The 128928-nt window shown below is 43.6% G+C and overlaps 1 protein-coding gene across 3 annotated transcripts; it reads left to right on the top strand.

Annotated features, from left to right (window-relative positions):
- Nucleotides 1-52088: 52088 nt before the first annotated feature.
- Nucleotides 52089-124799, top strand: TRIM8 (tripartite motif containing 8). 3 transcript variants are annotated; one of them, XM_033149791.1, is made up of 7 exons: nucleotides 52089-52109; nucleotides 62821-63506; nucleotides 114558-114653; nucleotides 115492-115725; nucleotides 118517-118548; nucleotides 119571-119686; nucleotides 123402-124799. In XM_033149791.1, the coding sequence occupies exons 2-7, from the start codon at nucleotides 62937-62939 to the stop codon at nucleotides 124007-124009; spliced, it is 1656 nt and encodes a 551-aa protein (XP_033005682.1). In that variant the 5' UTR covers nucleotides 52089-52109; nucleotides 62821-62936; the 3' UTR covers nucleotides 124010-124799. The 3 variants fall into 3 exon arrangements, with proteins under 3 accessions (XP_033005682.1, XP_033005681.1, XP_033005680.1); XM_033149790.1 differs by lacking the exon at nucleotides 52089-52109 and adding an exon at nucleotides 59862-59945; XM_033149789.1 differs by lacking the exon at nucleotides 52089-52109 and adding an exon at nucleotides 61673-62614.
- Nucleotides 124800-128928: the final 4129 nt, after the last annotated feature.

Raw genomic sequence — 128928 nt, 5'->3', positions numbered from 1 at the left:
TCTACAGTTTATCTTGGAAGCCTTGTGTGCCATAGTTTAATTAATGTAGTGAGGCTTTACACAGCTATACTGTCTCATTTGTTACTCTCTATAGTTTACCCTCTATGGATGCGGTAAAGAGCTGAGGAGTTTCCTATATGAGGAATGAAAGAATCCATGGAGGGAAAGCCAGAAATCCTATGAAATGTGAATCTGGAAGTGGGGGGAAAAAACCTTGTGGGTTTTTCATGAAGAATCTGTGAGCTGGAGACTAGACTACAGTCTTCTGTGGCTTTTGATAGTTTGCTGCAAAGTCCACACTGATGTTACATTTTTCCATAACCTTTTAAACGTTTTGTTCTGCATGAGCATTCCTTTGGAGAGAAAGAACTGGTCCAAAGTGTATTTAAAATTACTGTCTCGTAGGGTTTGCAGAGTATTCAGATTTCATATCTGCCTGAAAGTACCCACAAATTACTACCTTGGCAAATCAAAGGTAAAGTGGCTTGGTGTTTAATCAGTAACAGTTTATGGAGGTAACTGTTAGAAACTATTATTGTTGGCTTCCCAGAGGAGTTAATGGAATGGAGCTTGGTCTCTCCGTTTACTGTGTATTGCTAACTTTTCACTGTGGTCACTTATGCTGACCATTCCTCCCACCCTGAGACAAGGCAGGAAGAGTTTACTTTCCACTCTTGTTCTTCCCTTGCTAGTTACTAAAGTGGCTAACAGGAAACTGGAGCTTTGGCTGTTCTTCAGTTGGTTTGCACCTGCTGCTTAATCCCTTCAGCACCTGGAGCTGTAAACACCATTCCTCGGTTGCTGCGACAATTATTAACTTTCAGTGCAGCTGTTGCACCAGCCATGTGCCAGGACAGTGCTAACCTAGCCATCAGACCAAATGGCAACAAAAGAGCCATTCCAGAGGGTTTACTGTCTAAATATGAAGCAGTCAGTAAGTAAGTGAGCAAAATATAGATGGGCTGTAGAATTTCACATGAGAACACTGCAAGCTATAAGAATATAGTTTTAGCAAAACAAAAAAATTCCATCCCCACTTCTGTGGGTTTATGCTCCCCCATGGCACTGACATTGGTAGCAAGGGAAGTTATAAAAACAGAATCCTCTCCCCTCTTCAAAGCACATTCATCGGCTGTGTTTGCATATAAGGTTAAACCATAGTTAATATTTAACTGTGGTTTAATGTGAATGAGCAGCATGCTGGTGCACACTGCTCAAAAGTCCTTGCTTTGCTCCTCCCTCGCTCCTGGCTGCATCATACTGGGAGCAACAAACTACAAGACCTGACTTGTCATGTTGTCCAAACCCATGCTCCTGGTTTGTTTGGGGGAACCAAGCCATGCGTTTAAGTTTAGATGACACACCACCTGTGGATTGTTGCTCCCAGCTCATTCTGGCACACTTCTCATTTGCATTAAACCATATTACACATGTCAATTTGAAGCTGAAGGGGCTGCTCAGAGTGCTAACTGGCTGGACATTTGTGACACCATGAAACAACCTCTGCCTGTAATAATTTTCAGCTTCAGAATAAATGATGGCTCTTTAATCATCAATAAGTCAGGCCCTGTATGATTGTTTAAATGCAAGGTCCTACCAGCAGCACTTTAAAGATAACAAGAAAGACAGGCAGCTCAGCAGAGAAGGGTGAGGGTGGCCTAGAAACCAGTGCTCACTGCAAAGAGAGAGTGTGTGAGAGAGATTCTAAAAAATGAGGGTTACTGAGCTTACCCCATAGGGACAAAAGAAGCTTGCTCCTGTACATTTGTATGCACCATTAGACACAATAGCTCAGGATTTTGTTTTTCTGGTGTGTAAATCTGAACTTTGCCACTAAGCAAGATTGTTGGTTGGACAGAGATGCTCTACATGCATACTGCAAGCTTCTTCAGTATGTTTTGCACTGCACCATGATCATCCACTTAGCTTTGCAGATCAGGAAGTGTCAGGCACTTCTATGGCAGATGAAAGCATGGGTTTCACATCTGCATGCATGCTGGTGGAGTTCATTGCTGCTGTAGGGATTGCTCCATCTCATCACACTTGTGTTTTTCTAGCAGCAGGGAGAAAATCATGAACTGTTTTAAAGAAAAGCCCTTTACACATAAAAGCAAGGGAAGTAAGGGTCAGAAAGCAAATGTATTTGCAGAAGTGTTTTTAATGGCTTGGGGCAAAAATGTGTTAATGTTTAATGTTTCTTTCCACCACTACCATCATTGTAATTTATAGGAACAGAAAGAATACCTTCATATTCTGGCAGCCCTATGTTACCGTAGCTTTTCCTAGTTGTTCTGTCTCTTTTGAATCCTCCTTTGCTGAGCATCCAAAATGTCAGACAGAAAATGAGCCTGTAGCTGATGAGGGTTTCAAAAGGATCCCTAGGCTGACCTGCCTCTCACGCAATTAACCCATGGGCATTATGCACTTTTCAGCTTCTTCATTTCATACACAATTATTTTTCCCTCAGATTGCTTACAGACCATAAAGTCGTAATAAGTGGTACATTAGCTTTACAGTATCATTCCAAGGCTGTCATAAAGGTATGCCTTTTCTATTTTCTGCCAACCAGCTAATAAGGAGGTTGGAGAAGTATTCTGAAAAACCCTTTCCATCTACCTACTTTTATGATTCACTGTTGAAATGTGGAAGCCTGATACCAGAATAACGTAATGAATGCCCACGTGTGAAGTAAATGTTTAAAAGGCTCAATCAAATACACTTTAATTTCCGAAAACATTTGTTTAAAAGCTCAGACCGGAATCTGCTTACCAGCTGATGGTTCTGGTTTTGCAAACACTTCTCTTACTACTCTCCTCGGCCTTCTGCACACGTTTCCCTTTGCTTGTTTCCTACCGTAGTTTGGGTTGAAATCAACATGGCTGCTGTTTTCTTTCCTGGGCCCTGATGGCAAAGGTCTGCATTCATCACTGCTCCTCTACATAATGGAAAAAGAGGGGGAGAATGGTTTGAGCCTTGTTGACAATAGTGCATGTTAATGTAGGCCCTTCAATAAGAGAGGATAGCCACTGCCAGCCCTGGTTAATATTCTGGGGAAACACAGGAGTGTGCAATTGTCTTCAAAGGCTCTGTTGGCTCAGGTTTAAGCCGAGTATCCCTTTCGCTAGTTTCCTTTTCAACACTGAACAGAATCTCAATTCTGTATAAAGACATCACCTACCTTAGGGAAAGCGAAACCTATTAAAGTGATAAAACCAGTGAGTTAATTCAAAAGATTCTGTGCTCTGATTGCTGATGAATTACAGAGTCTGGGGCCTGGCTTTTCTGGAGCTGCAGTTCACAGTTTAGCAGGATCAAACTGCCATTGTGGAAGAAAGCTCCTAAAAGCCACGGGCTTTGTGGCCCAGCCCCCATTCTTAGAGCCATTCTGTGTGCTGGATCCTGGTTGGGAGGGCTCAGGAGCATAGCATTGGTGTTCGGTTTTAGCAGATCAGATTGTCACTGCTAAATGAGACTTAAAGGAATAAATTAAGGTAATGTTACTCTCCAGGTTTGCCTTCCTTTCTTGAGACTGTTTTATATCGGTAGGAACCAGAGTTCACTGTTAAAGCAGGGTGGATTTTTCTTTTACATGATAGTGCTCTTGTTGTTACTGTAGTTTTATAATTTGGATGGCTGTAGTGCTAGAAAACAAAATGAGTGGTTTTGCTTTAGGAGGACCTAATCCTTAGACCTGCTCAACTTTTAATTCTGACTGCTGAGGCTACTTTTACCAGCTTCAGCTGAGATGAACCTTTTTGTAGTTCATCTATGTGGCACGTGTGTGTGTGTGTTTCTCTCAACAAAAATCTTAAGGACATTGCAGAAGCTGTCTGAAAATGGCTTGCCATTCCTGCAGTGAAATTCTCAGTACTTTGTAGTATGCCTTTTTTTCTACCAAAAAAACAATGGGAACCTGAACTAGCAGAGGTTTTAAAAATATTTTATATTAGTTTCTAATGTATATTCTTACATTATCACAGTGCCGGTGTGTGTTCACCTGCACAAAACTACTTTTTGTAATATTTTTGTGATCACAAAACTTTGTTTCCCTCCTGTGTATTCAAAGTGCATTAAACTTGTTTGCATAGTTGTGTCTTGTGTGCATTTATTGAGTGATTGCAGAACTGATAAATGAGACTTTATACTCTAACTCTTGTTTAACTTTCTCATTCCAGTGCTTTACAAGCTTCAGCCAGGTTAGGGGGCCCTTTGTCTGCACACAAACGTAAGAGCCTGGGCCCCAGCATTTGCTTATCAACAGTCCTCTGATGTGGTCTGTTTCCCTTTGCACAATATGATCTGCCTCAGGAGAAGGCTTGTATTAATAATTTCCATGGCACTTACTTTGAAGTGGTAGGTGCTTTTTACAATTTTTTATCAGTTTTACCCTCACAACCACAGTTGCACAATAAGTTGCTGTGATTAACGTTTTTGTGTGTACTATATTTGGATAGGGTGGATATACCATAACCGCTGTGGTCGAGAATGGATAGAGTTTTGTACTCTGATCAACGACTCCAGGGTTCAAGTCACACTCCCACAAATCACATTCCCATGCGTAGTAGGGGCCACTTGTACTGTTATCACACTGTCACTGAATTGCAGATGGAGCATGATAGTGACTAGTCTTAACGGAAATCATTTGTGCATTAAATTGGATCCTAAAATAATGGCTTGCAGACAGATGTTCGAAGTTTTAATGTCTATAATAGGGCTGTTGGGGTTTTTGCCTCTGCAAGAAAGGACAAAGAGAATGAAGGTGATTAATATATCATTTATAGTTCCAAGCTTCCTTGCAATGTATTTGTGAAAAACACCTGGGCTTTATTAAAGTAATAACAGGCAAGTCTTGGCCTTCACACACAATGACGCTTACTTGTATACAGAAACATCTTGTTCATCAAACATTGCAGTTTAAATGAAGACACCTTCCTCAGAGGTTAGAAATACTGAGGCTTGGTCCCACCATAACACCCTGTTCTGTAGAGGACCTGACTCCTACAGAGAGGCTTGCTTTCTTCAGCCTATGTTGGGGATGGTTAGCTCCATCAGACTAGATCAGGGGTACGGGACCTCAAGCTCAAGAGCCAAACAGGGCCTTTCAGACCTCTCTGTCTCCAGGCTACACTCCTCACTGACATTGCTTTGCACCCGAATGTTTTTGCTTGGCTGAAATGTGTTTTGAACACTGATTGTGCCTCTTGCTTTTCTGGATTTGGGGGGGGGGGGGCTGTGTGAGTGTAAAAACTAGCCTACCAGTGTACAAAGGTAAAAAATTACATTTGTTGCCCCACCTAGCATGCAGGAGGATGTAACACACTCCCACAGTCAATTGGGAAGGTATGTGAAGCATGCTGTGGCACACCAGACACATCCATGGCCAACCTGCACGAATCCCCCAGTCTGTTGTACTTTGCCTGCATAGAAATACTGTGGCTCCTCACTGGATCTTGTTTCTCACTTTAGTGCATCATTGCTCTTGAATGGCAGAGGCATTGGAAGTTATTGCTGCTAGGGAAGATTGTGTCTCATGTACCCAATGGTCACTTTGAGGACCAATAGATGCATATTCTGACTGTATTTCAGTGTCGCTAAATTCACGTGTTTTCCCCAAAAATTGTAAATAAAACCTTTCTGTCATCCAAATTTCTAGCTACAGTACCTTTCTGAATTCGGATTCAGTGAATCTCAGCCCTGATGGGTTTCTCTGTGTTTTTACAGCCACATTAGAAACCACACAAAAATGGTGCTTATGTGTTATAATAAGCTAAAGGAAATTGACAAGATGGAGCTCCTCTGTGCTTCATTCGTGCTTGAAATTGAATTGGAGACTCCCAAAGTCAACGAGTGGTAAATCCACAATTTTAATCAAAGATCCTTAGCAGCCTAGCATTGCCTGTGGGTTTGGGTCAAAGGAGGACATGGAATCAATTCCACATAGATAGGGCTGTGAGGGGGTGTCTTGTTTTTGTATTTTGCATCGCTATAGTATCTGGTGTGGGATCAGCATCCTAATTTCTCATATTGTAATTTTTAAAAAAAAAAATCTAGTGTTGGATGTGGAGGAGAGCTTTAGTGAAGACTGGACAAGGACTTGCAGTATTCAGCAAATGAAAGGTGAGGGAAGAGGCCTGTACAGCTACTTGTTCATCCTCTACAGCTGCTCTACAGCCTTGGGAGAGTGTAGAGTGTAGGTTAAAAGCATGAACATTTTTTTGGGGGGGGGGAGCCATTTTAGTCTGTGTCATCAAGAATCAGGGAGAACACATTTAAAGTTTCACTGAGGTGGTATTTCACTCTCAGTAGGATATGTAATCATCTCAGCTCGGAGTCGCAGAGAGAGTCACATCTTTCCACATGTGGTGGTAGTGTGCAAGGCTACAATCATTCTGGTCAAATGTTTTTAGGTGAGTTCTGCATTTATATTAGCAGTCTTTCAAAATGATTTGGCAGAAGTCACAGATAAGGAGCTAACAATTTTCTTCTTGAAGATTGCTAGGCCATTTATAACCTGGACATGAAAAACAGTTGAGGATGTAGGATATTGTATTACTATAAGAACAAATGCAAAAGTCTAAAGGTTTCAGAAGGGAATTAAGACAAGGAATATTTTATGAACTACCGTAAGGTATGAATATATTGCATATATAAATTATACAGATAGGTGATCTGAGAACCACCTGATAATTGGACATTGATGTTTATTTGACAGAGAAGCAGTTTCGATTCCTCTGTTGGACTTACTCCCCATGTTTATATGGATTTTGTTACCATTTGATATTCCCTGGGAAAAATATTAGTGTTCTTAATCAAAGGTGGGGTGTGTATGTGTGCATGAACTTTATTGGAAGACCAACAGTTCAAATCTCATCTCAGTCAGGAACTCTGTGGGTACCCATAGGCCAAAGGGGGGTAACCTAGGGCTTCCAAATGATTGATGCTGGACTACAGACACCATCATCCCTGAGCATTGATGGAGCTGATGGAAGTTGGTAGCCATAGATTTATAAAACTGTAGAGTTGGAAGGGACCCTGAGGGTCATCTGGTCCAACCCCTTGCAAAGCAGGAATCTCAATTAAAGCATACATTACAGATTTATGCTTTAACATCTGGAGGGTCACCAGTTCCTCACCCATGCTTTAGGCAAAGCCCTGATTCAGGCTTGTTACTGGACCCTTACAGCCCACTCCTGTCTCCTTCACGCCATTCAATGCCCAGTTCCTTACTAAAAATGACAAATGTTTCCATTGTATGAAACAGGAAAGTGGTGCATAACACACAAGATACCTGCAGAGTTGGTTCACGCTTCACTCATATTCTGGGATTTATTTCAGCGCAGAATTTGGAATTTCTTTTTGTGTTGAATGCACATAGGGCATTCTCATGATAGGAAAAGTTAGGCCTTGCCGACCCACAAGATAGTAGGTGCATACAGATTAAGAGTATATCTACACTAGGGGTCCCCAAACTAAGCCCCGGGGGCCGGATGCGGCCCAATCACCTTCTAAATGCGGTCCGTAGACGGTCTGGGAATCTGTGTGTTTTTACATGAGTAGAATGTGTCCTTTTATTTAAAATGCATCTCTGGGTTATTTGTGGGGCATAGGAATTCGTTCATTTTTTCCCAAAATATAGTCCGGCCCCCCACAAGGTCTGAGGGACAGTGGACCGGCCCATGGCTGAAAAAGTTTGCTGACCCCTGATCTACACGGATGTGGGAGGTACAGAATACCAGCAAGAATGGGGCATTGATTTAGTCAGCCATTTAGAAAGAGTTCTGTGCTCACCACCCTCAGGCAATGCGCATCTGGCCTATGGCACAAAGTTAATATTTCAACTGCTTTGAGGTTGGGCTGAATGCTAAATATCCACTGAGGCAGGAGGAGGCATACGCCTGCAGCATACAGGCAGCTATGGGCTTGCTCTTGCAGACCAGCCAACATTTACCTCTTTAGGCAGCAGTCAACTAATAATGGGGCTGACACCGTTTCCCTACCACTTCCAAATCTTTTCTACTATCCCAGAGTGAATTCTAGTTTTTGATTGTTTCTCCTAAAGGGCTGCAGAATGTTTTTTATTGCCACTGATTTCCTTACCATCGTAAAGTTCAGACATGCTTTGCAAGAGCTGAGCTGCTCAGTCTGAATTTTTTTTTTTTTTGCTCTGAAGCAACTGAAACAAGGAAAAAAATAAGGTAATGCACTCCCAGGCATTGATCCTAGCAGCAATGAGAGAAGCAAACTACAAAGGATCTAAAGGGGGGGAGCGCAAGGAACTGCTACTAGTATAGTAGCTGTGTGATCCTACTAGTCCATCTGGTCCAATAGTGGCAGGCTGTTGCAGTCTTCTGCAAAACATGCATCTGGATGTGCCCTTAGGCATCCAGTCAGCCTTAACATTGGGCAAAATGAAACAGCTTGGTTTTTGAACATCGAAGATGCATCAAGGATGTTGTGCGGAGAGTGAATGCTAAAATTTAAATAACTGATCTCCCAACTTGGTTGGCATTAGTGTCTGCATGAGCTAAGGAAAAAGCAGGAAGGGGCTTGTGCTGCAGATTAAGTTGCCCAGAAATATGTGTAACCAGTAGTTATTATTTATTAAATGTATATACCATCCATCAGAGGATCACAGGGCGGTTTACAGTATAAAAACACAAAAATGTGTAACATAATACCCCCTACACACACACAGTTTTAAAGGCCATAGATTGTTTAATCAGTCAAAGGCCTGCTTGAAGAGGAATGCTTTTGCCTAGTACCTAAAGATGTGTAATGAAGGCACCAGGTGAGCTCCCTGGGCAGAGCATTCCACAAGCAGGGAGCCACAGCAGAAAAGGCCAGTTCTCGTGTTGCCAACCTCCAGACCTCTTGTGGAGGGGACACAAAAAAAGGGCCTCAGATAATGGTCAAAGGGTCCAGTCCTGTGATCATATGGAGAGAGGTGGTCCTTGAGGTATTGCGGCCTTGAACCGTTTAAGGCTTTATAGATCAAACCACTTTATAATAATAGTATTCTACTGGAAGGCCAGATCCTGAAGTTGAGGCTCCAGTACTTTGGCCACCTCATGAGAAGAGAAGACTCCCTGGAAAAGACCCTGATGTTGGGAAAGATGGAGGGCACAAGGAGAAGGGGGCGACAGAGGATGAGATGGTTGGACAGTGTTCTCGAAGCGACTGGCATGAGTTTGGCCAAACTGCGGGAGGCAGTGGAGGATAGGGGTGCCTGGCATGCTCTGGTCCATGGGGTCGAACGACTGAACAACAACAACAAATTTATTTTTTATACCTTGCTCATCTAACTGGACTGGGTTGCCCCAGCCACTATGGGCGGCATCCAACAAAGATACAAAAAAAAGGTATGCCTCCTTAAGAGCCAAACTTTCTTGTAGAGGTGGAGATTTTCCAACTAAAAAGTAAAAGACTGTTTTCCTCCCTTTTCCCTCTGCCTTGTTCTGTATCTTGCAAATGGAGGAAACTGAACCCGGTTAATTGAGCCAGACACCTCTCCTTGTGCAGTGAAAAGGCAAGACCAGACTACAGTGGTACCTCAGGTTACAGACGCTTCAGGTTACAGACTCCGCTAACCCAGAAATAGTACCTCAGGTTAAGAACTTTGCTTCAGAGTGAGAACAGAAATCGTGCGGCGGTGGCATGGCGGCAGTGGGAGGCCCCAATAGCTGAAGTGGTACCTCAGGTTAAGAACGGACCTCCAGAACGAATTAAATTCTTAACCTGAGGTACCACTGTAATGTTCTGTCAGTCACAGCCTGGAGGATACTGGGTACAGCTCCTGAACTGCCTACATGCCTTACTATCTGCTCCAATGGCCTGTCCCCAGTCTTCATATCCTGTTCTTCTTCCTTATCAGGGCTTGGGGGAGGGCGATCCTGGGCATGGGGCACTGCAGGGTGGCTGAGGGGGAGGCAGCAAACGGACACAAGCCTCACACTGCCTTTTGGGGCAACATGGTGCCTGCAGGTGCCCAAGTGACCGCATCACTCCCAGGAGAGATGTGTGGCTCAGGCGAGCTGCAGGCATTGCAGTAAGTGCCACCCCCCACAGTAAGTGGCCACCCAGTGTGAGTCCCACCCCCTAGCTATGCTAGTGTTCCTTATTCTCATTTGTGTTTTAAAAAAAACAAACTCAAAAGGTATTTGAAATCTAGATTTTGGAAGGAAACATGCTCTGCAAAATAAATGCTGCATTGCAGAGTTTCCTTTTGTTTTTTGCATATTTTGGCAAACAGAAATCTCGTTGTGCTCTGATTATGGTAACTACCTGTGAATGGACCCTAGTTTTCTGGTGCCTTGCAAGCTAATCCCCGAGATTCTGTTTTTAAAATAGTTTTTTAAAGTGTATTTCTAGCCTTCGTGTTTACTGCTGTGTTTGGCTATGTGCAACAAGCCATGCCTGATAAAGGTGCTGCATGCAGCTTTTAAAGGGCAGGCATTAGTGCAGGAGCTCAGGCAACACCATTTTACTGGGAGGAGCCTTCCCTACTGGTGTCTTGGGACACAGGATCATCAGCTGTTCATCTGCATTTGCTGGATTCTCATTCCTTTGGTTCCCTGCTCTCCCTATCCAGACTGCCTGTGCCGCGTGGCTGTTTTCTCAACTCTGCCTACACAAGTTGTGTTTGTGAGGGCTTAGCCAGATTACTAAGTAACACTTCCTGGAACTTGCTATAAGCATTCACTTGGCCCCTCCACAGTCTTTGGTTTCCTGCTTTGGCTAGTCTGAAACCTATTAGGAGCTTTAACGTGTAGATTCTTCTGTTTAAATAAAAACACAGCAGTTTCTCTCTTTCTCACCTCCCACCCACCCTCTCCAGGTCAGTGTCACAGTCCTGCTTAAGAAAGAAAGAGAGATTAAAGATCTTTCTTTTGACTTATAAAGGTTGAATAAACAGACTGGCTGTGGGGGAAATAATTATCCATAGGTACAGGGGCGTACCCAGGATCAAAACTAGGGAAGGGGGGCAAGCCATGGTCGTTCAGGTTCAAAAACAAAAACAGCTTCAAAAAACAGAAAAACTCCCCCCCCCAAAACAAAAAGCCCCAAATGGCTGAAAAACTCAGTTTCCCAGGATCCTCAGTCCTCGCAAAGGATCTGATGCAAGGGAACTCAGTTTCCCAAGCTCCCTTGCAACGATGAATCCCGGCAAATTCAGAAAGTGTTCCTCTCTTGCCAGCATGATGTAACGTGGATACAAAAAGCAGGCAGACGAGGAAGGATGAGAACCCAGGCTAAGACCATGGTCAGCCCTCGGATTCGTCCCCTGACACTGCCCAAGTCTCAGCCTGCGTCCCCATTTGACCAAGCAGGGTGCAGGCTAGGATCCGGTCTCTGATAGGCGCGTCAGCTCTTTGTCGGCATGAGGGAGGGGGAAACAGCTGGTGCAACACACACACACACACACACACACACACACACAGAGAGAGAGTGGCCAACTGTGCCTGGCAAGAGCTCAATTGTTATTGAGATTTTGGGAGGGGGAGAAAGACCAGTTGTTGAGCTTTTTTTCAGAAGGAGAGCTTTTTTTTTCCTTTTAGGCTGCCGATAACCATTTAATTTTTTTTATTTTTTTTTTGCTTCTAGGGGTACTCCCATGCACAGGTAAGTCATTTTCACAGCCCCAGGCTGGCTGAAAACATGTTAGGATCATTGGGGCCTCTTTGGTTAGCGTGTTGGGACTAGGACCTGGCACACCAGGGTTCAAATCCTGACTCGTCCAGAAAGTTCATTGCATGACCTTGGGTTCCTTGGATGAAAGGTGAGATGTATATGTATATGATGAATATGTATATGTAATGGTAGCCACAAGAAACACCCTGAAAGCCCGCACATGTCATTTTGCAGGCTATTTGCTGCATCACTGTTGAATGCAGTATTCAGTGACTCTCAGAAAAAGTGCATGTGCTGTAACTTGATAAAAGTGCATGGCAGCCTAGCAGTGTCAGCCCAATACATTTTGGCACCTGAAGCAAACCACAAAATGCCAGGGAAGAACGGGTGAGTGAAGATCTATATCAGTAAGGGGGGGGGTAAAGATTTACATTGGAATCTGCTGCTCTTGTGGATCCTGAAACCCGATGCAATTCCCTACCTTGTCTCATGGGTGGGTTAGCCTTGCTACCTAGACACAACTGAGTGTCCTTGGTTCTGTGTCAGGGAATACACCTCCTTCCTACAACTACCATGAGCTCATCTACACCATACAGTCAAGGCACATGGCTGCTCCCAAAGGACTTTGGGAACTGTAGTTTGTTGAGGGTGCTCATAAGGGGGAAACTACTGTTCCTGGGATTCTTTGGGAGAAGCCATGTGCTCTGAAAGAATGATGCGGATCTGACCTTAGTGAAGAGGCCCAGAATATCTTCTAGCTCAGTGTTTTTCAACCTTTTTTGGGCAAAGGCACACTTGTTTCATGAAAAAAATCATGAGGCACACCACCATTAGAAAATGTTAAAAAATTTAACTCTGTGCCTATATTGACTATATATAAAGTAATTCTCTTGAATAGGAATCAAATAAACAATTTTTTCCCACGACACACCAGGCAACATCTCGCGGCACACTAGTGTGCCACGGAACAGTGGTTGAAAAACACTGTTCTAGCTCTTTGAGATGGGCAGAGCCACCCACATCTATGAGAGGAGGAGACATAGTGTACATAGGTAGATAAGAAACTAATGAATAACAGGCCAGGCTATTTGTCCATCCCCAACCTTCGGCCCTCCAGATGTTTTGGACTACAATTCCCATCATCCCTGACTACTAGTCCTGTTAGCTAGGGATCATGGGAGTTGTACACCAAAACATCTGCAGGGCCGCAGGTTGGGGATGCCTGATCTAGGCAAACCTAAGATTGCTTTCCAGGGTCTTGGGCACTTGTTACCTGATTCTTATAACTGGAGATGCCCTGGACTGAACCTTTTCCCTTCTTCAGGCCAAACGCCTGCTCTCTACTCACTGATCTATGGTTCCTCTCCAGTCTTTCTCTGATCACGAAGCTGACTTCATTGCTACTTTTTCTCCTAACTTAGCCTTCTTTCCTCCCTCCCTCGTTTTGCTTTCCCTTGGATTTTATACTGAGAATTTTTCTTAGCCCCTTTTTATCTTCAATGAGCTTAGCAAGCATTCCCTAATTAACATAGAGGTTAAACCTAAACTCGAGTTAATTTGGGTTATTGAAAAGCAGCTTGGAATTTTCAAGGTGCAGGCGTGTGAAAAAGAAGGGAGAAAGATGGGTAAGAAACCTGGGCCTTCCCCTGCAGTATCACCTGCAGCCGTTTGCACTGCAGACAACTCCCTGCAGGGTGCCTGTCAGATGTCAGGCGAGAAATCATAAAGGCAGGTGGGGGATGAGACAGGCTGGCAGGTCAGTAGCAGACAGGCTGTGAGCAGGTTGACCATAAGCCAGAAACCTGGAGGTATGGAACATGAGCTGCCTTGCACTGAGTCAGACCTGTCTAGCTCTGTATTGCCTACACCAGGGTTCCCCAAACTAAGGCCTGCAGGCCAGATAAGGCCCAAGGGACTTGTTTATCCGGCCCGCAGCGACGCTCGCTGCCCGTTCTTACCTGCGCTGCGTGGCTGCCCACTTCCAGGTCGGAGGAGCACCGGAAATAGCTTGTACACATGCGCAAGCTTCATTTCCAATGCACATCTGACCCTGCAGTGCGCCGGAAATAGTGTGTGCACATGCATATGGGCATGTGCTCCCCCACCCTCCGGCCCGCCGTGTGATCGGCACTGGAGACACCGGCCCGAGGCACGGTAAGTTTGCTGACCTCTGGCCTACACGGACTGGCAGCAGCCTCCAGGATTTCCGGCACTGGTCTCTCCCAGCCCTACCTAGAGATGCTGGGGGTGGAACCTGGAACCTTTTGCATTTAAACCAGATTCTTTGTCACTTAGCGATGGCCCTTGGCCACCTCACTCAAGCCCCTCCCTCTGCCCCCATTATGCAGTGCCCAGACTGATGGAAGACAGGAGGTCTGTGGGCCTTTATAGCACCTGATCAGGTCTCCACAAGCACCTGGCTTTCTATGTCAAGAGGATCACAGGCTTCTTAAGGAACGGCTATAGAATTCTGCCTTCCCCCAACTAGAAGGCTTGTTGGTGTGTGGTGTTGGTGTGCTCCTGGTTTATACTATTGTATTTAGCAAGATTTATATACCACTTACTTGAAAAATAAATCAACGGTTTGCATAGGCAATGTATCCACATGGCTTTGTATTCAATTCAAGCCCTGTGACAACCCCTGGACACTTTTTATACGCACAGTAATGATGAGGCGAACAGCAAGAAATGGTTTGGTGGAATGTTGTGTGAGCTCTATGGCTGTAGTATTGCATAACCACGACCCATAAGATGGGTGAGTACTGTACTTTTCCGTCTATAAGATGCCCCCATGTATAAGACCCCCCCTATTTTGGGGGACTCAAGTTTTAAGAAGATGAGGGGAGATGGCCCAAAGCTGTTGAGCTTCTCCCTCCAGGCAGCTGTGGGCAGGAAACACTCCCTAGATCGTTTCCTGCACGTTTCCACCCCCCCATGCCACTACCCGTGTATTGGACGACCCCAGTTTTTTTTACACAATTTTTTAGTCAAAAAACCTCATCTAATACACAGGAAAATACAGTAAGTCTGTGGGGAAACAGCTCCCTTAAAACCAGGGAGGTTCTTTGTGGCCTTCCATTAGGACAAGTTAATATCGATGAATGAACTACAAAGCCTCAGATCAGCTCATCAACTTGCATTCTGCCATGGAAAGAGCATGTGGTTCAAGCAAAGCTATTCTAGGCTTTGAAGCTCAGTGGGTGGCCTTGAGCAAGGTGTGTGTACTCTCAGCCTAACCTACCTTTCAGGCTTGCTGGGAGGATAAATGAGGCAAGAGCTGCAGAACATTGCACACTTTGAAAAGTGCTAGAGAACTAAGTCGCATTAGTTGAATTTCCTTCTGGGTTTGAAGGTTGAACATGGCAATACTTTGCATGCTGTATGTCCTTGGGTCCCCCTCTGCTTTTTAAAAAGGTATTGGATAGTGGAGCTGGAAAGGACTTAAAAGCCTTTAGCAGAGGAGGCCAGACTTCAGACTTGTAGTACCTATTTTGTGTTTGACTTGAACCTCAAGATCTGCTACCTGGGGCCAGGTGTAAAAGACATACATTTAAGATGAAAGAATAGGACACTTTGAAGTAGCTGCTGAGCACAGGAGTTTTTTTTTTTTTTTAGTACTAGCTGAACTCACAGTCCTCCTGCAGCAAAATCCATTCCTGGTTAACCCAAGTGTTCTTAATTTGATTTGAAAGAAGGAGCCATTTAGTTGTTGTCATTACCAAACAATTGGGAGTCAGAATTCTTGTTGATCTACTGCAGATCACATGGAGAGTTACCAGTAGACCCTGATCTACCTTCTGCCCAGCCCCTGCCTATAGCCATGCCCACTTTAATGCCTTTCCCCTAACATAATGGGGAAACAACAAAAGGTCATTCTGCAAGCTGTGCATTTTCTTCTGTGTAGCCATCAGTGTGTCATAGTAGCTATAGCACACTAACTGACATACTCACCCACCCACCCATTATGGGCTCTAACAATCAATGGGTGGAAATGATCTGTAGGGTTGGGTATGAGTTGAAATGTTTCAATTAGTTGAATGGAGGAAGGCCGTATCTCAGTGGTAGAGCACCTGTCATGCATGCAGCAGGTCTCAAATTCAATCCCTAGCAGTGTTGTAGTTGTTGTTGATTGAATTTATATCTCCAGATACGACTGGGAGAGACTCCCGCCTGAAAGCCTGGAGAACTACTCTATGTGCAAACAATGCTGAGCTAGATGGAGAAAAATCTAACTTGCTATAAGGCATCTTACTATGAATCAACTTTCTGAGTTCCAGGAAAAATTGGGTGCAGCTTGGTTTAGGAAGAATGGAGGATCAATTCTAGAGCTTCTTGCAGCCATCCCAGTGTCCTCGGGGAATTTGTGAAGCAACTGGCTTCATTGCTCTGCTGAGAGGCAGTATTGGGAAATAGGGGATCAACCCTTTTTTTCCTGAGACAGCATTAATGTGTTGCTAATGATCTGGGATTTTTAATGGGTGGCCTAGATGAAAGAACTAATCCTACAGTGCTTGACCCTTCCCAGACGGCGACCCCATACCACCAAAGGAAATAGATGGGGATAGCTGCTCACTCCTTCCCTCTCTGCTTAGAAAGGGTCACAACCTCCCAATGCCCATTTGTGATCTCCCCCCAAAGGTCACGACCCTCGGAATAAATGTGTTGGCCAAAGGAACGAACACTCCGGATGTTGGCAGGGAGGAGAGGAGATTTTATTCTTTCCCATCTTAATTAGTCTGCTTTGATTGACTAAAATTCTGGGCACCCGAAAGGGCCTTAGTTTTGTAAGAGCCCTCAAGAAGAAATACCTTCTCATCAGGGACATACAGTTCTGCAGCCCAAGCTCTGAGCCCTTTAGTCAAAGCAAGGACTGAGCCATTGTCTAAGATCCATTGAGCAGAAGGGAATATATGACTCAACGTCATTCTCCAACCACTGGGAAAGCTCTGTGGTGATTGGGAATGGAGGATCTTTTGGGGGGAAGAAATACTGGATGTGACCCCAGGCAGAGGTCGGCTATGTGTCTGAAAGATTTAGCCCTGGTTGACAGTGTCTAATTGTTTTTCATTAATTGTGACACAGAGTGAATGGCAGGGCCTTATGGTCACGTTGGGGTGCTGCATGAGACTCTGAAGCCCTTTCCTGCCAATCTTTGCTATGACAAATGTTTCTTGTTCTACTACCTGATGCTCAGTAAGGTGCCCCAAATCAGATATCTTCCCTTGGGCAAAGGACAGGCAGTGCAAGGGACTCCAGGCTTTCAAACTTTACCATACAGGCAGATTGAACATGGTCACTGCTTTCCTTTGACTGCTATTGTTCAGTTATAAGGAGGTGCAATGCATTTTTAATTGGGTGATTGCATTATTGCTAATTTTCTTTTTATAGATATATAAAAAGTATGTCCTGCCCCTCATCACTAGCGATAATGGGACAAGTCTCAACAGTTTTCAAATTCAGAAACTAATAAAAGTAAAAATACATTTCAATGTGCCCAAGTCAAAAGTACTGGCAGTAGAGGAATGTCTTCAGCTGGCGCTGGAAGATAGACCAAGTAGGAACCAAATGAGTCTGGGATGGGAGAGTGCTCCACAACAGGAGTGCTCTTGCCAAGAAGGCCCTTTGGTGAGTTGTAGATCTCCTGATCTCAGCTGAGGAGGACCCCACCAGAAGGGCCTTCCCAACCAGCCTCATGGCGCAGGGAAGAGTATGTGGGAAGAGGCGTTCCTTCAGATTTCCAACCACTCCAAATTGGGATTCCTCATCTGCTGCAACCTACCAAAAGCCCCACCTTATCTAGCATCTCATCCAGCATTGGCCAACTAGGTGCCTATGAGTCTGCAAGTCATGCCATGGTTAAGAGTATATGGCTAGCACTGGAGAATCCAAAGTTCAATTCTTGCCCAGCCTTGAAGCTCACTGATGGGTAGGCTTAACATATTATTAAAGAACAGAATTCCCAAGCATATAGAAGAACAAGTCTTGTGGGGCTTCTATAAGAAGAGCCAACGCGGCTGCCTATTAGGTTTTGCTGTTAATATTATGATAGAATACGGAAAAGGTTGAACTCTATGTGATGCATTTTCCAGTACCATAGGCTCTACTTCTTATTCAGCAAAGAGTTCTAGGAATCCATTCCAAATCACATGAAAACTTCCTTATTTTTGCATTTTACTGGACAGGATCTTCTTATGGGCTGCCATTTGCAAGGTCCTCAATACCAGATATGTCATGGGATTTCTAGTGTTGGGGAACTATCATTTGATATTTGTGTGACCCTCTGGAGCCATCTCTTCTGCTCTTCCATCATCTATAATTCAACAGGTCTAATATGGTATGAACATCCTCGGATCCAGGTTGTCTAAGACCAAACCAATTCTGTTTTCTCTTCAAGCAGATTCTGGTCATGTTCCTTTAAAAGAGTCACTATGAGAGTTTAAAACTACCTTTAATGGAAAGCTCAGTGATGGAAAAAATGCCCTGTGGAAACATGGGGCTAAACCTGCAACTTATGCAAGGGTTACCTTCCAGGGATCGCACCCTCAAGCCAAGATTGCGTATAAGCAGAGCACATTGGGTCCAATGGTGGATAGAATTGTCGAAGTCCCTTTTCCTGGATTCCACACAATATATATATTTCCAAGTGCGTAAAGCTGAATGTGTGTAAGTTGCAGGCTTACTGTACCAATTCTCTGCTTGTGACGTATGTTGCACAACTCTGTTGAAAAAGCAGGGGTTTGATTAAAATGGGGCTGCTTTGTAGACGAGGAGTTCCCTTCCTTCATATTCAGCACCTCAGCTTAGATATAGAGATATTAATCGGAAACCTTCAGGAGGGAGGTCAGCGAATTGCCATTTCCCATCCCTCCTCTGTTTAAATTAGTTTCAGACCAGTAGCTGCTTCCTGTGGCTATTGGATTCTTAGCACTTGTCTCTCCAACATCTTACCCTGCTGCACCCCACTGACAAGTATTCTCCACTGTAGGGGGAGAGAGAGAGAGATACCTAAGATCTGTGGGAAAGCAGTAGATGGCAGCTCCTGTGGTCCCCCTCCCATCTGAATTTCATTAGAAGCACCTTCTGGCTAACCAGTTTCTCATTAATAATGGAATTGTTCAGAGCAGGTGCTCATCTGTGTGTCTGTTGAATCTTTGTTTACTGTTAACTGTTCACTTGCAAGGGATTTAAACACCAGTGGCCAGGAGTAATTTACTATCCTGTGGCACTGCAGGATATATTTTTGTCCTTTCAGAGTTAGTACATCAAAATGTTTACAATTCAGTACTCAGCATATATCACTCTGTGGCTCAGCACATAGACAAGGGACAGATTTTTACCCAGGTCTGAGCAAGTTCCTCCAGAGAATCTATTAATATTACTGGACCTTTCTAGAACCAGCCTAGGTTACCATGAAGTCTGAGGTTTTCCATCCCACTATCCCTTGTTTTGAGATCCCACAGTAGTTATTACAATCATGGCAAACACTTTTGTTCTTACAGAGGGTCACAATGCTAGGGTTGCCCATGTATTGTGGCATGGATCCTTTCCCCCCAAATCTGGAAGGGAAGACTCTGGAGGTGCATTATGAGGGAGGAACTGAGGTCAGCTTTCAGCACTTCTGTTGGGTTTCCGTCTTATCCTGGTGCTTTACCACCTGCTTAGGAGTTGATGGTGTCCTTCAGTTTATCAAGGGAAGGGACAGAGGGATATTCAGCTCTTTCAAGATAGGCAGAGTCTGGATGCTGCCAGTTGCTGTGTCAGAGACCATGTTTTCCCACGAGTACATTTCTTAATAATGCTCTACCCATCATTTCATCTGCTTGCTATGGTCTGCAATGATCTTTTCAGACGAGGTTTTCAGCGGTGCAGTTTTCCTGACTGTTGGTCCAAAAGCTTCCTTCATATTCAACACTCTTCAAGCAAACTGTTTTGTTTTCCTTGCAGTTAAACATCCAAGAGTAGGCCTTTGAAACTTGCTGAGAATTCTGCCTTCTCCTCTTTGAAATGCCCTTCTTCCAGTGCCTGGAACCAGCAGCAGCTAGAGGCTAATTCTATATAAAGGAAAGCTAATAACCCATATTCCTATGCCCGCAGTAAGTACCGGTATATTGATCTACGACTGAGGATTTTATTCATTTTAATACCTTTTGGCCTGGTTTCCCCTCCTCCTCTTACGTTTTTAGTACCTCACTGTTTGCTTTGAACATTTAAATTGCAAGCAATGCTAGGGTGACCTGGAACACAGCTGGAGCTGCTTGGAAAGCATCAGTTTTGCATATGAAATGCACAATCTCTTTCTCTTCCTCTTTGCTCTGCTGCTTCTGAGGCTGTCTAACATTTTGTCAAGACGGATCAGCCCAAAAGCTATGTTGCTGTTTCAGATTCTCTGAACGTCTTTCATAGCAATTGTTGGGTGTCCAGCTTTTTTGTATTGCAGGAGAAGTCTCGCCCACACCTCATAACTCTTCCCCGCTTCCAATGCAGAGTCTAAGAACCCAGCAGCCAGGAACGTCACCTGACCCTTATCAAGAACGGCTTGATGCAAACACTCAGAGAATGCGAAATTCACCAGGGCACCTAAGATAGATAGGGGTGCCAGTGTCAGATTTTGAATGGACATTTATCTTTTAAGAGCTACATAAAAAGGAAATCTATACCTAGTGAAACTTCCCCTGTCACTAGGTTGCAGTGATGGGGGAAGTTGCACATCATAGAATTTCTCCTCCACCTTTTTATATGCAACTCTTAAAAGAACAGGCTGTCCTGTGGTGAGGCAAAGCCCAACCTGGGTGTAAGACAAGGCAAGGTTAAGGACTTGAGACAGAGCTTCTGCGGATAAAAAACTGAATTGAGCCCTTCTAGCAGGCATGGCCAAACTTGGCCCTCCAGATGTTTTGGGACTACAACTCCCATGATCCCTAGCTAACAGGACCAGTGGTCAGGGGTGATGGGAATTGTAGTCCCAAAACATCTGGAGGGCTAAGTTTGGCCATGCCTGCCTTATAGAGTAGTAGCAGAAGCAGCAGGTGCAGCCCAATTGTTAGTCCCACCTGAACTACAAGGTGCTGGTTTACTGAAGAAGGCTAGATCCCTTTATGTAATCTACTGCGATGGAGCAAGGAGCTTCAGTCTTGTGCAGTGGACTCCTCCAAATATGTTAATAATGGACATGCACTCTTACCTTTGGGCCAGGACAGCACTAGAGAAGAGCTTGCTGGATCAGGCCCATGGCCCATCTAATCCATCATTCTCTTCTTACATTGGCCAACCAGATGCACATGAGAGGACGAAAAGCAGGTCCCAAGTACAACAGCACCCTCTCCGCTTGTGGTTCCCAGCTACCCCTCACCCAGCAAAGAGGAATTTTGACTGTTGACACAGGAGCTTTCTATGGGGCCTGGGTGATTACCTTTCAATACGAAGGTCAGACAGGCCTCTTCCAGTTTGGCTCCTCAAGGCTTTGTGAATAAACTTCCTAAACAGCACGGGGGGGGGGGGAGGTAGCCAATGAAATATCCGCCAGATGTTGTTGGATTCCATAGCCAGGAATGACAGGAGTTGTAGCTCATCAACCTCTGGAGGGCACCATATTTGGCTACCCTTGCTAAAGAGGAGATAGGACAGGGGAGCAGACTGCAATGAAAGTGATGGCAGAACACGAAAACAGTGCCTTGGGGATCATTGCCTTTGAGAGCCCAGGCCCACCATTCCAATCATCCCTGATCTTTCATACTTTAGAAGTATACTGTTTGCAAAATCATACAGCCTTGGAGGTGAATGTTCCACCACATCTATTTGGTTTATGAGGCTCTTTTGAATTCTTGAGAGTGCTGCAGGGTAAAGTGTATTTAAAACAGCACTGGCAGATGTGGAGAAAGAGAGAGAGGAAGTGTGTATAGATCAAGGGTGGGAAACCTGTTGCTCTCCAGGTGTTGATGACCTACACCTATCATCCTTAATCATTGGCTATGTAGACTGGGGCTGATGGGAGTTGTAGTCCAACAACATCTGAAGGGCCACATTGAACCTGAGTGAATTACACTGTCCCAACAATGTTGCTAGGACTCTTTTCTCCATCTAATGCCCAGCAGTCATGCTGGGGCTGCTGGTCCTCCAAGGTGTGCAGTTGTTTTTACTCAAGGGAAATTCGCTCTTTAGTACTGGGATAAGTGCTTGCATTTTTGGACTTGTATAATGTAAGAGTTAGTTCCCGTTCTAGAAAAGGGCATTCACTTTCGCCTTGTGCAATTTGGCTGCTGCTACTGATTGTATCTAGTTTTCCTTCTGCTGCTACACACTGTGGATGGGAAAGGAGTTTTGATAGAAGAAGGGAGATGATGTTTTGCAACCACTTAACTCAAGCCCTTCCTTGGGCAGGCAGCCATGGAGAACTTTCAGTAGCTGTCTGGCTACATGCTAGACTGATTCTTGGATAATATGCAGAGTTAGTCTCTTGCAGCAATAAAGTCTTGCAGCACCTTAGAGTTGAAGGCTTAGACGAACAGACTTATTGTAGCATAATAAGCTTTTGTGGGCTACAATCCACTTTATCAGGTGCGCAAAGTGTTGTCCTGAGTTGCAGAATGTGTGTGAGGTTGGTTGGGATGGTTGCCTGTCTGGGGGGGAGGCAGTGTTCACAGTTGTGTCCTCCCCCCCAAAAAAAAACCCTATCTATGTGTGTGTAATACACACACAACCCAGGATTATGCTTCATTTATCAATAAAGTGGGCTCTATTCTACAAAAGCTTATGGCGTAATAAATTTGTTAGTCTTTCAGATGCAGCAAATGTGAATTGTCCCTTCACATATTCTCACTCTAAACAGGATTCATTTGCTTCAGATGCGCATAATTTTGTGATCGCATACAGTTTGTGACCCCCTGATTGGCTGAGGATCCCTGAGGAGGAATGAAATTGGTGGTGGGGGAAGGAATGACCATTGAAGCAGCAGCAAGGGCAGAGGAGGCTTTGAATAGTAGTGAACAGCCATGAAAAAAAGGTTGGATTTGGGGCAACTGCAATCTGGGAAACAGTAAAACATTTGGTAAAAAGTTAATGGGGTCTTGCTTATCACCCTATTATATCTAGATCTATCTCCATTTCCTTACTTTACTGTTGCTCATCAAACCTGACCCAGGACTCCTGTTGTTCCACCCCCAATTTATGCCCATCAATTCTTTTTCAACATGCATGAACCCTGGTCCACCTTTGGCAACGTCTTTTGCTTTTGAGGTTTTCAGCACTGCCAGATCAGTACTGAGACTGACCTTTCTTCTTCTTCTTCTTCTTCTTCTTCTTCTTCTTCTTCTTCTTCTTCTTCTTCTTCTTCTTCTTCTTCAAGTACTTGTAGATTAGATGTTGGACCTGGACCAGGCGATTATTATTTCTGTACATTTTGGAATTTTGTAAGCTGTGCAACTTTGTTGCTCAGTTCATTTGTTTTTTAAAACATGGTCTGCAATATTTTATGCATTGTGTCTTTGCTCCTGTTTTTATTTGTTATAGTCTAATAGTGATTTTGTGTGAAGATTGTTGTGGGGAGTGATTTCGTGTTTAATTATTTGCTGATTTTATCAGTTGCTTTTATCATGTAATAGATTTCAAGTGGATTATTGAATATTACTTTAATTGATTGACTTGCTTATTTTTATTGACCTGTCACATTTTTCATTATGATTTATTTGCCTTGGATGGTTTTAGGGTGTGTGATCTTGGTTGTATATTTTGTTGTTTCTGTGCCTTGTAAACTGCCTTGTATTCAGCAATGTAGAAAGGTGGTATACAAATTAAGAATAAAATGAAAAGAGTCTTTGTTGTTGTCTATAATATAGTGATAGGACCTGTGGGCTTGAGCTGCATTGTGGTGCTTAGCACAAGGCTGTGTATAGAAGGGAAGGAGATGAAATCTTTGTTTCCTAAAATGTTCATTTTCGTCATGTATCTGCCAAGGTCTAGTATGGTGATTGATGAGATTAAATAACCAAGACACCTTTCTGCTTCTTATCAGTGAGGGTTCTGCAGTGTGTACTTTTTTAAAAACCTGTGCCTCCAAATCAAGGATGGGGAAACCTGTGGCCCTTTGGTTGTTGTTTGGCTAAAGCTCTCATCAATCCCACACTAGAATGATAGTGTGATAGGAGTTGTAGTCCAGCAACATCTGGAGAGCAAACTGGTTCCTCATCCCTGTTCTAAACAGAGAAGCAGCCCAAGGAGATTGAGGTAACCAAGAAAGTGGCTCTGTGCCAGACAGCAAATGGGTGGGCCTCCCTTCCTCAACTCCCTGGTAGTTAGAAAGAACAGAGTGGAGAGTTTAGTTGTGTGCAAGCTAGAAGCTAGAATTAGGCTGGGAAACCAGGGTGTCAGAGCCATGCCTGATTTCTGCTTGAATCCAAGCTATGGGAGAAGCAAGACCTTCTTCTTGGAGTGTTAAAGCTGTGAACCCCTTCATCATAGGCTCAGGTTGTATATATGTGTAAATAAACCACATATCATAAAGACACCACAGTCTCCGCTGTCTCTCATTCTAAAGGAAACACAAACCCTGGGTAAGCGCCTGGAACCTCTGGAATTTCACACTGCTCAGAGATTGGGGTAGCATGCAACGTTACTATCCTACAGAAAGAAGCATCTTCAGAGACAAGCTGTCATTTACTGCTGTCGGTTAGTTTGTCAGCGGGGGAATATACAGTTAATATAAATTTAAACAAATGAATGTTTCATACCAGTTATTCTAAAAGGTGCTTGTTTGCAACAAGCTGAAAAGTACATTTGAGGCAATAATAAACTCCATTTAAAGTATGCCCTTTTTGATGCATCCCTCCCTGGGTTTGGAAGTACACAAAGGTATGGATAGATAGCTTCTTAGCTTTACACGCATGCTCTTTTCTTATTCTTTTTGGTAGCAAATCAGGTGGTGGCAATATCCAGGTGATGTTTTTTTGCTTTGATAACATGAACATAAGGAATCAATAGTATGCAAAGAACTATGGGAGACAAGAGTCCTAAGAGGAGAGGCAGCAGGAGTTGGGTATATCTATTCGGAAGAAGAGATTAGTAAGAGGTGATGTCATAGCTATCTTCAAATATCTGAAGGGCTGTGACATAGATTATTTGTTTTACACTGCTCCTGAGGGGAGGGCCCAAACTAACAGGTTCAAATTACAAGATGGGGAATTTTGATTAAACATTAGGAAGAACTTCCCAACAGTAGGGGAACAGGCTGCCTTGGGTGGTAGACTCTCTTGTTCGTTATAAGTTTTTAAAGCACTGGATGGGTGAGCACCTATCAGGGATGTTACCATCCAGAGGAAGTAGACCCATTGGGTGACATTTGTGGTCCCTTCCACCTCTTTTCATTCTGTAATGTCTTTTAATGAGGAGTCGTTTAGTCAACTACCATGAAAATTAGCAGGAAGTTTGTATACATGCATAGGGATGGAGACACTTTACTTTCAATATATGTTCCAGCCAACATCAAATCTGTCTCCAACAATCACAGGCTGTGGGAAAATAACTCAAGGGCTTTGGGGAAATAGTCGGGGGGGGGGGGAGGAATGCCAACCAGTACATTAAAGAAGCTGAGGTCAGAGTGGAGGTTTTCAGGCTGCTTGCTTAGTGATCAATGCCAGGGCTGGTGCTAGAGGCGAGCAAACAGGGTGACTGCACTCAATGCCACATCACAGCGTGCATCTGTGTGCTGAGATGACTTTGGTGTGTGCTGAACCTCTACAGCACTGATTTATCCTTAAAATATTCCCAATCCTGAACAATCCTGCTGGATGGGGAGGCCACATGATTTTACTGGGGGCCTTGAAGAGAGAAGACAGATGTGCGATTCTAAACGTGGCAGAAGCGATCTAATACAGTCGCACCTCGGGTTACGTCTACTGGTAACCCAGAAGTGTTTTTTGCCACTCGTGCAGTCCACACATGCGCAGAAGCAGTCTGCACATGCACAAAGTGCGATATCGCCGTTCAGGTTACGTACTTTTTGGGTTACGAATGGCACCCCGGAACCAATTAAGTACGTAACCTGAGGTACTACTGTACCATAGCTGTCAACCTTCCCTTTTTTGCGGGAAATTCCCCTATCAGTACTATAGTCTATAGTATAGTACTGATAGGGGAATTTCCCGCAAAGAAAAGGAAGGTTGACAGCTATGCACTGTACTGTTTCCACTGCTCTGAGGGCTGATCCAGCATGCCGTTTGTTAATACGTAGATCTTTAATTAAAGCTGCAAAACTGCACTCGCCCAACAGATAGTCACTACAGCTTCCCCCCCCCTTCACTGCTGGTAACACTTTTTAATGCCTCCCACACCTGACTTAGGGAATTTTCTGTTCCATTGCAGCAACTTGGCAAGTGGCTTTGAACAAATGACCTACCGAGCTGCAGTTAATATGTGAGAACAGTAATACTGAGTTGAAAATGACCTATTGGCAATGTTCCATAGGTGTTTCTATTTTAAATTCTTATATTTTACCATTGCAATCTATGACCGTCCAGATGTTGCTGGCCTACATAAGGATCAGGCCAAAGGCTTATCTAGTCCAACATCCTGTTCTCACAGTGGCCAACTAGATGTCTACTTCAAGCAAGCAGGGCATGAGTGCAAGAGCACTCTCCTAACTTGCGATTTCCAACAACTGGTGTTCAGAGGCAGCCTACCTCAGATAGTCACGGTAAAACATTTCCATCCTGGCATCCATTAATGTGTCTAATCCTAGCAATTTGGTGTTATGGGCAAACTTTGCTGCCTCACTGTTAACCCCTAACTCTAGAACTTTTATGGACAAGTTAAAAAGTGCAGGTTCCGATATTGATACTTAGGGGACTCCACTCTACATCCCTCCACTTTTTCTTCAGGAAGGTTTAGACCAAATCCTGACAATACTGATCCACAAGAGAAGTTCTCCTCTTATGCCACAACTGCTAAGATTATTCAGGTGTCTTTGGTGAAGGGCAATATCAAAAGCTTTGTGAAAGTCTAAGTACACAGTGTCAACTGGATCACCTCTGCCTATATGCTTGTTGACGTCGCTCAAAGAACTCTAAAAGGTTAGCGAAAGAGGACTTACCCTTGCAGAAGTCATGCTGGTTCCGCTTTAGCAAAACTCATTATTCTATATGCCTGGCATTTTTATCTTTTATAATGCTTTCCACCAGTTTTCACAGAACAGATGTTAAGGTAACCAGCCAATAATTTCCTGGATCCCCTCCCCCCCAAAAAACTGGTGTTATATTGGCCACTTTCTTGTCCTCGGGTAAAGAGGCAAAAGAGTCCCCTCACAAACGTTTTACTCCCTTGTTATCCAGATGTCCAAATGCCTCCCTAGGTGGTCTCCAGGTTCTCATGTATCTAAAGATTTGTGGTGGCGGTCTTTGTTGTTAGCAGCGTGCTCTTCTACTTTTTAAAATATGTATGCTTCATTATCCACTTGCATTCTTTTGCTCAAGTTTGTGTTTCTTTCCGTTCTCATTTGGACAAGGCTTCCATTTTCTGAAGGAAGTCTTCTTGCCTCTGTGGAAAGCCAGCCCACTTCATATGTGGAGAACCAGCTTCTATTTACCACCAGGTGGGTGGAGAGGTTCCCATTTTGTTCCCACTCCCACCATTGTACTCATATTTCAAAAGCTCCTACCTGCCACCACTGTGTATCTCTGCTCTGCTGGTTTACCAAAGCCTTAATCCATAGTTGTGGTATTTTAGACATGGTACAAAACCAGCCAGACCCGCTTCATAAGTAAATATGGGTGACCAAGAATTTATACCCAGCAAGCGAATCAGAAGTTAAATTGTAGAATCCTTGAACGTGGCATAAAAAGAACCCAGCTCTTCCTTCCAAGATCAGTTTTATGAAACTAAGCAACTGACAGCCACCAAGGGATACTTAACCCTTCGCATAACCTCACATACACAAATGAACTCTTATATGTTGAATATAAAAGAAACACTGCCCCAGTAAACAAATTTTAAAAGATGATTTCTCCACAGCCTCCAACAGCTTTATTGATGTGGCTTGTTAACCACACTAACGTTTTATTGGCCTCGGTTGTACCTTTCCTGAGCTGCCATGAACATTCCAGATGATCTTCTGTTACTATCGTTTTGAACAGAATTATTTAAAATTTATTTTAAAGTATTTGAAACTCCACCTCACCCATCTTGGTTCGGGGGCTTCTGGTATTAGTATTTAAACACTTGCACATGGTGCCTCTATCCAAATGTCTTTGGCACAAGGCATTTTGCTTTATGGCGCTTTAGCTTCTTTTAATTGCCATTGTGTGCCCCTGGGCTATCAGTGTATCATCCTACAACCTCCCCTATTTGAACTTGGCATCTATAGCCCTAACTATTGGCATCTAGATCCCTAACAACATCTAAATCCCTAACTATTGCCATGCTGTCTGGGGCTGATGGGATTGGCAGTCCAACAATACCTGGAGAGGCACAGGTTACCCCTCTCCCCAAGCACAAAACATAATAGCCACCTTTCTGAACTTCTAATCTTTTTAACGAATGCTTGTGAACCAGTTGCGTTTCCCCCCACAAATCGCTTTCAAAGCTGTCATCCAGCAAATATGCTTTGATCTAATGGCACTTGAGCAGCCAACATCAAAGTTAAATTAACACCTCCACCCCAAGGAACAGCAGAAGTGATCCAGTTGAATTGCATAGTTCAGGGCTGTAATTCCTCCAGCACCTCTGACCACACATACTGTGGGGCCTCTGTGCACCCAGATGAAAGGTTTGAACCAAATACATGCTGGTTTGCATTGGGTGTGTGAAGTGTGAATGTGTATATCGGAATGGATGCCGGATAAACTTTATGATGCCATTTATATGAAGCTGATTCTGCGATATTTCAGCAATATTCCATGACTGCGAGTAATTAGCGCACTTACTTAAACATGATGGTGCCTACATATGTAATATAGGAACGCTTCTGGACTCACTGACCGCACAGCCCTATACATGTCTTCTCAGAAATAAGTCCCAATTGAGTTTAATGGGGCTTAGCCCCATGTGAGCAGGTATAAAATTGCAATCCGAGTCATCCCAGATACTGGCCATAAAGCCTATTCATATAGTGTGAACTTACCATTTAAAATGTTATAGCCACTGTTTGATCCAACTTTTTTAAAAGCAAATTTGTAGCCAAATTTCCACACTGATGGTGGGTTGCTGCAGAATTGAGAAACATTCAGTGGCTGTAGTCAGTCCCCTTATGTACCCTCATCTTCCTCTAGCCCAGGGTTTCCGAAACTTGGGTGTCCAGCTGTTTTTTGACTACAGCTCTCATCATCCCTGGTCACTGCTAGCTAGGGATGATGGGAGTTGTAGTCCAAAAAAAAGCTGGACACCCAAGTTTCGGAAACCCTGGGCTAGCCAATGAACGTCAGAGTTATGAGCATGTGCATGGGGATAGTCGTTTATGGCGTTTTATTTATTTAATACCTAATATTCCAGAATTCTGATCTTTTGGAAGTAGAAGAGATGAGGAGAGGAACTATGAGTCTGCCTGAACTATAGCAAACCTGGTTATTGTGATGAAACTTTGCCTTCAGCTAATGATTGCTGTCACGGGCAGGACTTTGGCTCAGTGCTGTCATCTCTTGCTGTTCTCTCTCTCCTCTGGACTGAGTTTGCAAACTGACAGCTCACAGCAGCCAGGGGGAAGTGGCACGGAACAGATGCCTCCCAAGCCACACCCACCACAATGCTTGTACACATGCCACACAAATGAAAATATTGAGGATCTCTTCCAGATCTTTCACAAAAGTCAGGTGTTTTGCAGGGCAAGAAAAAGCAGCTTTTGTGTACATTATTCTTGAATACTACCTGAATTATGACAATATCATCTGACAGCATGCAATTTTTAAGAAGAAAACAACAACAACCCAGGAACTATACCACTATAAATGGTAAGTGGTGAAAGGCCCTCAGCCTTTGTTGTGTGGAGGTGGGAGGTACCTATACAACTACTGCATCAGGGGATGCTCGTGTTAAGCACTTTTCAGAGAGATGAAAGAAGTAAAGGCAATGTCCCAGCTGGCACTGTGTTGGGGAAGCCAAGGTCTAATTTCTGTTGCCTGTCTGTACATGCATCTTTCCCTAGTCCCTTCTTCCCGGTGCTCATGGATTGCTTACTGGAAAGCTGTTTCCCTCTGGGGATTCTTTTAAGATGCAGGCTTGATTAGTACCACTGCATCTGTGGCAGCAGAGTAGACTATGCTCATTGGGAACCAAGAAGTAAACACAAGAGCTTGCAACTTCCTGTCTCAGTTGTGTCTGGGAGTTTGGCAATGAACAGGAAGCAATTGTGCCACCCATGCACAAAAAACCTTTACCACCCTGCCTGAGTTACATGTGGCAGACCACACCATGCATGTACGGTACTTCTCTGCCTCTAAAGAATGAGAAGAGGATTTCCCCTAGCTGCATGTACCATTGAATTCATGGCAATTTAAGATCTGGCTTTATCAGTTCTGTGGTGCACCACAGAACTCTATGCTCCCATGATCAGGACACATTCCTGCAATCTGTGCATGAGAGGCACTGTCTTTCTCAGAGAGGCATCCTCATTATATCTGTAATTAGCTGTTGAGATGGCTTTTGCTTACACACACACACACACACAGAGAGAGAGAGAGAGAGAGAGAGAGAGAGTACATACTGCTGTCACTAGTCTGGAGCATTCTGCTAAACACCTAATGTGTCCGCAACACAATCTTATGCATGCCTTTTCAAAAGGAAGTACAGGTAGTTAAATGGCTGCAGTTCCAGGTAAGGATTGCAGCTTTAACAATCTGATCCTACACTGCATGGGGTGTATGAATGAAAATGGGAGTGGGGAGTCAGTGGTGAATGGCTGTGAAATGCATGGCACAGTGATACTGCTGTAGTACTGGGAGGGTAATGCCTGGCTTTTCTTCTGGCATAAGGAAATGAAATTAAGTACAATGCCTTCCATTATGTCTGTCTCATGATGCAATAATAGATTTTGCCTATTGATGCTGCATCTCTCTGTTCCTCATACTGGATCCACATGGGGAAAGCAGCCAAGCAAAGATGCCTTTAATCTGAGTTGGAGGATGGTTTGTTTGTGACATAATGAGTGCTACCAGGAACCGCTGTGGGCAAATGCAGGGAGGCACCTGGTGGTACATCACCTAGAGGAAAGGTGGAATATATAGGCAATAGTCATAAATAAAATAAATCCCTGGCTATTTGCCATGTTGGTTGGCGCTGATGGAATATAACCACACCTGTAGGGACGGACCTTGCCACTGGAGCAAGCAGCAAAGCAGGACAAGGATAAGAATACTATTTCTTCTTTTTTTCAACTCAACCGGGCAGATACTAGGTACCACACCAGCCATTCAGACTGAGAGCCAATTCACTCATTAAAAATATGGTGAGTTTACTTTGTCACATAAAGCTGTGTATTTGGGAAGGAATTATGGTGGTTTGCTTGAAAGCCTCCTGAAAAGTGGCACTGTTAATCTTTTGCTTCTGTGCCATAAGGATAACACTTTATGGTGTGTGTGTGTGTGTGTGTGTGTGTGTGTGTGTGTGTGTCTTTCTATGGAAATAATATTTTAGAGTTGGCAGGGATTGTGTTTGGAGTTCAGACACTAATATATGCTTCCAAACACCATGAACCACCCAGTGCAATCGATTGGCATACATTCCGAGGTACAGCTATATAATATTCAGTCCTTTTCCAGGGCAAAGTAAAACCCAGGTGTATCTGGACAATATCTTTTGGGCAGAAAACATCTTTTGGGCAGAAAATACATGGAGAAAATATTGCTGTCACACGCTTACTGATTTTTGTCAGGATTTGGTCTAAGCCTGTATGAAGGAATAGGAATGTCTTTACTGCTATTTATGGTGCTAGTTCTGATTCTGGAGCAGTAGCTTGATAACTGGACATGCATATGAAAAGGAAATATGATATTGACTAGTCAATTTTACACTTAAGAGTGCTGCTTATTGTTGTTTTAAAGGACGATATGATAAAGGACGTTGATGGCTTCCAACCCTTTTTACATACACTTTTTTAAAATATAAAATCAAGTAAAATGATTCCAAAAGTGATCTGGAAATGGGAGACAGAGGGATGTATTACTAATGGACATTAGCCACTCGACGCCTGCAAATGTCACACCAAAATGAACACACGCCTATTGTTAACAGTGCTGACCACATGTTTTAGAGAGACACAGCCTGTTAACAGAAACTTGCAAATGCCATGGCAGAACACAAAATGTAGAAATGCCATTGCCAGTGGCATACAACACTGCTAGCAAATAACTGTGTGCGGAGGGGAAAATATTACTGTCTATACATAGCCCTAGTTAATTTTCCCACATTCCTTAGATCTGGGAATTTTGAGTATGGGTCTCCTGCTTCTGAGACTGTATTTTCAAACAGAAAAGGCACTGCTATAGCTGAGCATGCAGGATCTGTGAATATTAGTTCAATGTTTAAATTTAGACAGCAAGTTGTTTTTCTCTTTTACTTTGCTGCTTTATTTTTAGACTTAGAAATGTACTTCCAAAGCAAATCCACCCATCTTTGCCTCTCAGCTTTGGGCTGCTGTGACACTCCCCAAATGGAGAGGTTGCCTGGAGAGGAAAGATGATTTAATAATAAATTGTTCTAGGGTCTGAGGTTGGGATTCCCCGCCCCCACCCGCTTCCCCCTTGAATGTGTATGTGGCTCTGACGCAGTTTCCTGAGTCCTGCCTGGTCCTGCCAGGGACTGAACGAATGTAGATCCCAGCTCACCCAAAGGGGAGTGGAGTGGAGGGGGAGAGAAGACTTTGCCAAACTGGCTTGACCAGAATGTGACACAAGAGCAGGAAATGAGTCACTCCTGGTAGGGCAGCTGCTCTCAGCCATTTGCATAAAGAGAAGCACCAGCAGAGGAGGGGGAAATGACACCAGGCCTCTCGGCCTGTCCTGAATAAAATCTGCACTGCATTCAACTAGCTTGCAGGCTTCTGTCTTCATACGTTGTTGTCCTCCTCCTCCTCCTCCTCCTCCTCCTCCTCTTTTTCCTCCTCCTTCCCCCCTCGCTGCCCCCACCCCTGTCCTTCAAACATCTCTCTGCTATATCTCACCCTGCAGAACCCCAAACATTCAGGGTCTGGATCTTTTTAAAGTGCTGCCTGTAAAGTCAACATGAAACCTCTGTTTAAAAGAAAGTACACACGCATGGCTCAGCCACCCAGCCTCCCTGGTACATTAGGATGGGTCGGGGCAAGGCCACTGGGGGGCCCTGGGTTATTTCCCAGGAGGAGCCCTGCTAAGCTGGCTGCACAAGGACAAAGCTCTGGCAAGGGGGATGATACAGACATAAACTGCTCTAGCATCGCTTCCATTGTCTCAATCGATTCCTGCCTGCAAAGGGATTAATTTTCCTCCTGCACTGAGCTAACCCAAGTAGGTCGGTCGGTGGGGTCCAGGGCAGGCTGGGTGGGAGGCCCTTTTGTGCGTTGGGATTTTGACAGAGAGTGGATTGTTTTGGCAGCCTCTAAGTCCCCTTTTATTAATAATTAGGGATGGGAGCCTGTCCTCTGCAGTGGTGACGCTTGCTCTTAAAAGGGCAAATTCGCAAGCAGGCCCAGCTGCAGGTAGGAGAAAGCTGAAGGGGAAACCGCTGGGGATAGGGTATTGCAGTCTCGGATCTAGGACCCTCTTGTTTCTTACCGGGCACCAGCAGTTTGAGGGGCATAGTTGTATGTATGTATGCCACACAGGATTAAAGTTGGACCTGGCATTCTATTATTTTATTAACGGATGCCCCAAACTTGTGGTGTTGGATATTAGACTTCTTTTGTGTTCTGATGTGCTTTTTATCATTTTCATTTATTTATTTTAAAAGTCGTTCCAGCGTAGTATACCAGGACCTTGTGGGTGACTTGGAAGCACGTCATCAATCTGCCTAAAAGTGGGTTTTCAGAGCAATGGTCAGAATTCAGAGAACTACATCTGCCTAGAGTAGCTTTTGACTTGCTTGTCCAGAACACTGCCAGCACACAAACCATTGGACACACCTAAAGGAGCTATGGGGTCACGATGAGTTGGACACGACTAAATGACTAAACAACAACAAAAGAAGCTATTTGGACAGAGACTCAAAAAGCGCTCTCTCTCTCTCTCTCATGTGTGTGTGTGTGTGTGTGTGTGTGTGTTGTGTCTGTTAGTGAGTAGCTTTCCCCTTGTTTATATCTCCTTCCTACCATAGCATCCCCTTGTCAGGTAAAAGTGGCCAAGGGTTACAGCTTAAAAGGCACACATTTAGCAATATATAAAAGCAATGTCGAGTCTTACAGGCAGCTGCGGTGTACTGCCGGTGCAGAAGTATAATAATTGTGTATTTTGTGTAAGTAACATTTGAATAGGCCTGTACTGTTCACGAAGCAATGGCTGCTCTGCTTCGTCTTCTTCTAATGTGGATTATGCTTACCCACATCAATTGGTGTGCTGGCAGTTTATCTTTAGGCCCACATACTCCATTTTAATCTGATTGGAGGATGGTGCTATTTATACAGGTTTAGTGGGTGGTTTGTTAAAGTGACAGAGCAACCTGATCTTGACCTTCCAGAGCAACCAAAGATGACCAAAGATATAGAGTAGCTCTATTGCGACTTCTGCTTTCCCACACTGCCTCTTATTGAGCAGATTTCAAAGAAGACGTTGTTGTGAGCAGAGCCAGCCATGCCATCAGGCAGAGTGAAGCAGCCAGCCACCTCATACAAGGCATGTGAAGAGAAATGGCAGCCAAGTGTTGGGGGACACAGCTGTAAGTGCCACACAGTCTGTCCTGCACCCCCTAAGTTAATCATCTGCTCTCGGGTACAGTAGAAGGTGATTTTCCGCCACCAGCGTTTAAGTAAGTTTCAACTGTCAGTTTGGCTGGCTTCTGTATGTGGGATGCCATTTTGCCCTTTGCCTCAGACAACATAATTTCTTGTGCTGGCCCTGGTCATGCAGCATATGCATTAGTCCTGACCACAGCTATTTGGATCTGGACAGCAACTAGCCCTGGCGTCTCCAGCCACAACCCAATCTATAAATCTTTAAAGTCTTTTGTAAAGCTTTGGTTTAAACTCACACCACCCTGGGGAGGAAGGGAGGGGGAGGAGTGATGTTTACCCTCCAACATTCCCCTCAGGCCAAAAAAAACCTTTAACCTCTTTTTATATTTAAAAAATAGTTTAATCTGCGTTAAAATGTGAGAGTCAAACTTGGGTGCTATAAAGCGCTTTGTTTTTGAAACGTGCCCATTTCTTTTTTATTCCCAAAGGAACGTTTTTAGACGAGTGAAGAACAACTGTAAGGAAGGGGGGAGTGTCTTTGGTCAGTGACTGAATTTTAGGGGGTGAGGAGACAGGTCAAGATCAGCTGACAGGCAGCTCCGTTGCTTTAATGAACCATGTTGTAAACAACATCTTCCTCCACTCAGAGGAGTCTGTGAACATGGTTTAATGGATTCCTTCATGAACACTGCAGCATGAGCCAGTATTTTTTTGATGCAAACTGAGTGACATGACTGCCCTCACAGTATTTTCCCTGGACATGAAACAGTTTTTCCCCCAAGAGGGTATGCAGGCATTTGCAGCATATAAAGGCACATTTCTGGGACAGAAATGACTCACGGGGATGACTAAGAGGCTACGGGGCCTTTTGAAGCTACAGTGCCAGTTTGTGTCCAGCCCTGGTGGTTGATAGCTGCTACCGGCCAGTGGCCTGTGTGACTACATGCAAAAGGAAGCTGCTGGCTCCAATGGCTGCTTCCTTGGGTAAGGAATCAATTTTTTACACTGACAGGGAGGACCAACATTTTATGGACGATGGCAGCTGAGCTCTTTCTTTGGTTTTGCTGGAGGCCTCTGCAGAAGGATTAGGAGCCCCCACTGCAGGATGCAAAAATATGATATATCCACTATGTGCCACAGACCTGTAATGCAGTATGAGAAACGTAACCTTTTATAATAAGAGGTGTCTGTGAGCTTAGGCAGGATGGCAGGTATGTAGATGGTGGTGTGGCTGTGTATTCAGTACACTGAAGAAAAGACGGATAAATAGTGTAATGTCTAAAGCTTGAACACAGTAATGACGTAGGAGCAGCCTTTGGCTGTAGTCCTACACACTTACCTGGGTAAGCTACATTGGACACAGTAGCTGTCTGTAACACTAGCTTTTCTGCCCATAGGCTGTTTTGACCTTTTTGGTCCATCATCTACAGGAGCAATTGCTATGAGACTTTTGGAAGAGGCAATCTGTGCTAGAGAAAAATGAGCAAGGAGGTGCTTAACTCACCCCACTCTTCTCTCTGAGCTGTCTCCCCACCCCCATGGGGGGTTCCAGATGCAAGGTAAACATGTATATAATTGCATTAGGAGAAAAGCAGTTTGGAGCAGGGAAGTTGTGGGGGAGAAGCAGGGATACTGGGAAAGTTTAAACACCCTCATCCCAGTTCTTTGGGGCAAATTACCCTGCCAGAAGTGCCTTGGCCTCTTCAGGCAGCATGCTGATCATTCCATCATGAGACAATCAGAAAACCATTATGGGAGTCTGGAAAAACATTTTCCATTATCTTCACTTACCACATTTGAGTTGAAGGGATGTGTTTGCTTATTTGCCTTTCTTTGTAAAATAAATCTAAAGCAATTTACCAAAAATGGCAATAAAACACATTGGAAAAAACTATTAAAATTAATGTAAGAAAACCAAAAGCAGGATAAAACAATTCAGCTTAAAAGCAGGGAGCTAGAAGTTTAAGCTAAGTCCAGTGGAAGCGCCTCCAACCTCTGGGGTGAAAAAGTTTCATGGCTTCACAGTTTATGCTGGCCCTACCATTAGGCAGAGTGAAGCAGCTGCCTCAGGCAACAGGCGATGGTGGGTGGGAAGATCTTTGAGGGCAGAGAGGTATGTGCCATGTGACCTGCCCTGAGCCACCTAAGAGAGTATGCTGTCCCACTGCCAAAACTGTAGTAAGATTCCATTGTTTTAATGGATGGTTTCTTTTACATGGAGTGGGTTGGGGTCATTAATCTTGTCCTTTGCCTTATGCAGCAAAATGTCCATAGTCAGCCCTAAGTTCACATAACTGAATGAAACCATTCTTGGTGTGATGTTGGTTTTTATTCAACATTTTAGAAACGTTTTTAAAACTGACAAAAGATCTATGCTGCTGCCCTTAAAATATTTCTTTTAGTGCTCTGTTATCCCTGTTTTTCTGTAAAACGTGGAATTATTCTTGATACAGTAACTTCTGGTACTGAAGCAAAATTTCCCAAACTGATGTGCTCCACAACTTCTACTGCACAGGAAATGTTGTGGTGTTGGTATGCATGGTTAGAAGAAGATTGGAAGAAACTGCAGCTGGTTGGCTTTCCAACAGCACCACAAACCTAAATGAAAGGAAATGGGTGAGATCAACCCTGTCAATGTAGAAGATGAAAAGGGGTTGTATTGGCAGAATTTGTTACAAGTCATTGAGAGAGTTTTCTGTTGTGATTAGAAGAGGATTCAAGGTTTGAGGGGGGTGGGGAGACAGATCTCTTTGGAATCTTCTGGGCCATAAAAAGAAGACCAAACAGATTAAATCCTCATAGTTGAACCTGTGAGGGTTTATTTCTGTTTCTCATTCTCCAATCTTAAATTTAGCTCAAATTTTCTGCATCAGTTTACAGGGTTTTTTTTTTATTTAAAAACATATCCTCACCAAATGTCATTGGTGTTTTAGTGCACATCTCTCCTAATGCACTGTACATATTCTTGTACGCAATTTGTGTAATATACAGATTTCGATGAGCGATTTCCCCTAACGTAATGTATTTTTGTATGCTATTTGCACTTACGTATTTTATGTACCATTTCCCTTAATATATGCATGTTTGTACACATCTGGTTAGAGAACCATATCAGAAAATTCCAAGAAGTGTGAATTTCAAAGTATACTTATATTTCAATTTGTATGTTGTTTCAGGAAGAGGAAGTAGGTTGGCATTAACCTGCAAACTGGACTGAATTTCTCCTCCATCCCTACATCCAAAGTAAGAGTGGACAGGACTGCAGCCATGCTAGATTAAGGTTGCAATTTAACTGCACATCTGGGAGTTAGTCCCATGGAACTCAATGAGAATTGCTATCAACCAGTCATATGCAAGATTGTGCTGTAAGCAGCTCTGGGCTTTGATTTCTTTCTTTTTTTAACACTGAAATAATTAATTGGCCGCAGTGGCTTAATTTAATCTGGATAATTGTTAGATCCCGTTTGTATATCAGAGACTGCTTTTTATTTGGGTTTGTTCTTATAAATCTGCATGCCTCTGAGTGGAGGGCCAAACTGACAATATATTTAATGTTTATTGGCAGATGTCCTTGGTATGACTAGCCTGGAAGTGCTCTCTCTCTCTCTCTCTCTTTCTCTCTCTCTCTCTCTCTCTCTCTCTCTCTCTCTCTCTCTCTCTCTCTCTCTCACACACACACACACACACACACACACACACACTGAACTGCAGCCTGTAAAAGCTATTCTGCCTGTCTCTTGCATGCTTCCATCCTCAGACCCAGTTGCAGCTGTTTGAAGCATGGCTGGACACTTGTTACTTCACCTGGCTTGAGCATGTGCAGTTGGTGTGAAGCATTTGGATGTTAAACGTATGGAAGGCTCTGTCGCAGCACTGCTTGAACACTCTGACTTATAAATGCAGCTAGAGCTATCATATACTGCAGGAAAGGCCTTGTACTCAAGGACTTAAGAATCCTGCACCCCAGAACTGCAAACAGTGCAACATGGTGGTTCATTCGCATTAGCACTTTACTGTTGGTCTTGCCCTAATTCCTATTTGGCAGAGCCCTTCCTGTTGTAGGGTTTGGCTGTGATGAATCAGTATTATATTTGCGATAATAATTAAAGCCCGTGCAGGCATTCCAAGCACTGAGCAGAACAAGCATTGCCTATTGCCTCCCGGGAGTGATCTTACTCATTGCTCTCTGTCATACTCTCCCTTCTTCATGGCAAGGAGCACCCGTTTTCATGAGAAAAGTGGGAAGGGAGAAAGCTGTTCTGATGGGGAATTGAGAGTAACTGTATCCCATGGAGAAAAAAGCAGCAGTGTATATTGTGCAGGACTTGGATATAATAATTCATTGGGGGAGGGGTGGATGATAGTTCAAAAGCAACAGATTGTGTTATGCAATCATAGGATGCTGAGCCAAACAGCATAATTTATAGAGCTCGGGCCAAAGAAGATTAGTTCCTTGGTTGTGAAATTTGGAATTTCCAAAAAGGAATGGAGTCATGTTGCTGCTGAAAGCAGCATGGAGGAGGATGCAAGGGGGGGAAGTCTGATACTAGCTTGATGGATCTTTGATCTTGATTATTTTTTGTTGCAAGGTATTGCAACAAAAACAGAGAACCTTGTATCGCCTTCAAAGACTCACAGTCATGAGTGACAAAAGGCATAACCCAGTGTTCAAATTATGTGAAAATGTCTTTGATTTGTTTGTTCCTATTATTTGCCCTTATATCCCATTTTAATTCCATGGAGCTCAATGTGGCGCAGACAGTTCTCCCTCTCCCCTGTTCTATCTTCACTACAACCCTGCGATGTAGGTTAGGGTGGGAGACAGTGATTGGCCAAGGAACACGGAGTGAGCTTCATGGCTGGGTGGGAACTAGAACTCCAGTCTCCCAGGCCTTAGTCCAACACTCTAACCACTACACCAAACCGGCTCATATCCTGCTTTTTCAAGAAGTAGCTCAGTTTAGAGAACACAGTCCTTGTCCAGGCCTTTTTAAAATGTAGATTCAATAAGTGGAGGGAAGATCAGGAGTAAGATGTCGGACTTCACTCCTGACTTCCCATGCATGTATTGACTCTGTGTTTACTATAGAGCCCACAGTCTGTGAATATACACAGTTGATCACATGTTGATCAGTGACTTGCTACCATAATCCCACCTCCACTCCAATAATGGGTCTATTTATGATCTAAAATGGATTCTTGCCACTTTATTTTGGTACATGAGGACTCTGAAGTACTTGTGCTTCACAACAAGAAAGTGCTTGGAACAAATAAGAGCCCATGCAGATATATCACAAAGTCCCAGCTCAATTAAGACATGAAAGAAATGGAAGTTTTTTCACTGACTTTGCTAGAAAATGAACTATATCTATATTGGTGCATCTATAACATTGTCCATCAGAAATGCGTAAAGCTATTCTTAGCCACAGCCAAGTGCTTGGCTACAATCATTGTGTTGGTGGGGGGACTAGCTTAAAATCTATATAAATTATTATTATTGATAATGCCTTTAATTTTTGAAAATATGCATGTCATAATTGGAGCTATCTCAGGATACACAGAGTCATGTCTGACATTACTAAAAGCTGGATGGAAATTAAGGCAGTAACTCTATGCATATGTACCTGGGAATAAGTTCCATAGACCTTACTCCCAGGTAAATATGTAAATATGGGTTGTGCAGGTAAAATTTGGTTGATTAAAAGGAGGAAGAAAGAGACATGCTGGAGAAAGAGAAAAGCAAAGTGAAGAAAGCCCATGAATTAAGATAATGATGACACATGTGTATGCAAGATGAGAAGGGGAAGAGGGATGAGTTAGCTATGTCGAAAAGTATTTCAGAAAGGATGCCACAATGCATCCACATTTCTACAGAACACCACAAGTCTTTCTTTATCTCAGAGCAAGAGCTTTGTCCACAATCTAAGGAAGATCCATGCACTTATACCCCTTGAATTATGGATGTTAATTTTGTGCTTGATTATTGCCATTGCCTGTAGGCAGTGCTGTCTGCTTTTTCCAGATTCAGCCAAGTCCAATGTGTTTCTGATTTTGACACTAAATATTGATAGGTTTTCTTGCCAGACCAATGGTAAGTCCAGACTGCTGGCTGGTTTAGCTGATTCATACCTGGAAGTGTCCAATGGATTGTGTAGTAAGTACAGCGGTACCTTGTTTTACAACCATAATCCGTTCCGGAGGTCCGGTTATAAACCAAAATAGGTTGTAACCCAAGGCGTGTTTTCGCCAATGGGGCCTCCCCTCCCAAAATGGGTTGTAATCCCCCCCCAAATGGGTTGTAATCAAAAAAAGGGACACAGACTTCCGGGTTTCACTTGATTGTAATCCAATACAGTTGTGATCCAAAATGGTTGCAAACCAAGGTGCCACTGTACACACTTCATCATACAACTTTCCCCAGTTAGTGGTCTGCCTTTGAGTTAGTAACTAACCAATTGTAATTTTCCAGCATTCCACTTTCTTTATGTCTGAATAAGTTTCTCACTGTCTCCCCCGACATTTTCACTGTCCCACCATTTCCCCTTCATGATCAGGACATTTTTCATTAAAAAGTATAAGGTCATTTTAGACACATATCCCTTATCACCATAGTCTCCATGCATATTTATTCTGTTAATTATCTGCTAAGGGAAGGCAGCGTTGTTTCTGACTTTGCAAAGTCCCTGCTACTTTATAATGTCACAGAAAAGTCTCAAGGGCACATACGCACAGAAACAAGTCCTTTGATTTTTATTTACTCACTGCATCACAACTAGTGCATATTTGGTAGAGTATGCATCTGCATTGCACATACATTGCCTTATTTAAGAAGAATGGGATGCCCTTAAGTATAGCAAATGTATAGTATGGGAAAAATGAAGGACAAACCAAAATGAAATCACATGAACTGCCGAGACAACTACATACTGAGCAACATTTGCATGTTTGCCCAAAATTATCCCCATTGCGTTCAATGGAGCGTACTCCCAAGTAAATGTGGTTTGGATCACAGGTAGCCTAAGCCTGCAATTCTAAGCACACTGAAAGGCAGAGAGCCCCAATGAACTCAATGAGATTTACTTCTGAGTGGTGCAACAGATAAATTTCTTCATAATAATAATGATTTCATAACATTTTCATATGTTGATTTAAATGTGTAGATACAAATCTGGAAATACGGTAATTAGCCTGGAAATACAAGACAGCTCATTGGGGGAGGGGAGGGGAAAAGAGTCTGTGAGCAGGTGTGCCTGCTCAGTTTACTGTCCAGGTGCAACTTCAAGGCCCCTGTTCTTCCTCCTTATGTTATACAGTAGTTCCGCTCTTTCCTCCTGGGCCGTGTTCAGAAAGTGGTGGTGGGGAATGACTGTTCAGACCCCTGGGTTCTCACTTGTGGGGTGCCTCAGGGTTCTGTCCTCTCCCCCATGCTTTTTAATATCTATATGAAGCCGCTGGGAGAGATCATCAGGGGGTTTGGGTTGGGTGTTCATCAATATGCAGATGATACCCAGCTCTACCTCTCTTTTAAATCAGAACCAGTGAAGGCGGTGAAGGTCCGGTGTGAGTGCCTGGAGGCTGTTGGAGGATGGATGGCGGTTAACAGATTGAGGTTGAATCCTGACAAGACAGAAGTACTGTTTTTGGGGGACAGGAGGCGGGCTGGTGTGGGGGACTCCCTGGTCCTGAATGGGGTAACTGTGCCCCTGAAGGACCAGGTGCGCAGCCTGGGAGTCATTTTGGACTCACAGCTGTCCATGGAAGCGCAGGTTAATTCTGTGTCCAGGGCGGCTGTCTACCAGCTCCATCTGGTACGCAGGCTGAGACCCTACCTGCCCACAGACTGTCTTGCCAGAGTGGTTCATGCTCTGCTTATCTCCCGCTTGGACTACTGCAATGCGCTCTATGTGGGGCTACCTTTGAAGGTGACCCAGAAACTGCAATTAATCCAGAATGCAGCAGCTAGACTGGTGACTGGGAGTGGCCGCCGGGACCACATAACACCGGTCCTGAGAGATCTGCATTGGCTCCCAGTACGTTTCCGAGCACAATTCAAAGTGTTGGTGTTGACCTTTAAAGCCCTAAATGGCCTCGGTCCTGTATACCTGAAGGAGCGTCTCCACCCCCATCATTCAGCCTGGACGCTGAGATCCAGCGCCGAGGGCCTTCTGTTGGTTCCCTCACTGCGAGAAGCAAAACTACAGGGAACCAGGCAGAGGGCCTTCTCGGTAGTGGCGCCCGCCCTGTGGAACGCCCTCCCATCAGAAGTCAAGGGAATAAACAACTACCTGACATTCAGAAAATACCTAAAGGCAGCCCTGTTTAGGGAAGTTTTTAAACTGTGACTTTGTATTGTATTTTGGTATTTGTTGGAGGCCACCCAGAGTGGCTGGGGAGACCCGGCCAAATGGGCGGGGTATAAATAAATTATTATTATTATTATTATTATTATTATTATTATTATTATTATTATTATTATTGTTTTCTGTCTTTAAACCAGACTTGGAGAGGCCTTCAGACTGTTCTCTGTAAAGTAGTACAGTAGTCTGGACTAGATGGACCAACAGCCTGGCTTAGTCCAAGGCAGATTCCTCTAACTCTTTAGATTTCACAGATCAGGGTCACGTCATCAGAATACACTGTCGGGTTCTGGGCCCAGTGATTGCTGCTGCTTCTCCTTGTGATGCATTAACCTGCCTGCTGAAGGGGAGTGCAATCCTTGCGAGGGCAAAGCAACTGCCACGCACCTTCAAGCTGCAAAACCAAAAGTGTGACTGTATTATAAAAGATTGCACCTAAGGTGCAAGGGCGGCCAAGAGTGAGACTGAGAGGAAGTGCTCCAAGGTCACATTTGCAAAGAACTTGCAAAAGTGTGAGAAGGCGGGTGAAGATGGGAAATAATAGCCAAAGGGTTCTGCAAGCCAACAAGAAGCAGCTTGCTCTCTCAATGTGGGAGGGAATAGCCAGGGTGTTTTTGCTGCTCAGCATTTAGATGCTCTGGCGGGGCTCTCATGAAGGAAGTTCACCAAGGTCATCTGCTTAAGGCTGCCCTCTTAAGTGGTTCCAGTTACAGGTAAGTAGCCGTGTTGGTATGCCATAGTCAAAACAAAATAAAATAAAAAATTCCTTCCAGTAGCACCAACTTACCGGTAGTTGGTCTCCTAAGGTGCTACTGGAAGGAATTTTTTATTTTATTTTCTCTTAAGTGGTGTTCAGCAGACAAAGCCTTGGCCCTGGGAAATGTGGGTGCAACTCCTCCCTGAGCCAGAAACTCACTGGGATGACTTTGGGCAGCTTGGGGTATATTGCACTACAAGTGTAAACTACGGTACTTTCGGACGGAAATTAAGACAGCATAATGGCCATCAAGGCTGCTCCCAGAGAAACCTAGGAATTGTATTTGTATTATCATTTCAAGGATTCTGATGCCAAGAACCAAAATTCCCAAGATTCGTGGGGGAGAATGAGAAAGAAAGTATACCGGTAGTTAGTTGAAATGCACTGTTGCCAAGTTTCATTTCTTCAGCTGGTGACCCACCTCATACAGTTGTTCTGAGAATGAGTGAGACATGGAAATGATACAAACTCTTGAGGTTTATGGGGAAACTAGAAGTACAAATGTTCAGATGGTGAACCAATGCTAAATAGTCACAATCCTCCTCTTGCAATAAACAGCCTTGGCTGACAGGACTAAAATAAAAAGCAGCCAGCTCTGTTAAATTGTCCCTGGTTCTCAAAGGCTAAGAAAACAGGGCCGTTAAAGCAGGGTGGGTGGATAGGCAATGGTTAGAGATCTGGGCCAAATCAGCTGCCTCTCACATGTTTAGAGCAACACCAAAAATCACGAGCTGTTTCATCAGTCTGGAGAGCAGAGGGCCTGGTGAATGGCTACTCTTAGATGGCCAAAGGCAGCACAGGTACCGGTAATTGAATAGGCCTGCGTCTCTCCCTCTGCCCTTCAGCCTGATGGAATGGAAGGAATGGACTGTTTCATCCCAGCTGATCACTGTATGGACTTTGTAATTCTAAGAACTGTTGGCCTAAGCTTGCTTTCTCCCCTCTACTTCCCCGATTGTGCCATGTCTTCTAGATTGTCTCATTACAGTAAGCCGCTCCAGGAACCTTTTTGGCTAAGTGGGGTGAAAATGCTTTAAATAAATAAAATGTTTGGAAAGGAATTTTCCTTTCCTGAAAATATGTATGGCTGATGTATCCTCCCCTCTGCTTAGATCCTGATGAGGCTGAGCCTGGGGGGTTCTCTGTGACCCAGAAAGAGTGCCTCTTTGTTGTTCAAGTGAACTTTTGTTTCTTTCTCCTCCAGCAGCTTGTCTTTATCCTATGAAATCATTCAGAAAGCTTTAGAGGAATTAAAGAAGGCTTTATTCCCAGGAGTCAAAGATGGGGCAACTTGCTCCATGGTCAGTGTGAGCATCATGTGGATGCAAACTCATTATTGACCGACTGCAAGGGTAGCCTGTCCTGTGACAATAAAGCAGAAGTCTGAAAAAGTTCTCCACCCATTGCTGGAATGTCGGCATCCTGGCAGCAACTATTTACCACCACTTTTGCAAGAACAGAGAACAGGAAGCATAGAAAAGATAAGAGGGGTGGGCAGGACAGATTGGCCAGAAGCTGGATCAACATAATAGAATCAAGAAGTAATTTATTAGGTCAGCAATGCTCACTGTCCTCCTCATACACTTGTAAACAGAGTCCTGTAATATAATAACATACACCCAAGCATCTTCAACTGAGAGTTCTGTCCAACTTATTGAAAATCTCCAATAAAGCTTTAATTGTTGAGCTGCCCTTATAATTAAACACGTCCTCCCCCCGATATTTAATCTAAACCCACATATTCCTGTCCTGCCTTTAATCATTAAAAAAGACCCATTCTTTGAAATTGTCAGCACAGTCTCCAACCTCTCACCTTTTATTTGGGCAAAATACAGTCTGCATAGTTCTCTGAATCACTTTCAACACTTCAACATGTATTTGTTTGTTTGTTTGTTTGTTTGTTTGTTTGTTTGTTTGTTTGTTTAACGTTTATATTCCACTTTTCCTCCATGATGGAACTCAGGGTGGTATTCATGAAGGTCCCCATAAGGCCTCCCTTCCAGGCCCAGACCTGCTTAGCCTCAGCAAGGCTGCTGTATCCTGTGCCTTAGAGCCAATCACCTTATTTCATTATAGATTCATAGAACTTTAGAGTTGGAAGGGACCCCAAGGGTCATCTGGTCCAACTCCTTGCAATGCAGGAATCCTAGCTAAAGCACCCATTGTGGTGCCCACAGCTACACCAGTACATCAAATAAAGACTTGGTAGTGATGCTGCACACCCCGAGCCTTGGAAATAATGCTTCTAGTCTCCTGTGTCATAGCGTCTCTTTGTTGACGCTCAGCCTTCACTTCACTCCCCACCCCCCTTCTACCAAGACAGTGTCATCATTTTATTTGGAAAAAAACAGTTGCTACTGTAGCTGCAGGTGGTAAGCAAGGCAAAGAGGAACTCGAGTCTTGCCTCTCTCCATCAGAACTATAGCCTCTCTCAGATAGTGTTGCATAGCAAATTGTTTCGAAATCTTATATTTGCTTCTCCTTTCCTTAGTTCATATTTTACAGTTGTCTGTTGATTTTCATGTTGTTGCTATCTACTGGGTTCCCTTTAACATTTTAGCCCTTTCTCTAGTGTTGCAATCTTCCCCAGTTTTAGATCACCTGTGAATTTTATAGGTTTCTCATCTTTCCTTTCATCCAAGTCGTTGATGAAAATATTGAACAGTGCCAGACCCAGCATTGAACTCAGCAGAATGCCACTGAATACCCGCCTCAACCGCTTTTCATTTATTACCTCCTTTTGTGTGCAGCTTTTCAACCAATTGTTGGCTGCCTTTTATTTAATAATGAATTGCACCTGCAAAGCAACCTGAAAGCCAGTGCAGACGTTAGAGATCAGGTTCAGTGTAACCATATTCTGTACCAGCCAAGAGTTTTCAAATAGACCAAACAGCATGCCTCCAGGACAGGACAATAATCTGACACAGAAGCTACCTAAAACAGGAACAACAGTCTTCAACCTACCTCTGAGATGGAAGGCTGCAATTCTTAAGCAGTCGCAGATTGTAAACCCCCCCTCCCCTTTTCTTTTGCTGGAAATCCAGACAATATACAAGATCTCCCCAATGACGACACAATGGAAACAATAGAACCATTCACTGTCTATTGAGTCTCTTACAGTGCAATCCTATGCATGTTTACTGAAAAGTCCTCATTGGCAAAACAAAGCTGGGCAGCAATCTCCAAACAATGCATTTATGCTATTAAACTAGGTATAGTTCTTATGAATAAAAAATATTCACATGGCTAGACAGACTCAGGAATACATTTGGTATGGTTAGAATTTGAATGGTATTCCTCACCATAAATTTGAATGCATGTGCACACATTAAAAGTTATGGTGCTATAAATGCTAACCTAAGAATCTACATTGATTTTTGGTGGGGAGCAAATCAGGCAACAACACACAGGGTTCTTTTGCTGGTTGGTGTGGCATCTGATTTCTACTTGCATGCAGGCTTATGAACTAGAGGGACTGATTCTTTGCAGTGTGCACTGACTCACCACAGCTCAAGTACTATGCCAAATGTTAGTTCCACCTGGTGACTCACTTGAATGGTATGGCTAAAGAACTGGTTGACCCAGCACTCAATGGAATAGTCTGCTCCTTGTCCGGTCTGGCCTTGTGCTTGCTTAAGTGTAAGTAACATAAGCTTACTCTTCCATGTGAAGAGATTTCTATGCTCTGCTTTGTCCAGTTCACAAAATGAGTCCGACTGTTAATATCTTCCCCACAGGAATGCCATGCACTTACACACATACAATGGGTCTAGGATTGGTGGCCCACAGTCCACATTAAACCTGCCATACCTCTCCATCCTATCACATGAGCCTCTGCCTTTCCCCATCCCATTATAACTGGGTGCTGTGGATCCCAGATGAATGGCTCTGGCTGAGGGTCCCAAGAACCTACTTTTCTGTGTTGCTCTTGGCACTTCAGTTCTAGTTGCCAAGCTTCTTTCTGGGGATACCAAAACACCCTCCTCTGCAGTAACACATGCAAATAGGGATGTTGGGCTGGAAGGCAGTACACAAGGACAGTAGATTAGGGCAGGTGTGGGCACATTCCCATCACAGTTGTCAGCCCTATGTGGCTGATATAACTTTACCCCTTCATGCCCTATGTGTGGAATTTCCCAGACATAGCCATCACCAGCAGTGTCCAGGCGGGACTCAAAAACCCTTTTGTCCAAAAAAACAAAAACAAAAAACCCCTTTTGTCCGGTCAGTGGAAACTTTGTATCTGCATACCTGTAGATTCTTGGGTACTTTACACACAGACACACAAACACTCTTAAGAGGCAGCCAACCAAGCTTTGTGTGTGCATGTGCATCTGTTTGCTTGGGGTTCTCCCTTGGCTTCCTTATTCTGAATAATAATTTCTATAGCGTTTTTAGCTGTTAAAATGAGCTAGCAGTTGCCATCACACCAACAACTGAGGTAATCTCAGGTTGAGAGACAGTAGCTTGTCCAGAGAGACCATAATGGCAAAACACACAGTTGAATCAGAGTTTTCTACACTGAAACCCAATGCGCTTGACCACTGTGTGCATCATATTCTGGCCTTTCATCACTCAACACCAAATCCTTGCTCACGTTTAGCAGAAAGGACAGTCCATCACTTCTAGATGAAAGAACTGGGGTGCAGGGAAACAGGGCATGTGAGATTTACCTGCCTCAGGTGATCTGCCTTTGCACATTGACATAAAAGGGAGCACTGTTTGCTGCTACACCTCAGGCAACCCTGGCTACTTGCAAGCTTTTCGGATGTTGATACACGAGGATCTAACCCAGCATGTCCATTGACTGTGCCTCTGGATAGTACCTTGGCTGGGATGCTCACCCTGCTATCGCTTGACATTATGACTTAATTCTTGTCAGCTACACAGGCAACCATTGCACTTAAATGTGTACAACAAACACCCACTTGCCTGCCTTTGCTCATTTGTTCCTTTCCAGCCGGGACAGGAAACAGCTCAGTCTTTATGGGCTAAAGTCGAAGAGCTACTTGAGCACAGACTCTAGGAAATGCAATTGCTTTGTTAGGTTATTTCCATGCTTCCTCCTTTTCATAACCTCCTGTAAAACCTTGGTGTTTGTATAAGAATCCAGGGGAAACACATGGTGGTGATGGTCCCTTGCACAGAGGCGTAGGAAGGTCAGGTGGTACCCGGTGCGGAAAATTTCTTGTCACCGCCCCATTGATTCCCCACCCCCCTGCAAAAATGGTTTTACGTTATTTCATATTTTCTTACAAAGGAATAATAACAAGTGGCTAACATCAGATACATAACATTGGTATAAAATCAAACAAAAATTACCTCCTAAAACATCTCAAAATCAAATTAAATTCTAATTAGATGGCTTTTCACAGGGTTAGGGTTGGGAACAGTAAGTGCTCCACTGAACTGAAATTTCAGCCTTCACGACATAGGAAAACAGCCAAGCAAACAGCTATTTTGGTGGAGGAGGGTCAAGATATTAACCGATATGCATGAAATTTCATATATAGCCATATAATTCCTAGTATAGTAAGATAAGACCTTTGGAGCAGGCATTTTTTTAAAAAAAGTTTTTTTATGAACCGCCCTAGTAGGGCAGTAATTGTTCTTTGATAATTTGTCACCCCCTCCATTATGGAACCTGGGGCGGTCCACCCCCTACGCCCCCCTTGCTACGTCCCTGCCCTTGCATGCTAGAAACAAAGAGCTTCTACCAGGCCCTTCTAGTTCTTCCTATCTGACAGGCTTGATAAAGGAAGTGGATCCCGGATTTAATGGGGCAGTGATCAATATTATTGTGCTATGGCAGCAGCTGTATGTATAGGACTGGGCTGCAAGTGAACCATCCTTGCTAATGTATGCCTTCATCCTGTCGTCTACTTCTTTTTCATTAGTCTACTTTTCTGCTGTTTTCTACTATCCCAGCCCTAACCAACCTAGTGCTCTCCAGATGTTTTGGATCTCAACTCCCACCAGCTTGTGCTGGCTGAGGTTGATGGCATTTGTAGACCAAAACATGTGGAGGGCACATGTAGTTAAGGCTGCACTAGCCCTTTATTATTGTTATTGTTATTGTTAATAACCCCCACATACCAATTTGCTCTCATTACATTTGTGTAAATATAAATAAAAATATTTTAAATATTATTTTATTTCACACATTGGGCCACTATACCCTGTCACTGCCTTTATTTGTATGGCTAACCAAAATATCTTCATTGCAAATCTGTTTAAAGTCAAAATACATTTTTTAAAAAATCCCTTTAAGCTTTCCCCTTTCTAACACACTCTCTCTCCTCAGTAAGAAGGAAATGGAGACATGAATAGGGATGGAAAGGAAGATATGCCCACATATCTGGAAGCTGGAAGTTGTTCAAGCCCATCCTGTGGCTGAACGGTCCCTAGTTTGGAAATAAATTATCTCTTTGCTTAGAGGCCAGTTTGAAACAGAGTGACATTAATGCAAACTTTCCTGAGGCTTAACATTGAAGGAGCCATTCTTAGGCCTCAATCTTATTTCCTGCTTCCCGGGAGTAAGCCCCACTGAACTCACAGGGGCTTACTTTTGAACAGGCATGTGTAGGATTGTGCTGCTAGCCTCCTTTCAACTCCTGCATTAAGGCTGCAATCCTGTCTACTTACGGTACTTTGTAATAAGCCCTTTGTACTGGGACTTCCAAGTAGACATTCATTAATGGCATACTCCATATTTACTACATATTCCATATAACCTTCAAGGAGCTCAAGGTGGCATACATTAAAACCCTTTACCTTTTGCCACAGAGGTGTTGTGAAGGTAAAATGGAATAATGGGGCAGGGAGGGGGGGTCAATAATGAGTTTGCATCCACATGATGCTCACACCTGGAGCACATCGCCCCATCTTTGACTCCTGGGGGGAAAGCCTTATTGAATTCCTCTAAAGGTAAAGGACCTCTGGATGGTTAAGTCCAGTCAAAGGGGGCTACGGTGTGTGGCTTGCATCTTGCTTTTCAGACTGAGGGAGCTGGCATTTGTCCACAGACAGCTTTCCGGGTCATGTGGCTAACATGACTAAACCACTTCTGGCACAACAGAACACCGTGACAGAAGCCAGAGTGCACAGAAACGCTCTTTACCTCCCTGCCACAGTGGTACCTATTTATCTACTTGCACTGGCATGCTTTCGAACTGCTAGGTTGGCAGAAGCTGGAACAGAGCAACGGAAGCTCACCCTGTTGCAGAGATTCAAACTGCCCACCTTCCATTCGGCTAGCCCAAGAGGCTCAGTGGTGTAGAACACAACACCACCTGCATCCTGGGAAGTTTAGTCAGAGAATGTGTGACTGGCCAAAGGTCACCCAGTGAGAGCTCAGTTGTAAAGTGGAGATTTGAATCTGGGTCTCTCCAGTGCTAGTCTGGTGCTCTAATCACTAACTCACACTGGCTAGGGCTGCATATTAGGAATCAAATACTGTAGCTGGGCTGGGTGAGATCAGGAAAGTCAATCTGGCTGTTCCACAGTTGCATCACCCTTGTTGCCTGTCCAGTGGGAGTCACTTGTAGATTCATTGCAGGCAGGCAGTCATGAGATTCATGCACACCACTTCAGGCTGGTTCGAACAAAGGAGCTTCAGTGAAAGGACCCGCTTGTTTAAGTGATTGTGTCCATAAGGAAAAACAGATGAGTAGTCTCTGAAATAACTGGGACTTTCCCATGGTAATATACACACATAGATTGCATTCCTCTACAAATTATTTCTGTTTCCAGAGCTCTGCATATCTTGTCAGTGTGTCAAGTTGTGCCATCATGTCAGCCTTGCTTGGGGTGCTTTGTGACAATGTGCTGGTGGGGAAAACTGCCAGGTGTGGGCTGTAGCAATAGAGCAGAATTGTTACCTGCAGACCACCTGATCAGCAAGAGAGCAAACTTCAATGGATAATGTCACAGTTTGTGCATTGCTAACAGACACGTCCCTACATGCATTTATTTGTTTTACCAAGTCTTCTTAGGCAGGCAGGCAGGCTTTTGAAAAAGCACAAACCCACACACAGAGGGGATATATTTTCAAGAAATCCCCAACTGGGATCATGACCTAGTTAAGAAATTGTGAATTAGTAACTTGTTTCACTGTAAAAAGAAAGCTAACTCACTTGGTTGCAACTGAAGAAATAATATTACTAATCTCCCCACCACTGCCATTTATAAAATATATATTGTATCTTCGGAAGTTCCAGCTCTTCAAGGTCATGTTGCTGGATTGTTCTAAGATCCAAACTATTCTTTGTGCTCCTTTGGCATAATGTACCTTCACTCTTCCTACTCCATGTGATACACTCAACATCATCAACAATTTAGTCTAACCTTCTGCACCTCAAATAGTGTAGTTGAAGTGACCACTACAACAACTGCTTCAGAAGAATGAGGCCTTCAAATAATGTTCTTATATTCTCTGCCTCTAAGCAGGTACAGGTATACATTATTGGATCCCAAACTAGAACATATGGGCACACTGAACCTGAATGACAACATCTATCTCTCTGGCTAGCAGGTGAGTATATAGCCTGACTTCCTCTCAACTTAGAAATTTCACTGTGATTGGTTCAATTGCCTGTGCCACTGTCTGGCAAACAGATGGCCGCTGGCATGATTCTTTTTGCTTGTTTCTGATCCATCTTGGATAGAGCCTCGCAATTCAGAGGATGCCTTTTCCATGGATCCTAGTATGGCTGTTGCCAGAATTTGTCAGTTCAAACAATCCTGGGACAAAGAGTAGATCAGCAGCACAATGTCCAGACTTAGAACTGACCTAACCCATAAAGATAGAGTTAGGAACTTGATGTTATTGAACTCCAACTCTCATCAGCCCCAGCCATATGGCCAATGGTGTGGCATGATGGGAGTTGTAGTCAAACAACATCTGGAGGGCCACATAATCCCCATCCCAGCATAGAATCAAGGCTAGACTTTGTACCATTTGGAGCTTGTGAGATCTTTGGGGGAGCATGGAAAGGTTGGAAAGTTTTCCTACGCTTGATGGCCATTATGATCCTAGCTAAGCAGAGTACAGGAAGATTTTAAAGAGGTCCATATATTGATACCAAAAAGGATATGGCTTATGCTTGATTCTTCAATAAACTCTAGATCTGAGGTGGGAACCTGTGGACCTCCAGATGTTGCAGGATCACATCATCCTTGACTATTAGCTATATTGGCTGGGACTGATGGGAGTTGAGTCCAACAACATCTGATCTAGGTACCAGTTTGAAGTAAAGTAATGGATGCATTGCTAAGAGCTGGAGATCAGCAGCTGCTTCTGAAAATGTCAGCCTTGGTTTCCTCACCTGTAAAACAGGAGTGATGATTACCTGCCTTCAGGGCATTCTAGGGCTTAATTTGCTGACATCAACACAGTGCACTCAACTCCTCAGCTGGAAGATGCTATGGTAATATATAATACCATATGATTACAAATCAAAGGGAATTAGCCCATTTACAGATCAATCCTGCCTATGTGAATTGTGAACCCCTTGGGCAAGGGTTTGACTTTTAATTGGGAGGTTGAACCCAACATATTTGCTGCATTTCAAATATTTTGATATAAAAATCAAATAAGTCAAGGTGGAGGGAAGCCTAATATATTTCTCTTGGATCACATACAGCAGAATGTTCATGATAGGGTTTTCACAAATAATCTGCGGGGGGGAAAACAACTTTTAATATGGTTAGTAGTAGCTATACTTTAGTATGCAGGATGAGAGCTCTACATGTGTCAGAGGCAGGGGACTTGTGGCCCTACAAATGTTATTGGATTTCAACTCCCATTAGCCCCAACCACATGAACTAAGGTCAGAGATGATGGGCACTGTTAGGAAGTCTGCAGTTTGCATGGAAGCCTGCAATTGGAATCATAGAATTGTAGAGTCAGAAGGGACCACGAGGGTCATCTAGTCCAACCCCTGGCAGTGCAGGAATCTGTGCTCAATATGGGGCTAGAACGCACAACCCTGAGATTAAGACTCATACTCTACTGACTGATCCTTTTTGTGTGTGTGTGGGACAAAATTATCACATGTATTCTAACACTCAAGTCTAGGGATCTTTTGATGCTGAGACCTGGACACACTCCAAAATTTGGCACCCCAATGGTTAACACAGACAACAGAGATAAATCAAAAGTAAATTTTATTAAGTCCAAATTAGCTCATTGCCTGAAAAGGGAATTAGCACATTTACTAAAAATATAGAACAAAATCAATAGACAGCACACTAATGCTAGTCTGCGTTTAGGAGAGTTAAAACTAGTGCAAGAGTTATTTTTAGAAGCATTCCTACGGGAAAAGGGAAATAGGATGAGCCCAGACAAGGTTGGGGTGGGGAGAGATTTGGCTAAAGCAGGGGTCGGCAAACTTATCCAGCCTTGGGCCAGTTCCTCCAGCGCAGATTGTGTGGCGGGCTGGAAGGCGGGGGAGTGCGCGCCCATACACGTGTGCACTTGCTTTTTCTGCCGCACTTTCTGGGTTGGCGCGGCACCGGAAATAGCTTTTGCGCATGCGCAAGTGTCATTTCCAGTGCATTTTCGGGTTTGCAGAGGCCTGTACGCATGTGCACACGCTATTTACGGCACCGCGCCGACCTGGAGATGGGCAGCCGTACCGCACCGTGCCACTAAGAGCGGCCGGATAACTGGCTCACATGGGCCGTATCTGGCCTGTGGGCCCTAGTTTGGGGACCCCTGGGCTAAAGGGTTGAAAGTGGTGCTAGGAGGGGAAAATGGGTGTTGAGAGTATTGCTGCTTGTTTTGTAGAGAGTGAATGGGAGGTTGTCAGGGAAGATTGGGTAGTGACTCTGTGGGATTTTGGGGGTGGTTTTAGGGCAAGAATAAGAAGAAAGCAATTGGGTTTGGAGCATGGGCATGGCAAGGGGAATAAAGAGAGCAGGTCTCTCACAGAAAGAGGGACCTGATGGGAGTTGAACAGAGAGGGGAAGGAGGGCTTCCGCAACTGATGGGTTGACTGGGGACAGAGGGATGGGGGGAGATTTAATACCTTTCCTTGTTCTGCAAGACTGGGACTTGGTGTGGTGGAGGTAATAAAACATCTTCAGCACCAGTAAGTAATATAGAAAGGAGAAGGAGTCCACACAGAGGAGTTCCTGTGCAGAGAGTTGAGGCCAAAGCTTTCCCATACTTGACATAAATCCTCTCTTCCTGACAGTGAATGAGTGCCAATCAGGAAGAGTTTAAATTTTTTGCATAATGGCTTTTAGAAATGTATCTTATTCTGCTGTTCCAGTGAGATGGGGAAAAGGCTTAACACATCTTTTGGGCTCTTGCAAGAGCCTTAGGCTGGTGAAAACTACTTGGTTAGTAATTGTCAGTGAGTGGGATGGAAGGAATGACATGTAGGTGCCTATATCTTGGTTGAATACTTCTAGAAGGAGTGAGCCTAATGCTCTCTTGCTTATTTTTAAATTGACCAATGAGAAGGGAGGGATGGCAGAGATTTACAGTGACAACAAATTCATCAGCTGCTTTTGGAACATGTGAGTTTGGCTTTCTGCAATGGAGTTTCCCTTGAGGCCTCTCCAAGCCAAAATCAGAACTTCCTTCTGAGATGCAGGCTATCATAACAAACACTGGATGTATTTAGGAGTGCTTCATAGCAGGAATGTAGTCCAATAACACCTGGAGTGCCGAGGGTTCCACATCACTGATCTAAAGTCAGGTGTGGGGTACCTTTGGCCCTCTAAATGTTGCTGAACTACAACTCCCATCAGCCCCAGCAAGCATGGTCAATGGGAGTTGTAGTCCAGCAACATCTGAAGGGCCAAAGTTTCCCCACTTCTGCTCTAAGCTAACTCAGTAAGTTTCTTACTAGGCAGGGATTTAAATCAAGGTCCAACAGATTTCTCATCAGATTAAAATTCTCTCTCGTTCACTGAGCCCACTAAATGTGTTTCAAACATGAAAATTAATGAAGACAAGTGGAATGGCAATTGGTTAAACTAATGTTGTCATCACACAGTCCAACTTTAGAATGGATTATTTATTTGTTTTTGGTTTTTTAAGGTGGGTTGGTTAGCTGAGGAAGAACAACAGTGGAGGTGGAAGTTACATTAAGTACATCATAACCAAATGCTACTTTAGCTGCAAACAAGGATAATAAAATAACAAAGTTAAAATCCAATGCACACTTATACCAGAAGTGCTGTTGACCTAAGTTGAACTTCCAAATAAAGTCTTGCGCAGCATGTATTTGGGAAAGTTGTCGATCCTGCCTCCTCTTGGTCCAAGATCTGCTATGAGAATCGCTTACGTTCATGACATTTGATCTCCAGGAACTGGATTTCACAGGTTAGATTTCTTATACTTTGGTCTGAATGTTAGACAATATCATTTGTATTATACTAAATTAAGCAGTTGGTTTAGCACTGACTGGAAAGCACTGGACTGAGACCTGTTGGCAGTCATGGGCTGGTAACACAGGTTTTATTTGGCATACCTTTTTAATTCAGTCAATATATAGCTGCATAATATATAGCTGCATCAGTGTTTCATATAACAGACAGAATTAGCAGTGAGAATTTAGATAAAACCTGTAACTCAAAGGGTCCCTCTGTTCCAGGTGTGGGGAACCTCTGGCCCTCCAGATGTTGCCAAACTACAACTCCTATCTGCCTCAGCAAGCATAGCCAATGCCCAGGGATGATGAGTGTTGTAGTTCAGCAATTCTGGAAGGCTAAAGCTTCCCCACACTTCTTAAATCCTGAAGGAGGCTTGGCTTACTGAATATACAAACTGTACCTACATGAGCCTTACTTTCTGGAAGTAACCTGCCATTCAATCTCTATTCTTCTCTTAACTCAATCAGTAGGAGGAGGATCAGTAACCTTGGAGTATCCTGTTCCTTCTAGGTACTATGTATTAATTAATTCTGCTCAATTAAAATCAGCAGTTTTGCTCATTTGCGCATTTTTCTTCTGGCCAACACATTAGAAAAGTATATTACACCCTGCATATTTTCCAGGATTTGGTCTCATAACCCTCTCCCCCACGTCGTGGGAAAAGTTGCTGCTGATAAGAAGATTGGCATGAAAGTTCTGATAACAGATATACCACTGTGTTCACTTCCAAAGGAGAGGGGGATTGCTCAATCTTCAGAAAACAGAAGAAAACAATAGGTGGCATTTATAGTTTCTTTAAGAAAAAATCCCTTTTGGATCATTTTTGAAAAAGCATGTTAAAACAGCCTTAAGACGTACCTGTAGTATGTTGGAAATGTGGCTTTTGGTTTTAAGAGGGCTGGATTTAGGACCTAAAAGCCAAGCATTTCAAAATTCATTTGATTGAACCTGCTTCCTAGCTAGAATGGTTGGTGGGAAAGACTGGCCCTCTCATGAGTGCCCCCTACACTATAACTATAAATTGTTTTGAGACCTGTTTTAAACCATTTTAGCTATAATGGCTTCCCTAAAGAACTTGAAGATTGTATTTTTATAAGGCTGCTGAGCTTCTTTTGGTAGACACATTTTCTTCTGCCTTAAAGTTCCTTGGGTTGCATTGGAATTGCATAAAACAAAGGAGGGTAACCTGTGGCCTTCTAGATGTTGTTAGACTCCAGCTTTCGTTAACCCCAACTGGCATGACCAAAGGACTGAGATGATGGAAGCTGTAGTTCAGCAACATCAAGAACTGCATTTCCCCCACTCTGTTATAAAACCTTATCTGTTGCCTACTTTTTTCTTTTTTAAAAAAATAATCTATAATGACCTTATAGGAATTGCAAATCCTAAAGGAAGTGGGTTATGAGTTTGTTTTTAGTGCTCTTAATCTGCTAAGATAATCAAGTTGTCTAGTTGTCATACCCACATAGATCCCATTTTGACGTGTTTTGGGCCCCCATCCATCCACATTTCAGATAAACTGATTGCAGGATCAATGCGGGTTGTGTATATATATATGGTAAGGGTAGGGTTCACAGTGTCCATTTGAGTATGACTTAAAAACAATGATCTATTATGTTATTTGAAGCTTGTCAAAACCATGGTGGCACTGGAATCTACTAGGTATTACCTTCCCACAAGGAAGCCATTGCATCATGACTGCAAAAATCAGGACGCAGTGGAGGAAAGTTACTGGAATCTACCTCAAATCTGGACAATCTAGCAGCAGTGCCAAGTATTCCAGGAAAATATGTCTTAAAAGGACAGTGCAGGCTGTTTTGATATTTATAATACTATTCTCCCAAGCAGAAGTAAATGGAAAGGCTACTTAAAAAACAAAACAAAACAAAACAAAACAAAACATATCCTCCCTTTATTAAAAGAGTAGGGGACACCTATGAGATTTTCTTTACATAGATACTGATGGAAAACTGGAGTACTTAATTAACAGCAATTAATGTGACTGCAGCTGCTACCAATGCATTAAATTATCAGGATCTTTTTGCATATTACCTAGAAGTGATGACAGAACTGCGAGTCTCTCACACAAATAAACTTGTGTGAGCATCTCCATGCCAAATGCATGTGCTGTGTCCACACTGGGAGTGCATGAATTTGGCTGAGAGGAAAACGCATGCTTCCCTTTTCTCATGAGAACTGGAAATGTGGAGAGAGAGTGTTAGTTGTTTGCCACTGCTGGGTAATAGACAAAGTGATCCTTACAGAGCTTCAGTCCTTTAACTAGAAGGGTAAATGCTCCTCCTAATCCTAGAGTGTTCCTATCCAACTCATTCTAAATACCTGCTGAAAGCATTGCAAACTAGAGCTGGAGTCTCCAGCAGGGAACCTCACAGCATGCAACCTGCATGGAAGTTAACTAGTTAGTGAAGGAGCAGCAAGGGATTATTAGGTCTGGTCTAAACGGACCCAATTAGATTTATTCTGTTGTCTCCACTGCTTCCTTGGTTTAGTTTCATATTGCCCTTGACACTATGCAGTTAACAATTCTAAATGTATATTAATATATATGTATTAATATATGGGGGGAGGAATGCCTTCTGATATAAAATATGTCCTATATGTTCCCTCTTATATGATAAAGTAATTTCTTACTGAAGTCGAGAAGGCAGTTTAAAGTGGTGTGAGAAACATTGTTTCCCAGGATGCACATACTATTTTTTTTTGGTACCGCATTGTGACATCTGTTCAGAAAGGCTTTGGAAGACTTACAAATATCTACAAAACCTCTAACTAGAGACTTTAGTACAGTGGGATGTGTGCGTGCGCAGTATGGGTGACCATCATCCCAACTTAACTTCTCTAAATAGTGCTCCCAGTCTGAAGCAGGCTAGAAACAACATGCTTCAAAGAGGACTGGCATACTTAATTGAATTTTTTTGGGGAAGGTTTCTTTTCAAAATGTTACTTTCCTACCCACCTGGAAAACACCCACAGTCTATTCTCCATCTACGCCAAATCTGTATATATTAATCTCTTGGCACTACATGCTACTCCAGCTTCTTTGCAGCTCCTGTCAGGCATTCTTTAGCTCAGACAGCTTAAATCATCTGGGCACTGAGATCACATAATTAAGACCTGTACAGCACCTGGCACTAGGCTGACACTAAATAATAGGAGCCTCTCATAAAAGATGATATATTCTACAGGCCAAATTAAGCAGGGGATAGGATAGGTCTGCGGAATTTAATAAACAATGGATGCACTTAGGGGACCTCCAACTTTCATTGCTACGTGCAGAGGATGATTTTCTTGCATAGACATACAGTAGTAGTAGTAGTAGTAATAATAATAATAATAATAATAATAATAATAATAATATGAATATGCTTAGATACATCCTGCTCCCATCTTGCTGCACCTGTCAGCAGTCCCGTTTGGGATATTGGGAAAGGGTTGCAGTTCAGTGGTAGCGCACGTGCTCTGCGCGCAGAAACCCCTGCTTTGATCCCTGCCATCTCCCTCTAAGCCAAGGAAAGGCCCTGCTGCCTGAAACCTTGGAGGAGGTGCTCCTCCTCAGAGCAAATGCTGGAATGGATGGACCAAGGACCTGATTCGGCAGCAGCCAGCTTCCCCTTCCCCTCGTGGTGCACAAGGTCTTCTTATCTTTCACGTCTGTCGCTTCACTTTACCGAGCCCCGGTCGCCCTCGGCAAGGCAGCTGGTAGGTGTACCCAGTGCGGTATGCCGCCGGTAATATGTTGTATACATATGCATGCAGTACGCATTGTGAGAAAGCAGGTCTTGTGCTTATTAGATAGGTACACCTGGGCACGTTTCTTACCCCCCCCCTTCCTGGCGTGTGTGTAGTGTGACCCACTGTGACTCACACCCCCGACATCTGGCAAGCAGAGCCGGGGAAGCTCAGCAATGGCTGGCTCCCCTCCGGCAGGGCGGAGGCGCTCCTAGTGGCTCCCGGCTCCCGAGTAAGTACGACCGCGGGCCCCGAGCGAGCGGCCTGCTTCGGGGCCCCTCCGTCGCCGTCGCCCCTTTAAGGGAGGCCGGACGCGCTGTGTTTAATGTATCAAATTGTGGCGGGTCACGTGAGGCCTCGGAGAAGGGGTTGAGCAGCGCCGCGGCGGTAGCCGCTGAGAGTCGAGTGAGCCGGGCAGCGAGGGGGCTGGCTGTGGCTGCGGCGGCTGGGGCTAGGCAGGGCTGGGCTGGGCGCAGACCCGGCGGAGGGGAGCGAGGCGAGGCGAGGCGAGGCCCGGGACTGAGACAGCGGCTCCCTCCGGATTGGACTCCCGATTCTCTCCCTCCTTCCTTCTTTTTCCTCCCTCCCCCCTTTTTGTCCTTGCTCCTCTGGAGGACTTCACGTTTCGTGATTTATCGGAGCCGATTGATTGATTGATTGATCGATCGATCGGTTGGCTTATTGATCGGTTAAAGGGGCCCTGCTGCTCGGGCGACGCGAAGCCGGGATCGGGTTGAGCCGCTGTTCCTTTAAAGCCGAGCCGGGGAGGGCGGGGGGAGAGGAGAAGGAGAAGGGGAAATCCTGCGATGCGCCCTTGATCTTTAGTCATCCTTCCGCCCTTGAGTTCCTTCATACCCCCCACCCCCACCCCACCCTCTCCCCCCTTTCACACCGACCCTAATGCGCTTTCACCGCCCCTGGGAGAAGAAGAGGAGAGGAAGAGGCGGCGGCGGAATCGCTACCTATTCCTATAGGCAACCCCCCTTCACCTTGATTGCCACCCCGACGATCTACGCAAAAGACCTCGATTAATTTTTATTGTGCCATCCGCTCTCTCTCTTTCTCTCTCTCTCTCTCTCTCTCTCACCCCGGCTCGTTCTCGCATTATTTTGCAAACCTTGAGGGGAGGGGGGCTAATAGGTTTTTTTAAAAATAGGCTGTATGTATGCTGGGGAAAGAGAGCTCTTCGCTTAGCTCCTCCATCCTGCGCCTTGCATCAGGAAAAGGTTTTTTTAAAAAATAAAATCTATATATAGGGTTTTGTTTTCCCCCCGGGTGGGGATGTATTGAATCTGAATAATCAGACATATAAACCTATTTTCCACCCCTATCGCCCAGTTTACGTGATCCGGAACGTCTATATTATTCCCTGCTTTCGTTCTGCGTGATAGCGTGGCAATAAGATACCTCTCCTCTGCATCCGACCCCCCCCCCTTTAATTTTCGTGGTGTCTTTTTCTCTCGGGTTGAAATCGTGGGTCTATTCTATGTTGTTTGTTTCTCTTGCATGTGGCAAAGGTGAAAGATCGTCTGATCCATTGGTCTATTAGTTAATTCTTGTTGTTTGTGACTGAGGGAGCATTAGAAAGAGGTGCGGAAGATAGAGGTGCGTGCCTGTGTGTATGTGTTTGTGCGTATATATAGATATATACAGTATATATATATTTATAAAACACACACACACACACACACACAGTTTTTTTAAAAATAGAATTTTATTTAAAAGATGGGGGGAGACCCAAGATGGCTGGAGGTGGTTGTGAGGAGTATGTAGGGGTTTTTTTTGATCTGATGATAAAAGCTAAAAGGAACAGCAGCTGCGGCTGTATAAACTCAATTTAAAACCCTCCCTTTCCCTGCTTCTCCCCCCCCCCCACCAGGCGCACACTTTGCAGGGTGGTGCCATCGATCCCTTCTACCCCTCCTGTTTTGTTTTTTTTAAAAAAAAAATAGATTTGTTTCTACTGTACTTTCTAAAATAAATTTTAAAAATCTACCAATTAAAAAAAATCAGCTCAAAATGGCTGAGGACTGACTGTGTCCTCTTGGAATTGTACATTTCAGCAGTTCCCTTTAAGCTGGTGCTGTCTCTCCTCTCCTCTCTCTCCTCCCCCCTCCGGTTTTTTTTTTTTTTTTTGCAGGCTGGTTCCAAAAGGAGAAATAGCTTTCATGTCAGAAGGAAAACAGAGAAGCAAAGGGGAAGAGGCGGGGGCTGGGCTCTTCATTAGCAGTTGAGAAATTCCTATTCAGTTTGATCAAGGCATACTTGTTTTCCTTCCAGCAAGAGCAACCCATCACTTTCCAAAAGACCAAGGGTTTTTGGATTGGGGGAGGATTGTTTCCATTTCAGTCTTGCTAAAATAAAAATCGAGGCAGATTTTAAGAAGGCAGAAATCCCACGAGGTATTGTGAGCAGGTTGATTCTCTGGGTTGAATTTGTCTTCAGTGGTTTCCACCCTCCTGGGTTGTCCTCCCCCTCTTCTCTTCATTCCTATTTGTGAAAGGAGCAAAGGATGGGAGGGTCCCTTTGGCTCTGGGCTGGAATTTCATCCGAATGATTGACCCGTCTTCCTACTGAGATTGCACTGTTCCAAAGCCAATGAAGAATATATATATATATATTGCACCATTCAGCTGCATTAGAAGTTAGCTCGTCTTGCGTTTGGATTGTATCTCCCAACTTTTTTGTGGTTTAATTAAAGACTTGCATTTTGACTCTTTGATGGGAGGACAAATAATTTGAAAAGCAATTATTTTGAGTTTAGTCAGGAGAGAGACAAGTTCTTTTAAAATATCAAATCTTGGGCAGAAAGTCACAATAATTTGGCAGTGTTTAACTTAGAAGGTTTATATGGCATTTGGACTCCATTCTGGATTTTGTATGGAATTTTTTCAGTTCTCGGTAAGTTTTTTGCTTTTGCTTTTTAGAATCAAAAGTTGAAACTTTGAGTTAAAGATTGTTTGATTTTAAACATTGCAAGCTTTTATTGTTAACTTAATTGTTCCTATTGGATTGTGCTGCTGGGTTTTCTGGTGTGTCTGTGTGTGTTGTTTTACCTGGAATCTTAGGAGATAATTCTCAATTTTAATTTTTTTTTTGTTCATTAGCAACTTAGTGGCCTTTCTGTTGCAAAAGTGGAAACTCATCACCATCTGCGTTAGTAGACCAAAAACTGACTTTTTAAAGAGAGATTGCTGAAAATAAAAATCTGTTGGTGTGAGACATGGCTGAAAACTGGAAGAACTGTTTTGAAGAAGAACTTATATGCCCCATTTGCCTGCATGTCTTTGTGGAACCTGTCCAGCTTCCTTGTAAGCACAACTTCTGTAGAGGATGCATAGGAGAGGCATGGGCCAAAGAGACAGGGCTTGTGCGTTGTCCTGAATGTAATCAGGCCTACAACCAGAAGCCCAACCTCGAGAAGAACTTAAAGCTGACCAACATTGTGGAGAAGTTCAACTCTCTCAACCTGGAAAAGACTCCCTCCGTCTTACACTGTGTCTTCTGCCGTCGTGGGCCACCTTTGCCTGCCCAGAAGATCTGCCTGAGGTGCGAAGCTCCCTGCTGCCAGTCTCATGTTCAGACACACCTGCAGCAGCCCTCCACAGCACGTGGGCACCTCCTGGTGGAGGCGGATGATGTCAGGGCCTGGAGTTGCCCCCAGCACAATGCCTACCGGTTGTACCACTGCGAGGCTGAGCAGGTTGCGGTCTGCCAGTTTTGTTGCTACTACAGTGGGGCACACCAAGGGCATTCGGTGTGTGACGTGGAGATCCGGCGCAATGAGATCAGGGTAAGTGTGGAAAATTGCCTCAATGTTGTTGCTGGTTTTGGTCTGGAAGGTACTAGCAGAGTGTGTGGTGCCATGCAAGAGAAGCTCAAAAAGTAAATTCTCTGCCCCAGAGGGTATCCAGTTTATAAAAGTCCACCCCCCCCCCGACCCAAACCCATTAGATCTGCCAGGCCTGATTAGAGGCCCAAGAAGGCACTGCTGAGACAAGGTAAATAATAACTGGTGGTGCAATGAAACCGTGTATCCCCCTCCCCTCCAGTTTTCTCGATTGCACATCAACTGGATCAATATTGGCCCAGCAGCTCTTTTTAACCTCTAGTTCTGCCAGGAACGGTTTTATCCTTAATGAGAAAGGCTGCCCCTTCTGCTCAAATGTTGCCTTTTACAATAAGGAGCCATTCTGTCTAAAGGTGACCTTTCTATTTCTGTTTATTTTTTATTTATTTTTGCAAGGCCTAGAGAAAATATTTTCCCATCAGTGCCAATAAGGGTTTTCTGTGGGTTGCTGTGCGCAGTCTTGCTCCACCTTTACCAGTGCTTGTGCTGACATCTTAGATGTGCTGAAAACGAGGAAGTAAACAAAAGCTGACATGATCTTTTCAGGCCTCATTAGAAATGCATCAAGGGAAATAGACCCTCACTGAACAGGATGTGATGGGGGAAGGGAAGCGGGTAAAGCTCTCTCTCTCTCTCTCTCTCTGTGTGTGTGTGTAGTGCTTTCAATTTGAATGTGGCCATTCAAACAATAGTGGGGGGATGGGTTGTGTGGTGGTGGTCTCTGAGGTTGTTTGTCACCCTGTGAAAACAATAGGACCTTCAAATCTTCTAACTGCTCCGCAAACAATTGGGAGAATAGGAGGAAATCTGCTAAAGCTGCAGGTCATTTGTATATAGTTAAGAGATAAGCACAGGCCTATTAGCAGGTATAAAAGGGTTCTCCCTGTAGATAATTCTTCTCAGTGGTCAGCAAGTGCTGCAAATGATGCTTGGCAACTCCTGCCCCCACATTGTTGTTTTGTTTTGTTTTGTTTTTAATTAAATAAGCCTCCCTTTGCTCTCTGGCTTGCCTTGGGAAGCTTTTTGACAGGCCCAACCCCTCTGCTTCTCTCCCACAAGAATGGAGCAGAGGGGAAATCCAATGGACTGGGCGGCTGAGTGCTCTGAAATCTGGTTTCGGGCAGCTTTTTCTCCCAGGGGTTGGGAGCCAGGCCTTGATTACAATGCAGCTCTCCTATTGTAAGGCTTGTCAATGTCAACTCTCCATCTTCCTCCCTCCCTTCCCTGTCCTTTCTGGGCCAAGCTGCTGAGAAGGGGGGGGGGGGAATTCCATATGACCTCCGTCCCTCTCTCATCATTGCCTTGGCTTCATGCTCTGGAGGGGAGAGGTGGGAGGCCATTTCTCCTTTCTGAACCATCCAGATGGGAAGGCTTATCCCAGTGACAAGCCATTCTTTAGGGTCGGGAGAAAGGGAGTTTCATTGGCATGACTGCCTAAATGCCCAGCAGGTTCAGGGTAGCATTATGTCCCATCAGTGGAACAGGGTGGGGTGTGTGTGTGAGGAATGGAAAAGGAGATATTTGTAATTCAAATATCTCTGGCTTTTGGATATTAAGTCGAAACCTGAGATAATGGCATTATTGGTTGGTGTTGCACATGCAGAAATTGGGGGATTGTGACAGAATACCTCCATAAGGATCCATGAAGGTTGACTGAGGGATGCATCCTCAGGGTCATTTAATGTAGTTGCAGCAACATGGCCTGGCCAATAGTGGAAAAAGGTGACTGAAGACTGTTAAAAGATTATTTTCAACCATAACACACACACACAGACCCCACTTCCATTTACACATGCTTATGGTTCTAATCTGCATTGGTGAAGGAGACCTTGGAAGTAGGGAGGGAGATTTTATGGCAGATTACTTCTGATTTACTTCAAGGATGTGAGCCTGACTATGTGGCATAAGTCAAACAGGCAGGCAGGTGCCGTGAGGCAACTTCTTTCCCAAGCTTGGCTGCCTAGGCCTCCCCCCCCCTTTGCTCCTCTCCGCTTAGGCCCCTGCCTCTTCTTTCTGACCCGATTCCTGTTGCCTTGAAACCTCAAAGCGGTGCAAACAGGCTCTAAGCTTCTCTTCAGGCATGGTTGTGTAGGATAAATATTTAACAACAAATGAACATTGGTGCCTGTAAAACAGGGACAACTTCCTGTGTATTCTAACAGTGCCAAAATGACTCACGATTTAAGCCATTAAAAAGCGGAGGGGAGGGGAGGGAGAGAAAGAAAGAAAGAAAGAGAGAGAGGAGTTGTAAATAAAATTTGCTATCTCATTATTTTCCAATTGGACAGCCAGGTCCTTGTGGGGATTTTCGGGGCAGAAAGAGGAGCCTGTGAGCTTGAACAGGAAGGCTGTTTTCTCTCCCCCCTTTTTTGGGGGGGGGGAAGCCAAAAGATCTCCTTGGAGGTGCCAGCGGCTCCACCACGCCCACACAGGAAGAAGGAAGATCTAGCTAGGCTGCTAGGAAGCTCAAAGGGTTGTTTTCTCCCTTCCCCCTCCTTTCTTTCTATTAATAGGCACCCATGAGGGAGAAGAGGGAGGAATGCTGGGTTAAGCAGAAAAGATGCCTTTCCCCCCCAGATCTGGGAGAGGCCTGGTGATGACGTGACTGGTGAATTGAGACTGGCAAATCCCAGTGGCAATTCAGTTTAGAGAGAGCTTGTTCTTAATGAGTCAATTTTAAGGAATTTTTTAGCTGGGTCCACACCCATCTTTCTGCTAGAAGTTTCTGTTTGGGGTTTCTTTCTTTTGCTGCAGGCTTTTTAATGTGGAAGCTACGGCCAGTCTCCTTTTATTCTCTCCCTGTTTTTAGTAGTTGGGCTGCATTCTGCTCGGGTTGCGCAAAAGTCCTTCCAGAATCTCCACTGGGGATTTGCCTGAATAAGCAGAGACGGCCTGGACCAGCTACAGCGGCTGAACTCTGTGTCCTTGTTTTGCTGGGATGGGCAGATCTGGGTTCTGTTCTCTCTTCTGCTGGCAAAGAACTTGCCCATTGTACAGTGCATAGCTGTCAACTTTCCCCCCCCCCTTTTTAAAGGAAAATTCCCTTATTCCAAATGGGATTCCTCGCAAGAAAAGGGAAAAGTTGACAGTTATGGTACAGTGTAGCTTGTGTGCTTCTCTTGGCTCTGCCAAACCTACCACCTTTTGGGTGGTAAGCTACTTAATGCACGAAGGCTCACTTGTCTCCTTATAGCTCTTTTTAATCGCCCCTGAGCTTGTGTTTGCCACTTCTCACTGAAAGTAATGAGGTTTTTAAAGTTGAGGCTTCCCATGCAATAATATCTGAATAGAATATTTGCTTAAGCTCTGAATGAGCTGAGCTGCTACATCACTCTGCTGCTCCCTGAAAGAGCACTGCTAGCTTAGAGGTATGCCCATCCCAGTTGTCTTTTCACATAATATGCGTCTGAATGGAGCCAAAGGATATGTAGCCTCTCTTGCTCTTGCACATTCCTTTTCAAGAGTGTCCCTTTCCCCCTGCCCTTCCTTTGTTTTCCTCCACTGTTGAAATTTCAGCTGTAAATGAAGTGGGGGCAGGGACTGGCCTCTCTTGCTTAGGCTGCCAGTATCTGATGCAGTCTGCGCCTCTTCCTGTCTTGAGTGCTGCTACATTCCCAGTTTCCTTGCTTGAAGGTTAGTACTTCATTAAAGAAGCATCAGCCTTGCCACTGTGTCTCTCATGGCCACCTTTGACTAGCATGCCGAGATGTTCCTTCTCCTGACTGTTGTTCTACTGCTCTGCATAAAAGCTCGCTCTCTCCCTCCCTCTCCCCCCCCTGTGTGTATGTGTCACTCAAACACACACAGCCCTCCTTTTTGAAAAATAAAAATCCCGTTCCCATATGCTCCTATGTGGCAATTTCCCTGGAAACCTCTTTTATCTTTTTGGACATCCGTGTGATTTTAGGCTGCACAGATTTCATTGTGCATATTAAGCAATCTCTATCATGCTTTTAAAAAAAGAAAAAAGCATCCTGTCCTATGAGAAGGAGGCATTATTATATTATATTAATATTATATTATTTATTTATATTATAACCCAGTTTTAGTATAAACTTTATTCTGCCCCTTCCGCTTTCCCTTCCAGGCCATTTTCCACTTCAGGGGCTCCCCACATGGACCTAACGTTCAAAAGTGAAAGTTTAGGGTGCATCTTCTTGGAGTGTTTCTTCCAATACTGGAGGACTATTTTAATGGCTTAATTTTGGGTAAAGAAGTGGCAGGTACAACAGCAGATGGGAGACACTTAGCTGGTGGTGGGAGGAGAAATCAAATGCAAACTCTTGGATTGTTGCCAGGTATGTTAAAGGGCTTATATACACCACTGAGCCTTTAGTCAAGTGCAGGGGTCAGCAAACTTTTTCAGCAGGGGGCCGGTCCACTGTCCTTCAGACCTTGTGGGGGGCTGGACTATATTTTGAAAAAAAAAATGAATGAATTCCTATGCTCCCCAAATAACCCAGAGATGCATTTTAAATAAAAGGACACATTCTACTCATGTAAAAACACGCTGATGCCCGAATTGTCCGCGGGCCGGATTGAGAAGGCGATTGGACCGCATCCGGCCCCCGGGCCTTAGTTTGGGGACCTGTGGTCAAGCATTGTGAGCAGGTTAGTCTTTTTTTAAATGAATGAGAGCCTAAGGAGAGCCTGCTGGAACAGGTCAGAGGTGCAAGCTAGCCCAGCAGTGTGTATTCATGGGGACCAACCAGATTGGGGGGGGGGGTTGCTGTGTCAAGATGCTTGCAGTACTTTACAGTTCTGCAAAAAATAAATATGGACTGCCCTGTTCCAAACATTTAGGAAGAGCCATAGCATCCACCAGACATGCAGATGGTCCCAGTTTCAATCCTTGACCTCTCTGGGGAGTGTTGAGAATGTCCCCTGTTTGAAATCTTGGAAGAGCTGCTCCCAGTCAGTCAGGGTACACCAGGGTGGCAACTTTAGCCCCAGGGATCGAAAGTGACCCTCCACACGCCTCTCTAGTTGCTTTACACCTGACCAGCCCTGCTCCGTGCCCCCTTCAAGTACTTGCTGGAATGTGTCCTAGAACTCTTGTGATGTGCCTTACTTGGATGGAGAGAGGGGCACATAGAAACTTTTTTGACTTTTGTGCGCCTGGAATGTTGTGTATTGTAGAGATGAGCTGCCTCTGTTGCTCCACCCATTTGGCTTCTGGCCCTGCCCCCTGGTGCAGAAGATGCTGAGCCAGGCAGGCCTGTGTATTATGCAGCTTCCAATGCTCCTAGAAAATCGAGGGATGTTTATTGTGTTTCAATTAGGGGCTGCTTCGTGTAGCATTTGTGAGTGCTGCAGTGAGATGCTGTCAGGGAATGGCAAAGCTGTGTCTCAGACATAGGGATGCTCCCTCCTGAGGCTCATCCAGGGGAAGGGGCCAGCGATTTATGGGGTTTTGTGGCCCCCCCCCCCCCGTGAAGCAGGAGCCAGGGCTAGAGCAAGGGGAAGAGTCCGAGCAGGGGGAAGAGGTGCAGGGAACATCAGAAGCATAGGAAGAGACTGTTCCTGAGAGGGATAGCCCCCACACCCCCTTCCTTGCTGTATCCAAGGAGCAGGATGGGCTTGAAGAGGCTGCCACAGTGGCAACATCCTTGCAGGAGAAGTCACAGGTTGCTTGGCCTGGGTGTGCTCAGGGCAGATGTGTTCTCCAAGCACACTGGGATATGGTATTTCCTGTGTCTGTCCGTATGTGTCTGGAAACCTTCACCTTCCTTTCACACTTTACCACAGCAAGCGGTGGTGTGTAGATGGTACAAACAAGATTGTCATAGAATTGTAGAGTTGGAAGGGACCACGAGGGTCATCTTGTCCAACCCCCTGCAATGCAGGAATCCTTTTACCCAATGTGGGGCTCAAACCCACGTTCCTGAGATTGAGTGTCTCATGCCCTGCCAACGGAGCTATCCCCAATGTGAAACAGTTTTTTTTCTAATTCCCTGCAGTTATTTTCCTTTTTGTTGGTGGCTTCTGGGCATCAAGAGAAATGGTGACAACCAGAATAATTTTTTTATAAAGTTATTTAGCACCAGAATCATGATAAAACTGCAGTGGGTTGTCCTCTTAGGAAGTAGCCGAGCTGATAGTGAAATGCCAGGAGGTGGTACTTGTGTCAACCCTAAACAAGGTGAAAAACAAGCATGCATATTTTAAGTATGCACCCTCTTGCACACTGTCTGCTCGTAAACAGAACTCTGAGTTTTGTTTGTTTGATAAACAGGTCTAATTTCAACACGTCAAATTCCTGCCTGTCCTTTATGAGAAACTGTGTTGTCTTTGCCTGGGGGAAGGCCTCTTACATACAGACTGGTATGGGCAATTTTCCCAAAAAGACACAATAGAAACTTGTAACAAGCAGAAGCCTTAAAAAAAAAAAGTTGTGCAATAATTTTACATACTGTTGACATTGAGCATGATGCACAGGAGTAGCTTGCACCTATAATGTGGGGGGCGCTGTGGGTTAAATCACAGAGCCTAGGGCTTGCTGATCAGAAGGTCGGTGGTTCGAATCCCCACGACAAGGTGAGCTTCCGTTGCTCGGTCCCAGCTCCTGCCCACCTAGCAGTTAGAAGGCACATCAAAGTGCAAGTAGATAAATAGGTACTGCTCCGGCGGGAAGGTAAACGGTGTTTCCGTGCGCTGCTCTGGTTCGCCAGAAGCGGCTTAGTCATGCTGGCCACATGACCCGGAAGCTGTACGCCTGCTCCCTTGGCCAGTAAAGCGAGATGAGCACCGCAACCCCAGAGTCGGACACGATGGTCAGGGGTCCCTTTACCTTATAATGTGGATATTGTAGTGGGATTGCAACTTCCTCTCCCTTTTTACCCTCTCAAAAAGGTTGTGATCAGATAAATTTGGACGTTGTCTTTGCTTTTCAGTTTCTACAATTCTAGTTTATCCTGGAGAGTAGAAATACTCTAAGCAGAGGTACAGGACTCTAAAAAAGAATCCAACTGCTGCCCAGTTCTGTTCTTAGGCATTCTGGAAAGATCAGACTTCTGGACTATTTCTGGTTGCTGGGAGTTAACTCTTGTAGAAAAGGCCTATAACCTATTTTGGCCTGTTGCTGAAAATACAAGCAGAGGGGATCTCCATTTCACTGCTAATTTGAATGTTCAGTGTCATCATTGGTGGGTTAAATTGAGGCAAAGGATTTTTATCAAACTACAAAATGTTATTTCGCTTACTAATGCTAAGATATCCACGTTATCTGTGACTGTTTCTTGTGAATGGTTTGCTACCCCACTGCAGGTGCTAATACATTCATCTCAACAATGTCACCAATCTGCTTTTGTAGAAGATGTGCCTATTTAGCATACACCTCGGGTTACAGACGCTTCGGGTTGTGCGTTTTTGGGTTGCGCACCGGGCCGAACCCAGAGGTGCCGGAACGGGTTACTTCCGGGTTTCGGTGCTCGCGCATGCGCAGAAGTGCTAAATCGCGCTTTGCGCATGCGCAGAAGCGGCAAATTGCGACCTGCACATGCGCAGACGCAGCGCTGCGGGTTGCGAACGTGCCTCCCGCACAGATCACGTTCGCAACCTGAGCGTCCACTGTAGATTGCCTATAACTTTGTTTCTCATTGTCATTCAGTTTTCTCCTTCATAAACCTGCCAACTAAGATTTCAACTGACGAAGTGGGCTTCAGTCCATGAAAGCTTATGCTATAATACATTTGCTAGTCTTTGTTTTTGCTGCAGGAGACTAACACTTCTGTTAGTCTGGAAATTTTTGCAAGTTTCTGTTGCTTTTGACTCTGATTGCTTATTGTGACTTTTAAGTTCACCATGGATAAATCTGTTAATTAAATTGCATTTGTTGCAGGCACCATCTTAAGGTGCATCATTAGCAAACAAAAAACAAAAACAAAAAAAAACTTCAGCAGTGTATCAACAGCCATGATTCACAATTAAGATAATTTTTGTGCTGAACCAAACCTCACAAGAGTTCAGCTTCTTTGCCACTAAGAGCTCAACTTGCAGAGGAGATGAACTCTTGTAAGGGCTAGGTACAGTAGTCTGCCTCATTGCAAAACAAATAAATCTTATTTGTGAATATGGCCCTTCAGGAGATACTAATGAAGAAACCAATTTGCTAGAACAATACCTCCCCCAAGCATGTCAGAATTATTAAGAACGAATGTTTCTTGCTACTAACTGCCCTAAACAGGGCTGTGGAAAATATTTAAAATTCCAAGGCATCAGAATCAAAAGTTTTCATCAGCAGCACTGGAACTTTACGGTTGTGGAATACATCCAACCTTGACTTCTGGTGTAGGATTGGGCCAACGTGGGAAGTCTGCAGCCATTTCCATTAGCTTGTAGGCCCAATGCAGCAGCTTCTGACCTTTAGTCCTGGGTCCTTTATACCTTTTGGGCTAAGCATGGAACCTTTGTATCAGAGATACTGACTGCTTTTGGGCAGTTGCCTGCTTTGGAAGCTCCTGGTTTGAAGTGCAGTGGTACCTCAGGTTACAGACTCCGCTAACCCAAAAATAGTATCTTGGGTTAGGAACTTTGCTTCAGGATAAGAACAGAAATCGTGCTCTGGTGGCTTGGCGGCAGCAGGAAGCCCCATTAGCTAAAGTGGTGCCTCAGGTTAAGAACAGTTTCAGGTTAAGAACGGACCTCCAGAATGAATTAAGTTCTTAACCCGAGGTACCACTGTAATCACAAACCATAGTTTGCCAATTTGGACACAAAATAAGCTTCAGTTTGCAGTTAAAACAGGAAGTAATGAAACCCCACATATGAGGGGTGGGAGGAGCCTTGGCTTGGAGGATCAACTTTGAAGTCTGCACAAGTTTGCTTGTGGCTTGGCTTCTGTTGTCTTTCAAAAATTTATTTCTTCATCTTTTAGCCATTTCCTTCTTGATGCCTTGCATTCGTAGTGTTAAGGGGAGCTACATCTTTACTGCATTTGCTTGCTGAAGAATTGTGCCGAGGCTGCATGCACACCATGAATTTAAAGCACAGTCCCTGCCCCCAAGAATTATGGGAGGTGTAGTTTGCTCAGGGTGCTTAAAATCATAGCTCTGTTATAGGTAAACTACAATTTCCAGAATTCTTCCTTTTTTTTAGGGGAGCGGAAGCAAGGTGCTTCAAGGTATGTGTTTCTTTAAAAGTCAACCCTTGAAGTTGCCTCCAATGATTTGCAGCACTGAATTGGTTTAGTTTTCATTTTGCGAATTTGCAGCCATTGACATGTTTTTTTTTTGAAAAAAGAAAGACCTTTCTCAATGCTTTTAAAAGTGATCTGAAAGACTACAGTATGAAATAAACACATCTTTAAAAATTCCCCGTTCTCTTTATGTGTGCCTATACTTTTACAGCAAATGCAGTAGACTTAATGATATGGCATAGGCATCATTTAAAATGCCATTCTTTAGCCACATGTAGTTCCTCTTAAACTTGGTCCTTTAAAAGAGGGGAAGGGAGCCTCAGGCCCCAAGGGGAGGCGGAATATTGCCTTAAGGACTCTCTAGACCACACCTCTTCCTAGCCCTACTTATTGCCCCCCTCTGTGCTTTTGCCATGCTTACTCAGAATGTGTCTTTGATAGTGGAAGACAAATATATAATGTGTATTCCTGCCTTTTGCATGGCTGGAATGTAGTCTGCTCTCACACGCATTGCTTTGATAGCTAGCTAGCTAGATATCTTTATTGTCATTGTACAAGTACAAGTACAACGTTGTACAAGAGCAACGAAATTGAATGCCATCCCATAAAAATAAAAGACAAAAAAACACATTTTCAGCCACACATGTACATACATACACACCCATCACAACTCTCCAAGGTCATATTATCTAGTTACAGCATTTAAGATGGTTATAGCTCTTGGGTAGAAACTATTTTTTAGTCTATTTGTTCTTGATTTGATTGTTCTATATCTCTTGCCCGAAGCAGTGGTGCAAAAAGACTATATCCTGGGTGAAATGGATCCTGTAAAATGTTGTTTACTTTTTTAAGGCAATAGGAACTGTATAGTTCTTCCAAAGATGGGAGAGGATGACCAATAATCTTTCGGGCTGTGGTTATGACCTTCTGTAGTACCTTCCTCTCCTTGGCTGTGCAGCTGGAAAACCAAGCACAAATACAATATGTAAGAATGCTCTCTATGGACCCTCGGTAGAAGGACACCAGCAGTCTCTCTCTCAGATTGTTGTTCTTCAAAAGTCTGAGGAAATAAATTCTCTGCTGGGCCTTCTTTACCAGAGCAGTAGTATTTTGCGCTCCAAGTCATACCCTGATCGATAGTCACTCCCAAAAACTTGAATACAGCCACCCTCTCCACCCATTCCCCACCGATATACAGGGGCTGAATATCCGCCTTTCCCCCCCTGTAATCCACCACCAGTTCCTTGGTCTTGGCAGTATTAAGAGCCAGATTGTTTTCTCCACACCAAACACAGAGCTGCTCCACCTCGTCCTGATAGGCAGACTCATCCCCTCTTGAAATGAGCCCCACCACAGTAGAGTCATCAGCAAACTTGATGATTTTGTTGCTGGAATAGATGGCTGTACAGTCATACGTATAGAGAGTATAGAGCAGGGGACTCAACACACAACCCTGTGGTGAGCCGGCGTTAAGGCTAAGGGCTGTGGACATATATGACCCTACTCTAACCCTCTGAGGGTCATATATGTCCACAGCCCTTACCCTTAACACCGGCTCACCACAGGGTTGTGTGTTGAGTTCCCTGCTCTTTGCCCACTCTTGTCTCTGGTTCTCCTTATCACCTGCATGCAGCCCACCCAAAAGTTTCACCACAAGGGAATGCAGTCTTTGGCTAGAAAATGGTTCCTCACCCCTGCGTCTCAGGGAAATACATAACTTTAAAACAGGTATGTGGAACATTTGGCCCTCCCAGATATTGCTAAACTACAACTCCCATCGTCCCTGGTAATTGGTGAATCTTGCAGAGGCTGATGGGAGTTGAAAGTTCAGCAACACCAGGGAGGGAAGGGAGGCAAAGGTTTCCTACTCTGCCTCTAAAGCCATAATATTTGCAAGTTGTCTTTTAAAAGAAAAAAAAATATTCTGTGCATGAAATCCCTCCCCCTCTCAGGTTTATCACTTGTGTCTGGCAGTGTAAGCATTTTGTACACCAAAGCTTTTATGAAAGCTTTCACCTCATAGAAGGGAAATTGTCTTGCTGCATCAGTCCTGCTGTGGGTAACATGCAGCAAAGACGCTTCTGACTCTGAAATGCCCTATATACCTTGATATATCTGTTCTGTAGGAGACAAAGCACATTGAATGAAAGGGATGTGAAATTAACATGGGGATGGGGGCAATGGGTCTACCAGACAGAAATGCATTTTTGTGAGCTTTGGGGAGAGATCTTGAACTGAATACTTCAGCGCTGCAAATGAGTAGCAAGGGGTGGGGTGGGGGAGAGACCGCCAGAAACCTCAGCATGAGCAGGCCTAGCAAGTTTTGCCTATCTGGGCAGAGCAGGAGTTAGCTAATTTGCTGCAAACTTCCTGTTCTCTCGCCTATATCACTTGGAGCAACTGACCACTGCAAGCCCTGCCACCACTGCTGGTGGCAGGATAACTCAGGTGGTCTTTTGTGCTTGAGGAGTTCTGGCAGGAGTGCATTATCTTGCTGAAAAGGAGTCCTCTTCGCTTTTGGTGTTTTAAAAATGCAGAGTTAGTCCAGCTCCACCCAAACTATAGGGCAGCCAAGCAGCGAGAGAGAAAACAGAGTCCTTTAACAAGAGACTGTCTCTAAGGGGCTCCTGAAGCCCAGCCACTGTACTTGAAGGGTGGTACTTAAAATCCCCTTAAAGCATAGATGGCGGTGTCATGTTCTCTGCATAGGCATAATCCTAACAGGGTGATCTTCCTCTTCCCCAGCCTTCCCTGTCTTTTTCTTTCCTTTTTCTTTTTTTTGTGAGTTAACATACTTGCACTTATGATTATAATCTTGCATGGGCGGTAGGAGCATAAGTTTCCTCCGGCTGGCCTGTAAACGTGCTGCCATCTGCTTTCCCAGCTCCCTTTGCTGCTATGCCTGTCACTTTAAATGTTAAGCTGCAGGCTTTCTCTTCCCTCTTCCCCAACGCAGCAGCAGAAGCTATTCCAGTCCTGCCTCTCCCTCCCTGAGAGAGGCCCAGCCCTGCTGCTGCTGCTCTCACGTCCCTTGGCCTGCAGCACCCTTGATGTTTCCCTGCTTGCTTTGCCAAAGGAGTGCTGTTGTACTCTGAGATTTCTCTCTACTGGGAATGCTGACCAAATGCTTAAAAAAAATTGCAATGACTTATTAGGCCTTGGGTGATCTCTGCAAATCTGCCATCAACCACCAAGCCCCTCTCCTCCTCCACCCTCCTCTCTTCTCCACCCCCTCCCTCCCTGACTGATTGGTCTGGACAGCTTCTAAATTCTTTAAGCTGGGTTTTTGTTTTCATGGAAATTTAGGGAGGCAGGAAATTAAATTTATGAGATAGCAGGAAGGACTGCTTCATAGGAATCCGAGAGATTATGGTCTCTTTTTAACTATTGCAGATACTGATGACATTGCAACCAGGGTCTTAGTATGCTATAAGGATGTAAGTGCCCTGGGAATTCTGACCTCGGCTAAAAATAGATTTTGCATTTCCCCGGGGTTGCACTGTTTCTTCTCGCCTTTTTAGTTGTCATGGCCTTTTTGTATGGTTTCATTTTAGATAACTAGCCTTCGCTTACCCCACCCTCACACGGTTTTTTTGTATTGAGTCACTAAGCAAAATAGCCAGGCTTCAGTGCATGCTAGGAAGGGAAGGTTTGTAACTATGGATGGAATCAAATGTAGGGAGTTTCATGAAACAAATAAGATGCGTGCACAGGTGAAGGGTGTTTGCAAGGAGTTGGCAGCTTCTGAATTTGGCAGTGCTATGCAATATAGATGATTGTTTATCCATGTAAGTTAGGCCTATGAGGTGTGTGTGTGTCCATATCTATTATCTGTCTGTCTGTCTATCTATCTATCTATCTATCTATCTATCTATCTATCTGCACTCTTTTTTTTAAACTTATCCCTTCATCATTATACCATCTGTGGGAGAGGGAGAGCATATGGGAGTAAAAGTGAGCACCCTCAAGTGACCTTGTGGGTAGATGGGGAGGATGGGGATAGTAGCTTGTGGCTTTCACTTTGTGTGCCCATTCTCATCAAGCCATGCTTGAATGGAGTGCAAAGCAGAGAGTGGTCGTCCACTGCCATCACTTAACATTTGCGTAGTGCTCAAAGATATGCTAGGCACTATTTGACAAGGTGACAATTTGGCCTTCCCCCTGGAATAACACTGGCTCCCTTTTGCTGTCTAGACCTACAGATCTGTGCACAGCTCTGGAAGCCTATAGAAAATACCTTTGGCAGTGATAAATTTTGGTGCTGTGTCGGTTTGACCCTGGGTTGATCTGTACCATTTAGTGCAACCGTTGGATGAGCAAAGGCATGGCGAACCATTCTTTCCCCTGTATGAATCCTATTGAAAAGGCCAAAAGCACCTTAATTTAAAAGTCTAATTTCCTGCTCCTGAACAGAGGAACTCGATGGCAAAGCTTGACATTCTCGCTGACCTCCCACTAATTAAATGGACAGAAGACGCACTTTTTAGTATAGGCTGCATTGTTTGGAAGGCTCATTCTTGTTTATTCCTTCTCTCGTCTTGCGAATTGTGCTTTCGTGTACAGTCCCCATGTGGAAAAATGATTTTTCCTGATTTCTCTCCGCTTGTGTTTCTGCGCTTTCCCCCTTCACTGCAATTGCTCTTGATCTGAACCTCGCAAAGACCAGCACACTGCTTTTTCATGCATTGAAACGAGATAGAGGGAGTTGAGGGGCTGCCTGATAGCAAACACAGTTGTGATTGGCTGTGAGCAAGAAGAAAAGGTGGTTGCTTCCCTAGAGCTTCGCTGCTCCTGGCTCTTTCATCCTCCCCTGCCCCCATCTTGTGTGTCCTGATAGCTTGATGTCTGGTATAAGTAGGCAGTTGACCCATATGTTATGGGGGGTGGGGGTGGGTGGGAAGCAAGGGGTTTTCCCTTGTGAACTGACTTGTCACTCACTTGCTGATCGTCTCTCTTTAATTTGCAGTGTCCCAATGTATTCTCTGTTTGTAGCATACTTCATCCATGCAGGAAAGCATCAAGATTCGGAGCCACTTTTTTTTTTGCAATATTCTGGACTGTACCATTGTGTGGTGTAGGGAGAATATTTTTGAGTGCTTCCCCTTCCATCAAGTTTTCGCCACGACTTGCCTGTCAAGAAGACTATCCCGAGCATATCTCTCTGATACGTTAGAGTTCTACGTGCAGCGTTGCTGTTGTTGTTTTACTGTGCAGAGTACTAAAATTCTCCCTTTTTTGCCATCCCCCTTAGTTTACAATCTAAGATGGTACAGTCTATAATTCTGCCCCAGTCTGTCACTTCATTCTTTGTAATGTGTAGATCAGATTTTGGGGGTTGTGAAGGTGATGCTGCCAAACAAAACAATCTTGATTTGGGTCTCTTTCAAGGAACGCTTCTAGTCCTCATCGTTGCAGAACGTTTGGTTTTTGCTTAGTGGAAAGATGTGTTTGGATGTTGCTAGCCTTTTTTTTTAATAATTTGAAGGCGATAGCAATTCTCTGCATAGTGGAAACAAACAGAAGTAGGAAGGAGGAAAAACCTTGAAATGTCCTTTCCAAAAACCGTGCAAGGGAGAACGCCGTTGAGGGTTCAGCAGCCTATGAGAAGAGCTGGTCTGGACACTGTCTGTTGAGTAATTTCAGTGCTGCTTAGCCTGCTGTGGGCATTGTGAGTGGGGAAAGAATGCTCTGAATGACAAGCCTATCTGTAGCTCTGTCTGGATTAAAAACATGTATTTATGAACAGCTTTTAAAGTCAGCACTTGGGGGCAGGGAGGAGAGAGGAGGAGGATCCAGCTTGGCAGGCATCTGCTTATGCTGTGGCCTCAGAGATGAATGGGGCCTAGGGTGGTTTAGCTGCAGAGTTAGTTTCTTTGGCGACTGTGCTAGCTTGGTGCTTCTTCTTGAGTTATAGGCTTAAGGAGAGAAGGCTCTGGGCAGTCCTAGGGGGACACGTGGCCCAGGAAATGATGCCAGTGTGGTGTGTTTGCTGTTAAAGATTAAGTGGTGTGTTGTCCTCGTCCCCCCTTCCCGCGCAGCCCAGAAATGAGCAGGAGTTTGCTTCCTGTTGATCTCAAGAAGGTCAAACAGCTGCTTTCTAGGCCTTAGAAGCCACCTGTGTACTCGAATGTAAAATAGTGAGGCTCTTCATTAAACACTGGGTTTTTTTTATTTCATTCTAAAGTGCTGGCTAAGTGAAAGTATGCTATGAACACAGGCCCTCTTCTGTAAATTTTGCTTCTCTTTATTGTACGGGTTCCAAAATGTTCAGCTGGACGTTTGTAGTGGAGGCTTTTCTAAGTGGCAGAGAAGATCCTTCCCACACGCTTTTGGTCTAAGGCGGTTTGGCTTTTTTCTAGGACAAATGACTGAAAGGTAGCACTAAGCACAGCTATGCCTTCTCATAAATAATGTGCTCTCAGTAGCTGAAATCCTATATAATTCCCACTGCTCCTCTTTCCCTTCATGCTTGCAGAAATGGTTTTAGTATAATCCAGTATTTGATTAACCAGTAGGGCTTTATTGACTTGCCAGATTTAGGATTTAGCCTGACCAGTCTCTGCAACCTTTTCTCTTCTGCCATGATTTCCTGAAACATAGCCTTCCTTTCCCCCCTTTTCTCTTTTGAATGTAACTAAAATAAATAAGCCAGCAACCTCTGGGGCATTAAGAAGAATGCTGCAACCTGTCAAAGCTTGCAAGAATCAGACACTCCTCTTGAGCAGTAGACAGAATGCTAGTGGCTACTGGTTAGTGTGTGGGGTTCCTAGGCTCCCATGGCAATCAAAATGGTGAGATGGTGGCAGTGTTTGTGCTGTTTGGGGAGGAGAGCTTTTTTCAGTAACCCAGAGGGAAAGACATCTATCTCAAGGAGTTAAAAGGTTCAGAGATTGGTTCCACAGAGCTACTGCAGTGGCTAAGAGATTGAGCGGTGAACCAGGAAATATCAGATTCAAATCTCACCATGAACTCAGTAGATGACATTAAACAAGCCACCGTCCGCCTTGGCCTGCTACCTTTTCTGCAGTAGGGGGATGATTGTAGTGACCTACTCAACAGGGTTGCTGTGAATATTATTGAGAAGGTATAAGAAGTACTTTTATCGCTTTAAAGTACCGTACTATAAAAATGTGTGGTATTCTACTGTAACTGTAGAAAGGTGAGTTACAGGTAGGTAGCCATGTTGGTCTGCCATAGTCAAAACAAAATAAAAAATTCCTTCCAGTAGCACCTGAGAGACCAACTAAGTTTGTTCTTGGTATGAGCTTTTGTGTGCATGCACACTTCTTCAGATACACTGAAATAGAAGTCACCCCATCGCAGGGATTCGAACCGCCGACCTTCTGATCGGCAAGCCCTAGGCTCTGTGGTTTAGACCACAGCGCCACCCGCATCCCATTAATGTGGCATAGTACTGTCCAAATTACCATGGCTTGGCAAGACCTCTGCTGGTAGAGCATTGAATTTACTTGGAGTGCTACTTTGAGCAATTATTTTTGTTGAGCTATTTTAAATGGAATTTGCCAAAATCTACACTTCCGACATGGGTTGCCATACGTCCAGATTTTCCCAGATATTTCTCTGCCTCAAGACGAGCAATCCAGACTGATGTCTTGACTCCTCTTCAAGGGCAGAAGAGGTTCAAGATGCTTTGGGGAAGAGCTGTAGCTCAGTGGTAGAGCCCAGTGTTTTGTGCGTAGAGGTTCCAGGGGTCAATTGCTGGTGTGCCCAGGTAGGGTTGGGAATGTTCCTTGACTGAAACACTGGGGAGCTGCTGCCTGTCAGTGTTGACAATATTGAGCTAGATGGTCTGACTTAGTTTGGTATAAGTAGCTTCCTATGTACCAGTCCAAGATCTCTGGTTTCACTTATTTGTACTGTAACCCAACCCATCTTGATGCTCTTATGGTAGCAGAAGTGCTCATGTCAAGATACCTCATTGCCTTGTTACTCTCTCATCTAGTGGGCGAACAAATGTTGATTGCATGTTTTGAGTAGTCTGCACATAGAATCATACAATTGTAAAGTCGGAAGGGACCCTGAGGATCAGTCATCTGTAATGCAGGAATATGCAGCTGTGTATATGGAGATTGAACCTGTAACCTTGGTGTAACCAGTACCATACACTAACCAACTGAGCTATCCAGACTGACTTGATCCAACATGCATGTTTAACTACTCTAACAATACTATTTGTAGCAGAGATGGCTACCTGGGGGCCTTCTACAGGTTGCACTCCTAGCTTCCATCAGCTTCATCCTCTATAGCCAATGTTCAGGAATGATGGGAGTTGAAGTCCAATAGCATTTGGAAGACCATAGCTATCAGAATAATTAAGGACTCCTAATACAACATGAAGAACTTCACTAGAATGATGGAAAGACAATGAATTATGATGTCCTAAAGTAAAAAAATCAGCTACTTGACAAGTTCGCTGTGAACGCTAAACCAGAGACTGTACTGGCAAGTGTTTTGTCATACCATTGAATACAGACTATTGAATGAAGCCATATATTATGTGCTGCTTCAAGGCAGGGACTATTCTCATGCTCCTATGGTCCGCTCATTTGCTTCTAGAAACAGAATGTAAGGACCAGCTTTAAACTAAGCTACCTTTCCTTGCCTCTTCGTCCAGTAACACGAACTTTTCTCATTGCCTTTATAATGGCTGGGTGAGTATGCTCTGGGGCTTGCGCTTTTCAGTCTGGTGTGTGTATTATACTTTGTTAAGCTTAGATGTCCTTTAGACTTGCGGTTCAGAGCCTGTGGCATGTGGACCCCTTGGCGAAGGCCGAGCATGGCGTTTTCTCAAAGTGTCGACTCTACAAGCAATGTTCCTCCAACCAGCGCTTGATTTCTTCCTCCACACTCTTCATTTTCACAGTGGCATCTCCAGGAGAGCTGCATTAACATGGAGGAGCTTGTGATCATTGGAAATAACGGGAATGCAGGTCAGAGGCTTTGGCCTGTGCCTTCCTTGTTTTCCTTTGCTGGTGTGGTGTGAGGTGTACTTAGAAGAGCCTGCCTTCCCTGCTTTGCTTCTTTGTCTGCAGAGGCGTGATGCACCTGTGGTTTTCTGGTCTCTTACATTGCACTATATGTAGGACTTAATTGTGGAAGGTGGAATACATGGCACAACAGCTCCAAGGCCCTTAATTTTAGTTTAGGGAACTCTGTGGATCATTGGCGGAATTTCTGGCCTTCTAATTACTTCTTGCGCTTGAGTTCCTTAGTTTTAGCATTATTGGAGATTATTTCTGTTGATTTATTAGGATAAATACTGTGCATGCAGGTTATTGAGGGGGGTGTTTCTGGCTCTTTTCTGGCTTAGGTCATTTTGGGGGCAGATTTTTAGGAGCTGTCTGTCATTCCATGTTACTTTTGCTGCTCATGCATGCAGGCTTATGAAAAAAAGGAAAAAAATACAGATAATAAATATAAATAAAATAGAATTAAATTAATTGTCTATATAAATAGCATTATGTACAGGGATTTCATTGAAGTAAAAAATTGATAGTCCTTATTCTATGTGTAGGAATAATTTTTTTAATAACAACGAATGTCTTCATTTTAATTATTTTGGGGATTACTTCAGTTGACTTCCCTTGGAAATAAATACATTTGTATTTAGTTCAATTGGATTAGTTGGGTTGTTGGTCATTGGGTATACTGGGTATATAAATGAATGATTTTATAATTATAAATACAGTTATATTTCATGTCTTTTTGAATTGATTAATTGCATCAGTCAGTGCCTATACTGGAGAAATAAATAAATGAATTTATATTTATGAATACATTTTATATTCAATAACTTTTTGAAATGTTTGGTTTGTTGATTGATACGGTAGGTACATTGGAGAAATAAATGATTGAATTTTTGCTACCTTCTTTGACTTCTGCAACTCATTTAAAAGCATTATTGAGTTCATAATAGTTTATTGTCATTATGTGTATTTCCAATCAATGGAGCCTAAAATTACAACAGTTAATATGTTGCGATCTGTGAATTTTTTTGAGATTGAAAAGAGGTCCTTGTGCTCAAAACTTTGGCAACAGCTCTTTTAGGTCATAGCTGAGCTTTCAAGCCCAAGTGACTACTTTTCACTGGGCGGTTTTGAACCAAGTTTTATTCAGAGTAGACCTATTAAAATTAATGAATTAAAATTATTATTTATTAAATTTGTATACCATTTTTCATCCTCTGTAGAGCTCGGGGCAGTTCACAGCAACCCCCCCCCCCAAATATACAATAAAAACGGGAACAAAAACAAAACAATACCTGGACTCCTACACCCCCTCACCTAGTTTATTCAGAAACAAATGACTAGCACAGCATTCTTGGTTTGTGTGGCTCCAGGAGGTGGTATGGTTTTTGTGCAGACAGTCTCCAGTTAACTTGTTTACACAGTTAACTTGTTTGACCCCTGGTGCCCTAGAGGAGTCTTGTTCATCTTGTGGAGTAGCAACTAAGAGAAGCAGTGAAGGGGGAAGTCCACAGCTGGCTACTCGATTGAGTTCCGCATCAATCTAGCTTTATGCCACACTCAACCCCCTATTTCACATAAAGTTCCCATTCACATGTTAATTCCCAGGAAGCAAACTTGTTCTAGTAAAAATATTGAGTTCTTATGCACGTCCTTTGGCCTGTCTCAGTATGAACAATGTGCATAACATTTAATTGAGCACCATAGTATCTCATTGATTCTACCCAATCCCATTCTTTCTAATCTATTTCTGGAAACAACTGTGTGTGGTGCACTGTGGTCACATGAATCCAGTATATCCTACTCCAGACATGGGGAACCTTTGACCTTTCAGATGTTGGTAAACTCCAGCTCCCATCAGGCCCAGAAAGCATGGCCAGTGGCCAGAAATGACAGAAGCTGTAGTTCAGCAACATCTGGAGAACCAAAGATTCCCCACAGTTGGCCTAGTCCATTCAGACTTTATACTCTGCATTCATTTCTCCTTTCCACATGGGAAGAGCTAGAGGATCCAGCATCTCTTCATTTTGAGTCTCATTTGCAGAGCAAGCACAGACTATAGTTTGCCACTTCCAGTGAAATGCTAAGCTAGTTTGCCTGAAATCATGGTAGGAGGAACACATTAGCTGCTTCAGGCACATAATGCCAAACCACCATTTAAATACAGTGATTATGGGCTTTTTGGACTTAGGGGCTAGCAAGTCATTAGATGCTAAGATCCAGGAGACGTCCTGCTTGCCACCATTTTGCAAATGGCTCCTGCCTGAGGGTGGTTGTCATTCCACTGAAATATTTCTCTTTATCTGAACCTTCTTAAATGGTTCCTACAGCAGAATTCTTAGGAACAGGCCCCTCTAAGGATAAATTATTTAAATCACCCTGCAGTGCCTTTTTCTTTAGATGTGTTTACCATAAGATGCAGGAATCACTCCAGTTGAATTAAATTATAAACATAGAGCATTCATAGGTGGTAGCCTTTTAGTTTAGTTTAGGTTTTAGGTGAAGTCAAAGAAAAGGCAGTGAATCTAGATTTGCTTTTTTTTTAAAAAAGAAACCCTGTGGATCATAGGTTTTCATCATGAGCCTTAAAACTGTCAACACATTGTTGGGGTGCTTGGCTGACGCTCTTAGTAAAACATAAACAAGTTGCAAGGGGTGTGTGGAAGACCTTAAGTTCTTTTGTGACCACACAAAGCCCACCTGGCATAGTGGCAGAGAGGCTGAGCTGTTGCTGGTTCATATTCCTCTTTGCACATTGACAAAGGTGGGATCTGCTTTGGGTGAGCTGGCATGGATCTCAGTCTGCAATATGGGCAGGATACTTGTAAGGATGTCTGAGGGGGTGTCTGTAGAGTGGTAATATTGCTAGTTTGAAAGGCAGACCCAACTTGCAGTTTGAAGAAGATTGTGGTATGCTGCTTGAATAAAAGGACTGGAGTTCCTGGCTAAGTTTGCGTGTAACACGGTGCACATTGCAAACACCTCCCAAAGAGCAGGAGGCTTAAGTAATCTGGTTCTTGGCTTTGACTTTGTGTGTAATCTTCTACAGCCTGACTCTCTCTGCCCCACCCATCCGCAGAATGGAGGGTGGCGGTGGTTTTTTTTACATGCATCCAGGCTGAGCTGAAAATACATCAGCTGTAGATGGATCCAGATGAAACAGTTGGCAGACAGGGAAGTTCTGGATGACTGTCTCTTCCCCTCTCCCTCTCTGAAATACGAGTAAATGTTGGCAAGCCAACCTGCTTGTAGATTCTCCTTTTGGGGAGCCTTGTGGTTTGTAGTCCTCCTCCTCCCAATTCTAGCAATGCACATTTTTGGAACACCTTTTTCTTACTGTACATGGAGGAGCTGGTAGAGTGAATCAGAGCAAGAAGCTCTGCGCTGTAGATTTGCTTGGGTAGCGCTGCCTCTGTTCAGTATTATTTAGCTTCCCTCTAATTAGCTGGCTTTAAAAGTCTGCCTCTTTCCAGAATGCATTTTTCACTTGTCCTACTTACTTCCTGATAGGTCTTTCTCCCCTCCCCCTTGCTGGTTTCTTCTTCTTTTTTGCTGACACTGCAAACAAGCATGAGGTTAGATGCTGAACCGCACACAAACGAATATTGATCTTTCCCCCCTTCTTTTTCTTTTTTTCTTTTTTGTCTGGAGGTTGGGAGGGTTTCTTGTGCCTTTGTAAGGGAAGGGACTGCTTTTGTGCCTAGGAAGGAGAAGCAGCATTAAGGAGGTTCTGGGAATGTTCAGTTGGGTCTTCAGAGGGGATGGCCCTAATCTGCAGAAACAGCAACCCAAGCTCACTGGGAGCAGGCAAGGATGGCCTATCCCAGACAAAGGGACTCTGTGTGTGAGTGTGTGTGTGCGCCTGCCTGCCTGTCCCTTTGTTCTCTTGTACCATACGCTGACACTGAAAGCTGCTTTCCTATGGGCTGGGGGTAGGGGGAGGAGACGGGGCAGGGTGTCTGGATTGCAAGCAAAATAAGATGAAAGCCAGAAGATCTCTGGCTCCATTGTGACCCCAGTGGTGGTGGAAAAACCGCAGGGATACTTTTGAATCTTCCTTGTCTCTTCCCAATCAGCTTATTAATTCACATTGCTTAAAAGAAATTCCCCTCTATCTGAGGGACCTGTAGTTAATCGGCATTCTCCCATGGAAGAAAGGTTTTATCATGGAAAGGCAGGCCTATGTGAAGTGCCATGTGTTGGTTAGCTAAATCATCACTGGGCTTGTGTTCCCCCCTTAAAAAAACAAAACAAAACAAAAACACTGTCCAGTTTCTTAGTTGTGTTAATTTGATAATCACCCAGCTCCGGAAATTTAGATGACTGCTTTTGTTGTTGTTTACCAGCCTTAAGGTCATGTTCTCCAACAAACAATCCTAGCAGCCCATATGACGGCTACCACATGGCCTTGTATGGTAGCTGGCTTTTTTGCAAGGAAATATTAATTGACAGACTGGTGCTTCTTCTGTGCCCCCTGCTGTCTTACTACTACTTTTTTAAGACGCCCTGAATTTCCCATGTTTCCAGAAGAAATTACTTTGAAGCTTCAGACTCCTTAGTGGGTAAGTGCACAAGTTTGCATTTGTGCCTTGCTTCCCAAGCTGGACCTAGATTACAATGGCACCTGCATTATACAGAGTTAGTCCTTTGATCCATCTAGCCCGGTGTTGTCTCCAGGACTGTCTGGCAGCAGCTCTCCAGGGCTTGAGGCAGTGTTCTTTCCCATAGCACAGCACATTTATTCATACCTTATACCAGTGTTTCTCAAACTTGGGTCTTCAGCTGCTGTTGGGTTACAACTACCATCATCCCTGGCCATGGTCCTGCTAGCTAGGGATGATGAGAGTTGTAGTCCAATAACAGCTGGAGACACAAGTTTGAGAAACACTGCCTTATACCCAAATTTGATTTTAACAGAGAAATCAGAGCTAGTAGATTTTATTACATGTTAAATCAAATATTTATGTATTTTGCCTTTAGAATATGTTCCAAATTTGAATACTCTTTACTCATCTAGAGCTCATTCTGTTTGGCAACTGTCCCTTATTCTTACTAGGCTTGTTAGCTTAATCATCTTCATTATTCAAGCATGTTTAATGCAGGCCACTATCAATTTTATGCTCTTTTGATTCTGGCCACAGTTAGATAAGTTTAATAACATTTCCACGTCAAGCTGCCCAAGACTCTGCTCCAAAGAGTGCTTTGTGAGGTTGGCCGTTTAAAAGCAGCATAAAGGTGCTTAAAATAAATCCCAAGAAGTGGTAGCAGAGGATCCACATGAAAAATAAATAATTATTTGTACAGTCTGTCGAATCCTTTTTGATACCACACTGCCACCAGCACAATTTAGGAGGCTATATTTTATATCCTAAGAGTGCTGAGAACCTCGAGGCAGTTAATAGTTTACTTCACAAAAGTGAATACAGTAGTTCAGTTCACTAAATTCACTTCAGTGAATAGTTCACAAAAGGAAGCTTGCAGTTCGTTAGATCTGGTGTATCTACTTTTGTCAGGGGAATCTCAAAGGGGTAACCTGACTAGGTGACAGTCTGTCCCATATTCTTGGAAGACCCTTACAGAAGTGTTTGCCTAGATATGCTCATGGATATGGTGTCTGATAAGAGTTTCTGTTAACATGATCAAAGAACTAATAATAATGATAAAGGTCTGCCCTTGAACTTTGGTTCATGTGGATCGCCCAATGCTGAACTAATTGGTTAGTTCACCAGTTAATTGGTGGCTAGGGAGTCAGTTCTTTAACATATGAGCCACAAGTGAATTTGAACTACCACCAATTATGTGGTAGAAATTTGCTTCCCCTGCTTTAGTTTGTAACATGTCTATAGGATGATCTCTTGAGTAATGCATGTGTGAAAATGTGTTGCATACTGTACTGTCTGGTTGCCTTGCACAGCAACAGTTATAGGAGACGGTTTGTATTAGTGCCAAAGGAGTTGGTGGGACATTTGGGTGAGGTGGGCAATCTTCATTCCCTTTGTGTCTGTAGAATCAGTGCTGATTCTCATTGGAAATAGAGTCCATGATGGATGAAGGAGATAAGGCTGCAACTGAATAGCTCTAGTTTATGTTAAAATTAAATTTTGAAATAATTAGTAGAACCACTAACTTTACACTGTGGCTGCCAACATAATTGTTAGTAGATTGCACGACTTTTGTATTTGAAGAACTTCACATGTGAGGTGGGGGTGACCTTACAGACAGATATTCGTACATTCCAAGATATCCACAGCCACAATTCCCAATGCCTTGCCTCCGGGCTGTTTCCCTTCTTAATATCCTATTTTATGCATTAACTCAATAGTTCTTTCTCTGTCCAGTTCTCTTTCACCCTCATCCACCTTCAGTTCCCTGCCTGGTTTGATATGGAATAGTTATAACCTCATGGAGAAGGTATTAGGCATAGAAAAATTCCTGGGGGTGGGAGTTTGCATGTGTGTTGGCAATGGCAGTAGCTCACAAGGTAGCACTTTTTTTATCCATTGCTTCACAATCACAGGGGCTGATAGTCATAATAGGAGCCAGCAAAAATGGGGGCTGTCTTGTTGGGGTGCTTGCTGTATAATAATGCCAGCAGCTTTCCTAATTCTCTAATTAGAAGCAACCTGACCTTGCCATTCCCAAGATAGGAAGGTCTGTGTGTGCATGCGTGTATGTGGTAGTTAAGAAATAGCCTATGTTGAAACCAAAAACCCCTTTCCTACAGCTATAAGTGCTGGGAAATGCAGGAAGTTAAAAGGCCAAGAAACTGGAGGCATAGAAATAGCCCAGCATGGAGCAGCAGCTGGCTGGCTGACATGGGGGCCATGTGACAGAAGGGGAGGAGTGCCGGGTGGGGTGGAGGAGAGAGAAGAAGCAGTTTTCTCATAAGCAAACCAGTGGCACTCAAGAAATCTGGGAATAAACCAATTCCAGAGGAAACTTTGCAGCTGAATGGAATAGCCTCTGTAGCTGCAAAAGTATGGTGCAGTTAGCCATCGTGGCACAGGATTTCTCTCTCTCTCTCTCTCTCTCTCTCTCTCTCTCTCTCTCTGTGTGTGTGTGTGTGTGTTTGTGCACACATAGGCAGACAGACTTCAAACAGAGTATGGTAAAGGTGCAGTTAGGCACCTTGAGATGACTCTTTGGGTTCAGTGCAGTTGTGCTGCTGAAATAAAGCTGAATTCAGATTAATGTGAGCCCTTAGAAGGATGCCACGCATGTTCCTCTGAACTCTTTGTAAGGCAAGGCACGATACAAGTGTAATAAAACAAAAGGCAGTGTTGGGAAGTGACTCAGCAGACTAGAACTCGAGAAACTGATCTTAGACTCCACAAAGATCAAAAACTGGGTGGAAATTGCTTCTGGGTGTTGAGATCAATGGTGTCAAAGTTGGTAATAAATCAAAGTAGATTGCATTCTCGACTGTGATTGGTTTTCAGTGTTAAGGAGGAAAATAGTGTAATTAATATTTTGTGTTTCTCATGTCACGTAACCCATCACAACAGTTGCACAAGGTTTGTACAATTCATAAAGTTTTCTAGATCATCATCACTATAGAATTCTACATGCTGCAGATGGTTCTGATATGGCCACTACCTTTAACATGGTCTCTCTTGCACCATGCAACAGTGGCTGCTCTGAGAGGCATGAGGGCTGTAAATTTTCAGCAGACAAAATCCCTAAACAGGGATCTGTGGTATAGTTAAGATAATTTACTCCTTGCTTGCTCGCTCACTCTTTTAAAAAGCGTAAGGTAAAGCATGCCAATGAATTGGTGTAACCTTTGTGATAAGGCAAAGGAATAGCAAACTCATTTCCAAACTTGATCTTAAACAGGTTTACTCAGAAGCAAAGTCTCACTGTGCCCCAGTGTGTACGAGTTTGCAGCCTCTTTTTTTGTTGTTATCACACAGATGCAATCTTAATTACACTTATTAGAAAGTAAGTCCCACTGAAACAGTGGAACTGAGTAAACATGTAGAGGTTTGTGCTGCTCATCACACAAAACTAAGCATTTTATTTCCAATTTAGATTGTGCCCTTTTTACACCAATTCATTGGCATGCTTTACCGTACGCTTTTTAAAAGAGTGAGCAACCAAGCAAGCAAGCAAGGAGTAAATTATCTTAACTATACCCCTTAGAGGTGTATATAGCCTTGCTCTTCTTGTGCTATATGCGATTATAAAAAGAAATAGGTACATGTGCATAGTTATTTGCTGCAAGCGGACTGTGTCCTTTGGTGCATCTTAAGCGTTACCTACTTTTCCAGAACCCACTCCCCAAAGTGGTGTGGTGCTGCTGTGGCTATACTGCACAGCTCGCCTCTAATGCTTAGCAGTCCAGTTTGCTTCTTTCCTACTTTCTGCCTTTGTATACAATATTGGAAGACATCTGAAGGCAGCCCTGTTTGGGGAGTTTTTAAATGTTTGATGGTTCTTTATGTTTTAATGTATGCTGTAAGCTGCCCAGAGGGGCTGGGAAAACCCAGCCAGATGGGTGGTGTATAAATAAAATAATAATAATAATAATAATAATAATAATAATAATAATAATAATAATAATAATAATTATTATTATTATTATTATTATTATTATTATTATTTATTACTTCCCCTTCCAAACTCTTAATAAGGAGAGCAGACTCCTGATTAAGTTTATTTTCTCCCTCAGTTGGCAGGTATCTAGGCTGAACATTTGACCCTCCTGTGCACAATATGCTTAGCAAAACTTCCCTTTGTACTTTTAACCTGTGGATTTTTGACCCTCCTATGCAGGAGAGCCTCTAAAGCAAAAGCAACCATTTTACAAACAAAAACTAAACATATCATGGTTGAAAGTCCTATTCCTATATTGTGGTTTCCCTGAATTAAAGCATCCATATCAGGTGTAGGCAAACTCGGCCCTCCAGATGTTTTGAGACTACAATTCCCACCATCCCTGACCACTGGTCCTGTTAGCTAAGAATGATGGGAGTTGTAGTCCCAAAACATCTGGAGGGCTGAGTTTGCCTATGCCTGATCCATATAGTTGCTGCCGTGATGGGCAGGTGTGCATGGTGGAGCAAACACCCTCTGCAACTAGCATGTTCAGCCTGCTGCAGTTGTGCTGTGTGGAAAGTAGTGCACAAATATAATGAGTGTTATTTGGACAGTCCTTGTGACAGCACTAAGTGTTGCACCGCTCTTACTTTCTTAAAATGTAATAATTTTTATCGCCTTATGAGATTCCCATGTTGTACGCTGGAGGGAGTGCAAATTGCTCATATAGTCATGAATTGGCAAATTGACTTTTAACTTGGCAAACAAATGCAATGCTGTACCCTGGCTCTGTCGTTTGGTAGATCTCCTGCTTTCAAAAACAATTGGCAGTTTAGTGAGTGTTAGTGTTCTTAAATGCTGTGAGTAGCATCCTCTACTACTCTACCTGCATCCACTCTCCCAGTCTGCAGCAAGGCATTTCCCCTTCTTCTGCTACTATATGGAGAAAGAATATATAATGGTTGTACTAGATAGTGCTAGTGTTGGAAAATTGTAGTGCAATTTGAAGTAGCTTATCTGGCATGATTTCAGTGAAGAGTAAAACCTGCAGGTGGAATTCCAATTTTGGTTCTTCCCCACCCCCTAGCCTTTAGCAATGGATTTCCATGGAAAATATACTTGCCTTCTTGAATTTTGATGGGTTGTGCTGGAGTTCTGCTGTTCCTTCAATGTTGTCAGCTGCTTGTTTCATCTAAGGGCCACAAGTGCAAGTGTGCATTCTGTCTTGAGATAGGATATATGGTTTGATACAAAACTGCCGTGCAGAGAGGTTGAATGTTTTTGCAGGAATGCAAAGTGTTGGCTTACGGGTGAAGTATTGTGAGAATGCACAACACTTGCATGAATGGTGAGGAAAGTTAACTAAAGGATCAGATGTTGGCAAGTGATGTGAAAGGGTCAGTGCCTGAGAGAGCTGTTGCCAATCAGAGTAGACAGCACTGGCCTATGCAGATAAAATAGACTTTACATGTCCATTATTGGAGAGTGCAGAGTCATGGGGCCAGAAGATGGACCAAGCTTGTGTTGTAGAACTCCTGCTGTAGATAGGACTACCTCTGCCTTCTTCTCAGTGAGGCCGTAATCTGCTGTGGTGGGCAAGCATGCATGCCACAAGGAGTTGTCTACAGAGCAAATTGCCAGATGGTTAAAACAAGCCAAGCCACATAATTGGGTAAAGCTATCTCACTCTCAGAAAAACAAAAACCTGCCTATGGGTCATTATCCAGAGAGGGGGTGCACCAACCTGTCCACAAATCTGGAAGCCATTCAGAACCAGAGTGCAAATGTCTTATCTGCTCAGTTTGCCAAAATTCACATGCTGCCTTCTAAAGAAATAAAAGAAAATGCCATCTGTTTACTTGACTTAGAAAACATGTTAAGCATGATGATTCTAGTCTATCCAGTTAACTTTACTCAGGCAGTATGAAGGCCCCAATGTTGTTTTGTGCTGCTTTTTCATTTCCCCTGGCTTGTACTGACAGGCCTAGAAAGGAGTTCTCCCCACTCTGGAGAAACTTTGTCTGTTCTCTGCCCTCAGGAAGGGGCACAGAGAGTTGGCGAAACAAGAGGTGCTCTCCTCCTCAGGGTTCTTGCCAATCCCTGTAGATGAGCAGTGCTCCTCATTGCTCCGATCAGTACTATAAAACCTTAGTTGCGTGCTTGTTTAGAAATATATAGATCTCTATCATTTTGCTTTTTAAAATTAACAGCACAAAAACCCGTGCTGCAAGCTGTAGCCAGCTGCTGGTTGGCAGCTTTGCTGGAACATCTGGTGTTCCTGGGCTGTTCTAACGATAGGATTCATAAAAGATTATAATTCAGGCCTTTAGAATTCTGAACAACCACCCCCTCAAAAAAGTAAAATCCAAGCTGATTTTTTTATTGCATTTTTTAAAAAAGGAGACAGCTGGAGGGTGTGTTAGCAAAATAGTCAGGATGCTTCAGCAACTTTGTAATTAGCACTGCTACAGGGAGGTTGAATGGAAAATCTGTCCTGATGTGGAAATCTCCCTTCTAAAAATTGCTGTGGGCCCTGCCTGTGGGCTGCTCTATCAGAGGTCCTACCCCAGAAATTAAGTGTTCTTGTTTCTGATTTATGGAGGGGAGCAGGCATGTCTTTTAACATAGCATTGGGAGGCAAAGATCAAAGGTTCCCAGGCTACTTCATGGAGGAGTTTTAATGCATACTTCATGCAGCAAATCTTTTAATAAAATTATATAGGAGGGCTTCCTTTATATGTGAGGGGGGCACACAAACACTCTCATTGTGTGGCAGTATCATGCATGCTAATTGAAACATGACATTCCCAACAAAACAAAACAAAAACCACATCGCTTTGGTATATCTTGCTTGATCTTTGCCCAACCCATAGACTCGAGAAAAGATGCCTGGATATCTGGATTCTCTTGCAGCAATTGCTTTATAAATGCAGGGCAGAAAGCAGGGTTTTGTTTTTTTTTAAATAAAAAGAATGAATAGCTTGAAGCTTGAAGATGTGGACACAAGCACCATATCTGCACACAGGTCCCTATGTTTAATGCCAGTTTTTCACCCTAGGTGGAAAAATATTTCTTAAAAGCATTCATCCAAGGAGCTAGCATTCAAGTTTTTAAGAGGCAGTGTTTAAAATTCCTTTGTACTAACTGCATATTTTGAAGCTGCCTAGGTAGTCAGGTGCCTAGGATTTTTCCAGCCATGCCTATATTCAACACAAATTCCCAAATAAGTTTTCAAGTCAGATGACAGATCAAATGCATGTTGCAAGTGCCTCAAAGGTAGTACAAGCCTGTAGGTTTTTTTTCTATTTAAAACTCAGTCCACAAAGCCCCACCCTCCCCCACTCTGGGCATAACAAATGGAATCTCTTTTGGTTACAGAAAGTGTTGACCGGCTGGGCATTGACATATTGATGCTTAGGGCTACAAATCCGCAGCTGAGTTCTTTCTGGATATGTAGCTTCTGACTTGACTGAAATGTGAGGCCTGGTAATTGGTGGGGCTGGGGTGACATCTAATCAGTGTTCGAAACTTCCATTGTTCTAGGTGCATTATGTGACCGGCAATTTCATCAGCGCAAGCAGTTCCTGAGCTCTGGGTGCAGTACTTTGCTTAAGATTTCAGATTAAAACTGCAGAGTGGAAGGAAAGGAGGACCTCTTTCTGCTTCCCCACTTCCAGCTACTCTCTGAAGACTGGAGAAGAGACTCTCTTAAGAATATTAGGGGGGCGGGCAGGGGATGGACTAGACTAGACCATGTTAAAAATGAACATAATATTTTAGCAGCAGTTCATTCATTTTCAGCTTTTTATTCTTGTTATAAAGAAAGTGTTCCTGGACATTCTGTTGTTGTGCCCATAACCTCGGCTTAAGGTGCCATTTAGCTCCTAGCTTGCATATCTAGTTTCTAACACCACATCTAATGCTAAAGCATGACTGCAGCTAAGCAGGTGTGGACCTGATCAGTCCCTTGGGTGGGGGACTACTGAGATACCTAACATGCTATGATAAGATACAAGTGTGTGTGTTTAAAAGCTATAATCAAGCCCCTAGTTTGACCTAGTTTCTTAGCAATGCTAAGGAAGTGATGTGCATATGCCCATTCAGAAGCCCTTGTATGTTTTGCTTAGCAGGTGGCTCCTCAAACGTTCTCTGTGTGAGATTGTGACAGGATCTCAAGACCAGAGACTGCTCATTCCAGCCTGTGCCATTCTAGCTGGCACATTTGCTATGCCCTTCACCCATGCTCCTTATCAGCTGATCCAGTGCTTTTCTTTGCCAACCTGTTGATGCAGGGAGCTTTCAGGTTCTGGAAACATGGAAAAAATAAAAATATAGGAGGGATCTTGCTGTCTGATCCTTAGCAAATTAATGCCATTTATTTAAGTGGGGTTTAGAATTGGAGTTTCAGTCCACAACCTTCCAAAAACATTTACAACGAGGTTTTCCTGGTTCTGTAAGTATACGTGCTCTGGAAATATGAAGCTCAGCTGCTGAGGAAGGGACACAGAGCAGACCTAGGAGTTGTACCCATCCGGTCAACAGATGCAGGAAGTCTGATAGGGGACCCGGTCTGCCTCAGGAGCAACACGGCCTCTGACTGCAGCTGCCCTGACCCTGAGGGCTCCAAGAAGAGAATCTGAGGAGCAGGAACAAAAAAGAGGCAGGAAGCTGAACCTCCATGCATGCGTACTTTCCTTTCCTGAGCTTGGCAGTACTGCACATCCAGCCTCTAGGTTAATGCAACACCATGTATTGAATGCTTTAAATATTTATTTTCATTGTATGTAGTTCTTGTTTTATAGATGATGCCAACACTTGTGACTTGATCACTTTCTTTTCAAAGAAGAAGGCAAGTTGCTGGAAACCACAGGAGGAGAGAGTGCTCTTGTGTTTGCGTCTTGCTTGAGCTTCCCACAGGCATTTGGTTAGCTACTATGAGAACAGGATGCTGGACTAGATAGACTATTGGCCTGATCCAGAAGGACTCTTCTTGTGTACAGGTTATTCTCTCAAACACAGTGTCAGAAGTATTCTGCCATTTTGAAGCCCAAGTGTTCATAGAGCCTGGATGCTGATAATTCTATTATCTTCTACTTCTCTTGTTCGGGGAGTTTTCTGTCGCTGTCAGAGGAGTATTCAGGCATGCAATCACCACTTGCATCCTAAAGTGGTATAATCTGGAAAAGTGTGACCTATTGGTTCTTTAAATCCTGTAAATGCCCTTGGTTTCTATGGAACCGTAGAACATAATTTGTTGTGCTTATGATTTTGGAGTTTTTTAAACTGTGAATTTAGCTTCCACTGGAAGACAGAAAAACAAAACAAAACACCCAAGTTGCTAGTAAGAAGAGCTTGTAAGAAATGAAAGTGTCCATACAGTGATCCAAGGAAGAATACCACACTAAATTACCAGCACTTCATTTTGATATGAGTAAGCATAAACAATACAAAGAAGTTCGAACACTACCAGTGTTGATTGATACAAGGTGTGCACTTAGATTGCCCACATTCAGGAGACAAGGAAGATATTTGCATTCTGGGGCTTTCAGTGGGTCAGTTAGTGAAGGTTAAAGGGAGACTTCTTCTTCTGCATGTCACATTTATATGCAATATCTGGGCCAGATCTTTGAGCTGTTTAAATAACTGTAGCTCTGTAAATGTTGATAGAACTGCAGTGGCATCTGCACCCCAGGAATCTGGCTCACTTCTGAAAGTTAAGCAGACTTACAAACAGGCTGTCATTATATATGATAACATAACTTTTACATGGCTAAGCCACGTAGCATATAGCATGTAGTCTACATGTAGATTGTCACAAACACACTAGCTCTTGATTCTCTAGTTGTGTGGCACCAGTTCTGCATTTCAGGGTTTCTTTAAGATAACTGAACCTCTGCACAGGCCTTTATTTCCTGGACCCTGAGTGTTTACCCGCTTCTGCCTATAAATTATAGATGGTAGACTGCTTGCTTTGAAGTGCAAACTGGTGGACGTTTAGGAGTAAAGCTTTAAAAGTTCAGGTTAAAACTAGCAGGGCTTAATTAGTGAGAATAAGAGTGCCCAGTTCAATAGTAAGAAAGTAGATTAACTGTTCTTGCAAGGGCCTTTTGTATTGTTCAGTTGTAATAATGGTAACCCTAAGAGGAGAATCTAATTGCGTTCTGCCCTTGGGGAGGGGAGCATTCTTATGTGTGTCTTCCTCTATGTGCAGTTACCACTTCCTTTCCTATTGGTTTCTTATGAATTATCCCCTGCCTATATCTCTCTCGTCTGCACCAGTGTTCTGGATTTGTGAGTTTAGCTGAAGTCTATATGTACTGTGTGCATGTCTGCACACACACACACACACTGCAGATTTACTTAATTCAAATTGGATTTTCTTCAAAGTAAGTGTGCTTGGGATTTCATCCTTGCAGCTCCGACATAGTCCCGTTTACTCTAATAGTTGAATGGGGCTTACTTCTAGGTGAGTCTGTATAGACTTGCAGCCTAAGTTTCTCTAGATTCCCTTCCTCCTCCTCCTCCACCACCACCACCACCACCACCACCACCACCACCACCACATTTGGTTCTCTATGGTTTACCCTCATTCTCAGTGGCCCCAACCTGCTTCTCTCTGCCTGTGTGTACATGTGTGTCTCTCTCCCCCTCTCCTCCAGCTTTCACACGCGCCAGCAAGGAAACCTTTGAACAGCAAGTGCAGGAAAAGATTTTATTCCTTCACCCCAGTGTTAGAGGGCGTGCCTGTGCATGCCATCCTGCCAGTGGGATATATTTGCACCGTTTCATGCCCACATCGTAACCTCAGCTCCTGATCCAGCAAGTGGGCAAGGAGTGACTGCTTGATTTGTTTTCCTCCTCTGATCTCTCTGAGCTGCTTTTCTGCAGAGCAGATTCTATTCCTTACTTAGCAGAGGGTAATGTGTGCTCTTTTAGCCACTTATCTGCTTACTTGGCCACCAGCCTAATGTTGCTGTGATTGACAAGGGGCCATACCGCTGACCTCATTCCCCTCCCTTCCCCTGTAGAGCCGATGCACATGGTGGCGCCCTCCTGTTGCCATGGTGACTGGGGCCAGAGCAAGTCCTGTTCCCACATAGCCTTAGGATAGATGTGTTGCAGTTTGATGCAGGCCTTTGCATTAGGGGGTTTTATGGTTGGCAACATTCCACTCTTTTGCTGAGTGAGGGAGTGTAATCTAATTACAGTCCTAGAGACAAGGTCCTCAGTGGTCAGTATCATTTTTTTCCTGTGCTGCCCTGTCTCCCAAAGTGGGGGAGGAAGCAATAGCTATTGTGCAGAACTGCAGTTAATGCTAAGCCGAATTTCACTCATGGACAGGAGCTGAAATGGGCAAGGAAATGTTTGTCATTCAAAGTTGTCCTCATTGGATAAGGGCTGCCCTACCAAGTACGGCAAAGTAATGTGATTAGCCAGGACTGTGCCACTTCAGATTTGATGAGTGCATTTTTAAATGGGCCCTCATATTTTGCCAAATATACTGTATACATGTATCAGAGAGAAATCCATTAGCACATAATGGAGGGGAAGAGAGTCCAGCCTGGTTGTCTCCCTTGTATGTTAGTTTTCTGTGCCCAGGGAGTGCGGGGGACATTCCAAAACGACTAAAGTGATGTGTGATTTTATTGCATGACTCTAGATTCCTCATAAGAATTGTAGTCTGTTAGATTATTAAGCAAAATTGTGAGAATGATGGGGACCCAGGAACTGCTTGCAGATGGTTCTGCTAACAAAGGATGGACTGTGCATTCTTGGGATTTTTAATTAGTCAATCCTGAGTTCATGCTTTTCCCATAACAGGTTTGCATAGGAACCTTGCCTGCCACCTCTTCCTGTCCTCCATGAGCCCCACCCATGCAATCATCTAATGTGATCAGGGCCACATACCAAACGCAGAAAGCAAGCCTTGGCAGAGCCTCAAGCAAATGCACTAAGTCACAGCAGATTGTTCCCTCAGTTTGGCTAATAAATCTGACATAGGTACTAAGGCTATAGGGTGCGCTGGCAAGGTAATTAGCCAAACCCAGGAGAGACTTGGATGTATACATTTCCCTGCCTGTCCACAACTGGACACTGGTTATGTCTCAATGCGCCAGAATAGACCTGGGAGAAAAAGGAGCCAGGAGGAGGAATTGGGGGCCCCTCCAGTGTTTTTTCTTCCTGAAGACTCAAACATGTTGACCTGTTCCTGCTAAATCTTTTGTCTGTATTAGGAAGCACATCACTTGCTGCAGCACTCACCATTAATATTCAAGGTGTTACTTTTTAAATAATCCTGCTGGTGCAAAAGAAAAAGAAAATGAAGAAGTGTCAATTACAAATAGAAAAACCAACCTGCTGGAAAAGAAATGCAGATCTCTTCCATGGCAACGTACAAAAATATCCAATCTTCCAAGGTCTTAGTGGGCTGAAACCACCTCCCTCTGCATTATTTCAAACTGAGATAAGAAGACAATTGGGCTGCAGTCTCTGCAGATTCACTAATTCCTTTCCTGTGCCTTTTGAGAAGGGAAATGAGTAAGGTCACTCAATAAGTTAGTAGCAGAGGTGAGGAATGGCATCCAGGTATCAGAACCCTTTTGATACCCACTATCACTCTTGTTCTGTCTACTACCACCATACATTGTAGTGTAGGTTATCTAGTCTGGTACTGTAGATTTGCATCTGCAATGCTTCAGCCTAGTGCAAGCAACTGTGTACTATTTATAAGCCCTCATCCTGAGATTAAAATATTCTGAGAACCTGTGTTGGACCCTACTGGTCATATAATTGGTTGGATGATTGAAGGCTGCCCAGAGCTCACCTGAATCTTGATCAGTGTGAGATTCTCCTCATATGATAGAGAGCAAATAATCTTGTTACCCCATTCATATGAAACAGATAACCAATGTGGTGCTCTCCAGATGTTGTTTGACTCTAGTTCCCATAAGCCTAAGCCAGCATGGCCAATGATCAGGGATGATGGGAGTTGTAGTCAAACAATATATTGCCCCGATGAAAATAAGCTCTGCCTTGGGATGCTATAGCAATGTGATGAAAAACCTGACCCACTACTCCTGGCATTAGTTGTCCTGGAAACCACAAAACATGCAAAACTCCTTGCAATAGAAGACCCTCCCTGCACACAAATGCCAGGCATAGGCAAACTTGGCCCTCCAGATGTTTTGGGACTACAACTCCCATCATCCCTAGCTAACAGGACCAGTGGTCAGGGGTGATGGGAGTTGTAGTCCCAAAACATCTGGAGCGCTGAGTTTGCCTATGCTTGCAAATACCCACACCCACATACCGTGATGAGTATTTGGGTGGTTAATAATATGACCCAGTTGAATTACTCCATTATCTTTGTAACAGGGTTCATCACATGAGACGTGTTTCTCCCTCAGAGCAGGGCTCAGATTTTCATTAGGATTGTAACTGTGGTTAAAACCTGTGAAAAGTTTGATCCACCTTCAAGAATTCATTGGGAATCTTGCATATGTGTTTTCCTATCAAAGTTTATTTTTATTTCTGCTTCACCATTATAGTCTGCTGCAGGAAAGGAAAGGTAGATAGAATAGATAGGTTACAGGCTTTATCATACACCCCCTGTTCTATTAACTTCATAAATACATACTTTTTCTTACACTTTCTCTCTCCCCTCCAAAAAATCTGGTTTATTTCTTTGACTTTATTTTGGACATTGAGAATTTGGGGCAGTTTGAATGGAGATACAGCTGCAGGACAAGAGAGAAGAATAGTGGGTCTAAACCTTCTATCTTGAGTGTCAGGAGAGTTTCTATGGCAGACTCTGCAAATTTTACTGCAGTTTGAATGTTTTTCAGTGTGCAGTCTCCATGAGCAGCAGCATTCAAGAACCTAAAACAGGAGTCTTTGGATTAGTGTTTGGAAAAACAAGAGGAAAAGATGAATGATCTTTATACAATGACTATTTCTCCACCATGACTTCTTCCATAGGAATGAGAGATGTCCAGACACAACTATTGGGTTTTTTCTTCTGGAACTGGCTAGGATTTTTGAGGAGGAGACTGCAGTTGACTGGTTGGCACAATGTACAATGAAAGGATCTGGGAAAGCCTTCCTGACCTTGGATTTTTGAAGCATGAAATTTAATTATTGTGATCTTACCATGCATGACTTGAAAGTTATGGCTCATAAAATTATCTCGTCTGCACACTTGACTCCATTACATCTCCATGGTGTCATCTCACTTGGGTTGGCTTTGTGCCACGAGACTAAGAGAAAGGAAGTTCCTAGGCTTGTTCTAGCCAGGTCTAGCTCCTGGTCCTTGTTTTTCATATATGATGTAGGGACTCACTTGTTCCATGAGAGCTCCAACAGATGAGCTCCTCTTGCAGAAATGAATGAAATCTGTGATTCATTGTAGGAGTGTGCATCTTTGTTGACATTGCATCCTATCTGAGGTATTTAAGGTAGCAAACAATTCTTAGTTACTTGTAATTAATGCAGTTTGCGTGTCATGTTTTTGAACATGGCAGATGCCAAGCAATAGTTATAGTACATGTTGCATTTATTCCACTGTATGACGCCTTCATTTGCCCCACCTACAATAAAACATGTTTCTCCCATATCGGTCTCCACAGCCACAGTAGGTGCTGTAACTCTTCAATGGTATGACTTTACCTTGAAAGGCGCACTCTCCCATTGTCTCCTGAGACAGATGCCAACAGCAATTGTGTGGTGGTTATAGCATGTTCAACTGGGAAGACCCATAAAGCTCACTGGGTCATCTTGGCCGGTTGCTTATCTCAGCTGCCTAACTTACACCACAAGGTTGTTGCAAGGATAAAAGAGAGGGGGGGTAGCATACTCCCAACGCGTTGGAGAAAAGGCAGGACAAAAATTTTACTTTTTCAGAGAGGAGGAAATGTCTGGCCATTTTGAACTTCTGGGTAACCAAATCTGCTTATTATACCACAGCGTGTGTTTATGACAGCAAGCAGTTCCCTATAGAAACATAATTCAGTCTGGCTTTCTTTGCAGCAAATGCTGCTGTAGGGTTTGTGGCTGCAAAGGTTGTTTGTCTCAAGTGCTGCTCATTAATGGGCAAGTGACCTGATTGGCAGCTGCAATAGTACAAAATGCTTCCCTTATGCCAAATATATCAGATGATTATCTTTGTTTTGGAGGGGGAAGGTTTATGCTTCTGTGATCCATTGGCATCTGATTCTGGGAATACACAGCACCCTGCCTATCCCTATTGAAAGTAGGTGGAGCTCTGTTTGTTTTGTTATAATGAGAACATGACTGTAGGTTTGTGCTACAGTTTCGAATAACAAGATTTGTTGAAAGGAAACTTTTAAAAGTAATGCCTTGAACTGCAAAATAATAATAGGATTAATTTCTACATTGGTGATACTTTTTATAAGCAGAGCCTGGTTTTGTTTGGCATTTCACTTTTTTATGTGTCACAGTTAGCAAACAGTTTTCTCCAAGATGAACGCTCTATGCACCCAGTGAGTTCTTGATGAAGAATAGTTGTGTCAGAATGAGTGCCTCTGTGGTGTTCAAAACTATGACCCACTGCCAAAACAATCATGAACTTGTGAAAAATAATTTATGATTATTTATTTTCTTTTTTTCTAAAAAAGCAAGGCATATTTGGAAGTTTTTGTTATTTGTTTCTGATTTTTTAAAAGTGTAAATACATCTGCATAGACTTACAGAGTTGGTTTGCGGATGAATATATAACTTACAACAATTAAACTAAACAGTCAAAATAATATGAGAGAATGAATGCCAGAGTAATTGCAATTACATTATTTTTGTCATTTGTTACATATATCAAAATTTAATACAGAAATGATAGGCAAACTTTGGGAGTTTTAAAGCAGTCCTGTGAATATGTTTTAGCGAAACAAGTATTATGGTAGTGATAATATTCAGTATTGATTCATAATAAATGAATAGTAGCCTGTACAAAGCAAGTAAACGATCTGTTCTGCCCCATTTTCCAGAAACCATTATGCTGTGCCATTGATTTCAGATTTAGGATTTGTCTAAGTGCAGGAGAGAGGCTTTCAACACTTTTATTTCACAACACTTGTGGACTTGTGAGGCACAGCTGTGTTACCACCTTGAGCTTGAGGTAAATCCTTGTGTTAGTATGTGAGGATGAATTTTCCCTTCCTAGCTCGAGGATAGTTCCGTTTTGATCTTCTGCAAGCCTCTATGACTTAAGGGGATGTGGGTTCAAATCACCACTCAGCCTTGAAGCTTATAGGATGATATTGTGCAAGTCACATGGTCTCTCAACCCTACCTCACAGGGCTTTTGTGAGGATAAAAGGATGGGGGGTGGGTAACCATTAGTGCTATGAGTTCTTTGGAAGGGCGGGATAAAATGTGGTTTATATAATAATCTCATAGGCCTGAATCATCCTATTTCCACATCTCTCAAAAGAAAAGTGATAACTAAGACACTAGCAACATGAGTTTAACTTTCGTAAAGCAAGTATGAAACAATCGTTAATTTCACAAAAACGTGAGTTGACTTCAGTCAGATGTGAATAATTAATATACTCCTTACACTGCTAGGGCTATACTTCCCTTTGTGTCTTTGCTAGAACAAATTTAATTCTGTTCCAGCTTGAATAGTTTATACAACATGTATGCATGCAGTGATGGAGTCAGGTTATTCTGGTGGACAAGATTGTCATGTTATAAGGGATAGAATTTGTACGGAAAGGCTACCATTTCAAAAGTCCATGTCAGTTTTGCACTGGAATCTCCCAATAGCAAAAGCTTGTCTGAGGAAGTAGAATGCTACTTCCCCTCATTCAGAAATCTATTGTGTTTAGACACTAGAATTGCGTCTGCGTTCTTCCTGTTCACTATTGTATCATTGGTTGCTAGGGGAACCAGCTATGGTAACTTAAGAAGGGAGATTTCACCCAGTGCAGCAATGGGACTGATGCTGATGGGTGCACAATGTCATCCTTCCGTTGCATTTAGGAAGCTTGTTTTGTGCAGGGCTGGGGTCGGGCAACCAATAGTGTATATACTGCATGAGCACCCCATCCCAAAACCCCCACAGTTTTGTGCTGGCACAGTCCAGAGGGCTCTTATTAACTGCTGATAATTCCAGCTTTTCCTTCATTAAAGTAAGTATCTGGCTCTCAATTTGGCAAGATAAATTAGAAGATACTACATTTCAGAGGACTAAAGCTGATGTAACGTAACATTAAGAGTATCTGGTAGAAATCTCAGCCAAGCCTTAGGGCCTTAGGCAAACCCACTCGTTTCTTAAGCCTGTTCTGAAGCACTCCACTTACATAGACCTTTCCCCAAAGTCTTACTGTTTGTCTAAGGAACATATAGACTAATAAAAAGAAGTTTCACTACCATTATTTTCAGACTTAACCTGACTCACAGATCCAAAATAAGGCTGTGGGCAATGTATGCACCAGCTGTGGCTTGCTGTAATTAAATTATATGCAAATTAAGTTACATTTGGTGATGTGCAGGTTGCCCAAGCTGCCCCTCCTCTAGCTTATTTTTCCAATAGGGTTGGCAGTGCTAGGCTGATTGGCTGGTATAGCAGTAAAGGGGAAATTACCACAATTCTGTGATGGAAAAAGACAACACAAACACACACACACACACACACACACACACACGGTGGTAATAGCTGATTACCATTGTGCAGGGACGTCCAACTCCCAAGAGGCTGCGATCTACTCACAGTGTAAAAAAACTGACAGTGATCTACCCATTGTCATTGGATGGACCAAAGTTGTTGGGCTTTTTCTGGGAAGCCAAAGTTCAGTTTTTTTTAGGAAGGAAATGAATGAAGGAAATGGAATATATGAATGAATGAAACTGAATGAGCATTGTGATATACACAGAACATAATCAAAAGTCTATTATATAAAACACAGTTTAGGGTCCTGAATCCACAGTCAAATAGTGGACCAACTTTTTGGCTAGGAACCAAAAGTTGCTGGGGTTATTTTGGGAAAGGCAAAGTTGTACAGCTTTTCTTAGGAAACCAGAGTGGTTGAACTTTTTTATGAAACAGTAGTTGCTGAGCTTTTTTATTTTTTTATTTTTTTACTTTTTATTTGGCGGAAGAAGAGATGCCTGAGAGACCGGAGATCTACCAGGAACACCCCACGATCTACCTGTTGGACGTGCCTGCCATTGTGTAATAATAATCTGTGGTCTGCTTCTGAGTTTTTGAATGCTAATAAATGTCAACGAAACAAAAAGTAGGAATGCATATTAAATTATATAAATGGTAGTATGTGGAAGATCCCTGTGTCTACCGAGGAGCAAGTGTCCTTTAAATCGGAGCATTGATTTTCCCTGCTAAGTTGCCGTTTCCTTGTGCTACATGTTAGTCTCTCTCTGTCCTTGTTAACTTAGATGCCAGCATTGCCAGTTCACAGTATATTATTCAATTCTGATGGACTGCAAAATGTGGGGGGCAGTTATGTAGACCTCCATTGTTTTCTTTTTAAATTATTAATCAATACAGTGTATGAGCAAAGGGTTAAAGGTAAAGAACCGCTGGATGGTTAAGTCCAGTCAAAGGTGACTACGGGGTGCAGCACTCATCTCACTTCAGGCCGAGGGAGCTGGTGTTTGTCCACAGACAGATTCCGGGTCATGTGGTCAGCGTGACTAAACTGCTTCTGGTGCAACGGAACACCATGATGGAAACCAGAGTACAAGGAAACGCCGTTTACCTTCCTGCCACAGTCAATATGAGCATTTGACTATTGATACATGAAAACAGTGCATCAAAAATTAAGCAAACTCCTGACTCTTCCAGTGACATGTGAGGAGGGAGTGGGAATAAGCAAAAGGAAAAGGAAGAAAATAGAAAGCCGCATTGCACAAGCAGAAGTTCTTGCACAGGGCTTCTGCTGGCTGGGGCCCCTTAAGTGAATCCGGCCGCTAGGTTCCCATCTGCCTCTTGGTAACACTACTTTTTTAAGTTCCCACTCACAAGAGGGTTTAACAGAATGAATGGGATAGGGAGTTGTACAGGATTTGATGCTGGAATAAAGCTATATAAATTAAATGACAATTAAGGAGAAGACAATTACCATAGTTGTCCCAAGGCCCTGGAATTACCCTCCTATGGAAAGTATGTATCTGCTTCTCTCATTTCATTCCAGAATAATAATAAAAGCAAGCACAAAACTTTCTTATTCCAGAGAGCATTTGTCTATTGAGTTGTGCTGTGCTGTTGCTATTACATTTTTTCCAGTTCTGATTTATGTTATCTGTTGAAATGAATTTTCTGTTTTAATGTGATTGTTGGATGTTAGGTATTTGTGTTAATGTCTTGAGCTGGGGATATTTGGGATAGAAATATGTATTTTAAATTGAGTAAATAGAAGTGGAATACTGGCCCAGAAATACCAAGATTGGACTGTTGAGAACAGTCAGCTAAAACTATTCATTACACACAGACTGTGAGAGTAGAAGCTGTCCTGAGAAAACGAAACATCTCTTATTCATGTCATTATACCCTTTATGTGGAAGCGTGATCTATTTTTACCTGAGGTAAAAGAGTAAAAAGGGACTTGAAGGTGTGAGAGGAGTTTCTGACATAACACTGTTCATGTAGTTCCTCCACCCCATAATAATTTGTATGTTCAAATGCACATTCACAGATCTTTTTAAAAAACCACTCATGCAGAAGTACTCTCAAAGCCTTTCAGCACAGTGAAGCCACATCTGCTCCATATATTTAAGGCACTATTATACTACCTTAACAGTCATGACTTTATACAGTGGTACCTCGGGTTAAGAACTTAATTCGTTCTGGAGGTCCGTTCTTAACCTGAAGCTGTTCTTAACCTGAAGCACCAATTTAGCTAATGGGGCCTCCTGCTGCTGCTGCGCCACCAGAGTACGATTTCTGTTCTTATCCTGAAGCAAAGTTCTTGACCTGAAGCATTATTTCTGGGTTAGCGGAGTATGTAACCTGAAGTATCTGTAACCAGAAGTACGACTGTAGTTTGTTAAGGGTTTTGTTCGGAGACCCCCTATTCCTGTCACAATCAATCCCTCTTCACAGGGAAGTGGGAATTGTAGCTCTGTGAGGGGAATAATGACTCACAGCACCCTTAACAAACTTGAGTTCCCAGGATTCTTTATGAGAAGCCATGGCTTAAAATAGTGATTTAAATGCATGGTGTAGGGGTGGCCTAAGTGTATTTTTATCACCCACAGTTCATTTATCTTCCTTGGACGTTGTGCTTCATTTGCAACAACAGCATTTTCCCAAGATGTCAAAACACTTTGGGTGGTATTCAATAAAGTTTTACTGAGAGTAGACCTATTGAAATTAATGTGTTGGGTCCATTCATCTCAGTGGGTGCTCGCTAAGTGAAGCTTAGTTGAATACCACATAATAATGTGCCTGAGGTAAATGTGATGCACCCCTCAAAGAGCACCTCCCTTGTTGTCATGCTTGCCATGTGGGAATGTGTGGGGATGTCATTGATAATGCAATGTTTCTTGTGATGTTAGTGATCAGCAATGCAGCTTCTCCTTCCCATGCCCTGCTTACCCTATTCTGTGAACTTCCTTCTTTATCATGTTTAATTATTTTCTTTAATGGAAGCTATCTGATTTCAGGCTGTGTAATTTCTCCTCTGCAATGCTTTTCTAGTAATACTGATTAAAATAGAAAAGCACAGCAAGGCTTTTCTCCCCTTTCCCATCTCATGTATTAGGTGAGCCTTTTTATTATTTAAAGTATTTGGTACAGGCTGGATCCTGGCTTGGATCCTGAGTCATTTCTCCATCTCCCCCCTCCTCTTCATCTGCAGTTCCCTATCCTATTCCAAAGGGTCTCTCACCCCAGAAGCAGATTTTCAGGATATACAAGGGGCTGAAGTGAAAGGGGGGGGGGGGAGAGAGAAGGCAAACTTTCATTTCATTCATGAAAAGAAAATCGGGTCTCAGACCACTTGCAGCTTTTTTCTCATATGCAAGTGTGCATTTCTAGGAAGACTGTGGAAGGGATTGGGTAAAACAGTCGCACAACCATTGTCCTTGCAGCAAAACCTCCTCCCCTGGCATCACATGTGGATGCAATATTATCACTGGAATAAGGGACCTCTAAAATGCAGAGGGACTTTTTGTTCCCTGGTAAATGAGACACTACATTGCAAAACATTCTCCCTCTTCTATCTGTGACCTCCAACGTTAGGGGCAGGGATGCCTGAAGAGTGATGCCTGGAATAGACTCCCCAAGTGCTGCAGATTTGTACCTCTCACATTTGCCTTTTCTATTTTAAAGCTTCTCTCGTTTTCTATTTTAAAGCTTCTTCTCTCCTGAGTGTCACAAATGCTGCGAGTACTTACCCAAAGCATCAGTCTCTTAAAACTGAGAGAGAACCATGGACTTCGCTGAAAATGGGATGCCCCTCATAATGAGAAACAGTTGAGGTGGATGCGAAAGTATCACCTCTCGACCCTGTGCTTGACAGGGAAGCGAATGAAGCGTGGCCAGTGATTTTTTTTTTTTTTTTTAGCATTGGCCTTTCTCAGCTCACATTTCCAGAAAGATGTTAAAAATTCAAATGTGCTCAAAAATGTTAAACATGAAGGTATGCGCCTGTTTCAAGTTGCCACCATATTTTATAGCCAGCGTCCATCTAATCCCTTTGTTTGTTGATTTATGTAACATTTTTGCTCTGTTTGGTGGGGGGGGGGGTTACGAGTCTTAACTGATTCATAGCTCAGCTTTTGCAGAGCTTATCTTAATTAACTAGCCGAGTAGCTGAGCTCTTGAAAACAGCTGTGGTTGCACGGAGCAACTTTGCTCAGGCAGAATGCATCTCTCATTTCTAACTAGCCAATGATATTGCCTGAGAATCCCTCGGTGCACAAATGCAGCAGCACTTTAGATAAAACATTCCATAAGAAAATAGGGTGGGGGAAGCAGCAACCTAAAAAGCACTGGAGTAGGCAGATCTCTTCCTTGCTTAAGAAATAGAGCCTGTGAGTGTGCCTATTGTAGGGCAATGAAACAATCAAAAGCCCACCCAACTCCCATATAGCTTGCTGCAACCTCCCAGCCATTTCTGCTCCCAGGAGGCCTGAGGTGCCCTAGACCTTGAGGTAAAAGCAAAGGAAACCAGAGGGCAAACACCAAATTCTTTCTCACTGCCTAAAGAGAAGATGGTGGCCTTCCTCTGCAGTGCAATTAATCCCCCTCCCCCCTCCCCCTGCCTAGACCCAGAATTAATTACTTGATTATAAACCCCAAGTGGTAGTTAATAATAATCCTCTCAAAATTGGTCTTTGCTGTCATTTCCCCCCTCCCACAAACTCTCTTGCCTGCTCCTAACCAGTGAACATTTCCTTCTCTGTCCTTCCCCTGTTTTCATTAAAGGTTTGAAACTAGGCAGATTTTTTCCCCCCTGAGGGGGATTAGGTGCACAGAGAGAATTAAGGGCAAACGTCTGTGGATTTTCTCTCTCTGTGTGGTGGGCAGTGTGCCCTTGATGCAGCGTCTGGAGGTGCCCAGTACCGATCCTGTACTAGCAGCTCTTGGCAGGAGACCAGCTTCTCCAAGCCAAGCTGTTGAGCAGATGAATCAAACCGAGTAGCCATTTTGGGAGTGGTCAGTTAGGTCCAGCTTTCTGCTCTTCTCTCTTTTACAGGAACTCAGTATTTGAGGGCAGAGTATGTTTTCCCCATCTTATAATGGTTTTTAATGCACACACAACAACACACAAATTCAAATGCCCTTCCTCAAAAGCCTGGGCAGAAAGATCTTTGCATGCCAACAAATCAGCATCAGTTCTACTATCATTTGCATAGAGTAAGACTTGCTACCACAGAGAAGAGAGAGTGAGCATTTTGGAGGGTTGGTTCTAAAATGCTTTGCCTTCTTCTGTATCTCTAGGTGTATGTATGCTCGGGTCTGTATAAATACTCTGCTATGGCCTCTGAACTAGTTTGGGTGGGCAGTGTTTCTGTCCGTCCGTCATTCGTTCCCCAACCCTAAAAATTATAGTAAATATTTATCAGATCTCGCAGAAAAATGTGTTCTGCATGAAAATAAATTTAGGGAAAATGTGTTCTGCATGAAAATAAATTCCTACCCTAAATAATCTAAGCTGCACATTGAAAATTGGGCAGCAGCACATTGGAGTAATCCTGTTCCCATTGGGGAGCAGCAAGGTGTGCTTCTCCAACAAAGAGTAAACTATGCAGTGTCCTAACTGCAACCTATGATATAGGAGGTGCTCTGTTGGTTAATCATTAGATTAACCATTAGATGAACTTTTTAAAAGAGCTTCCCCAACTGATTAGGCAGGTAGATTTAAAAAAAACAAAAAAAACAACAGCTAATTAATTTAAAGATTAGTACCCAAAAAGTCATATGTGGTGGGTGCCATCTTAGGAGAGGCATTTTCCCATCTTTCTCCCAGTGGAGGGAATGTTTCTTCCCTCCACTGTGCACATAGTAAGAGTTGCTTAAAAAGCAAGAAACTGTGTTCTTCTTTTGCAACTGTTGTTGTTTTCACTTATGGAATTTATGTAGAGTGGATTGATTTAAAACTCTTACAGTTAAGGAGTTAATCTTCTTCAGTCAGATGATGGCCATTAAAAATAAAATAAGAATCCTGTGCCCTGAAGAAATCAAGTAGATCTTATCACCCACCACCATGTTTTATAAAGCACCCCAAATTCTTCTGTGTGCTGTTCAATGAAAATGTTAAGAAGATGATTCTCTCTGCCTTTAGGCTCACACTCTGAATTTGGCCGATACAATGTGATGGCTAAAAGGGTGGGTAGATGGACAGAAGGGGAGGGAAGGAAACAAAATATATAGATGTTTATTTTGAAAAAAATAAATTCTTGATTGGTTCAGAGTCGCCTGAAGGCACATGATGCAGCTCCACCGCTGAAAGCTTGGGGAAGGCCTGGTTCTGCCTGGATACGAGCTCTCTTGGGAAGTACCTATGTGTAAGATGCTGTGACTTATGTGGAGGTGGAGTGGGCTGCAAGTTTAATAAATAGATTGCCTTTCCCCCCTGTTTTATGGGAGACAGAGCCTCCTACCTGCCTTATATATATTCTAATGCCCACATGTTTTCAGGATTCCAAGTTCTGTGTGTTCAGTGATCACAGCACATGGAACAAATCTGGCCTTGCTTTTACTGTACATGCTGTCTGTAGAACAGCTGTCAGGTGTGGTTGTTTTCTCATCAGTGGATAGGAGCTGATCCATACAGCCATGTTAATCAACGTTATCTCCTTGTATGATAGCCCATGTGGCACATAGGATAAAGTGTCAGATCTCTTTAATCTTGACCCTGCTTTCTCTTTGGAACTGGGAAGAGATTTTTCACAAGGCAGGCTGAATTGTACGGCGTGGCTTGCTTATTTAAGCCGCTTGGGATCTGTGCCACAAATCTTATTTATTACCTGTGATGTGCCTTGATCTTATTGTTGCCTAGTTAACCTAGTGAGTCATCATACTATGATTATGAGAGCCGCTGTGATGTAATGGATAGAACCAGGGAGACCTAGATTCAGATCCCTGCTCTGACAAGAATCTCCTTGAGTGGCCTTGGGCACATTGCTGTCTTTTAAGTCTGGCCTGCCCCACAGGGCAGTTGCAAGGATAAAATGTCCTTGGCTTTTTGGAAGAAGGGCAGGTGCAGATTTAACAAACATGTAAACTGCAATTATCCACATGATAGTTGATCAGCAATAGCCACAGCAATTGGATACAGCTTAATCATCATGTGGAATAATTGTTGATCTGTACCATAGCTGGACAATGTTATCTGGGACAAAGGTGTGCATTTTACTGTTAAGATTATACACCAAACACATTTGTTGATGCAGAAGGCAAAGACTCTGCAAGACTGGTTTATCTGGATCTTTTATTATCACAAAAAGCTCATTTGCCAGAAATGAGATCAACTTCCCCTGCTGAATGAAGTCAACCAGGAAGCTTTCTCATCTGAAAACGTGTTTGCCTAAAGTCCTTTCATATCTCTTATGTCTTCCAAACCAGTGAAGATCCATTATAAATAATGTCCTTCACTCTTAAGAAAGTACTGAAAATGGCAATGTCTGGATTAATTTCTGCCCCGTGCATTCATTGTGCCATTGTCAAAAGTGCCGTTTTATTCCTCCCGCCCCGGTCATTTCTCCAGATCTGATACCTGGGGTTGGATGAGGACCTGGAAAAGCCAACCTGGTGAATGCACTTAACTAAAAATTGGGCACAATATGGAAGTTGATACCTTCAGTTGATATTACACTAGAGTAGGCTTGCACAACTTGTGACCTACCAAGCATGTAGGTCATGTTTGTGTCTGTAGAAGAGATGTTGAGTACCTGGTAGGCTAAATGGGTCACAAGTTGTGGAGGCCTGCACTGGGGGATATAAGCATTCCAATATTATTGGTCTCTTTGGTTGCTGTACTATCAGTAGTATATATTCCTTCCACCACTTAGGTTGCTTCATAGTGTCCTTCCTTCCTTCCTTCCTTCCTTCCTTCCTTCCTTCCTTCCTTCCTTCCTTCCTTCCTTCCTTCCTTCCTTCCTTCCCTCCCTCCCTCCCTCCCTTTTGCCAGATCGATCTAAAATGTGTTACTTTCTTGGCATTTCCTAAATCGTACTTTGATAACCAGAGTCAAACTTTTCTGTTATTTACAATGTCTATCTTCTTCTTAGGTGAAACAAAATAAAAAAAAAAATCCTTCCAGTAGCACCTTAGAGACCAACTAAGTTTGTTATTGGTATGAGCTTTTGTGTGCATGTATCTGAAGAAGTATGCATGCACACGAAAGCTCATACCAATAACAAACTTAGTTGGTCTCTAAGGTGCTACTGGAAGGAATTTTTTAATTTTGTTTCGACTATGGCAGACCAACACGGCTACCTACCTGTAACTATCTTCTTAGGTGTGTCAGTAGTACATTTTTTTTTTAAAGTACTTTAATAAAAATGGCAGGCAACTATGGTTTATTGATATAAGAATTACAACAATAATAAAAAATCTCAAAAATTAAATACGAAGTAAAACTGAGGATAAAAGTTACATAAGCCTCAAACAGGACTGAGTCAAGCAAAATTGTCGTCATTTAATGAAAGCCGAACTCTTGTATATGTTGCAGTGTTGCCCATTGTGTTAATAATAACCTTGAAATAATTAGCTGTGAGAGCACGAGACTGGTTTTTAAAAAAATGTTTTAGATATGTGTTTGTTTTATTTTTAAGTGTATTGGCTTCTGTTCAACATAGTGCTAAGATTATGGTTTCCTCAGCGCAAAGGATTTTCCTTATACCACAATAATTTGTTTTCATCTCCTCCACCAATGCGTTCCACAATCTGTTTTGAGGGTTCTTCCAACCTTCCAGAGCAGACTCGGAGGACTGTGGGGGCACATGCAGTGAGAGGAAAGGAGGAACTTCCCATTGGATTAGTGGGAATTCTTGTAAGGGCTTCTGCCACTGCAACTATTTAGTTGATTAAGGCCCATTATTTTGCTAATTTGCTGCTGTTTGCTGAACAGAACCAGAAACCACTGGCATGAGAACATACCTAGTTAATTCTCTTGCTTAAGAGGCAGGTGAAGGGAATAAAAAAGGGACGGAAGCAAGGGCTTAGGAGATGGAGGGTACCTCTGTTGTTGATCTCCCACAACTGCCACCAGAAGGGTTTCTCTGCCTGTGGTATTGAGCCAGTTACCCTAGCTTCAATGGATCAGGGATGCTTTTTTAAGGGAACAGGCTAATGGTTAGAATATGCCTTCAGTCTGATCCAGCACAGTATCAAAAACCAAACGGGAAATCTCCCAAGTGAGGAGTGCAGGCCCTCCATCCTCTCCAAACTGACTACACCACTGGCCATTATTGTTTTCCCTGTGTTTATTTTTGTGGCTAACAAGAACATTGTTGCTCACAAGAAAACAAGTTTTCAACGGCTTGAGGGGACTTGTGGATCAAGAAGGGGTTGCTTTTAAGACTCATAGTTCTCCTCATGACGTTGTAGCTCTCTGGGTATGCTTTTGAAAGCTCATGTAGGGAACTAGCCAGAAAACGATTGACGCTGCATATTTATAACACAGGATGGTCCTGAAAAGGCAGCTTGTGTGTCCTCTAGAAACTTTATTCCTTTTTTCCCCCTTCTTCTTCTTGGAGCTTGGGGAGGGAGACTGCTTTCCTTGTCCTTGTAATGTCACAGTGGCAGTGTGTGGGCATCACGATGCACCACAGTTTATGCTTTAGCATGGACATGCAGGTGTCAGGAGCCAGAGTCAGATGTAGGCCAGTGATAAAAGAACACGATGTTGGCGATGTTAACTCTTAGCGAAGAAACCAAAACAGCACAGGCTTAGTGATCCCAGCAACTCTTCCCAGTAGGTCTTGACACCCAATGAGGCAGTTGCAAGGACTGATGTTTTGCACCTTCATGCAGCTGCCTAAGTCACCTCCTCTCAAAGGTTTTTTCCAAGCAGTCGGGGGCAGTGTCTGCACGTAACAATCTCTCCTCTGCTCTTTTCATTTCTGTGTGTGTTCTGAGAGACTGGGGGTGGCGGTTAGCTGCAGCAGGAAGGGGAGACTCCCCAGATTCTTCAGCAGCCGGCCTCATCTCTGTCTCCTGGCCCCCCTCCTCTCCAGCCTCTGAATCAGGACTGCTCTCTGCCCCAGGCTCTTCCTGCTCACTAAACCCTGTTGCCTTCAGACGCCTCCTTCCTTCCTTCTGCTCTCTTTCTCCCCTTTGACCACTCATAGTCATCCCACCGCCAGTCCTCTGGCTCTGAGCCTTCTTCCCCTGGGGGCTCCCTTGGGGGTTTCCCAGCTGGTGCCTCCCACCACTCCTCTGCCTCCAGCCAGTCCATGATAGTGAATGACTCTTGTTTCACTGTTTCAGGAGAAACAAACAACAAAGCCAGACTTCACACTCCGTTCAAAGTGGCTTATTTTGCTACAAGCAAGTCATGATGGCTCCCCTTTCATAGTTTGTCTGAGGGTTTCCTGGCACGGACATTAACGTAAAACCTGGGCACCATTGTTTGTTGCTCCCACTTGCGCAAGGAGAGGAACAAAGCAGTAGTGATAGTCAGTGGGTTTCTGTGAAGAGTGAGAGCTAAGAGTTCTAGAAGACATTTGTGACTTGCAGCTCTCACTGTAGGTGTGAGATGCAAACTCCCATTTGATACTTTACAGCAAACGTGGTAATGCGTAAGTCATTTTTAAATTATCCTGCTTCCAGGAAATTTGTAAACCAGTTCTGGAACACACTTTTTCTGACTCTTGATTGTCTTTCCTCTGTCCCTTTCTTTTCTTGCAGAAGATGCTAGTGAAGCAGCAGGACCGCCTGGAGGAACGCGAACAAGACATTGAGGAGCAGCTCTACAAGTTGGAGTCTGACAAGCGGCTGGTTGAAGTAACTTGGGTTTCTCTCTTCTTCCCTGCCCTCCCCGGTGCTAGATGCAAGAAGGATGCTGGGCTGCAATTACCCACCAGCCAAGGAGATACTTTGATAGAGGAACTGGGAAGGGAGAAAGTTTCAGCCAGCATAGCAGTAATGGAATCCTAGGTTATAAGACCTTATTCCACCAGAATGACCATATAAAGGGCCCGCGTGCTGTAGGTCCTAAGCAAACCCGGTAGCCAAAGTTTAAAGGACACAAGGGTGTGAAGTCTTTGGTAGAGAGAGCAAAAATGGCCGACTCTGCAAGCATCTCTCCATGCAGCTGTAAATCTTAAAACCTTGCTTTGTCGAGCAGGGACGGACCTCTCGAGGTTTGATTCCCATCATCCTATCCCTCCTGGTGCCTTACTTATTAACCTCACTTTCTTCTTCTGTGATAAGGAACAAAGACCATGAGTCCTCACTCACAGCCTCCTTCAAGTTATTATATAGGCTACCCCATTCTCTTCCTGGTTGCCTGGTATTCCCTCTGCAATGGCTACTAGTTTAGCTTCCTCGAAACTGGATAGCCACTCTATCCTGTTCCTTTATTGAACAACTCTGTATTCTTGTGGCTCCCTCCTAGTCTGATCAAAGCAAAGTCAGTAACCTATGCTTTTTTGTTCTTCAAAAAAAAAAAAAATTGAGAGCCTGGGTAGGTGCCCTAGGCATAGCTACTGCATAAAGGAACACCAGTAATTTAGTTTCAGAGTGCATCCTCCCCACCCAGCCTCAGTCACAAAAGATACAGCAAGTAGGTATGAAGAGAGGTTAACAAGAGGAATTTTTCTTCCCCCTTCTATTTCACCAGGAGAAGGTGAACCAGCTGAAGGACGAGGTGCGCCTACAGTATGAGAAGATGCACCAGATCCTTGAGGAGGATCTGCGCAAGACGATGGAGATCCTAGACAAGGCCCAGGCAAAATTCTGCAACGAGAATGCTGCCCAGGTGCTGCACCTCAGCGAGCGGATGCAGGAGGCCAAGAAGCTGCTCAGCTCCGTTCAGGTCATGTATGACAAGACCGAGGACATCAACTTCATGAAGGTGAAGTGGGGGTTGTTTGGGGAAGGGGAGTGTCTGGTGGAGCACTTGGCAGCAGGAATAAGGGAAGGAGTTGGAGCTTATGTGGCAACCCCAACCCCCAAAATGGCCGGTTTAAGCTGCCATATGCCTCAACTTGACACAGCTTCACTTTCATCCACAAAAATGGAAGCTTCTGCTTTTCCCTCCTACCTTCCATGAATTAATTAACTGTTTGGCACAACTTGGGAGTCCCACTCATTCCCTACACTGGGCTACTTAACCTGCCTAAAGAGCATCATGAATGTTGTTTCTTGTGTGGCTAAATTGAGCCCGTAAGGATGACCCAAGCTTCAGAGGGAAGAGCTCAAACCAGGGTAGTTTCATCTTCCAAAAGGTCTCAGAGATGCGGAGTACAGTCATACCTGTGCGAATGTCCAGCCCCTCGACCGTCCATTTCGGCGGACATCCATGGCAAGCGCTAAATCGCGCTATGCGCAAAACCGCTCCACGCGCAGACCAATGTTCTGTCGAGCATCTTCTTTCGTCGAGTGTCCGGGGCTCCGGAACGGATCCCGGACACCCGACGAGGTACCACTGTAATGCTTATTTGTCAGGGTTACTTCTTGTTTTCTACTTGTGTGTAGATACTCAAGAACATGCAAAATGTGTGTGCCTTGTGACATTTTAAATTGTCATACGTAAATTGTGGAAGAACTGATTGGAAAAGGATTGGGCACTTCTTTCTTTCTGTGTTACTGAGAGCAGAGGGTGTTGGACGTATAGCAGGGAGACTCAAGTTCAAATCCCCCCCCCCCCTGGCCTTGAGCCGTTCACCATCTCTGAGTCTGAAGCCCACTTCACAGAGTTGTTCTGAAGAGAAGATAGGAAAACTCAGTGTAGGCTACCCTGAGCTCTTTGGAGGAAGTGGTGGCCAGTAGCACATTATCAGAAATGTGGAGCTGGCGGAGATCTCAGGGCATAGCCCTGAATGCATATTATGTAGCATTCAGGCTGATGCTAAGGCAGCCTGGCCAGGCAGTGCCTGGAGCCCTAAGCCTAATCTACCTCACAGGAATGTTATTTAGAATAAGGAGCATCTGGCAACCCAAAGTTAAGGATTAAACTAGGAAGGTGTGCTAGGAAGGCTCAGGGAGGGGGTTGTGTGTGTGTGTGTGTGTGTGTGTGTGTGTGTGTGTGTGTATAGTTACTACTTTGGAGTAAAGTTCCACCAGGGAAAAGCTAAACGTTTCTTAGGTTCAGGAAGATGGATTTTGCAATTTTAGGTGCTGCTTTGAATAACATGTCATACTAAGAGATTTCCCTTGCAGCTGGTGGGGCACCAACATGTCCCCAACAGGTTTCCCTTTCTGGATTCCTAATCTGAATCTTGTCATGTCATGCAGCAGGCTAATGAATACAAGGGGCATCTCAACTTGTGCTCTGGTGTAAGATATTGCTGAGCAACCCCCTCTCGGGTTAATCTCCCCATCACATAGACCAGATGGCCCACTCCTCATTTTAGAAAGACGATATGCCCTTGACCCCTTGAACAGTACTGTCTGTCAAAAAGAGGCTTTCCAAGTAAATCTCAGCAGCTGATTGGCAGGGTATTTACACCCTACTGGAGTATATCCCTTTAGCTGAGCTGATCCACCAATGTTGGCCTAATTGTGCTTCAATAAATATCCAGAACCTGGAGTGGTAGCCTGTAGCAAATGGAATTTTTTATTTTTATTTTTTGGCCAGGGTGCAATATAGCTATATAAAATGGCCTTTGGGCTGGAGGACAGAGTTTTTTGTTGGCATTGTTCTGACAGTAGGGAGATGACATGAGGCTAGGGTGGTGGAGGAAAATGAAAGCAATACCCTCTGTAATCTTGTGCTTCAGAGTTAGTGGTTTGTTTTGGACTGTAGCTAAAGTGACAAGTTAAAGTCTAGAACCAAGATGCTGATTTAACGATGTTGTGGGGGGTGGGGAGAGCTGAAGTTCCAATGATGATGATGATGATGATGATGATGATGTAGTTTCTGCCTGGCACACCTGGTTGCTTTAGAAAGCATACTCACAAGACTAATGAAAACGGCCCTTCTAGTTCCACCTTTGTTATCCTGGAGGACTGGAGCCAAGCCATAAATTACTCAGAAGAATTCCTCAAAGTGGCAGCATTTATTTTGCTTTTGTTAAGGTGTTGTGCACTGCTAAGGACTGAGCTTGAAATCTGGTGGCAGATGCTTCCATTCAACAAAGGGATGCAAAGGTGTTGTTTGAGTCTCAAATAATAGACTTTTGGTATAGTAACAGCAGCTTAGCATTATGTAGTACTTCAAAGTGGATTACATATATTATCATTACAACATTTTTACAACAGCCCTGTAAAGCAGCTCAGCTTTATCTACCGTTATTTCATTATAAGGAGCTGCATAATTCCGAGGCTAGTGACCTACATGGCTCAGTACTGCAGCCCTGGCCGGCATTGGACTCCAGGGCCTTGGCTTTGTCAGCCTTAGCCTTGTTACCCAAGATCCTTCTGCTGCAGATGCAGGGGCTGAATCTGGGATCTCTACCTGTGTGCTTTGCTCTGAGCTGTGGCCTCTCTCAGATAGCGCTGCTGTATCTGGGAAGTACAGTGTGTGGCTGTTTGTTTGGGTGGGTGGGTAAGAGGAAGGAATGTCCTTCCTTCATATGAAATCAGTAAGGGTGCAGGGGAGACGACAGAGAAATCTACAGAAATGGGAAAAGGTGCTGCTGCTGTGCCACAAGAGGTCTGCATGACTTACAGCTTCTGATTCCATTTTCTCTATTGCCTCCTAGAATACCAAGTCGGTGAAAATCTTGATGGACAGGTAAGAAATCAATTTCCTGGCAGTCTGGGTTTGGGTGAAGGAGGGTGCACGTCTATGATACAGCTAAGCTATAGGATCTTCTTTAGGGAGAGCTATAGGTATCAAAAGGAGTGTTTTGTAGACATCTTAAGCTACTGTTCCTCCCACGGCATTTGGGAAACCTTGCGATAGAGTTCCATCAGACTGTGGTCTACTTCATTCAGGTGGTCCCCAGCATGTCTAAAAAAACAACAGGTAAAGGTTGTGGTACGCAGGTGGTCTGTGGACAAATGCCAGCTCCCTCGCCCTGAAGCGAAGTGAGTGCCACACCCCATAGTCACCTTTGACTAGACTTAACTGTCCTTTACCTTTTACCTTAAAAATAACAATTAAAAATCACACAGCGTCTAGCTTTACAATTGCTGCAACAGACAGAAAACTCATCAAGTGGGGGAGGAGTTTGGGAACTGCTGCTTTATCGGGGCATTACAGTCTTGCTAGAAGTGGGGATGAGGTGCTGCTGCTGAATTTTCTAGTGCTTATATCTTAAGGAGGATGTTGGCCAGAGCTCAGCACAGTGCTGAGAAAACAAGAAGAAAAGAAGCCTTTTTTACTGTGAAAGAATTAGGATGCACGATCTGTTCAGCTTTCCTGAAAGAAGGCTGAGAGAGAAATGGATTAGAATGCCTAGCCACTTCCACAGGGAGAAAATACTTGCAGTAAGGGGGGGGGGGGACTCTAATAGCATTGGGTTCTGCTCTGTAGCTCCACCCACAATGCAAAATAAAAATAAAATAAAACTCTGTTAGTGAAACTAGGTAATTTTGATCAGTATTGATGACAGGAAAATGTTGAAAGAGAATATGGTAGTGGTGAATGGAATCAAAGCGAGTAATGTGGCACGACACAAAGTCAAGGAAAGAACCAGTTGGCCCAACTCAGAAGGGAATTACAATCTGCTTTCCAGCATATGGTAGAAGGAGGAAAGTCAGTACAGTACTTCAGTCTGTAATGTAGTATTATGCCCCCCCTTTTTTTTAAAGGACCCAGAACTGCACAGGAGGCAGCCTGCCCCCTCCCAAGATTGGCCACCTCAATTCCAAGCTCTTCCTGAATGAGATTGCCAAGAAGGAAAAACAGTTGCGGAAGCTTCTGGAAGGTGAGTGATGCCTCTCTTGACCCTTCCATCTCCTAGGCACACCTGAACCCAGGAGGGAATGCTCTAATCCGTCCTTGTTTATGATACACAGCCTTGATGTTGCTGGTCAGAGTGGTGCTTTGAACTAGAAATCCAAATATCATTGAAAGGGCGAGGGTGGGAAAGGTAGGGAGCGGATGTTCCATGCAATGGTTTTCTCAGGGGCCAAGTTTATTTTTGCTGTATGTTATTGTTTAAGATCAGTCTCTTGGATTTGATTATTACTTGTCACCAGCAAGCTACCCTGAGATTAAGGCAAATTCTAAAAACCCAGAAAATTCTGCAGTCACATGTAATTACTTCTATATTCTGTATATAAAAGTGAAGTAGGAAGTAGCAGTGCTGGAATAAATCAGACTGTCTTGAGCCTCCCCAGCCTCTAGGCGCATGGCTTTCAAAGCAGGGGAGAGTGATCCTAAAAAGGTATGGGCAGTTTGTTAAGGGTAGTTCTTCTCATTCCTGCAGTGCGGTTGATCCCAGAGTAATCTTGGGGCAATTTATGGTCTCTGAATAGGAAGGAAGGTTTTTCTTTATCTTTGTCTTGTTTTTGGTACCTGCCTTTCAAATCAGGAATAGTTGAATGTTACACTTGGAAATACCTGGATGGTGTGTTTTCATCATGATGTCCAGGTTTGCAACCTTTAACTCTGATATTTCAGGCTAGACGCCCCTTCTTCTCTTCCTCCTGCCCCAATAGACAGTGTTGCCTCTGACTTCTCATTGTCCCTTGCAGCCCCGCTCTACTTGGAAGTACTGTCCACTAAATCTTTGGGAAGGACTTACTTCCAATTAACAAATTGTATAGGGTCTGCAACTTTTTAGTCCGATTCTTAAGCTTATTTGCTTGCGCCATTTCAGGGGCTCACTCGTACGTAACACAGCATAAGTTTTCAGCCATCGCCTTCCTCTTTTGGTCTCTGTATTTCTTTCTGTGTGTCCAAATACAATCCCAGTGCCTGTCAGGAAAGCTCTTATTACTCTCTGTAAGAAACCTTAAATGTACATGCTGTTTTCAGAGTGACCGTGACTCAGCAAAGATAGTACTCCTGTCAACCCCCTCTTAAAAACACTTTCACTTTTGGGTTGCAGTAACAAAAACATCACAGGCTCAACACATGGGAGGGGAAAACATTGCTCTATAAGTTGGCTGTAGTTTGGCTTCAGCTGGAGTGCTTTTCCATTTTCGAAAGGGATTGTGTGTGTGTGTGTGTGTGTGTGTGTGTGACTGACCGTGGGTTAAGCATGCAAAAAAAAAAAAAGATAACACAGCTGAGCTTGACACAAAGAAGGCTTTGGATATGGTACTAGATTTGACACTCAAAATAGTGGCTGTTGTGAAGAAGAAGGTGAATGGGCTGTATGCCAGGATCGTAATGCTCAGAGGTGGGGAACCTCAGGCTCTGGGGGCTAGATGTGGCCCTCCAGACCTTTCTAATGGCACTTGGGATTCTGCCCCCCACCCATAGCCTTCACTGCCCTGGCTCCACATTTCCTTTTAGTGTTTCTGCTTAGGTAGAGTATATACTTGAAGTGCAAAAATGCCTCTTGCTGGCCCAGAGGGAGAGAGGTGTGGCTGGGCATATAAAGTGTTTTATTTGTAGAGAAAGCTCTGGCTTTTGTGCGACTGTAATGTAGACAGTCACACCCATTGCTCTGCCCACTTTTGCCTTTGGTGCCGCCTACCCCTGGCATGCCGTGCCCCTCCCCACTAAAAGAGTGCCCAAGGAGGAATGCAGCAGCAGCCCTCTGGCTATACACAGTTCCATGGAGGTAATTCCCACTGAGTTCAAAGGGACTTACTTCTGAGTAGGCATGTATAGGATTGCAGTGTGAGGCTAGGATAAGAAGCAGGGGCTTCAAATTGCAGCCTTCCAAATCTAGGATAAATATTGAAAAGGGGAGAGGGTAAGAACCCTCCTGAATTCTAAAAGCAGTTTGGCAGTAAATCTATTTCCCTTCAGCAGAGAGAGCTTCCTTCCCTGGGAATTTTGAAGAATAAGCTGAATGGAAATCTGTCTAAGGTGGTTTAAATCTAGGGATACCAGAGAATTGGGAGTCAGCTCCCTGATTCTCTGAGTCTGCAAAGAGAATAGGCTATGCTGAAAATGTCTTGTATTCCAAGTTGATGATCAAGAAACCTTTGAGAAGCTACTAAATACGAGCATTGATTTGCAACTTGTTTTGCCAAAGGGTGAAAAAGTGCAGGGCAAGCACAAGGCTGGATAGCAGAACAACCAAGAACAGGGTGGAAAGATTGCTAATTATTGCAGGAGGTTCAAAGAGAGAGAGAAAAGAATGACTATTGTGGAACAAGAAGTTACAATGGTTTAATGAAGCTTTCCCCAACCCAAAGCACCCCAGATGTTTGGGAGTGCAGTGCCATTAGCCTTAGACAGCACAGCAGCTGTAATCAAAAATATCTTGAGGACACAAGGTTGAGGAGAGATCGCTTGATGGGTCAAAAAGGGAATGATCTTCCAGGCAGAGGGAGCAAGCAACATCTCAGAAAGGTATGAATATGAGATTGGGAAAATTAAATGGCAGAGCTCATAGAACTCTAGTTGGCTCTAGAGGTATCTTGGTGTTTTCTTGCCTGACATCACCACCAGAGTACCTTAAAATCCTGGTTTGGATTTTCAGCCATATGTGGACTTGAAAAAATTGAATTGCACATTAAGCTTCACCTGCCAAAGAAACTGCAGTGAGAATCCAGCTCAGCTTCTGTCTTCTCCAGGTGTTGTAGTTCTCTCCACCCCATTATCCCTTGGTTTCTTAGCCCCTGGACTCTGCTAAATTACTCCACTAATAATACACAGCACCCCAAGTCTGGACTTGCCTAGCAAGCAGGGTGTGAGGTAATTCTTGGCTGGCACAGGACACTTAATGCAACCAGACGTTCACCTTGTACCTCCTGTGGCTGGAATAGGCCAGGGGGTGGGGAAATTAAGGAAATGGTTAAAGAGTTGTGGCTATAAAGCCCCCCAAAGCCCCTGTAGGTCCCCAAAAGCCAGGTTCTGCATCAAAAACACCTCCAACTCAATTATGCAAATACAGGAAGCAATGCATATTAGCACCATCTTCAGATTTTTGGCACTAGACAGTGGATATGCCATTTTGTGAAACTTGTATTTTCTGTTCATTTGTTTAGTGTAAGAACTGAAGGCTGGCAGGCAGTTCTGAGTTCTAAAACAGGAAGGGCCTAGGATGTTGCCTTTTTCTGTAGTGTTTGGCACTATGCAGGTCTTCTCTGCCAGATTATAGAGGACATTATGTGGTCACAGATTTGCTGGTTCCACATGCCTCCGCAGGATCATTCTCTTACATTTAGTACTTGGTGAGTTTATCCTAAAACAAAACCCCTTAACTTACTTCCATGTCGGGTTTGTTTACACAGTGGAAGAACTAAGAGAACAGTGAGCAAAATGCCAGGAAAATCTGTAAATGATTGGAGACTCTTTCCCCCCAGCTTGTGTTTTTGTGCTTTTTAATATGTGGTTCTGAGGTCAGACCTTACTTTGACATTCTCTGCCGAGGCCTATATTGCTGCATGAAAAACTGGGCGATTGGATCTCTGCCCGGGGGGGGGGGTTGCTTCTAGTTCGCTCACTGAACGTGGAAAAGAGGGCTGCATTCTTGCTCAAGGTTGACAGCACTTTGTCTTCTCTGTTTCCTTCAGGTCCCTTCAGCACCTCGGTGCCGTTCCTGCAGAGCATCCCTATGTACCCTTGCAGCGTCAGTAACTCAGGAGCCGAGAAGCGCAAGCACTCCACAGCTTTCCCGGAAGCCAGCTTCTTGGAGCCCTCCTCGGGACCCGTGGCCAGCCAGTATGTGAGCCAGGGGGCTTCGGCTGGTGAAGGCCAGTCTGCACAACCCATGGTGCCTTGTAGCTCCACCCAGCACATAGTAGGACTTCCCAGTGGCCCCCAACCAGTTCACTCCGGCTCGATGTTCAACCCTTCTCACTACCCCAACAGCACATCATCTCAGCAGTCTGTGCTGTCTCAGTATGGTGGGCGCAAAATCCTTGTCTGCTCAGTGGACAACTGTTACTGTTCCTCAGTATCCAATCACAGCGGGCATCAACCGTACCCACGGTCAGGCCACTTTCCATGGACAGTGTCGTCGCAGGAATATTCCCACCCCCTCCCACCTGCTCCCTCCGTACCTCAGTCGCTTCCGGGATTGGCAGTGAGAGAATGGATTGATGCATCTCAGCAACACGGACGCCAGGATTTCTATAGAGTTTATGGTCAGCCTTCCACCAAACACTATGTCACCAGTTAACCATCTGGTTTGGATAGAATCTTTACTGATTTTTGAAAGTTTTTTTTTTTAATCTAGCTTTTGTTGTTGTTTTTAAATCAAACCCATTTCCATTATTCCCTACCACTTGCCAGAATCTGAGAGGGGCATTGCTGTCATCTCTGTCTTTAATTTAATTTTTTTTTAAATCTTCCTTTGTATCAGGATGGGCGGGAGGGTGGGGGAAGCTGTGGAAAAAAAATTAACAAGGATATCAATCAAGCATCCATTTCTGGATCATGTGACATTGCTACTTTCCGGTTTGGAAAACTTTTAAAGGGACAGATGATCCTTTTCTATTTCAAAGTCTCTGGGCTCTTTTGGTTTTGCTTTTTAAAATTCTTTTTCGCCTCCCATTTTTTTAAGAGGAGAAAATTTCTATCATTGATTCATTAAGAAATGACATTTGTAGATTTTTTTTTAAAGGCTGATTTTTTTGTGTTAAAAGACCACGTATCGTGCATATTGGCATTTTTTTTCCTTCTTCTTTCAGAGATTTGTAAATACACAATGGCAGGAAATGAAATGCACAAAAAAGGGAAAAGAAACTTTTAAAAAAAGAAATAAAAAAAAATCTGTTTTAGTTTCCAGGAGGGAAGTGTGTGTCAAGATGCACACATTCCTTCCTGTGTTTCGTTGATGCAACTTCCTCTAACAAGCACTTTGTATTAAAAAAAAGTGGACTTCCTGTTATAAGGTGCAGGTATTTATTCTGTAACCAATTTTAGAACACACACAAAAAATATTCAAATAAATGTGATCACTTAGTGCACATGCTTTGTTCTGCTTTGCCTCCGTGGGCACTATTTCAACCAACGCCTTGCCTGGGAACAGGAAAACGTTACTCAAACAGAAAACTGACAGCATTTAAAAATAGTTCGCAGTCTGGTTTATGTGCTCCCTTTGGAATAATCTTGATTAGAAATGCAAGTACCAGGTAACTGTTGAAGAAGGCTAGTCAAATATGCTGTGCAGTACCCTGCACCTTCTGGAGTAAATCAGGAATATAGTTTGGATATAATCATTGAATTGAACATGAATTGGTGTAGTGCTGCAGAATAAAAGGTATATGTAACTTACGGGTATTTAGAAATAAGACGCACAGCATGTGACAGATGGGTTCTTAAACTCCTCACCTGCTAGGCCTTGGTTAAAAATGTGAGACTCGATTAAATTAAGAAAGATGTAGCTCTTCATACAGGATATTTTGGCCAGTGCGTTGCAGTGCAGAATATGTCACACTCTTTGGCTTCCCAAACATCTCTTCTTTCATTTAAAACACCATTTTCTAATTCATTTGGTAGCATTGTTTGCAAGTGTTCCTGGCTATACTAGAGATGCAGTTTTTAAACCATTAATGAACATTAATGTATAGCTCAGTTGTATGACATGTAGAATACAGTCTAATGTACCCTGTCATCAAACGCAGTGAGTGTTTCTGTGCGCTGCTCTGGTTTGCCAGAAGCTGCTTAGTCATGCTGGCCACATGACCCGGAAGCTGTCTGCAGACAAATGCTGGCTCCCTCGGCCTATAGAGCGAGATGAGCGCCGCAACCCGAGTCGTTCGCAACTGGACCTAATGGTCAGGGGTCCCTTTACCTTTACCTTTTAATGTATAGCTCCGTTTTTTCTCTCTCATGCAGGTCCTTTTCCCCATCAGCAGCCAGATCCTATGCATTAACGCCTGGGCCTCTGTTTTCTTCCTTCCATCTGCAGTATAAAAGAGTAGAAAAATAAAGACAATAAAAATTCAAAATATGTGCAGCCAATGAATTTGCAGCCACACCAGTGCCAGCATCAAACAGCCTGTCTGCCTGACTCAACAATGGAAGCACCATGTGGCACTCATGGTCTGTAGAAATAGACAAAGAGAGTGAACCAATTTTATGCACTGAGTTTCAAGTATCCTTTTTTTTATTTAGGTTTTGTGCATGCACATTGACTTTTATTGGTTTGATTCACCCTAAAGAACAGGGCCAAATTACAGCATCATTTTTTGTTTATGTTTTTTGCCCTCAAGATGGCACTTAAGAATCAAATTACCTCATCATACAGTGATTTATTATTATTATTATTATTATTATTATTATTATTATTATTTTACAACACTTACGCTGTTTGAATGTACTAAAATCTAAGCGGTTTACAAGAAATATTTAAAAGGCTATAAATAAAAACAGTTAAACAAATTTTTTTAAGGTAATTAAAGATAATTAAAATTTACGGTAAGAGATATTAAAACATGGCTAGATATGCCTAAACTAAATTATTCTATTCAGGTGATGAAAAGAGCACAGTGAAGGTGCCTGACTGGTGTCAATAGGCAGGGATTTGTAGTTGTTTCTATATTCTCATCCATCTGGTATGTCTGGAAAAGTTTGAAGAGGCAATGATTAGTCTTATCAATTTCCAGCAATCTGTGGTTTAGCTTTCTTTGGTCATGATTCCTAATCCCCTAAAGTTCATCCCATTAATATCTTAAGAGACTTGTGGATGGTGGCTTTTCCATCAGTAAGGGAATATCCCGCTTCTGCCCCTCTCCACAGCCATTTATGTGCACATGGCTGGACTAACCATCTCAAGATCTGTCCTAGACAAGTGGTTCTATTTGATTCATTACTTTTTGTCAACTTCGATCAAATTTGGCTTTCCAAATTGCTAGGGTGGTGATGGTGTTGAGTAGTTGCTTGCAGTTACAGAGCTTCCATCCTTCTCTTGATGCAGTGCAATTAGTCAGAATAAGGAATGTGACCAGTCGGGTATATGGAATGAGTTTGGACTGTGGCTTCTTACACAGGTTTCTCTCTTTCTTGATCTGGCAGGGAAAAAAGGCAGCCATGATTACTCCCAAATGGCACAGCTAGAGACCTGCTTTCTTTGGCATATGTGGGAGAGAAGGGGGGGGGGTGACAGGGCCAGATAGTTAACCTGTGAAAGATATGCTCCTTCCTTATTTCCTGATCCACTGGGAAATTTAAAGGTACATGGGACAAGTGACAATCAGAGGGGCAAAAGTAGATAAAACAGCAGGCTTGTCTCTCTTGTTTCAAATGCAAGTCTGCACCAAATACGCATCCTCCAACACAATTTTCCCCTCAGCTGGACCTGGCTGGAGAAAAGGCCTCTGAGAGAACTGTTGGGAATAATTGGCAGGCAAAAGGATTTTTTGTGTAGATTTATTTCATTTTTTTTATTCAAATGCATGTACAGCAGAAGTATTACAAGATCAACACATAAAAGAAATACACACATTCATCCTCTCTCTCTCAAATTGCAGTAGGCATGGCTGGGATCCACCCTCTGGGAAGGCAAAGCTTGTCTCAGGTGTGGTGAACCTTTGCACCTCCAGGTGTTGCTGAACTTCACCCATCATCCCTGCTTACAACATCTATAGGGCCGAAAGTTCACCACACCTCCAAATAAAAACATTTTCAGTAAGTGTGACACCATCAGAAGAGCCTACCTATCCTGATGACAGTGGTGACTGACCCAGGGTATGGGGAATGAGGCAATCTCTCAAGTATCCTAATCCCAAGTTATTAATCACTTGAAATGCTAGGACCAAAATCCTAAATGTGGCCTTGTAGCATATTGCCAGCCTGTGCAGGTGTGTCAACAAAAGTGTTGCCTGCTGACTGCCAGCCATGCCAATTTGCTGCAGCTTCTGGACCATCCTTAAGGGCAGTCCCACATAGAGCTCATCACAGTAACTTGAGTCTTAAGGTTGCCATTTTAGAAGGAGGTCTGCTGCTTTTGCAGCTCCTGCTTTCAAAGTGCAGTTGTACACATGGAGTTCAATGGAACTTATTCCCAAGGAAGCGTATAGGATTGCTTCTGTTTCTGAGCCGATGATGTCAGGGCCTTCACATGTTGCATCACATAAGATGAGGGCAGTCGAGAGAGGTGTATAAGATCCTGCTGCTGTATTGTAATGGGGTAGTTGGGAGCAGATTTGTGCATCACAAGCATAGAAATTGAACACAAGGTTTTGCTTTGAGCACATTACTGTGTATAATAATGGCAATGTATATGTCCAAAGCACAACAATAAAAACAGCCATTTGTTTTTTAATACTGACATTTCTAGGAAGAAAATTAGCGTAAGCCACTTCTAAACACTGAAGAGAGGGAACAGCTTAGTCATGATGGCTACATTCTACTTCCCTTGTCAGAGGCAATATGCCACTGAAGTCGAGTTGCTGGGAGTCACAAGTGAGGGGTCATGCAGGGGATTCTGTATTTAAGCATGTATTTAAGCATGTAATGCCATTTCAAAGGGAACAGGAGTTACTCCCTTTTCCAAAACTTAATGGAAAACACCCGACCTCCAGCTCTCTATTAATCCAAGGGCTGGTTTGAATCTGACCCAAGCACTAGTCTCTTTCCAGATTATGTGCTTTATTGCTGCCTCTGCTGTGGTGCAGTGGTTGGAAAACCACATAACAGTACTCTGAACTTTCCAGGCTCTTTCCCTGATCAAGAAATCAGGGAATGAATGGATCTTGGTATGATTCCAAAATGATAGGTCCCATGTAGTGTTGCCAACTCCCCTCTGTCTTGGACAACTGCCAGGTTGTGACAGATTCCAAAGCAGCTGCCTTTCCTCTTCACCGCTACCTCCCTTTGAGAAAAATGAGACTTCTCACTGAGGCAGGTGAGAGACTCTTGAGTGGCTATCGTAGAAGCTAGACATGACAAACCACAGGACTGTGTGTCTCAGTGTGTAGTTTCAGTTGTTAACAGGTAGGGTTGCCAGCTGCAGACCTAGAGCATTCTGGCACCTTTTGAGAAGTATATAATTCTGTATGGTGCCACATTTCTTCATTCACAATTCACCTTTGCACAACTTTCTAGTGCCCATTCCATGCTTGTAATGCATCCCGTAACTAAGGCTTTATACAC

The sequence above is a fragment of the Lacerta agilis genome, chromosome 5 (assembly GCF_009819535.1).
Source record: "Lacerta agilis isolate rLacAgi1 chromosome 5, rLacAgi1.pri, whole genome shotgun sequence".
NCBI lineage: Eukaryota > Metazoa > Chordata > Lepidosauria > Squamata > Lacertidae > Lacerta > Lacerta agilis.
This window is presented reverse-complemented; position numbering and strand designations above follow the sequence as displayed.

Coding starts and splice junctions, on each gene's coding strand:
- TRIM8 (XM_033149791.1), top strand. CDS start 62,937: ATGGCTGAAAACTGGAAGAACTGTTTTGAAGAAGAACTTATATGCCCC. Junction 114,654..115,491: donor CTGACAAGCGGCTGGTTGAA/GTAACTTGGGTT, acceptor CTATTTCACCAG/GAGAAGGTGAACCAGCTGAA. Junction 119,687..123,401: donor GTTGCGGAAGCTTCTGGAAG/GTGAGTGATGCC, acceptor TGTTTCCTTCAG/GTCCCTTCAGCACCTCGGTG.